Source organism: Microcaecilia unicolor, chromosome 7, assembly GCF_901765095.1.
Source record: "Microcaecilia unicolor chromosome 7, aMicUni1.1, whole genome shotgun sequence".
Taxonomy (NCBI): domain Eukaryota; kingdom Metazoa; phylum Chordata; class Amphibia; order Gymnophiona; family Siphonopidae; genus Microcaecilia; species Microcaecilia unicolor.
Window position 1 is genome coordinate 94,963,840 of NC_044037.1, and position 121,055 is coordinate 95,084,894.

At 43.2% G+C, this 121,055-nt stretch overlaps 5 protein-coding genes across 5 annotated transcripts; all 5 read right to left on the bottom strand.

Annotated features, from left to right (window-relative positions):
* Positions 1 to 1,619: 1,619 nt before the first annotated feature.
* LOC115475024 (olfactory receptor 1F1-like) lies at positions 1,620 to 2,597 on the bottom strand. Its single transcript, XM_030210763.1, has one exon. The coding sequence runs from the start codon at positions 2,595 to 2,597 to the stop codon at positions 1,620 to 1,622; it is 978 nt and encodes a 325-aa protein (XP_030066623.1).
* Positions 2,598 to 28,267: 25,670 nt separating this feature from the next.
* On the bottom strand, positions 28,268 to 29,224 carry LOC115475025 (olfactory receptor 5V1-like). The gene has a single exon (XM_030210764.1). It carries the CDS (start codon positions 29,222 to 29,224, stop codon positions 28,268 to 28,270), a length of 957 nt encoding a protein of 318 aa, XP_030066624.1.
* A 13,055-nt stretch (positions 29,225 to 42,279) lies between these two features.
* On the bottom strand, positions 42,280 to 43,275 carry LOC115475026 (olfactory receptor 1009-like). Its single transcript, XM_030210765.1, has one exon. The coding sequence runs from the start codon at positions 43,273 to 43,275 to the stop codon at positions 42,280 to 42,282; it is 996 nt and encodes a 331-aa protein (XP_030066625.1).
* A 32,740-nt stretch (positions 43,276 to 76,015) lies between these two features.
* LOC115475027 (olfactory receptor 1009-like) lies at positions 76,016 to 77,005 on the bottom strand. The gene has a single exon (XM_030210766.1). It carries the CDS (start codon positions 77,003 to 77,005, stop codon positions 76,016 to 76,018), a length of 990 nt encoding a protein of 329 aa, XP_030066626.1.
* A 3-nt stretch (positions 77,006 to 77,008) lies between these two features.
* On the bottom strand, positions 77,009 to 108,478 carry LOC115475028 (olfactory receptor 5V1-like). Its single transcript, XM_030210767.1, has 3 exons — positions 107,782 to 108,478; positions 91,371 to 91,571; positions 77,009 to 77,031 (listed from the first exon to the last, which is right to left on the bottom strand). The coding sequence occupies exons 1-3, from the start codon at positions 108,476 to 108,478 to the stop codon at positions 77,009 to 77,011; spliced, it is 921 nt and encodes a 306-aa protein (XP_030066627.1).
* Positions 108,479 to 121,055: the final 12,577 nt, after the last annotated feature.

Here is a 121,055-nt window from a genome sequence, read left to right on the forward strand (position 1 = left end):
TTTATTTTGATGTAATTCCTAGTTACTGTCTAGTTGCTTCTTTGAACCTGGATGGTAACTGTGGGTTGTAAGATCTTTTTAATGTAATATTGATAGTTCATGGGCTCTGTAGGATCAAGGTTGCCTCCTTAAAGAGTTGGTTGAATCGTGGCTACTTTCCATGGCTGTGGAACTATGCCCAGTACTAAACTTTGAGTGATCATCATGAGGGCCAATGGAAATGTTGATTCTCTACTCTAAGAGGAAGGAATTGGATTAAGGTTCCAGTATAGCTGTACATGTCCACAAGCAGGATCACCTAGTCTTCTGATACTTTGACAACTGGATTCTAGTAGAGTCCTTGGAAAAACTTGTTCCAGCCCTGAGGAACTAGACAGTATACTTACTCCAGAGTCTGGGCTTTATCATTCACTCCCAGAAATCACCTTGCACCCTTTAAATAGCATTTCCCTCATAGACTGTATTCTGGACACCGTTCAGGCAAAAACTGTTCTGCCAATGGACAGACTATAGTCTCTGACAGCTCTCCATTCCTTCCCCCCCCCCCTGGCGTGTGTTTACCTGTTTTATTTTTAGTGGCAGCGAGTGGCAACAGCAGAGATAAAGAAGAAAGCACTATGGGATCCTCCAGCTTCTCCCTTCCCTTCCCTCACACGTAGCCCGCCTTCGCGGAAACAGGAAATACGTCATCGCAGAAGGCCACTAAAAGTAAAACAGGTAAACACGTGCCTGGGGGGGGGGGGGGGCGGAGAGAGGAGGGCTGTCATCGGGAAGCTCAGCTGAGGGCGGGAAGGATCAGAGCTGCTTGGCTGCAGTGCCAGGCAGCCCCGCGTTTGGGAGGCAGGGGTTGCAGCAGGGGGAGGAAGGTTACGGTTGGGCTGGGGAGGCTTAACATCCCCAAGCCTCTTATACGGGGTGCCTATGGTAAGAATGAATTAAATCTGGACAGAGAGAGTAGCAGAAAAATAAATTGAAGAAAACAAAGATAAAGGAGAGAAAAATGTCAAGTAGACAGGAAACCCTGGCAAGAGAGTTAAGAGAAGACAAAGGAAAGCAGAATCAAGAGACTGTGACCAACACAACTAGAAAAAGTAAATGGTCAGACAACAAAGATACAGAAAATAATTTTATTTTTAATTTAGTATAAAGTAATATGGTAGCTGTGTTAATAAAGGTTAATAAATGGAAATAAAACACAAAATAGAAAATAAGGTGATACCTTTAATGATTTTAAAACATTTTTGATTAGCCTTCAGAGACCAGAAATTCCTTCCTCAATTCAGGAGAGGATAAAATAACAGCATTATACTGTCCTGACCTGATCTGAGGCAGGAGGGTTTTGCCTCTGAAAGCTAATTAAAAAGGGTTTTAGGCTATTAAATAAAATATTTTCTGAAATGGCCATGGGATTGAGGAGTGCCAGGTGTGGAGCCATGTAAAGTATGGTGGAGCCAAGGCAGAATGGGGCGGGGCTGGGGGCATGTACTATAATCTCCCTTTCAAAAATTGGGATTCCTTGGCAGCTCTGCTACCTTATCTTTATAAAAAAGTAATAAGCATCCTCTTTGACATTTCATATAGGCACCATTCTATGAAATTACCACCCATACCTTTTTTTCTCAACGTTGAAATGTTGCAATCAAATGTAGTGTGAAGCATTTTATTAATTCTGGAAGAAAAATAATTCTCCTGGTTGTTTTCCCTAAAGTTTCTTTCAGTTCCTTATTTCTCAAACTGTAAATCAAGGGGTTGAGTAGTGGAATTACAGTTATATACACTACAGTAAGCAGTTTGTTAAGATCCGTGGAGTAAGCAGACTTAGGTCTCATGTACACACCAAAACAGGTCCCATAAAATAATAGAACGACAGTGAGGTGAGAGGAACAGGTAGAAAATGCCTTTTGTCTACCCTTAGCAGAGTGGATTTTTAATATGGCAGAAATAATGTGCACATATGATATAATTGTTAATATGAGTGGGGTAAAACCTAAAAGTAGACCTTCAATATAATTCATAGTTTCAATGACATAGGTCCCTGAACAAGACAGACTCATCAATGCTGTCATATCACAGAAGAAATGATTAATTTCATTGGAGCTACAGAAAGATGACTGTGATATTAAAGTAACATGAGGAAGTGGATTTAGAAATGAAACTGTCCATGAAACAATAACTAGAATAATGCAGACTTTCTTGTTCATAATAATGGTGTAATGCAAGGGTTTACAGATTGCAACATAGCGATCATAAGCCATGGCGGTAAGAAGGTAGCACTCAACATCTGTGCAGGCCATGAACATGTACATCTGGATCAAACAATGCATGAAAGAGATGGTCTTATTCTGTGCTATGAGCACTGCTAACAATTTAGGCACTGTGACAGTCACGTAACAGATTTCAAGGAAGGACAAGTTGCTGAGTAAGAAGAACATGGGGCTATGCAGATGGGAATCAGAGCACACTGTGACTATAATAAGAAGGTTCCCTGACAAGCACATCAAATAAATAATCAAAAACAGAAGGAAAAGGAGGGGCTGCCTCTCAGGCAACTCATAGAATCCCAGAATGATGAATTCTGTAACCTTGGTGCGATTCATCTTTTCTATTTCTCCAATTCTGATAGCTATTGGAATAAGAAAGGCAAAACAGAAAATTAAAACTAATTTATCTAAAGGCTTGATATTATTTATTTATTTATTTATTTGTAGCATTTGTATACCACATTTTCCCACATGTTATAGCAGGACATCTATGAAGGAAGTCCAAAACGTTGCCTAGTCAAAGTTTATTTGATAAAAACAATGTAGACACCAATGTGCCTTTATTAAATAGACTCTCATATTCAGTCACAATAATGCACAAACACCAATACCCAAATTTACAACTACTCCAAAGAAAATGTAAATCTGTGTGTGTGCTCTGTGGTGGTCATTCTATTAAGTGGGTACTAACATTTACATGCTGATTATGCATACAAATGATTAGAATAAAGACATACATTCATACATAAGTGTTTAAACCCCAAAATGCTGCCTAAATGATTCTGTAAATATGCAATTACCTTACATACTGTCCCACCAATATTCAAAGCTATTTAGCTGATGAGAAATGGTCGCTGACTAGTTAAATATGGTATCACATACCATATGTAATGAGTTTATCTTGTCGGGCAGACTGGATGGACTTTATCTGCTGTCATCTACTATGCTACTATGAAAATAGTGTTTCAGTACCTAACCACAAATATTCAGTATGAGATAACCAGTTATCTCCGCTGAATATTCGCGGTCAGCACTGAAATTTTAACAGGCTATATTACACGATAACTGGCAATATTCAGCACTGACCAACTAAGTTTAGTGTGCAAATCGGACTGCATAAATAGCAGTCCTATCTTTCCCTGCTATTAACTTAATCAGCCAGCGCTGAATATTAACATTAGCCAGTTAAGTTAGCGCAGGATGAAAAAATTAATATTCAATGTCAATCACTAGAAATGGCCCAACATTGAATATCTGGGGTCAGCGCCAACCGTTGCAGTAAATGGAGGAGCTGTGCCCTGCACCTCTCCCGCATTTACTGCACAGAGTAGACACTGCTTTACATGCCCGCTCTATGGGGCACCGTACAGTTAACACAAAAATTACCATGCAGTAAGTGAAAGGCTGTGCAGTAAGTGCAGAAGGTGTGCCCTGCATCTCTCCTGCATTTACTGCACAGGGTGGACATTTATATCATAACATTGCTTTACATGCAGTGCTAGAATAGTACAGGAGCACCCGCTCTATCTGTCACAACATGTAACGCAGTGGGGACCCAATCTGAAAATATATAAATAAGCATTTAAAAGCAGCAGTGGTGCACTCAACCCTCCCAACACATTCACTCATCCCCAATCTAGTCTCTTCTGTAACCTCAGTTCTCCCTCCCTCCCTCTTCCACAGCATCAGTTCTTCCTCCTGTACCCTTTCTCAAAACCAGCTCTCCCTCCACACCATTCCCTAGCATCAGTTTTCTCATTTGAACTCTTCCCTGAATTCAGCTGTCTCATCTGTACCCTGCCCTGACTTCAGGTCTGCCTCCCACACCCTTCCCCAACTCCACCTCTTCTTCCCACTCTCATTTCCAGCATAGACTCTCCCTCCTGTTCCCTTACTCAACTTTAGTTCTCTCACTTGCACCCTTCCCAGACTTCATCTCTCCTCTTGCACCTTTCCCCAACATCAGCTCTCTCACCTGCACCCTTCCCCATCTTCAGCACTCCCTTCTGCACCTCTCTCCAGCTTCAGTTCTGTCTAGCTCCTCTTACCTGTCAGGTCATACCTTCACATCCCCTCCATCTTATCCCCATTACCAAAAACATATCACACTCCCTTGGACAGTCAAAACATGTGCCCCCTCCCCTGCCACTCCCAGAACCTACCCAGGTGTTTGCAGTTGTTGTGTCCGCAGTATTGAGCAACAGCAATCCACCTTTGCTGCCTCCCAGATGGTGCCTGAATCCAAAATGGCGTATCTACCTCCTAGAGGTCATGCTAGGGTACAGCAGTAGTAAATAAGATTACTGTTAGGAGGCAGAGGAACCATTTTGGATTCAGGCAACACTGGGAAGCCCGCAGCTTAGTAAAATGTCCTGATATTATCTGAATTGTAATTCACTTTCAGCCCAGATTTCAAAAGGCAAATTAATTTAATATAAATCCAAATCCTACTTTAAATTGTTCATCACATGCAGGTAAAATCTTGCACATTGCTCTGTAATGTATATTTTAACCCAGATTTTCATGGAGGTGTTCTTGGGAAAGGAATAGCTTGGAGGGGGGTGGGGGAGGGAGGTGGTGAAGCAAACAGTATGAGTAGATTTGCATTTTCAATGTCTGCTATTTTTTGTGGAAAATATACTCACACAAAAAGGATGTGCAAATTTCTCTAGCACTTGTTTCTGGGAAATTTTCAAAATGAAAATATACACTCAATTTCTCTCTGGTGTAAATGGATGAAAATACCAATAAACTTTCCAGAACTGAATAACCAAGTTTATGTGACCTGCTAACCTAAGTCCAGTTAAGTGTCATATTCAGCACTTAATCACCTAACCAGGTCATTTTCGAAAGTGATCGCCGGCCATCTTCTAATACAAATCGTGAGATTGCAGGCGATCTCCTAAACCCGGTGAAATCGGTATAATCGAAAGCCGATTTTGGCCGGGTTCATCTTCTTTCCATCATGGAGCCGGTGAAACATCAAGGGGGCATGTCAGTAGGGTAGTGAAGACAGGATGGGGGCGGGACCGGGGTGTGCTCACAAGATGGCCGGCTTCGCCCGATAATGGGAAAAAAAAAGCAAGGCTTGACGAGCATTTCGCCAGCTTTACTTGGTCCCTTTTTTCTCATGACCAAGCTTCAAAAAGCAGCCCCAACTGACCAAATGACCACCGGAGGGAATTGGGGATAACCTCCCCTTACTCCCCCAGTGGTGACCAAACTCCTCACACCGAGAACCCCCCCCCCCCTCACTTTTTTGCCAGCCTCTGTGCCAGCCTAAAATGTCATACCTAGCTCCCTATTGGTAGTATGCAAGTCCCTGGATCAGTTTTTAGTGGGTGCAGTGCACTTCAGACAGGTGGACCTAGGCCCATCCCCCCCCCCCCCCCCCACATGTTCCACTTGTGGTGGTAAATGGGAGCCCTCCAAAACCCACCCAAAACCCACTGTACCCACATGTAGGTTCCCCCTTCAACCCTTAGGGCTATGGTAATGGTGGGGAGTGGGTTTTGGGAGGAGGGCTAAACAACCAAGGGAAGGGAGCTATGCATCTGGGAGCTATTTTTATTTTTTAATTTTTAGAAGTGCCCCCTAGGGTACCCGGTTCTGGCATGTGAGGGGGGCCAGTGCACTACAAATGCTGGCTCTTCCCATGACCAAATGCCTTGCATTTCACCAGGTTTGAGGTTGCCAGCATTATTTTCCATTATGGTCGAAAACCGATGCCGGCCATCTCAAACCTGGCGAGCTCTGACATTTGGCCAGGCCCAACTGTATTAGCGAAGAAAAAGATAGCCGGCCATCTTTTTCAAAAATACGGTTGGCTCCGCCCGCTTGTGGCGCCGGCCCCAGAGATGGCCGCCCATAGAGATGGCCAGCTCCGTTCGATTATGCCCCTCCATGTGAAACTGGATAAAGATAGGACTGAGTTTATGATTCCGATGTGACTGGTTACCTTAGGTGTTTAAGGGAACCTTTTACTAATCTATGCTAGTAAATGGGCTTAGTGCATCATAACGCTGGAATTTCCCATGTGCAAAGCCCATTTCTAGGAAGGCATAAGTATTGCCACACTGGGACAGACGAAAGGTCGATTAAGCCCAGCATCCTGTTTCCAACAGTGGCCAATCCAGGTCACAAATACCTGGCAAGATCTTGAAGTCAATTTAATAATGGTCCATGGACTTTTCCTTTAGGAAGCCGTCCAGACCTTTTTAAAATCCCGCTGTATATGCCTTCCTGTGCTTGGCCTGTTACTAAGGGCTAGGCCTAAGGTCTGTACTGTCAGTTTGGTTCTCACATGTTAGCCTACTAACTCAGCATCTTGTGTAACAATCATTGCTTTCTCAGGAGCTGAGAACTGACACTTCATAACATTTGTTTGCAGCTGAGTATGTTTTTCATATAGGGTGGTTGTAACCTTGTAAGTTGCTAGGAGACAGGCTGAGGACACAGTGTGAGTTTAACATGTCCAGAATGTTTCATTTGGGGAGATAGACAGAGAGAGGACACACGGGTATTGTTCTGGCTGTGCACGCACAACTGACACAGAACTCATAAGTAATTAACCAGTGACCACTGACTGGGCACATGCAAACACATCAGGAGAGACTGATAGAATACATGACCAATCCATATATGGTATAAGGCTACCTAATGGTTCTGGTTTATGGGAAATCGCATGTTTTCTTGGAAATCGTAACTTGTAACATTATATATGTAATGTCCGGGGCAGTATTAGCTGAGCAGTCCCTTGTGTTTCAGGATGCGCATTACTGATTGACAACCTGCTCCAGGGAAGAGAACTATTGTTTGTATTTTTTGGCTCCGTGATAATAAAGGTAATTTACTGGCTGCGCCTAACAGAGTCTAAGTTCTCTTTCTTATTATTTTTTTCTCAGCCTATGAGGCTGTAGTCTTTTTCCCCTCGCTATCAGGGCTAGGAGAGGGGAAAAACACACCGCCTTTACCACATTCTCTGGCAACGAATTCCAGAGTTTAATTACACGTTGAGTGTAATTAAACATTTTCTCCGATTCATATTAAATTTACTACTTTGTAGCTTCATTGCATGCCCCCTAGTCCTAGTATTTTTGGAAACAGTAAACAAATGATTCACACCTACCTGTTCCACTCTACTCATTATTTTATAGACCTCTATCATATCTCCCCTCAGCCATCTTTTCTCCAAGCTGAAGAGCCCTAGTCGCTTCAGCCTTTTCTCATAGGGAAGTCATCCCATCCCCTTTATCATTTTCGTCGCCCTTCTCTGTACCTTTTCTAATTCCAATATATCTTTTTTGAGATGTAGTGAGCACAATTGAAAATAATATTCGAGGTGCAGTCGCACCGTGGACCGATATAAAAGCATTATAACGTCCTCACTTTTGTGAAAGAGCAAGCAGTATTTTGGAAAGAGAGAGAGAACTACTGATGATATTACTCCTGTACCAGAAAAAAAAAGAGAACAAAATGAAAATTTCCATAGACATGGGAAACATTAAGAAACAAAAAATCTTAGGCTGCACACCCCTAGTCCTTGCTTTAGAAGGGAAAAAGAAAAGCAGACTATTCCAGGTCCACAAATTGCCGCCCCCATCTGAGGACAAGGTGAGCCAAAATAGGGGGAGACTTATGGAATTGAGATTAGGGAAGAGAAGGAAAATCCATTTTATGTTTTATTGTGTATGTTTCATGTGTATCCATCTAGAAGTATAGTGAGTGGTCAGATTTACATTTTATAAATAAATAAATAAATAAACCAGGTGGGGAGGGCTAGGGGAAGAGAAAAATAAAAGACCAGTGATTCTGGGAATAGGCTAGTGCTCTGGAAGGTAGATGAAGGGAAAAGAAACAATTTCTTGCAGGAGAAAAGGTTAGGGCAGCACAGGAAATGCATATAACACACCCACCTGATAACCCGCTATGGGGTCCTTTTTGCTAAGCTGCGCATGGGTTTTTGCTATGCTTAGCACATGGGTTTTCCACGTATTGCGACCACTTTTAGCACATCAGTAAAATGGCCACATTTCTATATTTTTAATTAATGGCTACATGTTAATTTCCCAATTAGCACATGGCCATTATTTCATTTTCTGCCTGTGCACTAATGTTAGCATTAGCACAGGGCTACTGAAAAAAATTAACACGGGAGCCCTTACTGCCTCCTATTTAGGAGCTGCTTAGGACTTCTGCGTTAAGTCAGTGTTATTCAGTTAGCATGCGCTAATGTCAGCACACTAGCTGAATAGCGCTTCCACACCCATTCTCCAGCCCTTTAACAAAACAAACACCAGGCAGTTAGCACAAGGGGCCCTATTACTAAGCCGTGTAAGCGCCTATACACGCCCAACTCACACCAATTCCAAGTTACCACCCGGCTACCGCATAGCCCGGGCAGTAATTTCATTTTTGACGTGTGTCCAATACACATACCAGAAAATAATTTTTATTTTCTGGCATTTGATGCTACCGTGCGGTAAGTGGCTTTTACGTGCATAGACCATTACCGCCCAGTTAATGCGTAAGGCCATTTTTCACCGCATCTCAGTAAAAGGACCCCACAAATGGCAAAATTAGTTCAAAAGGTTTCACTACATCCTGTGTTAGGCCGTTTTTCCCCATGTTAAATGCACATTACTGCATAACGCCCCAGACCACCCAGAAAATAGCCGGCTATGGCTTTAGCAGTTAGTCAGATATTCAGTAGCACTAATTGGTTAAGTACTGTTGAATATCAACCAATAGCTTAACAAGAGTGATGTAACCATCCAGGATCCTCTCCTGTCTATTTAAATTGATTTGAATTTTGACTTCATCATTTTAAAAAATTTATGATATCAGCATGTAGTGATTTCTTATCCTCTTATTTCTGGTTAATTGTAATTTGATTTTCAAAGACATAACTGGTTATGTCAGTATCTTTGAATATTCCTTGGTAAAGATATTCAGGGACCTTTTTTACAGAGCAGTGGTAAGCCCAACGTGGGCTTACAGTTCGCTCTTCTGGGACTACCACTGGCACAATATGGCCACCGACGGTAGTCCTGCCCCGAGCGTGCACCATTTCTGGGGGAAAAATAAACCCCCCAGAAATGGCTTCCGCAGCGGTCATATGTGTACTGCGTGCTGCCTGGTTACCACTGGGTTAGCGCAAGAGCCCTTATCGTCACTTCAATGGGTGGTGGTAAGCAGTGGCGTAGGAAGAGGTGGTGGTGAGCCGGTCCGCCACGGGTGCACGCCGCTAGGGGGTGTCGGCTCCGCTGGGTCCCTGCTCTCTCTGCCCTGGATCAGGTTACTTCCTACGCCCTCCCGCCCGCTCCTCGCTTCTCAATGCATGTAAGAATGCACTCCGGGGGGGGGGGGGAGTGTGCACGAACCGAGGAGGGGGTGACATTCTACCTGCTGCATTAAAAAGGACCCTGGCGCTTGGGAAAAATGACATTTAAAATTGTAACATATTGTTTTACACTTTCAATTATCTGGGGATGTATCTTTTTAAAAAAATAATGTAAGCTGTAATGATCCCTTTATGGTTACCTGCAGCATAGAAATACTGTCTGTAATGTAATAAAATGCAATTGTAGGATAAGGAAAGGGATAAGTAGGATAAACAAGTTAGAATTAAAGTCTTGAACAGAGAAGAAAAATAAACAGCAATTGTCCAGGAGAGACCATATTTTATGGAAGGAGGTCTGCCTCCTCTTATTTCCTACATGCATATAAAGTGTTCCATCATTCATGTCATGAGGTATTTATTTTATTTTTGTTACATTTGTACCCTATGCTTTCCCACTCATGGCAGGCTCAATGTGGCTTACATGGGGCAATGGAGGATTAAGTGACTTGCCCAGAGTCACAAGGAGCTGCCTGTGCCTAAAGTGGGAATTGAACTCAGTTCCTCAGGACCAAAGTCCACCACCCTAACCACTAGGCCACTCCTCCACTCCAGTCAGATTGTTTTTCCAGTTTAAAATAACAATATGAATAGCTAACATAAGCATTATAATAAACACTTTCTCATATTTTAGATTAACTGAAATTCCTGGAGATGAAGAATGTAGCACAATATACTAATTTCATAAGGTAGCTGGTTTGTAATAGAGAAGATTATTGAGATTTATTCCCAGATTTGGGAACAGTAGGATTTTAAGTTGATACAATGAAAGATAGTATGGAACAGACTGCTAGATTCCTTTTGGCATGACCTGCACTGATCTGATAGTATTTGTGGCAATTTTGCCAATTTAGCTGGAGTCCAGAATGCCCTGTGTATAATAAAGTATGAGGATTGAATAAAGGGATGTATAGTTATAGTCCATAATATGTCCCATTCCGTAGAGGAGAAAGAAGTGTTGAATTCTTTTTCCCAGTCTAAGGTTATGCTACAGCAACACTGGGTACTTGTGATTTTGTAGGGATTTGTAAACCTTGGATACAGATTTAGGAGCTAGTAATAGATTTTGGCAAAATATTAAAAAGCTGAATGAGGTGGATATATTTTGAAAGGACAATAATTCAGTTTGGGGGTCTTTTACAAAGGCACGCTATTGTTTTTTGTGCAAACTAAAAATAAGCGTGCACTAAACATTAGAGACACCCATATATTCCTAAGGGCATTTCTAGCATTTAGCACATGCTAATCATAAGTGCACGCTAAAAACACTAGTGTGCCTTTGTAAAAGGGTTCCTTGGTTAGGTTGGAAGACAAAGTATTGACATATTCCTTGAAAAGAAACTGAATTACCATTTGAAATCAATTGAGGACAAGACCAATTATTAGTAGAACACCATATTTTTTCTAATCTTATAGGACAGTTTACACTGAATAGAGGAATTATCAATACTTTCTTACCATTTATAATTTAAAAAAAGTCATTACCTTGTTGACAGTGCGTGAGGTGAATTTCAGAATGTATAAATCATTGAAACAGTGACATTTGTTCATAGATGGGAGGAGGCTCAACGGGACAGGATGAATTGTATACTTTCAAACATTACCTGTCTAGGAACATTAGAATCATGATCAGATTGATACCAATATTTAGCCTGAGAAATTTGGAATTCCATATGGTAGTTTTTAAATCGGGAGGGATTAAGTCCCTCAGATCTATGGGGTAATTTTAGTTTCTCCAACACTATACGGGGAGTAGCGGAACACTATATAAATTTAGAGATTAGCACATCAAGGGCCCCTTTTATAAAGGAACGTTAGGCTCTATTCGCATGCAGCGCATTCCCAAATGAGACTATCTCAAGGCTACTGCGCCCCCTAGTGATAAGTTCAGATTTGGCATGAGCCCGTAACACTCTAATGATTCATTTGTTTATTTCCTCACACACATGACGTTTTCAGTAGTAATCAGCAGTAGGCAAATGCCGACCGGTCAACGCGGCTATAGCACGTGAGCCCGTAATGCTAGATCAATGGGTGGCATTAAGGGCTTAGGCCAGTTTTAGATGTCTGCTAGTTTTACCTCATGTCCTTTTCCCATCCCATTAAAAAAGCCCTTGTTTGAAGATGCGGTAAAAACTGGCCTGGCACGTTTCCAAAACATGCGTCTACACTGCCAGAGGCCACGTTTTACCGCAGCTTAGTAAAAGGACCCCATAGGTTTATATATATCTTTATAAAATAGCCTACTTTGCCCTTCAGACTAGGCGACCTGTAAAAATTTATTATCTAAGCATACTTGAGTATTTTGAAACTATATCCCTACTCCATACTCCCTCCCACCCCACCCCTAAGATGTGAATACTGCTTACCAGCCTCTTTGATAGCTTCCAATATTATAGACAGTTCTGATAGAGCAGTGAGCAGGTCCCTGCAGTAGTGTAGTGGTTGGTACAATGCACTGTAGAGAAGGGGAACCAGGCCCACATCTCACTCTACCTGTCACACTAGTGGTGGAAACAGTGAGTCCTCTAAAACTCACAAAAAAACTACTGAACCCACATACAGGTGACCCCCTTCACCCATAAGGACTACTGTAGTGGTGTACAGTTGGGGGCAGTGGGTTTTGCAGGGCTCAACAGACAAGATAAGGGGGTAACACTGAGATGTGTTCCTGGGAGCTTTTATAAAAAGTCCACAGCAGTGCCCCTGAGGATGCCCCATTGCTCTCCTGGGATATCTGTTTGGCCAGTCTACTAAGACTGCTGGCTCCTCCTACATCTAAATAGTTTCATTTTGTGCATTTCTCACTTGGACATATTTTTCAAAAATGGACCAAAAAGATAAATGCACAGAACATAAAAACATCAAGCAATTGGCCATTTTCGGGGGAAAAAAGATAGACGTTTTGCTGGTCTGAAAATGGCTATATTTACTGTTTGGATATTGCAAACCGAATAGAGAAGGTAAACAGCATACATAGAAAGTACACAAACTCTGGGAGCAAGAAGGGCAGTGCCTGCAAGGTGCATTCACCATTTTAGCCTGCTGCTCCCACAGCTCTGCTCCATTCCACTGAAACATTTGACATTGGACACATACATAATTTTAAACAGATTAGATCCAGACCCTGACCCCTGAGGCAGGCATTGTTTAACGCCGAAACACGGCCCGTGTCAGGTCACTTGTCAATAAAATACTCCTGTTGTCTCAGTCTTGAAGGCCCAGTGTTGCTGTTTGAATTTTGGACATTTGAGCAAAATGTCCAAAGTCAGACTTGGAGGGGCAAAATCGAAAGGGTCGCCCAAGTTTTCCTGAGGACGTCGTCACAGGACATCTTGGTAAAGGGGCAGGAAAACCCGTATTATAGAAACAAGATGGGTGTCCATCTTTTGTTTCGATAATATGGTCGGGGACACCCAAATCACAAAATTTAGGTCAACCTTAGAGATGGTTGTCCTTAGAGATGGTTGTTCCCGATTTTCGGCGATAACGGAAACCGAGGACGCCCATCTCTTAAACGACCAAATCCAAGTTATTTGGTCGAAGGAGGAGCCAGCATTCGTAGTGCACTGGTCCCCCTCAGATGCCAAGACAACACCTGGACACCCTAGGGGGCACTGCAGTAGACTTCAGAAATTGTTCCCAGGTGCATAGCTCCCTTACCTTGGGTGATGAGCCCCCAACCCCCCCCCCCCCAAAACCTACTACCCACAACTGTACAACACTACCATGGTCCTAACGTGTGAAGGGGGGCACCTATATGTGGGTACAGTGAGTTTGTAGTGGGTTTGAAGGGCTCACATTTACCACCACAAGGGTAACAGGTAGGGGAGGGGGTGGGCCAGGGTCCGCATGCCGGAAGTGCTCTGCACCCACTAAAATTGCTCCAGGGACCTGCATACTGCTGTCAGGGAGCTGAGTATGACATTTGAGCCTGGCATAGAGGCTGGCAAACATATGTTTAAAGATTTTTTTTAATGGTGGGAGGGGTTTAGTGTCCACTGGATGAGTAAGGGGAGGTCATCCCCAATTCCCTCCGGTGGTCATCTGGTCAGTTCAGACACCTTTTTGAGGCTTGGTCATAAGAAAAAATGGACCAAGTAAAGTCACCCAAGTGCTCATCAGGGACGCCCTACTTTTTTCCCATTATCGGTCGAGGACATCCAAGTGCTAGGCATGCACAGTTCCGCCTTCGCAATGCTTCCGATACGCCTCCAGGAACTTTGGTCGTCCCCGCGACGGAAAGCAGTTGAGGACGGCCAAAATCGGATTTCGATTATGCTGATTTGGGCGACCCTGGGAGGACGCCCATCTCCCGATTTGTGTCAAAAGATGGGCGCCCTTCTCTTTCGAAAATAAGCCTGACATCAAATTGAAAATGCCCCTCTTTGTGCCTTTTTAAAATAGGCACCCAGAATTATCCCCAAAAGTATACAAATACTCATATAAAAATTTACACTCACTCCAGGACAGGTGAACATATGTGCATATGTTGTATGCATTTAAGTACTTTACATCACAGCTTTGACCGGCTCCACACAAACTGCAGTTTCATAAATGCCTACCCATATATTGAGTGGGAAGTAGGTGCTGTGTTTCTGTGCACCTATTGTTATGCATATGTACACAATGCGATTTTATGTCATCTTTTATTTATACAACATACTTTCCACACAGAAAATGCTTTGTGAAATTATTCCTCTTAAGATTACCAATCTCATCGTATAATATTTATTGTATGCATCTTCTATTTGAGATGATCATGCTGTTTAGATTCAACCGAACAAAAACCATATTTTCAGCTAATAAAGGGTGTCTTTTACTAAGCTGCAGTAGAGCTCCTATGGGTGTTTCGGCGTTTACTGCCAGCTGATTTCTATAATGAGCTAACAACGTTACCACAGTTTAGTAAAAGACCCCCAAAACTGCATAGGGTAAAATGTCATAGCTGTATATTGGTTTATATGAATTTCTGATAAAACAAAATATAAAAATAGAAAGAGATACTCACTTTTTTCTAATTAATTTTGTGGCAAAGATTCTCTTCTCGATAACAAAGGCTTGGATCAGGCACCAGCATTTAAGAAGTTTCCTGCACCTATGAGACAAAACCCCAAAGGAATGTTGAGGCTTCAGATGTGTAACAGGAAAATAATTATAACAAGTTGAAAAGGACATGCTGTAATCACTTTAGAAAGATGAGTGACCCATTGGAACTAAAAGGGGTACCTGCTGAGACCTTGAATGAGGAGCAAAAACTTTTAGTGCTAATCTCCTGAGCTGTAAAGAGAAGCTGACCTGCGGTCTGGAGATTGGGGATTCTCACCCTAACCTGGGTTTAGGGATAGGGCCTGGTCTGCCTGCGGCCTGTGATTCATTCAAGAGTGAACCCCTGAAGGTCTTGGACAGTGAGTGCTGTAATCCAATTTTCTGTTGGCGATGTTGAAGCAATGGAAGAGCTAATTATGAATACCAACTGGTTGCAGATCAGGCCAGGGGTTGTGTATAACCCTAGTAAGGAAAGACTAACTGCTCTTGTGACTTTATAAGGTCAATTGTGTTTACCATCTAAGAGCTGTGCTGAGGATTTCTAACACCAGCGTTGCACAGTTATATTTGTTAAATAAAGTTCAGTTAATTTCTTGCATTCTCCTGACTATAGTGTGATTCCTGTGTGAGATCCGAAAGGGATCTGAAGTAAGTAGTTTACACCCAGCCTCTCAGACCCCGTGTGACCTGGCTAAGTGAGAGAAGCGTGTTACATTTTCTTTTGCTTTTGTGTTTAATTATGATTCAATACCAATGTATTAAGGCTCTTGGTTATAAGGAGGAGAAGGTACACTAATATGGCCGACGATATAGTCTCAGCATAAAACACAGCTGCTAAGTACCAGTTTCTTAACTCTTTATTAAAGGAAACAAAGTTAAGATTCAAACACAGTTAACTACATTGAGGTTTCTCTAATGAGGATACTCTCTAGCATACATACTGTATGATTGAATTTAAGGTATACGCTAAGCAAGCCAGTCAGCTGTCCTAACGAGATTAGAATCAGCTGGTACCGAGTGTCTGAAGTCTTTTCCTCAAAAGCAATAAGTTTCCGGCAGAGAATTTTACTTGCCCAAGGCGGACTTTAGACATTTAAGTATGCATTTCATCTGAAGTGTGTCCAAATCACAAGGGGGGTATGTTGGCGGCACTGAGAAGGTGGGAGTTTGGCGTGCTTACGGCATTCCTAACACATGGAGATGTTTTACGGCTATAATGGAACAAAACAAAAACGTCCAGGGCGAAAATCTAAATGGTTTGGTCCAGACCTGTTTTTAGAATGAATAAGGCACAAAAAGTTGCCCTAAATGACGAAATAACCACTGGAGGGAATCAGGGATGAACTCCCCTAACTCCTCCAGTGGTCACTGACAACCTCCCACCCCCCAAAAAAATGTGAATTAAAATGTTACTCACTAGCCTCTATGACAGCCTCAGCTGTTATAGAAGGGTCTATTAGAGCAGCATGCAAGTCCCTGAAGCAGTGTAGTAGTGGTCAGTGCAAAGCAATTTTGAGAAGAGGATTGAGGCCCATATCTCCCGCTACCTGTTACATTTGTGAGCCCTCCAAAACTCACCAGAAAACCACTGTACCAATATATAGGTACACCATTCACCCTTAAGAGCTATTGTAGTGGTATACAGTTGGGGACGGAGGGTTTTGGAAGGCTCAAGAGACAAGGTAAGGAAGCAATGGTGAGATGTGTACCTGGGAGCATTTATATGAACTACACAGAAGTGCTCCTAGGGTGCCCCATTGCTCTCCTGGGATGTCTGGGGGACCAGTCTACTACAAATGCTGGCCCCTCCTACATCTCAATGGCTTGATTTTCTACATTTATCACTTGTCCTTTTTTTTTTTTTTTTGAAAATAGCCTGAAAAGATAAATGCACATAGCACAATACCTTGTTATAAACAGTATTTTTAAAGAAAATAAAAGATAAATATTTTGGTTTTTATTTTGTATGTTTAGCATAAAACGTCCAAAGTCGGATTTAGACATCATATTGAAAATGCTCCTCCACATATTCTAAAAAAACTATTCCTTAAACTCCTTTGTAAAGTGAGCAAAGTAACTTAAATTAAAGTCTCTGAGGTTACCTGTTCAACTCTAAGTCTACTTTTCCTCAAGTTTAAAAACAATGTCTCAGCAAATTCTTCCCTAGAAATCCTCTCACAGTACCTCTTCTGGACTAAGGGGACTCAGCCATGGCTTATGGTGTGCTCCACGTTACTGGCACCTGCGCATGCTCAGTTTTCAGCACCTGCCTGCTGCAGGCTGCCAAGGTGGAGAGAAACATTTTCCCACCAGCTTAGATAAATTTTTTTTTTGGGGGGAGAAGAGAACACTTGGTGCCCACCCAAAATCTGCTGTCTGCCTACGCCACTGGGCTTACTTATGTGCTTGCGCTTCCTTGTTGATTCACACTGTAATTAGTGTGCCAGTAGGGCCCTTTTGAATGTTTTTTTTAAATTTAATCAGTCACTATGGTTTGATTCACACATAACTGAACAGAGTGTTTATCTTGCCTCCTAAAAGAAAAACTCTTGCAAAGGTTCTCTGTAAAGGTTAGTTTTTCTAGCAAATAATTTAAACTAGATATTCATAAGTATGTCCTTATCTTGCTTTCTGTTTGTATTGATAGAGCATTCTTTGAAGTGGCTTAAGTGAAAAAGTCTAAACTGAGATTTCCTGTGACTGTTAGTCAGGGCCGGTCTTAGCAAGTGCGGGGCCCTATGCAGACCAATTTGGTGGGGCCCCATCCTAGCCCCGCCCCCAATGTAGCCCCGCCCCTTCCTCCATTGATAAGATTATTCCATTTTCAGAACATTTTTTATTTATGAAATTTCAAATAAAGACAAATGAAGCTAAACTTGTACAAAAAACTGATTGAAATAATAAGCACAATGCTATCATGAAACCTCCCCTCCCCAGAAATTATTCAGTTCAAGTCCACTACAATTAGCAGTTCCAATTCTCATAACAAAGGAGAATAAAGGAAAAATATTAAGAAAAGATTCAGTACTTTCAAATTCCCCTATTACTCTGTAATCCATATATGCAATAAAATAAAAATGAAATGAAAAGATATACAATAAAATAAAGTGATGTGTGAAATATAATGTACAATATAAAATCATATAGACCACCAAGGTATTAAAATTGTTTTAAAATATATACCACAGCTCTCTGACTCAAGAAGACTCCGACTCTGTCTGTCATCCATAACTGTCTGACAACACACAGAAAAAAAATAAGTAAAAACAAATTGTCACAATTAATACCTTATACACCAATATACCAGCCATACGGAAAATGCAGACCGTCAACAATATGAAGCTAGCAAGGGATCATAATACCACAATTCTCATGCAGAGCCACAAAACACCCTTTTAGAGGTAGTGTGTCATGATTTAGGCTCTACACCCTTTCTGGTGTTTGGTGCCACCTTAGTAAGGCCAACACACAATCTCTCCACTGCAAAACACTATACACAAACTTGTGCAAAAATACACTCATAACCTTAACAAACCATAAACAGCACTAATTCCAAGGACAGAATGAGCTACAACCTTATGCGTGGTGTGGAAAGGCAACTGTAATTACACCTGGCTCTAAAACACCAGTGCACAACCTAGTGAAAAAACAAAAGGGATTCAAACTATACGCTAGCAGAATACTGCACCTTCCTTGATCACACCTGAAAAATACATGAAGGCAAAATACTGAAATGGAAAGTTACCTCAAGAAGTCAGACTCAGCATGCAGCAATACTACAAAAATTGAAACGTACATGAAAAATATCATAGATGCACATTTCCAAAAACTGACATATTCCAATTAATAAATCCTGAATAAAATAGTTTTTTCTACCTTTGTTGTCTGGTGACTTTGTTTTTCTGATCATGCTGGCTCAGTATCCGATAGTGCTGCTATCTGTCCTCTTAACTCCGTTTCCAGGGTTTCCTTTCCATTTATTTCTTTACTTTCCGCCTTTCTTCTTAATTTCTTGCCCTACATCCGTAAGTAAAAGCTGGGTCCTCCTCCGTGGAATTGACTGGAGGAGGCATAACATGGATCCAGCTTTTGCCTATTTTCTATATCCATGTGCACTTTTTCTCCCTTTTCCCTCACCTCATCTCCTTCCTCACTCTTCCCTCGCCTCCATCCATGTCCAGCATTTCTTCTCTCTCCTCCATCCACCCATGTCCAGCGACCCTCCTGTCCCCCCTGCCATCCATCTATGTCCAGCAAACCCCCCTTCCCCTCTGCCCTCCCCTGCCATCCACCTATGTCCAGAAACCCCCCTCCCATGCCATCTACCCATGTCCAGAAACCCCCTACCCTGCCATCCACCTATGTCCAGAAGCCCCCCTCCCCTGCCCATCCACCCATGTCCAGCGACCCTCCTGTGCCCCTGCCCTCAACCTATGTCCAGAAACCCCCTCCCCTGCCATCCACCCATGTCCAGTGACCCTCCTGTGCCCCCTGCCCTCCCCTGCCATCCACCTATGTCCAGAAGCCCCCCTCCCCTGCCATCCACCCATGTCCAGTGACCCTCCTGTGCACCCTGCCCTCCACTTATGTCCAGAAGCCCCCTCTCCTGCCATCCACCCATATCCAGCGACCCTCCTGTGCCCCCTGCCCTCAACCTATGTCCAGAAACCCACTCCCCTGCCATCCACCCATGTCCAGCGATCCTTCTGTGCCCCCTGCCCTCCACCTATTTCCAGACCCCCTCCCCTGCTATCCCCCATGTCCAGCGACCCTTCTGTGCCCCCTGCCCTCGACCCATGTCCAGCGACGCGACTCTCCTCGTTCCCCTGCTCCCCCTCCCTCCAGCCACCTGAGCCCCCCTCCCCGACCCGCCAAACGACCCTCGTCTACCACCCGACCCGCCGGCACCTCACCTGACCCAGCATTTTAAAAAAAGCTACAAGCGGCAGCCGGCAGTGCCTCCTCGCGTCTGTGAAAGAAGAAAAGTCGCTTCGTCCATTGGCCGGCCTTCCCTCATGTCCCGCCCTTGCGGAAGTTACATCAGAGGGCGGGACATGAGGGAAGGCCGGCCAATGGACGAAGCGACTTTTCTTCTTTCACAGACGCGAGGAGGCACTGCCAGCTGCCGCTTGTAGCTTTTTTTAAAATGCTGGGTCAGGTGAGGTGCCGGCGGGTCGGGTGGTAGACGAGGGTCGTTTGGCGGGTCGGGCAAGGGGGGCTCAGACGGGGAGGGGCTCAGACGGCTGGAGGGAGGGGGAGCAGGGTAACGAGGACTGGAGAGTCGCGTCGCTGGACATGGAGGGCAGGCGAGGCAGACTTGAGGCGGGCCGCGCGGGGCCCCCTTAGGCGCGGGGCCCTATGCGGCCGCCTCGGTCGCCTCTGCCTAAGACCGGCCCTGCTGTTAGTTGTGCTTTATACTGATACTATGGTAACTTTAAAATAGTCCCTTTAAATGCTAGCCTATAGAGAACTGTAACAGAGACTTTACCAGAATAAGAAGGAATTGAAGTGTGATTATTTCAACTGATGGGATGGTAAAGGGTGAAGCCTTTAAATACATAGGATAGCATGGAATATCTGGCTTAGCCTCCACATGTCCTTAGAACTCTCCATAGGTTTACATTCACAACAGCCATGCTTCAGGATACCCACCAGGAGGAAATGAAGCATGCAAAAGTACAGAGGTGGTAGGTGAGGAAGGTATTATATATGTTGCCTCCTCAGGACGGTATTATGTACGAAGCCTGTGTATTTCCCTTCCTTTGCCCTTTAGGAGGGGTAAACACTTCAGCCCTTAGACAAATTCTCCTTGCTTGGAGAAAACTCTTTGGCTGGAAAAGAGAGATATTCAGACTTAGATTAGGCGCAACCATGCAAAATGTTTATTGGTATTTCTTTTAGTCTGTACAAAAGTGATTGTTCTCTCTGGAGCAGTTTTGTCACTCAGCCAGCAAAACGCTCAGACTGAGCTACAAGGCTGTACAGTTTGTTCCTCTTACACACTTTCTTACACACTCTGATAAGATTCATTTCCTCTAAAACATGTGATTCTTGTTATTCATACTTATTGTACATAAAAGGGTATTTCCTGTTTTCTTCATTATACATAATAGATTATTTTCTTGTATTTTTTTACCAACTTCTCCTGTTCCAATACACGTGCACACTTACTGCTCATTGGACATTCCCTTATCCCATACACGTGCTCCCTTCATGCAGGCTACAGCAAACAAGTTGCATGAAACACCTGGCTCCTTCTTCCCTAAACATATATTTGTGGAGAAACATCTCATTCTTTGGAGGGTCCTCAGCGTCTCTCACCATCAAGACTCTATCAGTTCTTTAGAGGCCATACAGTATATGGGTTGTACAGCTTCAATTCTTTATGAATTTCTCCTTGTCATATGATTTACTAGAAGTACACAACACTTACTATTTACAGGAAAACAAAACTTATGCACTCTATGTACTAGCAGAAGTAGGGAGAAATAAACGTATGCCTTCTGTGTATAGGCAGCAATAGCAATAGGGAGGTATATACACCTGCTGAAGGGGAGAAAAGCAAAGGTGGCAATTCCTTTAAGAAAGTACATGGCTCGAAATTGAAAAGGAGGTCAAGGATCCTAAGGTGAGGTGCATTTTTACAGCAGTTAAAGCTGTTTGGGAAGCTAGTGGAGCTGTCTAATGCCTACTTTACTTTACTGGGACCATATATTCCACTAACACCTAGAAATGTTCAGAGCAGATTACATTATAAGAAAGCCAGTAGCAGTATACTGGGATGATTGTTACATATTAAACATAGTACATAGTTACATAGGGATCCTTTTACTAAGGCGTGTAGGCACCTATCCTGCTTATTTTTGAAGGAGAAGGTTGGCCATCTTCCGACACAAATAGAGAGATGGCCAGCCATCTCCTAAACCCAGCCAAATCGGTATAATGGAAAGCCGATTTTGGCCGGCTTCAACTGCTTTCCATTGCAGGGCCGGCCAAAGTTCAAGGGGGCATGTCAGCAGGGTACCGAGAGCGGGACGGGAGCATGGTTACGAGATGGCCGGCTTCAGCCGATAATGGAAAAAAGAAGGTTGGCTCTGATGAGCAGTTGGCCGGCTTTACTTGGTCCATTTATTTTTAGGACCAAGCCTCAAAAAAGTGCCCCAACTGACCAGAAGACCACCGGAGGGAATCGGGGATCACCTCCCCTTACTCCCCCAGTGGTCACCAACCCCCTCCCACCCAAAATAGAAAACATTTTTTTGCCAGCCTCTATGCCAGACTTAAATGTCATACCCAGCTCCATGACAGCACTATGCAGGTCCCTGGAGCAGTTTTTAGTGGGTACTGCAGTGCACTTCAGGCAGGCGGACCCAGGCCCATCCCCACCTCCTCCTACCTGTTACACCTGTGGTGGTAAATGGGAGCCCTCCAAAACCCACCCAAACCCACTGTACCCACATCTAGGTACACCCCTTCACCCATAAGGGCTATGGTAGTGGTATACAGTTGTGGGTAGTGGGTTTGGGGGTTTTGGAGGGGCTCAGCACACAAGGTAAGGGAGCTATGCACCTGGGAGCAATTTCTGAAGTCCACTGCAGTGCTCCCTAGGGTGCCCGGTTGGTGTCCTAGCATGTGAGGGGGGCCAGTGCACTATGAATGCTGGCTCCTCCCACGACCAAATGGCTTGGATTTGGCCGGGTTTGAGATGGCCGCCATTAGTTTACATTTTTGGCGGAAACCAATGGCGGCAATCTCTAAGGCTGGCCATCTCTAATGTCGGCCCAAATGTTGAGATTTAGCCAGCCCCGACCGTATTATTGAAATGAAAGATGGCCGGCCATCTTGTTTTGATAATACGGTCGGGTATGCCGCTTTGTGGGGCCGGCGATAGAGATGGCCAGCCCCGTTCAATTATTCCCCTCCATATGCATCAAATTGGAACTACCGTCCAGCTACTGTGTGCCCCGAGTGGTAATTCCAATTTTTATGTGTGTCCAAAACACACGGCAGAAAATATTTTCTATTTTCTACCACATGGCGCTAACGGGTGGTAATCAGCAGTGTATGCAAGCTGATGATTACCACCCAGTTAACACGTGAGACTTTACCGGTAAGTCAATGGGTGGTGGTAAGGTCTCAGGCCGAAAATGGATGCACGCCAATTTCTATTTTCCCATACATCCAATTTTGCCCCCCCCCCCCCCCAAAAAAAAGGCCTTTGTTGCAGGTGTGCTGAAAAGCATTGTTATATGGTGAACAAAACGTTAACATATAAACATTGATTAGGTGGAGAGCATAATTGAATGGGGTGCCCAAGTTTTCATGAGGGCGTCCTCGCAGGACGGCCCCGCAAAGGGGCGGGGCAACCCATATTATCGAAACAAGATGGGCGTCCATCTTTCGCTTCGATAATACGGTCAGGGACGCCCAAATCATGACATTTAGGTCAACCTTAGAGCTGGTCGTCCCCGGTTTTCAGCGATAATGGAAACCGAGGAAGCACATCTCAAAAACGATCAAATCCAAGCCATTTGGTCATGGGAGGAGCCAGCATAACTATTGTACTGGTCCCCCTCATGTCAGGACACCAACCGGGCACCCTAGGGGGCACTGCAGTGGACTTCAGAAATTGCTCCCAGGTGCATAGCTCCTTTACCTTGGGTGCTGAGCCCCCAAAACCTACAACTGTGGACCACTACCATAGCCCTTAGGGATGAAGGGAGGCACCTAGATGTGGGTACGGTGGGTTTGTGGTGGGTTTTGGAGGGCTCATATTTACCACCACAAGTGTAACAGGTAGGGGGGATGGGCCTGGGTCCACCTGGCTGAAATACACTGCACCCACTACTACTGCTCCAGGTATCTGCATACTGCTGTGATGGATCTTAGTAATGGCATTTGAGGCTGGCATAGAGGCTGACAAAAAAGTATTTTTAAAGATATTTTTATGGGTGGATTAGTGACCACTGGGGGAGTAAGGGGAGGTGATCCCCGATTCCCTCTGGTGGTCATCTGGTCAGTTTGGGCACCTTTTTGATGCTTGGTCATGAAAAAAATGGACCAAGTAAAGTCGCCCTAGTGTTCGTCAGGGACGCCCTTCTTTTTTCATTATCAGCTGAGGATGCCCATCTCCTAAGCACGCCCTAGTCCCGCCTTCACTACACTGCTGACATGCCTCCCGGGAACTTTGGTCGTTCTTGTGATGGAAAGCAGTTGAGGGTGCACAAAATTGGCTTTCGATTATGCCAAATATGGGCGACCTTGCAAGAAGGACGCCCATCTACCGATTTGTGTTGGAAGATGGGCACCCTTCTATTTCAAAAATTCACCTCATAGTGAAATAAAGACTAACATAGTGAATTCATGTGATGTTAACTGAGATTCTGAGTCTAACATATAAGTCTGGTCATTATACGTGTAGGCGGATTCTGTATTAAGATTGTGTCAATACATATTTCCTAAATAGTACAGATTTTATGGCCTTGTGAAAATGATCATAGTAGTGAGTGTTAAATGTAGATATTGGCAAGGAGTTCCATATCTTGGCTGCTTGATAGGGGAAAAGGCTAGAGATAGGAGGAAAAGCTGATACTCTAAATGTTTATTATGCTGACATTTTTCTTAGTTAGACATTATCCGCCTTAGATATCAGCTTATAGATAGTGTATGTGTGGGGGAAAGGAGGATTTGAGGACAAAATATTGTCACTTATGCATGTACACATATACTTACCCATGACAGAGATCAACTAAGTGCTATTCTGTAACAGTTCATGTAAGTGGCATAGCATGTAAATGCAAGGGGTACATATACATGGGTGAACTATGGGTGGGACATGAGTAAGGCTCCCACTTGCATGTGCAGCTTACAGAATACTATTTGTGTACCTGACACAATTACATGACCACAGTTATGCTGAGGTTGGTCTTGGGTCTGTTCTGTCCCAGGAAGTGGACAGGGAAGAGCACCCAGTGACGTACATCTTCCAGAAGCTGTTTCCGAGATAGAAAATTTATGTGGTGATTGAGAAGGAGGCTCTAGCTGTCAAATGGGCCCTGGAAATGTTCCAATATTACCTGTTGGGGCAACACTTCCTACTGGTTACCTACCATCAACCCCTTCAGTGGATGGCTCGACATAAAGTCACAAATGCGCATATCATGCACTGGTTCCTTAGCCTCCAACCCTTTAGCTTTTGGGTGAGACATCGGGTGGGCCAAGATCATGCTAACACTGATTTTATGTCTTGGAAAAATGGACTCTTATATGGCAGGAGCTCAACTGGACAGGGTTGAGCTGAGGGGCAGAGTATATGAGGGGGTATATAGAACACGGCCTCTCACCCTTGAGGATAGTCCCTCAGATAGCCTGAGCCACCTTAAAACCCATATTCCTGCTCAGAGAGGAAGTGAGATGAGAGGGATGAAGCTGAGGGGCAGACACCAGGCAGAATAAAAGGTGGAGCCAGACTGGGGTTAAGGAGTCCCAGGGAAGGAAGAACTGAAGCTCCATCATACGCCTCTACAACATATATCTAGCAACCATAACCTGGCTGAGGTAAGCCAGCTTTTTGATGTGAACCCAATACTTTCCTAAGTGAAAGTATTGGGTTTACTACTAGAGCACTAATTTCAGAAAGAACTCCTCTCAGAAACAAATTCACTGAGGGCTAAATGAAGAAATGGGCTTTTATGAAATTGCCCACCCTATACATGGATAACAGTAATCACATGGAGAGAAAACGTAGGTAATAATCAGACAAAGGGTAGTACTTAAACACATTTTATTGCATTATAGAGGTAAGGAAATGGATAAAATAAAATAAATCAATCAATCAAGAACACATTTCACATTAGCAATTATATTGTACTATAGTTCAATAGGAACAATTATTACAACATTAAAGGAGTAATTCTATAAAGAAGGCACTAATATTTATGCAGCAAATATCTATTTTATATATGTGCATGAACTTAATGTTGTGTGCTATTCTGTAAATGTGTATATATTTTACAGGTAGGTGTTCACAGGGGCAGCATATGGGCAGAATTCAAACTTATATCCGTAATTTATAGAATACTTGTGTTTCTCCCGAATGTAGAATACTAGCTCTATGGCTGGCATATGTGCTCAAGGCTAATCGCATATTCACATATATACCTAAGGATGCTAGTATTCTACAAAATAAAATAGGCACCTAATTTCCTTTATAGAATAGGCTCCAATCAGCATATATGTAAGCTGAATTTTATTAAGATAAATACATGTCTACTTTTCTTTATAAAATACTAGCATAAGTTGCCAAATATGCCTGCATTGCATGCATGGATATTTGTACCAGCCCTGAAGCTGGTATAAATGTCCACACCTATATTTTTGAGGTACACATGTAAATTATAGTCCTTTATAATCTAGGCACAAACTTGCCACATAAACCAAACACCAACCATTTCTGTGTCCACTGCCAAAAAATGCACCTTGGTGCCACAGCTCATACTATTATGCCATTGTTATTCTATAGAGTGGCCACATACAGGTGGGAATGGCTTTATAGAATTATCTGCTATATATATCTATATATATCTTATGTCTCCACCCCCTTCATTAACTCAAAGGGGATCCTTCTTCCTTAGTATGAATCCTTTCAGCAACAATGAACTTCAACTGAAGCATACAAATCACAGCAAATTTCTGGATTCTTACAGGCAAACCCCTGTGCCCCTGGTAACTTTTGAGGTGTCTCTTTTCCCAGAGCCAAAAGGAGTTTTGATGCACCCCATACATTTGCACATGTGAATGCATATAAAGGTCTCATCACCGAGCTCCTGGTAGTCTGCTCTCTGCTAAAGAACAAGTGTTCTGTTACACGAGCTGCAGCAGAGTCTCTGAACAAATGGATCCTCTTTCATACTGTGGAGCACAATGCACTTGTCCCGTACTGTTCTAGCGCTATTTTAAGAGAGCTGTTTGGAACAGCACAGGGCTTTCGATCATCTGGGCATCAGGGGGGAGGTTATCAATGTGGGTTACCATTAAGTCGTGTTATTTTACTGTTATTAGTAACTAGGTCTCTATGCATATAATAAGATCTATGCTAAAAAAAGAAAAAAGCATGAATTAGTGGTAAAATAACACATCATAATGGTAGCTCCCATTGATAACTACATCCCTCATTGCACTGTCTATCAAAAGCAATGAAAACCTTTCTATACCCAGCTTGAAAGCCCCCAGAGTTTCCAGGTCTCTCAAGCATAAGTGTGCCTACTTTAGGTGTATGCACTGCTCTGCTCTGTTTGCTCAACTGAAAAAAAAATTATAGTTTCTGTTTAGCTAGATATTATTTTACTTAGAGCTCTAGCTGTGTACTGGTCTTCTGAAGGAGATGTTACTGTCTCTGAAGGATTCAGTGACATTTTCTTCCCCTTAGTTCAGAGTGGCTGTCTTTCAGTGTGCTTCCATACATCCCCTTTACACAAGCTGTCTCCTTTTCTCTGGCTGCTGAGTAGTTTGCAGCACAAATTCCACCCACTGCAACCCTGTGACTCTTGGCAGGCTCATAGCACCCTTGAAACTGACTTCATGCCTACTGCAGCTCTCTGCTGGGTAAAGTCTCTTCTGGGAAACTCTCCTTAGGCCTCAGCTCCTCTAACTGGTCCTTCACTGGCTGCATTTCCTGATCCATTCCTTCAGCTTACAGTTCTTCACTTTCCCAGGCACTACAGCACAACTCTGGAGCAGCTTAGTTCTTCTAGCTCCTGCTCAACCTTTTTCTCTCTTTCCGTTATGTGCAGTGGTGGGGGTTCTTCTTAAAACCTCTGTTCAACTCCTCTCCGGACCTCGGGCTTTTCGTCTCCTACTTGTGGACTTCACTGGCTTTCATGCTTCTTTGTTGTTTTCTCCTTCTCCTTCTATTTCTTTTATCAGTTCTTCTTGTAGGACTATAAGGCCTTCTCACATCTTTTTTCTTCAGAGCTATAGAGGGTGCTGGAAAAATATTTCTATCTTGCTCTGGTTTCTTATTGTCTGATGAATTTTCTTTTTCTGGGACATGAGCTAGTACCTTGTGGATCTTCCCATTCCTATGTCTACTGTTGCGGTTGCATCTTCCACCTCCTCCTTTTCATTTGTTTATAAAAGGTCAGAGTACGAATACATTTACAACTTGTTTGGATCAGGTGTACATTATGCAAAAGTATTTCTGCACTACAGGAAGTCATAGTACAAGCCTATGCTATAAATGCAGAGCTGCCAAGTTACCCATTCTAGGAGGGAGACTTTTTGGCTGGTCCTAGATTTTTGCCAACCTCATCCTGGTGCATCATGGGACCTGCAGCATTGATTTCAAAGGATAGAATAATGGACTACAAATACTACACTGTTATGTGATGAGGGTTTAAAACTAGGACCGGCAAAAAAGTCTCCCTCCTGGAATGGGTACCTTGGCAACTCTGTAAACATATATGGACACCTATATCATCGTTATAAAATATGTAATAAGCAACCTATTTAACATCTCATATAGACACTTACCTATGAAATTACCACCCATACTGTTTACTCACTGTTGAAATGTGTGCAAGATTTTAGAAGAAAAGAAACTAGTTCTTCTGGCTGTTCTCCATAAAGTTTCTTTCAGTTCCTTATTTCTCAAACTATAAATCAAGGGGTTGAGGAGTGGAATTACAGTTATATACACTACAGTAATTAGTTTGTTAAGATCCATGGAGTAAGCAGACTTGGGTCTCATGTACACACCAATAGAGGTCCCATAAAATAATAGAACAACTGTGAGATGAGAGGAACAGGTAGAAAAGGCCTTTTGTCTACCCTTAGCAGAGTGGATTTTTAATATGGCAGAAATAATGTACACATATGATATAATTGTTAATATGAGTGGGGTAAAACCTAAAAGTGGACCGTCAATATAAGTTAATGTTTCAATGACATAGGTCCCTGAGCATGACAAACTCAACAATGCTGTTACATCACAGAAGAAATGGTTAATTTCATTGGAGCTACAGAAAAATGACTGTGATATTAAAGTAACATAAGAGACTGGATTTAAAAATGCAATTGTCCATGAAACAATGGCAAGAATAATGCAGACTTTCTTGTTCATGATAATGGTGTAATGCAAGGGTTTGCAGATTGCAACATAGCGATCATAAGCCATGGCGGTAAGAAGAAAGAACTCAGCATTGGTGCAGGCCAGGAACATGTACATCTGTATCATACACTGCATGAAAGAGATGGTCTTATTCTGTGCTATGAGCACTGCTAACAGTTTAGGCACTGTGACAGTCACGTAACAGATTTCAAGGAAGGACAAGTTGGTGAGGAAGAAGAACATGGGGCTATGCAGATGGGAATCAGAGCACACTGTGAATATAATAAGAAGGTTCCCTGTCAAGGACATTAGATAAATAATCAAAAACACAAGGAAAAGGACGAGCTGCATCTCAGGAAACTCAAAAAATCCCAGAATGATGAATTCTGTAACCTTGGTGTGATTCATCTTTTTTATTTCTCCCATTCTGATAGTTGTTGGAATAAGAAAGGCAAAACAGAAAATTAAAACAAATATATCTAAAGGCTTGACATTATAGCAGGACGTCTATGTAGGGAGTGCAAAAAGTTGCCTAGTTTAAGTCTATTTGATAAAGACGATATAGACACTTGTGTGCCTTTATTAAGAAGGATCCCAGATCCAGCCACAATAGTGCACAAATGCCAATACACATATTTACACCTACTCCAAAGAAAGTGTAAATGTGAGCGTGCTCTGTGGGATAATTCTATAAAGCAGGCACTAACAATTACATTCAGATTATGCATGCAAATGATAAGAATAAAGACATATATGTACATATAAGTATTTAAACCCCAAAATGTTGCCTAAATGATTCCGTAAATGTATGATTACCTTTCATACTATCCATCTGATGTTGAAAAATATTTAATTGGCCAGAAATGGCCGCTTACTGGTTAAATAATGTTTCAGCACCTAACCACAAATATGCAGAGTGAGATAACCAGTTATCTCTGCTGAATATTCACAATCAGTGCTGAAAAGTTAACCGGCTATATTGCATGATAACCAGCAATATTCAGCACTGACGTATCTTTCCCTGCTATCAACTTAACTAACCAGTGCTAAATATTCACTTAGCTCAGTGGCTCCCAAACCTTAACCAGGAGGCACCCCAGCTAGTGAGATATTCGTGAGATAGATTTGCATGCAGTGGAGGCAGTGCATGCAAATGTCTCATGAATATTCATTGTGGTTATCCTCAAAACCTGACTGGCCTGGGTGCTTCCAGGACCAGGTTTGAGAACCACTGGCTTAGCCTGTTATTTTAAAAGAGGACAAATAAAAATGAATATTCAATGCCGATCACTGAAAATGGCCCTGGGTTTGTGAGCTACCTCCAGCCAGCTGAATATTGGAACAATGTTTGGTCATCATATTTCATAAGCACACTTTGGGATAATGAACAATGATCTTCCGCATGGGAAAGAAAATATAATGTGTAACCCAGTTACAGCTGATTATCAGAAGCACAAACAATGTGTAATGTATTTCTTTATATTTATTAGATGCTCAATTCCACCATGTTCCTGGTATCATAGAATAATAATAAATGCATTTTATAAACATATCAATATTTCATTAAATGTAAAAATCATCACAGATACACCACATGTCCATAAATAATAAAACAAATCTTCAAAAATATGCCTTAACTGCTCACTGAATCATTACAAAACATCTCCAAGCCTTCCAGAATCATTAAAATTTAAAAATGATTGTATATCCAAGCCTTAATCTGCTTTCTAAAACTGCAGTACTATGGAGAAGGGCATTCCAAAGTTTGTGACAGAGCCAGTGTTGATCTAAGAATCACCAAAAGCCTTTCCTGAGATTACCTAGTTTTTCTGCCGGAAGACCACCATCCAGGACTTTGAAAGCCAAACTTTTAAACAAAATTCTTGCCTGAACTGACAGCCAAAGTAATGTGCAATGAACTGACTTAACATGATCATACACCTTTAGGTTCATCAAAATTAGGCCATATTCTGAACATATTGTGGTCTAGTCAATGAAATTATCTAATACAGGACAATTTTCATAAGCCTTTCAGCCATTTCAAAGCTACTTATTTGACAAAAACCCAAAAAACCCAAAACAACAACTAGAGGAGTAGAATAGTTATTGTATTGAGAACCAATAAAGGCAGGTCTCAAATTCTTTTTACCTACTGATGCTGCTTGTAATCATGAGTAAGGGGTTAGGGTTCCATGTAGGTCAGCCAAAGACAGGCATTCAATGTTGTATGTACATCAATAATCTGTGTGCAAAGTAATTGACTAAATTGGTGATAACAATAATTAGTGTTGACAAGCTCTTAATTGGCATTCATTGGAAGTTACGCATGAATCTGCCCAACACCCTATTCTATAATATGCACATTTAATTTTCCTAGTGGGATATTTACTATTCAGTGGTAAAAAGTGGCCTGTTGAAGCGTGGGTATGTGTGTTGGGAACACACTGGGCAATTTTTTAACATGGCTGGGGAAAAGGGCATTTTTTAATGGGTCAAGAAATGGGCATGCGTTAAATTAAAACTAGCATGAGCCTATTTATGGACCAAGCCCATCGACCTAGCAGTAAGAACTCTTTCACTACCTGCACAGTATTCATGCAGCGTACGCCAATATGGCCATGCTACTGATTACCTCCAGGAATGCCCCCTGCAGTATAAAATAGAAAATGATCTTCTACTACGGGAATAAGTGTGCGCCAGCTTCAAAATTACCATCAGGTGGGCACGCTATCCCAGCAGTAGTGCCAATTTGGCCCATGCTACCAGTGCGTTAGCCCTACCACTGCTTTATAATAGAGCCCCATAGTATGCAACTCCAAAGGTGGTGTGGCCAAGGGAGCGGCATGGGTGGGTGACGGATGTTCTCAGAATTTCAGGCACTATTGCAGAATACCTGTATTTGCGCATCTAACAACCATTAATTGAGCATGAGCATTTACACCAGCCTTTGACACATGTAAATACACACGCTCAAAGTTAGACGTGGAACAGACTTTATAGAATTTATGCATAGCACGGATCATCCCAGCACCTAAATTTCGACGACCTATACAGAATTCCCCGCTTGCATTTAATTGCCTCAAGTACAACTTAAATTGTGAGTCTGCTTTGGCAGAGAAAAAACTATGAGGCACTTTTACTAAAGTGCGGTAAATTTTGCACTTATTGTACAGTTAACCTAAAAATTACCATGCAGTAAGTCCAAACCTGTGCAGTAAATGGAGGGGCTGTGCCCTGCATCTCTCCTGCATTTACCGCACAGGGTGGACATTTATCTCATAATATTGCTTTACATGCAGAGCCAGAATAGTACAGAAGCACTCACTCTAAGTGGCACAACATGCAATGCAGTGGGGGCCCAGTCTGAAAATATTTAAATAAGCAGTTAAATGCAGCAGTGATGCACTCAACCCTCCCAACACATTCACATATTCCCAGTCTAGTCTCTTTTGTAACCTTAGCTCTCTCTCCCACACTCTTCCATAACATCAGCTCTTCCTCCTGTACCCTTTCTCAAAACCAACTCTCCCTCCCACACCATTCCCTAGCATCAGTATTCTCATCTGAACTCTTCCCTGAATTCAGCTGTCTCATCTGCACCCTACCCTGATTTCAGGTCTTTCTCCCACTCCCTTCCCCAACTCCACCTCTTCTTCCCACTCTCTTTTCCAGCATCGTCTCTCCCTCCTGTTTCCTTGCCCAACTTTAGTTCTCTCACTTGAATCCTTCACCAACATCAGCTCTCTCACCTGCACCCTTTCCCAACTTCAGCACTCCCTTCTGCACCTCTCCCCAGCTTCAGTTCTATCTAGCTCCCCTTCCCTGTCAGGTCATACTCTCACATCCCCCATCTTATCCCCATCACCAAATATATTTCACACTCCCTCGGACAGTTAAAGCATGTGTTCCCTCTCCTGCCACTCCCAGAACCTATCCATGAGTCTGCAGTTCTTGGGTCTGTAGTAATGAGAAACAGCAATCCACCTTTGCTGCCTCTCAGTCGGCGCCTGAAACCAAAATGGCACCTCTACCTCCTAGAGGTCATGTTAGGATACAGCAGTAGTACCTCAAGACTACTGTAAGAAGGCAGAGAAACCATTTTGGATTCAGGCACCATTGGGAAGCCCACTGCTTAGTAAAAGGGCCCTATATTATCTGAATTGTAATTCACTTTCAGCCCAGATTTTAAAAGGCAAATTAATTGAATGTAAATCCAAATCGTACTTTTAAATTGTTCACCACATGCAGGTAAAAAACATGCATATTGCTCTGTAATGAATATTTTTACCCAGGTTTTTATGGAGGTGTTCCTGGGAAAGGAATAGCTGCGGGGGGGGGGGGGGGGGGGGGGGAGTGAGTGAAGAAAATAGTATGAGTAGATTTGCATTTTCAATATCTGCCATTTTTATGGAAAATATACTCACACTAAAAGGTTGTGCAAATATCTCCAGCACTTTTTTCTGGCCAATTTTCAAAATGAAAATATACACTCAATTTCTCTCTGGTGCAAATGGATCAAAATACCAATGAACTTTCCAGCACTGAATATCCAGGTTTATGTGGTCTGCTATCCTACGTCCAGTTAAGTGTGATATTCAGCTCTTAACCGCCTAAGCGAAACTGGATAAAGATAGGACTGAGTTTATGATTCCGATGTGACCGGTTAACTTAGGTGTTTAAGGGACCCTTTCACTAATCTATGCTAGTAAACAGGCTTAGTGCATCATAACTCTGGAATTTCCTATGTGCAAAACTCATTTCTAGCAAGGCTTTGGCCTTTTTCAATTATTTCATTTTCTGCCTGTGCACTAATGTTAGCATTAGCGCAGGGCCACTGAAAAAAATTAACACAGGAGCCCTTACTGCCTCCTATTTAGGAGCTGCTAAGGGCTTCTGCGTTGTCAGTGTTAGTTAGCATGCACTAATGTCAGCACACTAGCTGAACAGTGCTTCCACACCCATTCTCCCCCGCTAATACACCCGTCTAACAAAACAAACACCATGGTCTTAGCACATACAAATGGCAAAATTAGTGCAAAAGGTTTTACTATAACCTGTGTTAGGCCATTTTTCACCATGTTAAGTGCGCATTACTGCTTAATGCCTCCAGACCACCCAGAAAATAGCTGGCTACGGTTTTAGCAGTTGGTCAAATATTCAGGAGCACTAACTGGTTAAGTTCTGCTGAATATCAACCAATAGTTTAACAAGAGCGATTTAACCATCCAGGTGCCTCTCCTGTCCAGTTAAATTGCTTTGAATATTGACTACATCATTTTAAAAAAATTATATCAGTATCTAGTGATTTCTTATCCTCTCATTTCCAGTTAGTTTTACTTTGATTTTCAAAGACATAACTGGTTAAGTCAGCATCTTTGAATATTCTTCGGTAAAGATATTCAGGGGCCCTTTTTACAGAGTGGCGGTAAGCCCAACGTGGGTTTACCGTTTGCTTTTCCGGGACTCCACCAGACCAACATGGCCGCCGGTGGTAGTCCCACCCTGAGTGTGCACCATTACCAAGGGAAAAAAAGAAAACCCCTGGAAATGGCTTGCACTGCAGTAAACCGGAGGTAATTGGGCATCGCCGCGTGCTGCCCGGTTACCGCCAGGTTAGTGCGGGAGCCCTTATCACTTGGTAAAAAGCCCTTATCACTTGGTAAAAAGACCCCCTCAGATAACTAATCCTATTACCTTTATAACTGTTCTTTTTACAGCCCCACATAACTGGTCAATCATACCACTGGGATGCCTCCAGTCTCACCTCTTCTTTTTTCCCCCGAAGTTTATTTATAAACTTTCTTTAACAAGATAAAGAAAAGAAAAAAAGAAACAGTTCAATTAACATCAACAATGTAAGTATAATAATCCATGAGTTATTGCTGTAGATCATCTAGATTCATCTGTATCTGTTTTGTGACATTTAAAATTATAGCATATTGTTTAGATTTTGTATTATCTAGGAATATGTTCTTTTTAAAATAATGTAAGCTGCAATGATCCATTTATGATTACTTGCACATAGAAATAGTGTCTGTAATGTAATGTAATCATGGGATAAGGAAAGTGTTGAGGATAAACAAGTTAGAAATAAAGTCTCAAACAGAGGAGGAAGATGAACAATTGTCCACAAGAGACCATATTTCATGGAAGGAGGTTAAATGACCTCTCTTGAAGGCCACTGCCTCCTCATATTTCCTATATGCACATAAAGTGTTTGATAATTCATGTTATGAGGATGAGGCATTCAGATTATTTCTCCAGTTTAAATGAATGGCTAAAATAAGCATTATAATAAACACTTTTGCATACTTTAGATTAACTGAAATGCCTGGAGATGAAGAACATAGCACAATGTACTAATTTTATAAGGTAGCTGGTTTGTAATGGAGAAGATCATAGATTTTTCCCAAATTTAGGACCAGTAGGATTTTAAGTTCATACAGTGAAAGATAATATGGAACAGACTGCTGGATTTCTTTTGGCATAACCTGCACTGATCTGATAGTATTGTGGCAATTTTGCCAATTTAACTGGAGTCCAGTATGCTTTGTGTATAATAAATATGAAGATTGAATAAAGGGACGTATAGTTATAGTCCTAAATAAGTGCCATTAAGTAGAGGATAAAGAAGTGTTTAATTCCTTTTCCCAGTCTAAGATTATGCTAGATCACAACTGGGTCCATGGTGTTCATAGGGACTTGTAGACCTTGGATACAGATTTAGGAGCTAGTAATAGATTTTGACAAAATATTAAAAAGCTGAAGGAGATGGATATATTTTGAAAGGACAAGGGATATTGACTTTGAATTACCTGAGAGATTTGTTGCCAATAATTCAGTATGGGGGTCCTTTACAAAGGCGCACTAGTATTTTTAGTGCACACGAAAAATAAGCATGCGCTAAACATTAGAAACACCCATATATTCCTATTGGCAACTCTAGCATTTAGCATACGCTAATCATAAGTGCACGCTAAAAACACTAGCGTGCCTTTGTAAAAGGACCCCTTGGTGAGGTTGGAAGCCAAAAGGTTGACATATTTCTTGACAAGAAACTGGAAAGTTTATTTTGAAATAAGGAATTATCAACACTATCTGACCATTTATAATTTAAGAAAGTCATTACCTTGTTGATAGTGCGTGAGGTGAGTTTCAGAATGCATAACTCATTGGAACAGTGAAATGTATTCATAGATGGGAGGAAGTTCAATGGGTCAGGATGAATTGTATACTTTCAAACATTGCCTATCTATTAACATTAGAATTATGATTATTATTATTATTACATTTGTACCCTGCGGTTTCCCACACAATGCAGGCTCAATGATCAGATTGATACCAATATTTAGCCTTAGAAATTTGGAATGCCATATGGTAATTTTTTTAATCGGGAGGGATTAAGTCCCTCAAATCTATCAGATAATTTTAGTTTCTCCAATGCTATACGAGTAGAAGATCACTATATAAATTTAGAGATTACCACATCAAGGGGCCATTTTAGAAAGGTACGTTAGGCTCTATATGAGTGCAGTGCACGCCCAAATGAGACTTCCAGGCTACCATGCCCTCCTGCTGGTAATTTCAGATTTGACATGCACCCATAATGCTCTAATGATTTATTTATTTCTACTCACACGTTCCATTTCTGGTGGTAATCAGCAGTTGGAATTCGCCGACCGGTCATCGCACATGTAGCACATGAGCCCTTACCACTAGATCTATGGGTTGTGTTTAGCGCTTAAGCCAGTTTCAGATTTACAGTTTCAGACTCATGCTAATTTCAGTTTTACCACATACCCTTTTCCTGTCCCATTAAAAAAAAATCCCAAAACATATGCCTACAGTGTCACGGGCCACTTTTTACCACGGCTTAGTAAAAGGATCCCATAGGTGTTTATGTGTCTTTATAAAATACCCTACTTGGCCCTTCAGCCTAGGGAACCTGTAAAACAAATTATGGTCTAAGCATATTTGAGCACTTTGAAACTGTATCCCTACTCCATACTCCCTCCCACTCCCCCATCCCCAAGATATGAATAACAATACTGCTTAACAGCCTCTATGATAGCTTCAGATACAGACAGTTCTGGTACAGCAGTGAGCAGGTCACTGGAGTAGTGTAGTGGTCGGTACAGTGCACTGTAGAGAATTGGACCCAGGCCCACATTTCACTCTACCTGTCACCTGTGATCCCTCCAAAACTCACCAAAAACCTACTGAACCCACATATAGGTGACTCCTTCACCCATAAGGCCTAATATAGTGATGTACAGTTAGGGGCAGTGTGTTTTGGAGGGCTCAGCAGACAAGATGTGTACCTGGGAGTTTTTATAAAATGTGCACAGCAGTCCACCTGAGGATGCCCTATAGCTCTCCTGGGATGTCTGTTTGGCCAGTCTATTGAGATTGCTGGCTCCTCCTATTTCCCAATGGCTTAATTTTGTGTGTTTTTCACTTGGACATATTGTTTTTGAAAATGGACCAAAAAGATAAATGCACAGAACATAAAACAAAGCAAGTGGCCATTTTTGAAAATGAAAATGGCTATATTTACTGTTTGGATTTTGCATGTTTGAGCAAAACGTCCAAAATCATACCTAGACATTATGTCAAAAATGGTCCTCTCTGTGCCATTTTAAAATAGGCAACCAGAATTATCCCCAAAAGTATAAAAATGCTCATGTAAAAATTTACACTCAATCCAAGACAGTTGAAAATATGTGCATATGTTATATGCATATATGTATTTACTTTACAAAGTGTTTGTGTATATCACAGCTCTGCCCCACTCCACCCAAACTGCAGTGTCATGAATGCCTACCCATATATTGAGTGAAAGTAGGTGCTGTGTTTCTGTGCATCTATTTTTATGCATATGTATGCATATGTATACCAATGCAATTTTATGAGTCATCTTTTATGTATACAACATGCTTTCCACACAGAAAATGCTTTGTGAAATTATTCCTCTTAAGATTATCGATCTCATCATATAATATTTATTGGATGCAACTTCTGTTTGAAATGATCATGCAGTTTAGACTCAACAGGACAAAAACTATATTTTCAGCTAATACAGGGTATCATTTACTAAGCCATGGTAGAGTTCCTATGGGTGTCTCAACGTTTACCACCAGCTGATTTCTACCGACAGCTAGCAACGCTACCACAGCTTAGTAAAAGACCCCCAAAACTGCATAGGGTATAAGGTCATAGCTGTATATTGGTTTATATGTATTTCTTATAAAAAATATAAACACAGAAAGGGATACTCACTTTTTCTAGTTAATTTTCTGGCAAAGATTCTCTTCTTGATAACAAAGACTTGGATCAGGCAGACGCATTTAAGAAGTTTCCTGCACCTATGAGATAAAACCCCAAAGGAATTTCGAGGCTTCAGATGTGTAACATGAAAAAAAGTATAACAAGTTGGAAAAAACATGCTTTAATCACTTTACAAAGATGAGTTTTGCTGAGAGAGTGTGTGCTTTAGATTTGTATGATTGTGAGTAAGTGGATAGAAGTATTGAGGGGTCCTTTTACAAAGGCATGGTAAAAAGTGGCCTGCGGTAGTGTAGGCGTGGGTTTTGGGCACACCTATCAAAAATGTTTGCAGAAAATGGACATGTGGCAAAATCAAAATTGCCGCGTGTCCATTGTGAGTCTCAGACCTTAGCGCCAGCCATAGACCTAGCAGTAAGGAATTTGGATGGTAATGACCTACATGCATCAGATGCTGTGCAGGCCTCTAAGACTCGTTGCTATAAGTCCTATATCCCACCGTACAACATTGGCACTTTCTCTGTACATAACACGGAGAGCATTTTCTCTCTCTGTGTTATGTACAGTGGTGGGGGTTCTTCTTAAAACCTCTGTTCAACTCCTCCCTTGTCCTTGGGCTTTTCATAATCAACATGTGGACTTCACTCTTTTTCATGCTTCTTTGCTGTGTTGTTGTTGTTGTTTTTGTTTTCTTCTCCTTTTTTTCCCTTTCTTCTTTTGTCAGTTCTTCTTGTAGCACTATAAGGCCCTCTAGAATCTTTTTTCCTCAGAGTTGTACAGGGGGCTGGAAAAACTTTTCTCTCTTTCTCTGGTTTCTTTCAAGGCTCTTATTGGCTGATTGATTTTCTTTTTCTGGGACACGGACATAGCCTTATACATTGTGGATCTTCCTGTCCCTATGTCTGCTGCTATGGCTGCAGTTTACCCTCCTCTGAGTAAAAGAAGATTTCTTTTTTAACCTTTTCAATTGTTTATAAAAGATCAGAGTACACACACATTTACACTTCCTTTGGATCAGGTGCAAGAATATTTCTGCATTTCTAGAGGTCAAAGTAGGAGCCTATGATATAAATGCAGAGCTGCCAAGTTACCCATTCCAGGAGGGAAACGTTTTGGCCAGTCCTAGTTTTAAACTTTCATCCTAAATCAGTGTAGTATTTGTAGACCATGATTCTATCCTTTGAAATCAGTGCTGCAGATCCCATAATGCACCAGGATGAGGTTGTCAGAAATCCAGGACCAGCCAAAAATTCTCCCTCCTTGAATGAGTAACTTGGCAGCTCTGTAAACACATTTAGAGGGGCATAATTGAACGAAAACGTCTATCTCCATGGGCGTTTATCTCCAAGAAGGGGCGGAACGAACCGTATTTTTGAAACAAATAGACGTCCATGTTTTATTCGACAATTTGTGAGCTGGGCGTTTTTGTTTTTCAGCGATAATGGAAAATGAAAACGCCCAGCTCAAAAACAAATAAATCTAAGGCATTTGTTCGTGGGAGGGGCCAGGATTCGTAGTGCACTGGTCCCCCTCACATGCCAGGACACCAACCGGGTACCCTAGGGGGCACTTTTACAAAAACAAAAAAAAAGGTAAAAGAGCTCCCAGGTGCATAGCACCCTTCCCTTGTGTGTTGAGCCCCCCAAATCCCCCTCAAAACCCACTGCCCACAAGTCTACACCATTACTATAGCCCTAAGGGGTGAAGGGGGGCACCTACATGTGGGTAAAGTGGGTTTGGGGGGGTTGGACGACTAAGCATTAAGCAGCACAATTGTAACAGGTAGGGGGGGATGGGCCTGGGTCCACCTGCCTGAAGTCCACTGCACCCCCTAACATCTGCTCCAGGGACCTGCATTCTGCTGCCAGGGAGGTGGGTATGACATTTGAGGGTGAAAATAAAAAGCTGTGAAACATCATTTTTTGTGGTGGGAGGGGGTTAGTGACCACTGGGGGAGTCAGGGGAGGTCATCCCCGATTCCCTCGGGTGGTAATCTGGTCATTTAGGGCACATTTTGGGGCCTTATTCGTGAAAAAACAGGGTCCAGGAAAAGTGCCCTAAATTCTAGCTACAAACGCATACTTTTTTCCATTATCGGCGAAAGGCGCCATCTCTCCTCGGCCGATAACCATGCCCCAGTTCCACCTTTGCCACGCCTCCGACACGCCCCCGTCAACTTTGTACGCTTCCGCGATGGAGTGCAGTTGAAAACGTCCAAAATCGCCTTACCATTATACCAATTTATTCGTTTTTGTGAGATAAACGTCTCTCTCCCGATTTGGGTCACAATATAGGCATTTTTCTTTTTCAATTATAAGCTGGATGGGCACCTATGTCATACTTGCAAGTCTCCCGCTTTGGTGGATAATCTCCCGCACTCCCGCCAAAGCGGGAAAGTCTCCCGCTGAGATCCACTGCCACCGCTGCCACTGTTTCTCTCATGAGCAGCTGCAGCCGCAGCAAAAGAAGAAAAACAAGGATGGGGCCACAGCAGCCTTCAGACACGCGCTGTCGGCTCTGCCTGACCTCTGCCTACGAAATAGGAAATTGACATCAGCAGGGGCAGAAGACTGCTGTGGCCCCGCGCTTGTTTTTCTTCTTTTGCCGGCACTGCTGCTGCAACATTGGGAGGGAGAGGGGAAACACAGGGTACTGGCTGGAAAGGGTAGGGGAACAGGGAAAGGGTGTGCAGGGCGAAGCAGGAGATAATAAATGGAGAGAGCAGAGAGGAGAAAAAGAAAGAAGAGTGAGGATGCAGAAGTGTACAGAAAGAGAGAAGGGGAGTCCCTGGCTTGTCAGATAGAGAGAGAAAGAAGAGAAATGCTGGATGAAAAGAGGGAGAGAAAGAGGAAAAATACTAGAAGGAGAGGCAGAATGTGGGAAAATGCTGGATAGAAGAGGGGTACAGAGAGAGAGAACTGAGTGGAAAGATGGGAAGAGAAAGAGGGGACATGGAAAACGGCAGGAGAGAGAGAGAGAGAGAGAAGCTGCTGGTGAGATGCATGAAGAGAAACTGGGGGAGACTCTAGCTGGTCAGATGGAGAAATGCTGGATAAAGGAGGGAGAGAGAGGGAAAATGCTGGAAGGAAGGGGCAAAAAGAGGGAAGATGCTGGATGGAAGGGTAGGGAGAGAAAAAGGAAAGACACTAGAAGGTTGGGGAGAGAGAGAGGAAATGCTGAATGGAAATATTAGACAGAGAGAACTGTCTAGAAGGAAGGGGATATGGAGGCAATGGATGGAAGGATTGGAAGAGGGTAATTGGTGGAAGGATGATGAGAGAAAGAGGAGACGCTGGATGGAAGGATGCAGAGAGAAAGAGGGAAAGACACTGGAAGGATGGGAAGAGAAAGAGGGGAGATGCTAGATGGAAAGGGGGAGAGGACAGAATTATTGAAAGACTGGAGAAAAAGAGGAAGGGGCATGGGGAGAACAAAAGTGAGGAAAAATTAAAAGCCATAGGTAGATGAAGTAAAAGAGGAAAATTTAAAGAATAGTAAGAATGAATTAAATCTGGACAGAGAGAGAGGCAGAAAAATAAACTGAAGAAAAAAGGAGAGAAAAATGTCAAATGGACAGGAAATCCTGGCAAGAGAGTTAAGAGAAGACAAAGCAAAGCAGAATCAAGAGACTGTGACCAACACAACTAGAAAAAGTAAATGGCCAGACAACAAAGATACAGAAAATAATTTTATTTTTAATTTAGTATAAAGTAATGTTGTAGCTGTGTTAATAAAGGTTAATAAATGCAAATAAAACATAAAATAGAAAATAAGGTGATAACTTCAATGATTTTAATACATTTTTGATTAGCCTTCAGAGACCAGCACTTCCTTCCTCAGGTCAGGAGAGATTAAAATAACAGCATTATACTGACCTGACCTGATCTGAGGCAGGAGGGTTTGCCTGTGAAAGCTAATTAAAAAGGTTTTAGGCTATTAAATAAAATATTTTCTGAAATGGCCAATGGGATTAAGGAGTGCCAGGTGTGGAGCCATGTAAAGAATGGTAGAGCCAAGGCAGAATGGGGCGGGGCTAGGGGCATGCACTATAATCTCCCTTTCAAAAATTGGGACCCCTTGGCAGCTCTGCTATGTTATCCTTATAAATATGTAATAAGCATCCTCTTTGACATTTCATATAGGCACCCTTCTATGAAATTACCACCCATACCTTTTAATCAACGTTGAAATGTTGCAACCAAATGTTGTGTGAAGCATTTTATTAATTCTGGAAGAAAAATAATTCTCCTGGTTGTTTTCCCTAAAGTTTCTTTCAGTTCCTTATTTCTCAAACTATATATCAAGGGGTTGAGTAGTGGAATTACAGTTATATACACTACAATAATTAGTTTGTTAAGATCCATAGAGTAAACAGACTTGGGTCTCATGTACACACCTGCAGATGTTCCATAAAATAATAGAACGACTGTGAGATGAGAGGAACAGGTAGAAAAGGCCTTTTGTCTACCCTTAGCAGAGTGGATTTTTAATATGGCAGATATAATGTACACATATGATATAATTGTTAATATGAGTGGGGAAAAACCTAAAAGTGAACCTTCAATATAAGTCATAGTTTCAATGACATAGGTCCCTGAACAAGACAGACTCATCAATGCTGTCATATCACAGAAGAAATGATTAATTTCATTGGAGCTACAGAAATATGACTGTGATATTAAAGTAACATGAGGAAGTGGATTTAGAAATGAAACTGTCCATGAAACAGTAACTAGAATGATGCAGACTTTCCTATTCATGATGGTGGTGTAACGCAAGGGATTGCAGATTGCAACATAGCGATCATAGGCCATAGCGGTGAGAAGGTAGAACTCAACATCTATGCAGACCAGGAACATATACATCTGTATCATACAATTTATGAAAGAGATGGTCTTATTCTGTGCTATGAGCACTGCTAACAATTTAGGCACTGTGACAGTCACATAACAGATTTCGAGGAAGGACAAGTTGCTGAGGAAGAAGAACATGGGGCTATGCAGATGGGAATCAGAGCACACTGTGAATATAATAAGAAGGTTCCCTGACAAGCACATCAGATAAATAATCAAAAACACAAGGAAAAGGAGGGGCTGCATCTCAGGCAACTCATAGAATCCCAGAATGATGAATTCTGTAACCTTGGTGTGATTCATCTTTTCTATTTCTCCCATTCTGATAGCTGTTGGAATAAGAAAGGCAAAACAGAAAATTAAAACAAATATATCTAAAGGCTTGACATTATAGCAGGACATCTATGAAGGAAGTCCAAAAAGTTGCCTAGTTAAAGTCTCTTTGATAAAAACGATGTAGACACCAATGTGCCTTTATTAAATAGACTCTCATATTCAGTCACAATAACGCACGAACACCAATACCCAAATTTACACCTACTCCAAAGAAAATGTAAATCTGTGTGTGTGCTCTGTGGTGGTCATTCTATTAAGAGGGCACTAACATTTACATGCTGATTATGCATACAAATGATTAGAATAAAGACATATATTCATATATGTGTATACATAATAGTTTAAACCCCAAAATGCTGCCTAAATGATTCTGTAAATATGCAATTACCTTACATACTGTCCCACTAATATTCAAAGCTATTTAGCTGGCCAGAAATGGTTGCTGACTAGTTAAATATGGTATCACATACCGTATGTAATGAGTTTATCTTGTCGGGCAGACTGGATGGACTTTATCTGCTGTCATCTACTATGCTACTATGAAAATAGTGTTTCAGTACCTAATCACAAATATTCATTATGAGATAACCAGTTATTTCCGCTGAATATTCACGGTCAGCACTGAAATTTTAACAGGCTATATTATATGATAACTGGCAATATTCAGCACTGACCAACTAAGTTTAGTGTGCAAATCGGACTGCATAAATAGCAGTCCTATCTTTCCCTGCTATTAACTTAATCAGCCAGCGCTGAATATTCACGTTAGCCAGTTAAGTTAGCGCAGGACAAAAAAATGAATATTCAATGTCGATCACTAGACATGGCCCGACATTGAATATCTGGGATCAGCGCCAACCATTGCCTCAGGTACAAAGTCAGATTGTGAACCCTCCAGGGACAGAGAAATACCCAGCATACCTGAATGTAACCCACCTTCAGCTACTACTGAATAAGGTGTGAGCAAAATCTAAATTAATAATAATAAATACAGTGCACATGCATAAATGAAAGGAATATATGGACATCTCTATCATTTAGCGCATGCTTATTTTTAGTGTGCTCTAAAAATGCTAGTGTGCCTTTATAAAAGGGCCCTTAGTCTGCTATTTTGTGAGAGGTCTGGGGTGGAGTCAGTAGGTATGTCGCTAGGTGCCTATATTCATAACTTAGTGGCCCTTTTACTAAATTGCATTAAGCAGTAATGCACATTTAACATGCGGAAAAATGGCCTAACGCAGGGTGCAGTAAAACGTTTTCCACTAATTTTGCCATATGTATACGCTAGCCACGTGATATTTGTTTTGTTGGAGAGGTATGTTGTGGTGGAAAATGGGTGAAGAAGTGCTATTCAGCTGGCATGCTGACATTAACGCATACTAACTGATTAACACTGACTTAACGTGGGAGCCCTTAGTAATTCCTAACTAGGAAGCAGTAAGGGCTCCCATGTTAATTTTTTTTCAGTGGCCCTTCGCTAAAGCTAACATTAGAGCACAGGCAGAAAATGAAATGAAAGAAACAGTGGCGTTCCTAGGGTGGCTGACACCCGGGGCAGATCGCCGATGCGCCCCGCCCCCCGGGTGCAGCAACCCCCCCCCCCCGACGAAAGGACACCCCCCCACCCCCGGTGAAAGACCCCCCCCTGGGTGCACGCCGCTGGGGGGGTGCTGCGTGCCGATCAGCTTCCTTCGTTTCCTTGCTCCCTCTGCCCCGGAACAGGTTACTTCCTGTTCCAGGGCAGAGGGAGCATGGAAACGAAGGAAGCTGACCGGTGCGCGGCACCCCCCCAGCGGCGTGCACCCGAGGCGGACCGCCCCCACCGCCCCCCTTTGGTACGCCACTGGAAAGAAATGAAAAAGGCCAAAGCTTTGCTACAAATGGGATTAGCATTAAGATGAACTAAGCCCATTTAGTAGTATAGATTAGTAAAAGGGACCCTTAACCACCTAAGTTAGCCAGTCACATCGGATTCATAAACTCAGTCCAATCTTTATCCAGTTTCACTTACGTGGTTAAGTGCTGAATATCACACTTAACTGGACACAGGATAGCAGGCCACATAAACCTGGATATTCAATGCTGTAAAGTTCATTGGTATTTTGATCCATTTGCACCAGAGCGAAATTGAGTGTATATTTTCATTTTGAAAACTGCCCAGCAAAAAGTGTTGGAGACATTTGCACATCCTTTTTTGTGTAACTACATTTTCCACAAAAAATTACAGACATATTTTTGAAAATGCAAATCTACTCATGCTGTTTTCTTCTCTCTCTCCCCCCCCCCCCCCCCCCCCCCCACAGCCATCCCTTTCCCAGGAACCCCTGCAAGAAAATCTGGTTAAAAATACACATTACAGAGCAGCGTGCATGCTTTTATCTGCATACAGAATGAGCAATTTTAAAGCAGGATTTGGATTTACATTCAATTAATTTGCCTTTTAAAATATATGCTGTTAACAAGTAATCTTTATCTGGGAGGCGTTTGGAGTCAGCATCAGAAAAATGAGTCTCCTGGATAAGGACCATTTTGGCTTTACGTTTAGATAGGTAAACTTGTAATTTTTTTTCCTCTTAGAGTTATTTAGCCCTTTTATGTTAATAGAGATTAATCTCATTGAAATGTAATAAGTTGTAGATGACAGGTAAGAGTGAGTTTTGCCAAACCTTTGGGATTGTAAACAAACCATAGCAAATTTAGTACAAAATCATTTTTACAGCAAATGAGAAGAACAAAATGTAGAAACAAAAACACAGAGAACTTATGATTAAATGTGAAAAGCATCGGCACAGGAAGTAAGTGGTGCCAACACATCATAATCAACTACAGGTGGAATGAGGCTAACAAACAGATGACCCTGTTTTAACAAAATACAAATAATACAAGCAGATTGCAAAAACCTGCTACAAATAGAATATATAATGTAAAATTACAGAATGCGAACATAGCTCATTACTGTAAAAGAGCAACATATGAATGTGTCTTTATGTAGTGAACAGCGTGACATTAGTTCATAAGGCCTAAAGAGGAAGGCCCGGGTTAAAGGAACAGAAATTAGTCTTAGTACCTGACATTAACAACCCAATACATAAACCTTATATCTCAATAAATCAAAATGAGGCCAAGAATTGTTTCCTATGATGGACCATTGATTTATTCAGGTCTGAAAAGATGAGGATCTTTATGTCGTCATGATATATTGTAGATTTTATTTTTGCTTTTTGTAGAATAGTGAGGCCCCGGGGGGTATCGAAGAATCTTTAGTACCATTGAGCGAGGCAGTTGTTTGGAAGGTTTACCTGAAGGGACCCTGTGGGCATGCTCAATTGCAAAATGAGCTCCAAATTTTAAGTACAGCAACAAAAGTAGGAAGTGTTTCAAAAATGTAATGAGGTCAGAACCCTCAGCTCCTTCTCTGATCCCTAGGATTCTGATATTATTTTATTCTGCTCTATTGTTAATATCTCTTTTGTCTTCAGATGCAGAGGAAATTTCACTGGAGTTAGCTTGCTTTGTTGAGACAGCTTCTCTATGCATGCTTGCAATTAAGATAGCTGTGATTTAAGTTGAGATATTTCTTCCTTCAGATCAGTAAGAGTATTTTGTTTGTCCTGTAAGATACCCTTCAGAGACAACAGTTCATCCATAATGCTATGCAGTGTTATTTCATCAAAGTTGTTTACCATTTCGCTTATCATTTATTAAATTTCCTATACCATACCTTTTTGCTGAGCAAGTCAAAATGGTTTACAATATTTAAAAAGTAATCACACATAACAAGAAGAGAACTCCATAAAATTATAGGACAGATTCCATCTGCTGCCATCTTGTTCAGAGATGAGGGATCCTGTCTCCGTTTTTTAGATGTGGGAGACAGGTTCTGTTTGGTGTCAGCCTTAGTAAATTTGTTTGACCTGATGAGTCAAGTCAGGTGGTGAAAGTATTGTAAAGATAGGCTCAGTGCAATCTATAGGATTCTTTTCCCAAACCGGAGCTGAAGAGTTAGGTAGTCATCTTCCACTGCACGTACTAGCACCCTCTCCCCACCCCCAGTCTTGCCTCTTCTTAATCAGTTAAGTTTTGACTGGTCTTCAAGTTACCAGGCCAAAACTGGTGGTTCCACAGAAATTTCCTAACTGATGATTTAACCAGTTAACACCCTTATATTTTTATGTTTTAAAACTACTGCTACTTATAATTTCTATTGCGCTGACATATGCAACACTGTACACTAAACTTATAAGAGACAGCCCATGCTCAACACAGCTTACAATCTAATCAAGATAGATAAACAGGACAAATAAGGAATTATGAAGTTACTTATGGTGGAAATGATAAAACAGACATGGGTACTGAACAAATGAATAGGAATTAGAAGTAAAAAGCAGCCTCAAAAGGGTGGGCTTTTAGCCTAGATTTGAATATGGCGAGAGACAGACCTTGATGTACTGACTCAGGAAGTATATTTCAGGCATATGATGCAGCAAGATAAAAGGAATGGAGTCTGAAGTTGGCAGTGGAGGAGAAGAGTACAAATAAGAGAGATTTACCCGATGAATGGAATTCCCATGGAGAAATGTGGAGAGAGATGAGTGGAGAGGTACTGAGGAGCTACAGAGTGAATGCACTTGTAAGTCAGTAAGAAGAGTTTGAGCTGTACTGGAAATGGCTAGGGAGCCAATGAAGTGATTTGAGGAGAGGGCTAATAGTTATAAGCAATAGTTAAAAAATTAAAAACAAAAATGAATAAATGCAATAATTTAAAAATGTTTCTTCATTTTTATTAGTTCTACTCACACCTAGAATAGTTATTTATTTATTTATTTATTTGAAATCTTTCGTAGTCTGTATATCAATATATCTAGATAGCAAGACAACACTGAAGAATATCAAACACTAGGGTTGGGCAGCCAGAATATTTTTGTTTTGTGTTGTTTCTCGTGTGATTTTTCTGATCATTTTGGCCATTGCCTATAATAGTGCAAACTCTTAAGAAATACTGTGCAACATAAGGATCTGAGGAAGCTAGAAGAATGGTCTAAGGTTTGGCAATTAAACTTCAATGAGAAGAAATGCAAAGTGATGCACTTAGGGAGTAGAAACCCAAGAGAGACTTATGTGTTAGGTGGGGAGAGTCTGATAGGTACTGAGGGGGAGAGGGATCTTGGGGTGATAGTATCCGAGGATCTGAAGGCAACAAAACAGTGTGACAAGGCAGTGGCCGTAGCGAGAAGGTTGCTAGGCTGTATAGAGAGAGGTGTGATCAGCAGAAGAAAGGAAGTGTTGATGCCCCTGTACAAGTTGTTGGTGATGTCCCACCTGGAGTATTGTGTTCAGTTTTGGAGGCCGTACCTTGCGAAGGATGTTAAAAAAATGGAAGCGGTGCAAAGAAAAGCTACGAGAATGGTACGGGATTTGCGTTCCAAGACGTATGAAGAGAGACTTGCTGACCTGAACATGTATACCCTGGAGAAAAGGAGGAACAGGGGTGATATGATACAGACGTTCAAATATTTGAAAGGTATTAATCCGCAAACAAATCTTTTCTGGAGATGGGAAGGCAGTAGAACGAGAGGACATGAAATGAGGTTGAAGGGGGGCAGCCTCAGGAAAGATGTCAGGAAGTATTTTTTCACAGAGAGGGTGGTGGATGCTTGGAATGCCCTCCTGCGGGAGGTGGTGGAGATGAAAACGGTAACGGAATTCAAACATGTGTGGGATATGCATAAAGGAATCCTGTGCAGAAGGAATGGATCCTCAGAAGCTTAGCCGAAATTGGGTGGCGGAGCAGGTGGGGGAAAAAGGGGTTGGTGGTTGGGAGGCGAGGATAGTGAAGGGCAGACTTATACGGTCTGTGCCAGAGCCAGTGATGGGAGGCGGGACTGGTGGTTGGGAGGCGGGAAGTACTGCTGGGCAGACTTGTATGGTCTGAGCCCTGAATAAGGCAGGTACAAATCAAGGTAAGGTATACACATATGTTTGTCTTGATGGGCAGACTGGATGGACCGTGCAGGTCTTTTTCTGCCGTCATCTACTATGTTACTATCCACCTTATAATTGAAAGAGAAAAACGCCTAGATATCGACCCAAATCGGGAGATAGACGTTTATCTCACAAAAACGAATAAATCGGTATAATGGAAAGCCGATTTTGGACGTTTTCAACTGCACTCCATCGCGGAAGCGTACAAAGTTGACGGGGGCGTGTCGGAGGCGTGGCGAAGGTGGAACTGGGGCGTGGTTATCGGCCGAGGAGAGATGGGCGCCTTTCGCCGATAATGGAAAAAAAGTATGCGTTTGTAGCTAGAATTTAGGGCACTTTTCCTGGACCCTGTTTTTTCACGAATAAGGCCACAAAAAGTGCCCTAAATGACCAGATTACCACCAGAGGGAATCGGGGATGACCTCCCCTGACTCCCCCAGTGGTCACTAACCCCCTCCCACCACAAAAAATGATGTTTCACAACTTTTTATTTTCACCCTCAAATGTCATACCCACCTCCCTGGCAGCAGTATGCAGGTCCCTGGAGCAGTTGTTAGGGGGTGCAGTGGACTTCAGGCAGGTGGACCCAGGCATGTGCACACAAGTTGACGCTTATGCAATGGTTCGTGCATGTGTGGTGTTTCTACTACTGAGAATGATTCTGCACTCTTTCTGAAACAGTGCATGCTCTTTCCACATATTGCCTAATTCTATATATGGTGCTCAAAACTGTGTGCACAAATTTAGACACACACCCCATTTGCACATGCAATAATTAGGCAGTAATAATTATTAGTGCTAACTGGCAAACTAGGTTTCAGTTGAGGTAAGCCCTTGGGTGCAAATCCCAGCATCAACTCTGAGCGCCATTTATAGAATATCACTTAGCGCTAATTTTTCAATTCTTGTTTTTTTTTTGTTTTGCTTTTTTTTTTACACTCATGCTACAGCACTGTGAAACCCCAAAAGAAATTCTAGGCTTAAGATGCTTAACATGAACAAAGTTATAACAATTTGAAAAAAGTATGCTGTAAGCACTGTACAAAGATATGTTATGCTGACAGAATGCAGATTAAGATCAAGTTTCTTCAGCTCATTTTCATTTGGTAATGATTTGCAATGGCACAGGATATATCATTGATGTTTTCTATGGTTTTGCAAATGACAACCCCTCCCTAACAGTCATGTGGAGGGGCATAATCGAATAGGGCGCCCAAGGGCACGAAGGGGCGGGGAAACCCATATTATCGAAACAAGCTGGGCGTCCATCTTTCATTTTGATAGTACGGTCAGGGATGCCCAAATCTCAACATTTAGGTTGACCTTAGAGATGGTCAACCTAAATGTAAAGATGGTCGACCTTAGAGATGGTCGTCCCCGGTTTTCAGCCATAATGGAAACCGAGGACGCCCATCTCAAAAATGACCAAATCCAAGCCCTTTGGTCATGGGAGGAGCCAGAATTTGTAGTGCACTGGTCCACCTGACATGCCAGGACACCAACCGGGCACCCTAGGGGGCACTGCAGTGGACTTCAGAAATTGCTCCCAGGTGCATAGCTTCCTTACCTTCGGTACTGAGCCCCCCAAAACCCACTACCCACAACTGTACACCACTACCATAGCCCTAAGGGGTGAAGGGGGGCACCTACATGTGGATACAGTGGATTTCGGGTGGATTTTGGAGGGCTCACATTTAGCACCACAAGTATAACAGGTAGGGGGGGATGGGCCTGGGTCCGCCTGCCTGAAGTGCACTGCAGTACCCACTAAAACTGCTCCAGGGACCTGCATACTGCTGTCATGGAGCTGGGTATGATATTTGAGGCTGGCAAAAAATATTTTTGAAGTTTTTTTTAGGGTGGAAGGGGGTTAGTGACCACTGGGGGAGTAAGGGGAGGTCATTCCCGATTCCTTCCGGTGGTCATCTGGTCAGTTCGGGCACCTTTTCACAGCTTGGTTGCAAGAAAAAATGGACCAAGTAAAGTTGGCCAAGTGCTCGTCAGGGATGCCCTTCTTTTTTCCATTATTGGCCGAGGATGCCCATCTCTTAATCATGCCCCAGTCCCGCCTTCGCTACGGTGCCAACACACCCCTGTGAACTTTGGTCGTCCCTGTGATGGAAAGCAGTTGAGGACGCCCAAAATCGGCTTTCGATTATGCCAATTTGGGTGACCCTGAGAGAAGGACACCCATCTCCCGATTTGTGTCGGAAGATGGGTGCCCTTCTCTTTCGAAAATAAGCCTGATAATATCCTATATAATAAAACGCACCTCCAACATTCTGAAGCTGACTGCATGGCTGAGGCATTCCTGCTCTCTGTATCCATCTCCTGAATTGACATCACGTACTTCCGGGTTTGTCAGAGGCAGAAGTGACCAACCACACGAGGTTTCTCGGCTTCAGAATGTTGAAGGTGCATTCTTTTAAATAGGATTTGTCAGTTCCTTGAAGCACAGCCAGAGCTCAGCGTCCTGCACAGTAACACTCAGACATCAGAGGGAGAGGGGGGCCTGACACCAGAGAGAGAGAGGGGGGCCTGACACCAGAGAGAGAGAGGGGGGGGGGCTGACACCAGAGAGGGGGGGGGGAGGTATCTCTGTCACACACACACACTCTCTCTCTCACACACAATCTCTCTCACAGTCTTTCTCTCTCTCACTATCGCACACTGTCTCTCACACACTCTATGTCTCACACTGTATCACATTCACTCTCTATGTGTCACACAATCACTCACACACTCTCTTGGTCTCATACACTCAGTCTCACAGAGAGTCTGTGTCTCACACACATTCTCTCTCTTGCACACACTGTATCTGTGTGAAACACACTCTCTCTCTCTCACACTGTGTCTCACATATGCACTTGCACACACTCTCATTTTCACACACACACTCTCTCTCTCTCTCTCTCACTCACAGACACACTCGCACCCAGACTCACTCTCTCTCTCTCTCACACACACACACTCGCACATTCACTCTCTCTCACACACACAGTCACTCTCACATACACTCTCTCAAACATACACACTCCGAGGAAAACCTTGCTAGCGCCCATTTCATTTGTGTCAGAAACGGGCCTTTTTTACTAGTCATGTAATAAGAGGTAATTTTATAAAACCTTTTCCATGTCAAAAACCTGTTTTTCATGTTAAAAAGGACTTTTATATAATTGTGTGACCTTGTAAAAACATAATCCCCCCTGCTTAACTTTTAACACTCAAACAGCAATTAAGTACCACCGTGGTGGTGAACCAACGGTAGGTACCTTAGTGCATTAGGTGCTATTCTATATCCTGGCACATATGTTTTCTAGCTGGAGAGTTGCATGGGGACAGAGATTTCACCCATCCTTGCCCATCCCCAATGGAATCTAACTCATACCCATCCTTCCCAATAAGATCTATTCCATCCCACCAATCCCCGCAATTAATCTCCTCCATCCCCACTCGAACCCACATGAGTCAATGCTATTACTTACTCGCTTGCAACCCTCTATTTCCTCCCAACCCCAACAGCCTTCTGTGGTTTTTGGATGGTATTCACTATTCAAACAATGAGTATTCCGAGCCTCATTCTGGTGGCCAATTGCCTATCTCAATATGTTCTGAGCCTCATTGTAGCGCACCAATTGCTTCATTCAGTGCATTCCAAACCTCATTTTGGCATCACCAGAGATTTTGACTACTGTCCTGTGAGAATCCTGCAGCATCTTCTTCCTGTGATCCCCATTCCTGTGCAGCTCTCTAGTTCTAGCATGTAACTGCAAAGGGGTGTTCACATGGCAGGGGCATAGGCAGGTCATAGGCATTCTGATTATTGCAGCCCATACTTTATTGAATACTGTCAGGTGCTTAACTGCTGCATTAAGGCTCACCCAGCCTAGATTAATTCACCTCACTTTTAGCAACCTTTATAGAATTGTCTCCAAAAAGTACAGATATGGAAAGTGCAGTTACTTTTATTTAGTCTGCACATAGGTGGTACCAGATGTGTAGTTTGTATGGAGAAGGAATAGAGCTTCAAAGTGCTCACGTATGCTTAGAGAGTAATTTTGTTACAGGTTACCTAAGCTGAAGGGCCAACTAGGCTATTATATAAAGACACATAAACACATATGTGTCTTTCTAAAATACTAGCACAAAATCCGAGCTATGGAAAGTTAAAACAGAGATTCCACACTCTCAATATATTTTCCAAGGCATCCATCATATAATTAATTAAAAGGATGTCCTTAATGCCTAAGACTCCAGTAATCTGAATAACAAGTGCCTGTGGCTCAAGGAACTTACACCTAGCTTTAATAGTGACCACTTTAATATCAAGATCCTCTAATCTTCCCACAGTCTCTCTGGTAAAGCTACACAACTTTATGAGTTATGACCATCCTCTGTAGTATCTCCTCAGTCCTGGTAACAACTTTCCAAATCCCACTAAGGAAATATCTTGCCCAGAAATATCAAAGTAATTCATTAATGCAGAAAAAAACCATTTTATGTTTTCACAAAACTTTAGATAATATGTCTGTAAATGCAGCTCTATGGGTAAGGTGTTCCTAAAGGCTAGTTCAGTGACAGAAATAGAACATGCCCTTGTACCAGCTTTAGACATGATGGTGAGGATCATAGAGCACATACAAATACAATATTATCTGCAAATAGGCAGAGACACTACCATGCTATGATTTCTTTTACCACCTGGGTAGATATTCATATCCATCTGAGTGTTAAGGAACTAACTTCACAGACCAATTCTAAATTAAATTCACCTTTTCAGCAAGTTATTGAGCTAAGTTTTTCTTTCATTTAGAAATAGCTTCATACATTCTGCTATAAATTCACTTTGGAGTTATCTTTAAAAAACAATGGTTCTATTTTATAAGGGTAAAATAAGTGTCTTTGGGGCTCATTTTTGAAAGAGAAAAGTGTCTAAAAAGTGGCATAAAGTAGTATTTGGACATTTTTCTCACAAAAAAAGTCCAAATCAGCATTTCTGAAACCAGATTTCCAGAAGTTTTTGTATGCAGTTTGTCTGCAGTGCATCCTAATCTCTAGGGTGTATGTTAAGTTTTATTAAAACCTGGACATTTTTCAGCAATAGTGGAACAAAGCAAAAATGTCCAGGACTAAAACTAAGATGTTTTGATCTAAACCTGTTTTAATAACGACTAAGCCACAAACAAGTGCCCTGAATGACCAGATGACTACTGGAGAAATAAAGGAATGACCTTCACCTTACTCCCCTAGTGGTCATTGACTCCCTTCACACTCAAGATGTGAATAAAAATACTACTTACTAGCCTTTCTGACAGCTTCAGACGTTATACCCAGTTCTACTAGAGCAGCAAGCAGGTCCCTGGAGTAGTGTGATGGTTGGTGCAGTGCACTGTAGAGAAGGGGACCTACTTTTATGCATATGCACATCAATGTAGTTTTATAGAACATGCTTTCCACACAGCAAATGCTTTGTGAAATTATTCCCCTTAAGATTACCAATAGCATCATATTAAATTATTTATGTGATACATCTTCTGTTTGAGATGATCAAGTGGTTTAGACTGAACAGGACAAAAACTATATTTTCAGATAATAAAGAGGGTCTTTTATTAAGCTGCAGTAGAGTTCCTATGGGCATCTTGGAGTTTACTGCCATCTGATTTGTACTGTGAGCAAAAAAAAAAACGCTACCACAGATTAGCGTATAAGACCACCAAAACTGCATAGGTTGAAAGGTCATTCTGTTCTATAGATGTATATTGGTTTGTATGAATTTCTGATAAAAATATAAAAACAGAAAGGGATACTCACTTTTTCTAGTTCATTTTGTGACACAGATTCTCTTCTTGATAGCAAAGACTTAGATCAGGCAGACTCATTTAAGAAGTTTCCTGCACCTATGAGATAAAACCCCCAAAGAATTTCAAGGCTTCAGATTTGTCACAAGAATACAATTATAACAAGTTGAAAAAAACTTGCTGTAAGCACTGTACAAATGTATTTTGCTGACAGTATGTGTGGTTCAGATTTATATGATTTTGAGTAATTGGATAGGGATACTGAGTTTGGCAAAGTTGGTTAATGAGATAATGAAGAGATGGAGAAGTTATTAGTGGAAAGATGGACTGAGTGAATGAGTGGGTGGTGGGTGACTGGTGGAAGGGAGCTGGGTAAGTTGATTGGGGATTATTGGTGGCATAAGACTGAATAATCAGGTAAGGGATTGTCTGTAACAGCACAGCTAGTGAATGAGCAAGGGGATGGTATTTATGTATGACAAAGGTACTGAGTATGTGAGTGGATGGGAGGTTATGAATTGGGGGAATGGGGTGTAGTGCTAGAAGTTTGCTTTAGGTTTTGCGTTTAATTTTGATTCAATACCAATATATTAAAACTATTGGTTATAAGAAGAAGGTTCACTTGAAGGGTTTGAGAAGTAGTGGAATATACCTCTTCTTTTTGTATATACATTGCCTATTGGATTGTTGGTATACTACAAAGAACATTTTAAATAAAGGTAAAATGAATGGAGGGACGATGGCAAGTAACTGAGTAGATAGGACAGATATAACTGGCACAGGGGCAGAAAGCGAGAGAGTGGATCCCATATTCAGGGATGACAGACTATGTTTTAAAAAACTGTTGACGGCCCAAGCTGAATATTGACTCAAATCTTTTCAGACAGATAACAGAAAACATTGAAAAATAGCAAATACACACATAACTATCAACTCAAATCCATTTCATAGTGTGGGAATAAATATCATATAGCTTTTTTGAAACTTTATATAATCTGTTTGCAAATGTAGATCAGTGGGTTAGGAATTCCATAAAATGAATCATGCAACTGAAACAGCACATGATCTTGTGGCTAGTTCTATGCCTTGTACTAGTCTTATACATGGCTTCTAATGATGGTATAGCAAGCAGCCCTTGTTATGAGAATCACAGAGCAGGTCATTTTCCTATTGGCAATGTGAATCACAGTTGGTACAACTTAAAATGTGCTCCGCAGTCCAATTCCAAAATGTAATTCTGATGGTTCAAAAGGGTTGTTGGGGAATGGAGTTTTCTCAAATTGGGGATGGGAGGTATGGTCAGGATGGATGAGGTCCATTAGACCACCAGGGTATTTGTGTTGATGTTAGGGATGGAGGCATGTGGAGATGGATCAGAGGGGTGGGAAGCCCACTAGGCGACCAGAGAGGTCTTTTATTTTTTACTGCTGGGGGATGGGGTGTCACCTCAGGTCAAATTGAAGAGAGGGAGGTAGGGAGCTAGGCAGCTAAAATCAGGGCAGGGTGTCAGGCTGGAGTGAGAGCGGTGCCACTAGTCACCAAGCCTTCTATGCTGCCCTGAACTTGACGCAAAGTTTCCCATATATAACATGAAGAAAAACTTGTTTTTTCCCTTGCATGACCATGGGATAGCTCATGACTGCATTTAGATATATTTATGGTTATTTTACATTTGATATACTGCCTTTCTGTTTAAATACATTTTAAAGTGATATGAAGTAAGAATTTCCACTCAAATTAACACCCACATTGAAATCCTTCCTGCATTATTATCCCATTTGCTCATTTTCTTATCTTTGAGGGGGACAAAAGACAGAGAAGACTGTAGTGCGTGTGAGTGGTATGGATTATTTGGAAAACTCAGTCATGGATTGCTGGTGTGTTTAACGCTGCAGAGATACCCAGGATAGTTCTCACCTTGCTACTCAGTTTAGAGGCAGATGCAGCAACCAAACGTAAAAAAATCTAAATCGTTAAAGTCCCTAACGATTTTAAAATAACGAAAAATGCACCAAAAAAAAAAGTCACACATGCTGAGATCGGTAGTGAAACGTACAATGTATCAAAGAATCACAATACACATCGTTAATCGGCCCCCAAATCATGCGCAGAGCAGCCAAGCGTTATGTTAGCTGCTCTGCGCATGCCACAAACAGTCAAAACACAGTCAAATCGCAAGCACATGGCTCCCAAATAAAAACAAAAATAAAAAAAAAGGGTCGGGAGGGGGCAAGGGCGCTCATCAGGAGCGTCCTGTACAGACGGCCTTGCCCCCCCCCCGCTGCTCCCCACTTTCCGCCGCTCCCCCCCACCCCGAAAAAGCAAAATTCTCGCCGCCCCTGCCCCCTCCCCACTTTCCGCCGCTCCCCCCACCCCGAAAAAGCAAACTTCTAGAAGCCCCTGCCCCCCTCCCTTCCTCACTACTCTCTCACCTCAGCTCCGCCTCCCGACATCCTCCGTCCGTGCCCCGCCCCCTTTTGGGGTCGTCGCCACCATTCCCCTCCTCCATCGGGCCCCCCTTCCTCTTACCGGGCCCGTGCAGCGCCTCTCTCCTCTGTCCGAAGGCGCTGCACGGGCAAGAAGAAAGCTGAATCAGCTGATGCCTGCCTTCGCCTAGCTTCGATAGAGCGTCTTTCTCGTCCTGGGCCCGCCCCTGTCTGACGTCAGTAACCTACGTAGGTTACTGACGTCAGACAGGGGCGGGCGCAGCAGAAGAAAGACGCGCCATCGCGAAGGCAGGCATCAGCTGATTCAGCTTTCTTCTTGCCCGTGCAGCGCCTTCGGACAGAGGAGAGAGGCGCTGCACGGGCCCGGTAAGAGGAAGGGGGGCCCGATGGAGGAGGGGAATGGCGGCGACGACCCCAAAAGGGGGCGGGGCACGGATGGAGGATGTCGGGAGGCGGAGCTGAGGTGAGAGAGTAGTGAGGAAGGGAGGGGGGCAGGGGCTTCTAGAAGTTTGCTTTTTCGGGGTGGGGGGAGCGGCGGAAAGTGGGGAGCAGCGGGGGGGGGGGGCAAGGCCGTCCGTACAGGACGCTCCTGATGAGCGCCCTTGCCCCCTCCCGATCCTTTTTTTATTTTTATTTTTTTATGTGTTTTCTGAGGTCCTTTGGACCAATCACAGCGCTTTTAGCTCTGCTAATGCGCTGGGATTGGCTCAAAGTTTGTTTATTTTTTCACTTAACACTTTTTCCTGCCACGGAGCTGTCCTAACGAGAGGTCCAGACCTCTCGTTAGTTTTCCTGCCTTTTTCCTGCGTAAAGGAAATCGGAAAAGGTTAGTGCATGTCGTTTCAATGGGGTTTTCACACTAATTGCTCATCTCCATTCCGTTTTCGTTAGCTGCTACTGTCGTCGGAAAATAGGCTTAAGTGCATGGAAAGGATAGGAAATTCTTCCCTGAGGGCTCATTTAACGATGAAAAACGTTTAGTGCATCTTAGTGTCTGAAAGGCAATGCATGTTATTTATCCTGTTTGTGTGGTTGCCACCTCTTTTCATCACTATGGTGATTTCATCACTATGGTTGCTAACCTACTCACTGCCTTTGCTCTGTGGCTGATCCTCAGGATTTTAGAGCTGAAGCCTGCTTGTATTCTGGTGGAATACTGTGCAGTATTGATTTTCTATCCTCTCATAGCGATCTATTGGATTGGATGTGAATGATATTATTCAGCTCCTGTAGATGAAGTCTGTTGGTTTGTCTGTGCTTGCATTTCAGTTTAGGAGCAATGGGTCAAGTTAACAGGGTTTCCTATATAATAATTCTCACCTCCAACGTTCTAATGTGCCTGGGACCGTGGCTCCCTCGGAGGTGGTCTGCTAGGCAGCTTAGAACGCACTGACGTCAGTGACGTCACTGACAGCTGATTCCCAGGCAAGGGGAGGAGAAGGGAAACACGCGAAGAGGGAGGTGGGGAGGGGGTCCTGAGACCAGATGGGTGGCTGCAGGGGAGGGCAGGGGGGGCAGAAGGGATGCTGTGGGGGGCAGGGGGAGAGGAGGATCGCTGGACATGGGTGGCTGCGGGGGGGCAGGGGACAGAGGTGGGTCGCTGGACATGGGTGGCTACAGGGGGCAAGGGGAATGGAGAGGAGGTTTGCTGGACATGGGTGGCTGCAGGGGGGGCAGGGGGAGAGGAGGGTCGCTGGACATGGGTAGCTGCAGGGGGGCAGGGGAGAGAGGAGGGCCGCTGTACATGCGTGGCTGTAGGGGGAGAGGAGGGTTGGTGGGGAGGGGGTCCTGAGACCAGATGGGTGGCGGCAGGGGAGGCAGGGGACACAGGAGGGACGCTGCAGGGGGGGATTTCATTGCCTACAAAAACGGGCCTTTTATACTAGTATAATATAATAGATGGAGTTGGTGAGTATGGGTGTTTTTGTGTAGAAGTGGTTTGTTCTTTCTTAATGTGATTGCTATACCATGTTGATGTATGAGTGTGGGTTATGGAACAGATTATTTATTTACAGAATTGCAGATCTAAGTAGCTTACAAGCATTGTACACATAATTCAATCACCAATTAAAAACATATAGAGATATAAATAGTGGCCAGACAATTTCAATAAACTGAACTAGCAGTGTTCAACTGTCTACAGTGGTGGAAATAAGTATTTGATCCCTTGCTGATTTTGTAAGTTTGCCCACTGACAAAGACATGAGCAGCCCATAATTGAAGGGTAGGTTATTGGTAACAGTGAGAGATAGCACATCACAAATTAAATCCGGAAAATCACATTGTGGAAAGTATATGAATTTATTTGCATTCTGCAGAGGGAAATAAGTATTTGATCCCCCACCAACCAGTAAGAGATCTGGCCCCTACAGACCAGGTAGATGCTCCAAATCAACTCGTTACCTGCATGACAGACAGCTGTCGGCAATGGTCACCTGTATGAAAGACACCTGTCCACAGACTCAGTGAATCAGTCAGACTCTAACCTCTACAAAATGGCCAAGAGCAAGGAGCTGTCTAAGGATGTCAGGGACAAAATCATACACCTGCACAAGGCTGGAATGGGCTACAAAACCATCAGTAAGACGCTGGGCGAGAAGGAGACAACTGTTGGTGCCATAGTAAGAAAATGGAAGAAGTACAAAATGACTGTCAATCGACAAAGATCTGGGGCTCCACGCAAAATCTCACCTCGTGGGGTATCCTTGATCATGAGGAAGGTTAGAAATCAGCCTACAACTACAAGGGGGGAACTTGTCAATGATCTCAAGGCAGCTGGGACCACTGTCACCACGAAAACCATTGGTAACACATTACGACATAACGGATTGCAATCCTGCAGTGCCCGCAAGGTCCCCCTGCTCCGGAAGGCACATGTGACGGCCCATCTGAAGTTTGCCAGTGAACACCTGGATGATGCCGAGAGTGATTGGGAGAAGGTGCTGTGGTCAGATGAGACAAAAATTGAGCTCTTGGCATGAACTCAACTCGCCGTGTTTGGAGGAAGAGAAATGCTGCCTATGACCCAAAGAACACCGTCCCCACTGTCAAGCATGGAGGTGGAAATGTTATGTTTTGGGGGTGTTTCTCTGCTAAGGGCACAGGACTACTTCACCGCATCAATGGGAGAATGGATGGGGCCATGTACCGTACAATTCTGAGTGACAACCTCCTTCCCTCCGCCAGGGCCTTAAAAATGGGTCGTGGCTGGGTCTTCCAGCACGACAATGACCCAAAACATACAGCCAAGGCAACAAAGGAGTGGCTCAGGAAGAAGCACATTAGGGTCATGGAGTGGCCTAGCCAGTCACCAGACCTTAATCCCATTGAAAACTTATGGAGGGAGCTGAAGCTGCGAGTTGCCAAGCGACAGCCCAGAACTCTTAATGATTTAGAGATGATCTGCAAAGAGGAGTGGACCAAAATTCCTCCTGACATGTGTGCAAACCTCATCATCAACTACAGAAGACGTCTGACCGCTGTGCTTGCCAACAAGGGTTTTGCCACCAAGTATTAGGTCTTGTTTGCCAGAGGGATTAAATACTTATTTCCCTCTGCAGAATGCAAATAAATTCATATACTTTCCACAATGTGATTTTCCGGATTTAATTTGTGATGTGCTATCTCTCACTGTTACCAATAACCTACCCTTCAATTATGGGCTGCTCATGTCTTTGTCAGTGGGCAAACTTACAAAATCAGCAAGGGATCAAATACTTATTTCCACCACTATATATCAAAAATGTCAAAAAAGGGGAGGGGAAGTCTCAACTAGTTCGGCAACACTTATACACGAAGTTTATTGCACGCACAAAAAATCATCATAAACTGAAAAAAACCCTTAAAATTTTTTTTACATATGCTTTTATAGATTTTTTTCTTCTTCTTTTTATGCTTGAACCAAAAGGATATCAATGATACGTTCTGTACAGACATTGTCATTGTGGTTGTATAACGTGCACACAAACACTTATCTTAATGGTACATGTCACTGTATACTCCAGCTCGCGTGTAGATTCCAACGGTCCCGTTTCGAAATTCTTCCTCAGGGAACCATACCACAAAACGCTGAATAACAAGTGACGCTGGAGAAAAAATAAGCAAAAGAAAATAAGGTTCAAAGACTGCATCAAATGCTCGAAAAGTACAAAATATAGACAGAATGTCCTCATGATATTACCGCCAGGCTGGAGAATGCATCAGCTGACATCAGAATTACTGAACCGAGCCAAGTTTAAACATATGATGACCCAATCACAAGCTGACACGTAAGGCTGTAGTTAACGGACTCCTGAATCAGATGATCCTTACATCAGCTGGTAATGACAGCTAACTCAATGCTGTAGAAAAAAAGACCAATACCTTAAATGCTGAGAGGAAACTGTAATATAAAAATAATGCACATGCAATTTAAAGAAACGCTGCCCAATGTATGGTGGCGTTTAAACCCTGCAGTTCAAGGGTTTGTAGTCTGTGAATCCATCTTTGTTCGATCTGTAAAGGTTTTTTACTTAGGTCACCCCCGCGTATGTGTGCAGTCACACAATCAATCGCCCAACATTTAAATTGATCAAAGGTGTGATTAAATGCTCTGCAATGAGCCACCATCGGAGCACCCAATTTGAGTGCCGTGATGCAGGATTTGTGTTCAATTAATCTGTGATTGAGACATCTGTTAGTTTTACCAACGTACAATTTACCACATGGGCATTGCAAAATATAGATGACATGATCTGACCAACATGCACTACTACTACTACTTATCATTTCTAAAGCGCTACTAGACGTACGCAGCGCTGTACACTTGAAAATGAAGAGAGTCCCTGCTCGACAGAGCTTACAATCTAATTAGGACAAACAAGACAAACAAGAGGTAAGGGAATATTAAAGTGAGGATGATAAAATAAGGGTTCTGAACAAGTGAATAAGGGTTAGGAGTTAAAAGCTGCATCAAAAAGGTAGGCTTTTAGCTTAGATTTGAAGACTGCCAGAGATGGAGCTTGACGTACCGGCTCAGGAAGTCTATTCCAGGCATATGGTGCAGCAAGATAAAAGGAACGGAGTCTGGAGTTAGCAGTGGAGGAGAAGGGTGCAGATAAGAGAGATTTACCCAGTGAACGGAGTTCCCGGGGAGGAATGTAGGGAGAGATGAGAGTGGAGAGCAGTGCCGTAGCGAGGGTGCCTGAAACCCGGGGCAGGTCGCCGCTGCGCACCCCCCCCCCGGGTGCAGGGCACGGCGCCCGCCCCCTCCGGAGCGCACACCCCCCTGAAACGCACCCTACCTTTCAGCGGGGGGCAGGCGGGAGGGCCGATCCGCCCCAGTGCACTGTTCCGGGGCAGAAAGAGCAGGGAACCAGCAAGCCGACACCCCCCCAGTGCGTGCACCTGGGGCGGACCGCCCCACCGCCCCCCCCCCCCTTCCTACGCCACTGGTGGAGAGATACTGAGGAGCTGCAGAGTGAATGCACTTATAGGTCAATAAAAGGAGTTTGAACTGTATGCGGAAACGGATAGGAAGCCAGTGAAGTGACTTGAGGAGAGGGCTAATATGAGCATAACAACACTGGCGGAATATTAGTCGTGCAGCAGAATTTTGAACAGATTGAAGAGGAGAGAGATGGCTAAGTGGGAGACCTGTGAGAAGCAAGTTGCAATAGTCTAAGCGAGAGGTGATGAGAGTGTGGATGAGGGTTCTGGTAGTGTGCTCAGAAAGGAAAGGGCGAATTTTGCTGATATTATAGAGAAAGAAACGACAGCTTTTAGCAGTCTGCTGAATATGTGCAGAGAAGGAGAGGGAGGAGTCGAAGATGACCCCAAGGTTACGAGTTGATGAGACAGGAAGGATGAGATTGTTATCCACAGAAATAGAGAATGGGGGGGGGGGGGGGGAGAGGTTGGTTTAGGGGGAAAGATGAGAAGCTCAGTCTTGATCATGTTTAGTTTCAGATGGTGCTGAGACATCCAGGCAGCAATGTCAGACAGGCAGGCTGATACTTTGGCCTGGATTTCGGCTGAGATTTCTGGTGTGGAGAGGTAGATCTGGGAGTCATCAGCATAAAGATGGTACTGAAAACCATGGGATAAGATCAGAGTACCAAGGGAAGAAGTATAGATGGAGAAAAGAAGAGGTCCCGGGACGGATCCCTGAGGTACACCAACTGACAGTGGGATAGAAGTAGAGGAGGATCCACTAGAGTATACACTAAAGGTACGCTGGGAGAGATAAGAAGAAAACCAGAAAAGAACAGAGCCCTGAAATCCAAGTGAGGACAGCATATCAAGGAGTAGGCTGTGATCAAGTGTCAAAAGCAGCAGATAGATCGAGAAGGATGAGGATAGAATAGAGACCTTTGGATCTGGCCAGGAACAGATCATTGGAGACTTTAGCAAGCGCTGTTTCAGTTGAATGAAGGGGGCGAAAGCCAGATTGAAGTGGATCAAGAATAGCTTGAGATAAAAGAAAGTCAAGGCAACAGCAGTGAACAGCACGTTCAAGTATCTTGGATAGGAAAGGGAGGATGGAGATGGGGCGATAGTTGGAAAGACAGGTAGGGTCCAATGAAGGTTTTTTTAAGGAGTGGTGTGACTATGACATGTTTGAAGGCATCAGGAACAGTCGCAGTGGACAGTCAAAGATTGAGGATATGACAGATAAAAGGGAAGACAGTAGGAGCAGTGTTGCCAGGTGGGCGGTTTTACCGCCCAATTGGGCGGTTTTCCGCGACCCGCCGCGGGAAATTTTTGCCCGCGGCGGGTTGCGGTTTTTTGGGCGGTTTTTTGGCCGGCTTTTCGGCCGCGGTGGGCGGGGTTAGTGACGTGGGAGGCGGGGTTAGTGACGTTGGGAGGCGGGGTTAGTGACGTGGGAGGCGGGGTTAGTGACGTTGGGAGGCGGGGTTAGTGACGTGGGAGGCGGGGTTAGTGACGGGGGAGGCGGGGTTAGTGACGGGGGAGGCGGGGCCGATGACGGGGGAGGCGGGGCCGATGACGGCGGGGGCGGGGTTGATGACGGCGGGGGCGGGGGTGATGACGCGGGGGCGGGGGTGTCAGGGGCGGGGTTTGAGTTTGGGCGGGTTTTGGGCTGGATTTTGGGCTCCTTTAGGCTGGAAAAAAATTTTCCACCTGGCAACCCTGAGTAGGAGAGATAGTGTTAAGTAGATGGGTGGGAATAGGATCAGAGGAACAGGTAGTTAGTTTTGAGGAGGAAAGAAGATGTGTAGTTTCCTCTTCAGTGATTTCAGAAAAGGAAGAGAAGGAGGCAGGGGTTGGAGGGTTAAGAGAATGGACTAAGGGAAGGAGAGGTGGAGGTGACCTGGTTGAGAATTCAAGTTTAATCTTGTGAACCTTATCATGAAAGAACTCAGCCAGAGTCTGGGGAGAAAGTGAAGGGGGAGTTGGAGGTGAAGGCACTTTGAGGAGAGAGTTCAGTGTGGCAAAGAGACATTGAGGGTTTGAGCCAAGAGAATTTGTCAACTGGATGTAATAGTCTTGTTTGGCAAGGAAAAGAGAAGACTGGAAGGAGGTCAGCAAGAATTTGAAATGTATGAAGTCAGCATGGGCACGGGATTTCAGTCAAAAGCATTCTGCAGAGCGGGCACAGGAACGTAGGTAGCGGATTCTAGAGGTCAGTCATGTAGTAGAGTGTCTTAATTTATACTTCTTACCATCCGCAGGATTGCAGAAACTATTGCATACCGCCATCATATTACATCCGTGATCACTGTTCTGGACACTACATCTGCAGGACATAGTATTTCTTTTAAGTTGCGTTCTCTAGAGAATGCAATTTGCAAATCAGAATTTCTAAAAACATCATGTGGGATATAATCTTCTAGTTCCTGATCACATTTTCTCTCTCTATGTTATATACAGTGGTGGGAGTTCTTCTTAAAACCTCTGTTCAACTCCTCTCTGTCCTTGGGCTTTTCATCTTGTTTCTTGTACATGTGGACTTCACTGGCTTTCGTGCTTCATTGTTGTTTTGTTTTATTTGTCTTTCTCCTTTTTTTAAGTTCTTCTTGCAGCACATTAAGGCCCTCACTAATCTTTTTCTTTAGAGCTGTAGAGGGTACTAGGCAAACTTCCTCTCTTGCTCTGGCTTCTTTCAGGGTTCTTATTGGCTGATGGATTTTCTTTTTCTGAGACATGGCCTAGTACCTTGTCGATCTTCCTGCCCCTCAGTCTGTTGCTGCAGCTTCCCCTTTTCTGGATTAAAAAAAAAAAAATTAAACTTTTTCATTTGCTTATACAAGTCGGAGTACACATTTTCTTTTGATCAGGTGTACATTGTGCAAGAGTATTTCTGCACTACTGGAGAACATAGTAGGAGTCTTATATAAATGCAGAGCTACTACATTATCCATTCCAGGAGGGAGACTTTTTGGCTGGTCCTAGTTATTAACTTAGTAGTAAAAGAGGCCTGTTTCTGTGTGAAATGAAACAGGCGCTAGCAAGGTCTCTGTCCCCCTCAGGGCCCCCCAAACCCCCCTCACCCTCCCCACCAACCCCCCAACCCCCCCTCTGGTCCAGCCCTTCCGCAAACAGGAAATGAGGGCAAGCCCAGAGGCACAGCTGAAACAGAAGCGAAAGCGAAGGCAGTCTGAAGCGCCGTCCGTGCGTGCTGGACTTCACTGTTGCCAGCGGAGCAGGAGGTAAAAAGTTTCAAAGAACAGCTGGCACTTACGAAGGGCAGGGGCAGCTGCACACATCCTGCTTGCACTCGGAAGCCACAGAGAGAGAGGGAGGGAGGCGCTGGGTGATGGAAATCGAAGGAGAGGGGGGTGTAGAACTCGGATGGACGGGAGTGGAAGGAGGGAGGGAGGTAGGGGGTCATGGAACTCGAGGGGGCGATTCTTTACTCACCTCCGGTGGCTGGTGCTGGGTTCCCTTCCCTCTCACTTCCCACTGGTCCGCCCTGTGACGTCATCCCCAGAGCGGACCAATGGGAACTGTGTTACGAACCCAGGCATCCAGACGGAGTTGCAAATTATTATATAGGATATCTCAAAGCAGTGTATTATTTGTAGTTTATGATTCTATCCATTGTAATCAGTGCTGCAGGTCCCATGATGCACCAGGATGAGGTTGGCAGAAATTCAGGACCAGCCAAAAAGTCTCCCTCCTGGAATGGGTAACATGGCAGCTCTGTAAACACATATGGGCACTTATGCTATCTTATAAAATATGTAATAAGCATTCTCTTTGACATCTCATATTGACACCCACCTATGAAATTACCACCCATACTGTTTGCTTAGCTACATGGCAAGCTGTATTGTAGAAAATCTTTAGCATCATATCTATGTTAGTTGAATGTTCTAATGCATGCTTATTAGGTGTATCATTAATATTGTGTTAACATTGTATTTTATGTCTGGTGTTTAAATTCCAGTGCTGTTAAATGTGTATATTTTTGATATTGTTTCATGGTAGTTCTATTATTAGGTTTCAGTTTACTGTTTCCAAGTTTATCTCATTTATTTTATTTATGTTTATTCTTTGTCATTTTACTATTGTTATGCTGTTAACAAAATTGTAAGTTTTATATTAAGCTGTACCTGCTGTACACCGCCTTGGGTGAATCTCTTCATAACGGCGGTTAATAAATCCCAATAAATAAATAAAAGTGCACATTGAAATGTTGTAATCAAATGTTGTGTGCAGCATTTTATTAATTCTGGAAGAAAAATAGTTCTCCTGGTTGTTTTCCCTAAAGTTTCTTTCAGTTCCTTATTTCTCAAACTATAAATCAAGGGGTTGAGCAGTGGAAATGCAGTAATATACACTTCAGTAAGCAGTTTGTTAGCATCCATGGGAGTAAGCAGACTTGGGTCTCATGTACACACCAGCAGATGTTACATAAAATAATAGAATGACTGTGAGGTGAGAGGAACAGGTAGAAAAGGCCTTTTGTCTACCCTTAGCAGAACAGTTTTCTAAGATTTCAGAAATAAAGTATACATATGATTGAATTTCTTTTGTAAGAAACAATGTTAAAAAAAAACATTTTTGTAAGAAATTATAAATGTAAAAAAAACAAAACAAAGGAAGACATTTTGTATTTACATGCAATCCAGTATAAGATACATACGTAACAACAGAAAATGGCAACTGGAATATCAATGATATATCAATTGAAAATCTTAAGTGAAATATCCAAAGTGGAAAAGTAGGTAGATAAAAATAAATAAATAAATAGAAAAATAAAAAGATAAAAAACAATAAAAAAAAAGAAAAGGAATAGTTAAGGGGGTAGAGTGGCTACTGCAAGATAACTGAAATAGGAAAGGAAGGAGTGTCTTGCCTAGGTATTGCAGCCTGCTCACTTAATTACCACAGACTGCTCAAAGAATGAAATAATGCAGATTATTTTGGATTCATATTCGGTGAATGAAACTCTTTATTCAAATGGAGAGTGTATAAATCATTATTGCTTCAGTCTATACAATGATTAAGAAATATACACACTGACTAAATCAAATTAGGATATATGCACACTAATTAAACCTTCTAACTAAAAGAAAGCTATAAAACAGATACATATATACATACATCACTGGTCAGAAAGCTCAGGCTCTTATCTCATCAGCCGGGAGGTCTGTTGCGGCAAAAGCTTTGAGTCTCATGTACCAGGAACACACCTTCTGCACGTCATGTCTGCCCACAGATGAACCCCGGAGCTTCACTGCAAGGGGGGGGGGGGGCTTTTTTTAGGCTCTGAGCTCATGTTCAGAACTATGGAAAATTACAGAAAGCTTCTATGAAAAATCACAGAATGCTTACATACGTGGTCACATGCTTTCCCAAGTCCAGGTAGACAAGCTGGGCCTGGGAAATAAGTGCCATCCTCCCCATTTGCATACCAAATTAGTTAGAGCTGTGTCTTATCTTCTGGATCCCAACTTGTTTTTGTATTTACAAGGAGAGTTACTTTCGGTGAAAGACAGAAGATTTCAGAGTGTATTATCGGACAAAAGCAGGGTTAAAAAGCAATCCTTTAAGATAACACTTATACAATCATTTTCAAACAGAATTACTTCTAATCAACAATACAGACCCCAAGTGCACTGGTCGTTCAAGACAGGGTTGAAAAACAATCTTTTAAATTCACTTCCATTATAAGGAGTTATTTATGAATCTGTAGCAGTGTTTACTAAATAATGTTGTAAAGCCTTCCAGACTTTGGTAGTATGCAATACAGATATTAGGGGGTCTAGGTGCACTAGCATTTTTAATGCACGCTAATATTTAGGGTGCACTAAATGTTAGAGACACCCATAGGAATATATGGATGTTTCTAACATTTAGTGTGCCCTGAAAATGCTAGTGCGCCTTAGTAAAAGAGGCCCTGAGTTTGTTAGCAAGTGAAAACATTTAATTTGGTATTGTTTTTCCAGTTGGATAAAACTAGTTTGAGAGCAATCGCCATCAGGATGTTGAAAAGTTTAGATTGATTTGGCCGCATTCCCGAGGACCTTGGCATACTGTCAGGCTTCTTCCCCGGGAGCACTGGGTTCGTGAGTCCTTGGGCCACTACCGTGGAGTGGCAGTGGCAGGCAAGATCACCTTCAAGGTAGAGATGAGACAAGACTGGACCGGAACCCCAGACTGGAGTTCTACACAGGAAAAGCCAGGACTGGAACGCACCGGATGGGTGCGCACTGGAGTGGAGCCCGCTGGACTGGAACACACTGGAGTGGACCCACTGGACTGGAACACACAGGAGTGAAGCCCACTGGACTGGAACCCACGGGACCGGAACCCGCTGGACAGGAACACACTGGACCTAGGCTTCACCTACGCTTAGCCACCTTTCCCCGAGGGTTGAGCCCTCAGGTTCGGGCAGCCGGCAGGGTTTACAGGAAAAACCGGAACTGGAACTTGCAAGCAGGAACAGCAGGAATCAGGATACAGAAGTGCCCCCAGGCACCTAGGCGAAAGCAAGGCAGACAGGCAGGGAATGTCCGGTTTCCGGCAGTAGACAGGTTCAAAGCAATACACTAAGCAAACACAGGAGAACTGGTAAAGCTGTACACAGGCTAACAAGCAAAGCTGTGCCCAAGCTAACAAGTCAAACACTAGAAACATACACTAAGCAAACACAGGAGATCTGGTAAAGCTGTACACAGGCTAACAAGCAAAGCTGTGCCCAAGCTAACAAGTCATACACTAGGAACTCACACTGAGCAAACACAGGAGAACTAGAAAAGCTGTACACAGGCTAACAAACAAAGCTGTGCCCAAGCTAACTAGTCAAACACTAGGAACTCACACTGAGCTGGACAATGTAGCAGTGCAAAGAGCACTCTACATACCAGGGCCCTTAGACGATGCAAAGGCAAGGGCTGCAGTCTCTAAGTGATTAATAAAGCCCTTCAACACCAGAGGCACAGCTGCAGCAATCTCCTTGCCCCCAAACAGAGGCTTGACACTCAGAGAAGTCAGCCCACAGGAAGAACAAGTGGGAGCCATCTTGGATACTGGCATAGATGAGTTGGCAGCCATCTTGGAAGAGGCATAGCCCACACAGGTGAGGTCCAGTAAGGCAATCAGCACACAGAGCCAGAGAGAAACTAGGACAGAGACAGACACAGAGACAAGCAGAAGCCAGCACAGCCACTGACTCCCAGAAACAGGGTAAGTATGAGGGTGGTCACGGCCACAGATGTGACAGATTTTTGTATAGGGAGTTTTCTGATAATAGGGAACCAAAAATAACTAGTTTAGGAGCAAAAGGTGTGGAAATACCAAAAATAGTAAAGACAATTTGCCAAATTTGATTCCAGTATTGATAGGTTAAATTGCAGTCAAAAAGTATATTCACAAATGTCCCAGGATGGCTATTGCAGGACCAACACTTGTGTTGAGAAAGGCCAGCAACATGTAGACATTGAGGAGTCCAAAGAGCTTTATGGTGTAGAAAGTAAAGTGATTGAAATACTTGCAGAGGACATTGCCTGTTTTAATCCAGAAGGCTGACCATTGGCGAATAGACAAATTCTGTTTTAGGTCCAATTCCCATGAAGAAAGAAGGGATACTTTTTCCAAAAAGGTATGGTTGATTAAATATTTGTAGAGTTGAGAGGCCATCCAGCTTATTTTCGAAGGAGATCGCCGGTCATCTTCCGACACAAATCGGGAGATGGCCGGCGATCTCCTGAACCCGGCCAAATCGGTATAATCGAAAGCCAATTTTGGCCAGCTTCAACTGCTTTCCGTTGCGGAGCTGGCGAAATATCAAGGGGATGTGTCAGTAGGGTAGTGAAGGCGGGACGGGGGTGGGACAAGGGCGTGCTTATGAGATGGCGGCTTCGCCTGATAATGGAAAAAAAAAGCCAGGCTTGACAAGCATTTCACCGGCTGTACTTGGTCCCTTTTTTTTCACGACCAAGCTTCAAAAAGGAGCCCCAACTGACCAGATGACCACCGGAGTGAATCGGGGATCACCTCCCCTTACTCCCCCAGTGGTCATCAACCCCCTCCCACCCAAAAAAACCTTTTTTTTCCAGCCTCTATGCCAGCCTCAAATGTCATACCCAGCTCCCTGACAGCAGTATGCACGTCCCTGGAGCAGATTTTAGTGGGTGCAGTGCACTTCAGACAGGTGGACCCAGGCCCATCTCCCCCTACCTGTTACACTTGTGGTGGTAAATGGGAGCCCTCCAAAACCCACCCAAAACCCACTGTACCCACATGTAGGTGCCCCCCTTCACCCCTTAGGGCTATGGTAATGGTGTAGAGTTGGGGGAGTGGGATTTGGGAGGGATTTGGGGGGCTCAGCACCCAAGGTAAGGGAGCTATGCACCTGTGAACTATTTTTATTTTTATTTTTTTTAATTTTTAGAAGTTCCCCCTAGGGTGCCCGGTTGGTGTCATGGCATGTCGGGGGGACCAGTGCACTACAAATGCTGGCTCCTCCCATGACCAAATGCCTTGGATTTGGCTGGGTTTGAGATCGCCGGCATTATTTTCCATTATGGCCGAAAACCGATGCCGGCCATCTCAAACCCGGCAAACTCTTACATTTGACCGGGCCCAACCGTATTAGTGAAGAAAAAGATGGCCGGCCATCTTTTTTGAAAATACGGTTGGCTCCGCCCACTTACGGCGCTGGCCTCGAAGATGGCTGGCCAGCTATTTGGCCGGCACCATTCGATTATGCCCCTCCACGTTACTATATGACCTTTTTTTATGTAAACTTGATACAAAGAAAACTAACGAACGTTGTGCAGAAGAAAGTGAATACAATGATTTATTAGAGTCAAAACAATGTTTTAGTTGTAGCCACCTAAAGAATTGACTAAAAGCAAAGTGAAAACATTATAAAGACTTAAATGTTTTTGCTTTGGTTACCATCCATTACATCAGTGGTTCCCAAACCTGGTCCTGGAGGCACCCCAGCCATTCAGGTTTTCAGGATACCTATAATGAATATTCATGAGATAGATTTGCATGCACTGCCTCCACTATCTCATGAATATTCATTGTGGGTATCCTGAAAACCTGACTGGCTGGGCTGCCTCCAGGACCAGGTTTTGTGAACCACTGTATTACATGTTCAAAGGACCAAATACCTTTGGAGTACCATTCTTTCCAAAGAATGGCTCTCTGTGGTTGATTTAAAGTTTAGGATTTCCTCAGAGGAGAGCAGACATTGTTGTGTCAGTAGGAATGTCCATTAGGGCATCGAGATGTAAGAGACAATTAAAACAAGAGAGAATTATATTATCAACTTTTAAAGTTTCAGGGATAGTAATAGGTATGAATGATTTGTAAGTTAAAAGGAGCCCATAATTCTCTCTCAAGAATAAACCATGTGGAAGCGTATTCATTATCAGGCATTAACGAATGAGACACTTGTTGCAGAATAAAGGATTTGTGGTAAGTGAAAAAATTGGGAAAGAGACTTGAGCTTTGGCGTTTTTATGCATGTTGAGGGTAATTTTCAGCATTTTACTACCTCAGAGGAATTGGGATAAGATCTTATTGAATTCTTTGTAGAACTGAGTGGGAAATATAATGGGAATCATACTTAAAATAAAGTTAATTTTGGGAGCGATCATCATAATATTATCTAAGTGACCCCACCACAAAAGATGCAATGGGAGCCATAATTTAAGTAAAACTTGAATTGATGCAGTGATTTTTTTTATTGTTAGCTTCAATGGTTTGATCTATAGAGGGTAAAAGATCAAGTCCAAGATATTTCAAATTTTTTGAAGACCACACTAAGTCAAAAGGAGCAATTAAATCTGGAGTGGCATGAATATTTAATGGCAGGCATAAATGTTTACCAAATTTAAATAAAAGTGTTATGGCTAGTTCAGGGTGTGATAAGAAAAGAACAATATCATCAGAATAAGCTGAGACATTAATTTCCAGAGGGCCTATTTTTATGCCAGTGATTAATAGGGAAGTACAAATGGCAATTAAGAATAGTTCTAAAGCAATATTAAAAAGTAACAGGGAAAAGGGACAACCTTGGTGAGTGCCTCTTTTGAGAGAGATTGGAGCAAAGGCTGAGTTATTTGCTGAGTTTGAGCCTGCAAATAGGTGGGATAAGGTGAGATACAAATGCAATAAATAAATAAACAAACAAGTGGTTGGGTTAGAATATAGAACATTGATCTTTTTAATAAAAGACTCAGGAGTGCCAAACCATTTAAGAGTCTCAAATAAGTACCACCACTCAACTCTGTCAAACATTTTTCTGCATCTGTTGATAAAGCGACAGTGGGGTCTGATGATGATTTACTCATATGGGAAATAAAATGAAATAAATGAGCATTATCAGTGATTAATCATTTAGGCATGAAGCCAACTTGATTAGGATGAATGATAAGTGAGATAATTTTAACTTCTCTGTTAGCTAGAAGTTTAGCTTATATTTTATAATCCAAATTCAGCAAAGAAATAGGTCTAAAATTAGAAACCTGTGTAAGATCTTTGGTTTTGGCAACACAGTGATTACCGCCTCACTTAGGGCTCTGTTTACTAATCTGCATTGTAGGCTCGCAAACTTTTTAGCACATGTTAAAAATTAGTGTGTGCTAATGATAGAGACACCCATAGGAATATAATGGGTGTCTCTATGATTAGCGCGTACTAAAATGTTTGCATGTCTACAGCGCGGCTTAGTAAACAGGGCCCTAAATGTACAGGAAATGGTATTGGTTTCAAAAAAGGAAGTAAAAGTGATTAAGTGAGGGATAAGATCTTTTGAGAAAAGTTTAAAGAATTCACCTGATAGCCCATCTGATCCTGGGGCTTTGCCAATTTTTAGCTGTTTAATTGTAGTTAGAATTTCTTAAGGAGTAATAGGAGCTGAGAGGGATTATTTATCTGAGTCAGAAAGAGTAGGCTTCTGTAAAGCTTTCAAGAAACAATCAAGTTTCTCTAAATTTAGGGGAGATTCAGATATGTAGAGTTTAGAATAGAAGGTATGAAAAGTTTTCAGAATGTCTGATGTTTTAGGGGGGGGGGGGGTTATTACCACTGTATGTTAAAGGAATTTGGGTTTTTGAATGTTTCCTTTTTAGATAATTTACAAGTAATTTGCTACATTAACGGCTTCCATTGAGTAGATTTTGTTATATTCAAATCTGTACTACAAACTTTTGTGAAGAATAGATGGTTTTGGCAATATAGAGTAATCATGTTTTAGGGTTTTAAGGCTAGATTCTATTTCAACTAGACGGTTGTTGACTCTATGGAGATAGGCAGAAAGAGAAATGAATTCTCCCTTCAGAGAAGCCTTAAAGGCTTCCCAGTTCTTGATTGGATTTATGTCAGACAGTTTATTGTTATTGAAGAATTCAGTTAAAAAGGTGTGTATTTTACCAACATTTTCTTCATCAGCTAGGAGGTTGAGATTAAGTTGCCATCAGGGGCTTCTGTTAGCATGGAGAGAGTGAAAATGAAGATGTAGAGAAATTGCTGCATGGTCTGAGATAGTGATAGCGTCAATCTCAGTGGCAGAAACAGAATTGAGTAGAGAGCTGGATATTAACAAATAATCAATTCTAGTCACATAAATTAAATTGTTTGATCAAAGAGGTAAGCATGTTATGTGATTTAGTCATGTGATAAAGTGATTTAGACTGTCTATCTAACCAAGGGCCTAAGGGGAGGTTAAAATCACCAGCAAGAATAGTAGGATATTAACCAATTTTAATAATTAGTTCAAATAAATAGATAAAGAAATCTGGTAGACATGATTGGGGGCATATACGTTAAATAAGAGGATGTTAGCATTATAAAGATGAATTTGTAGAATAATCCATCTGCTCTCATGATCTATAAATTATCTTTATTCTGAACATTGAGGTCTTTATGGAATAATATGGCAACACCATTGTGCTTACCAGTTGGAGGAGATTCAAAAGATTGTCCTATTCAATTGGCAATGTTTGAGAAGGTATGTAAATCAGGTAAATGTATTTCCTTTAAAAGAATAATTTGTGCTTTTTTTCCTTTTGAGAGTTAAAATACTTTTTTCCCTTTTATAGGATGTCTTATACCATGAACATTCCATGACACAATATTCAAATCAACTATAGATTATTGCAAAAAATGAGAACAGAAAGAGTTAAGAGTCAAAGTATGTTATAACAGGTTAACAAGAATCCCAGAGAAATAACTTAAAAGAGAACACAGTAGCCGCTTAAAAGAAAGCAAACATATAAGAAGGAATAGAATTAGATTACAAAAATGAGCTATCATAAAGGGTAAAGAGTCTGGCCAAAAGGGAATGTGTAGAGTGGTGTAGAGAAGGAAGACAATGGTAAGTTAGCAAAAGCTTAATCACCTAATAACAGCCAGAACAATAACTGGTAATGGTCAGTAACTAAAATTAAGGAACAAAGAAATGCATTATTAAGGCATAAACTGCTGGATTCTATATTGTGGTCCCAGAGATCCACACCACAATCCAGGTGAATTCTATAATTATACTCACAACATAATTGGCTTAACATGCTAATGAGCACTGATAGCAGCACTTAACAAGCAATAATGAGCACTAATTGACAATAATTAGAATTTACGCCCACAGCTCGCTAGGCATATTCTATAATGCAATGCACCTAACTTCTACAGTGCACAGGCAAAAAGGGGCATGGTTAAGGGTGGGGAAATAGGCATGTCATAGGCATTCCTAGATTTATGTTCGTAGTTATAGAATATGGCCCAGTGTGCCTAAATTTATGCACAGGGAGTTACACTAACTTTTCATTGGTGTAAATGAACATATGTAGTTTTAGACACTGTAACATCAATTGAGCATATTTTATATACCATGTGTAAATTTTATAGAATATTCTTAACCAGAAATGTATTCCGCATGGATTTTTTAGGCACCATATATAGAATCTGGCCCAAAGTGTTAAAAAAAGTCTTAAATGTTGGCAGCTCTGTAAACATACATGGGCACTTATGCTATCTTAATAAAATATGTAATAAGCATCCTCTTTGACATCTCATGTGAGGCACCCTCCTATGAAATTACCACCCATACCGTTTGCTTAATGTTGCAACCAAATGTTGTGTGCAGCATTCTATTAATTCTGGAAGAAAAATAGTTCTCCTGGTTGTTTTCCATAAAGTTTCTTTCAGTTCCTTATTTCTCAAACTATAAATCAAGGGGTTGAGCAGTGGAATTGCAGTTATATACACTACAGTAAACAGTTTGTTAAGATCCATTGAGTAAGCAGATTTGGGTCTCATGTACACACCAAAAGAGGTCCCATAAAATAATAGAACGACTATGAGGTGAGAGGAACAGGTAGAAAAGGTTTTTTGTCTACCCTTAGCAGAACGGATTTTTAAGATTGCAGATATAATATATACATATGATGTAATTGTTAATATGAATGGGGTTAAACCGAAAAGTGGACCTTCAATATAATTTATATTTTCAATGACATAGGTCCCTGAACACATCAGAGTCATCAATGCTGTGATATCACAGAAGAAATGGTTAATTTCATTGGAGCTACAGAATGATGACTGTGATATTAAAGTAATATGAGGGACTGGATTTAGAAATGCAATTGTCCATGAAACAATGGCTAGATTGATGCAGACTTTCCTGTTCATGATGACGGTGTAACGCAAAGGATTGCAGATGGCAACATAGCGATCATATGCCATTGTGGTGAGAAGGTAGAACTCGGCAACCATGCAGGTCAGGAACAGGTACATCTGCATCATACACGTCATGAAAGAGATGGTCTTATACTGTGCTATGAGCACTGCTAACAATTTAGGCACTGTGACAGTCACATAACAGATTTCTAGGAAGGACAAGTTGCTGAGGAAGAAGAACATGGGGCTATGCAGATGGGAATTAAAGTACACTGTGAATATAATAAGAAGGTTCCCTGTCAAGCACAATAGATAAATAATCAAAAACACAAGAAAAAGGAGGAGCTGCATCTCAGGCAACTCAAAGAATCCCAGAATGATGAATTCTGTAAACCTGGTGTGATTCATCTTTTATATTTCTCCCATTCTGATACCTGTTGGAATAGAAAAGGCAAAACAGAAAATTAAAACAAATATATCTAAAGGCTTGACATTATAGCAGGACATTTATGTAGGAAGTCCAAAAAGTTGCCTAGTTTGTCTGTTTGCTAAAGATGATACAGAAACCTATGTACCTTTACTAAATAGGCTCCCTAGATCCAGTCACAATAGTGCACAAATGTCAATACACAAATTTACACCGACTCCAAAGAAGGTATAAATGCAGTGGTGTGCTGGAGCCAGCTCGCACCAGCTCTGCAGAGCTGGTTGTTAATTTTTGAAGAATTTTGCGAGCCGGTTGTTCAGCTGTCAGCAGGGACGAAGTTTTTTTTTCACCACAAATTGCAGTGGTAGACTGGAGGCACGCATGCCCAAACACACCAGCTGTCACCTGATATTGGTGCATGCATGGTGTGTGGCAGCCCTGCCGCCTCGTGCTGCACTGGCAAGAGATTTGTGTGCTCGTCACTCGTGGGTTGGTTCACCTCAGCAGCGCTCAGTTGGTCGTGGAGCTGTACACCGTCACAGCAAGCAGTCTGGTAAGAATTATTTTAAGCAGACTTGTTGCTGGGCCCATTTGTTGAGGGAGGACCAGTCACTGTCAAGTGGTTGGGGGAACATTGTCCCCCCCCCCAAAAAAAAAAACACTTGCACCATCTGTGTTCCGATTCTCTCTCCCCTGCTGCCCTTCCCGCTGCCCCATGCATTTTAAATTTTTGTCCCTTCGGTTTCTCTCTTCCCTGTCGCATCCGCTCCCTCCCTCCTTCAACCTTTTTCGCCCCCGCCTGTCATCATCGTCCTACCGTACCTGTAGCTGCAGGCAGTGGTTAGAACAGGATGCCAGCGTCGGGGTCCTTCTGCTGCTATATCCCGCCTACTCTGATTCAACTTGCTGTTTCCGTGTAGTCAGGACACGGCAAAGGACACTGTTGGGAGTTGGGACCAAGGAGGTTTGAAACTGTGATGAGCCTGCTGCGCTGCCTATCTGCTCCACGGTAAGGAAGCCAATTTGGTAAATCTCTGTTTTCACTGCCCCACACAGCTGTCATCTCCTCAATCCAAAGCAAGCAAACCTATGAGCTGCTGCATCCACGTTGTCGTTCTTTATTGCCCATCTTCTGTACCAACTGTAAAGCTGTTTCAGTTGGATAGGTAGTGCCTTAAAAAGTAGAGGTCAAAAGTTTTTTTTGTTTTTTTTTTTACTTATTGAACAGCTTTTTAATTTATTTGAAAGCTTCCCATATAGTCTAGATATAAATTTCATGAAATAACAATTGAATATCACTAACACATTAAAAAAAATTATTATAGCTGGTAGAAACAGCAATTTTAAACTCTGTATTTTGTGCTCATTTTTCTACACTATAAAAATAAATAAATACACTGTATACAATACAGATGGCCAAATTTCAGTGAGGATATCCTGTTTCCTGATGGGTTCGTCTTAACTGTTGTTGTTGTAATCTACCATGGGAAGCCTGGTATTATAAAGTTGATGGAATATACACACATGGACACACATGGGGCACACATGGAATCAGATCTTCATCTGTTTTGTAGAAGTTTACCTTTTAGATACACAAATGGATTATTCTCTTTTGAACATGTTTCAGGGGGAAGTGGTTTTATTAGTCAAAATAAATATTTTGTTTCATGCAGATTTCTTTTGTTTATACATAAATGGGCTATATAAGCCCCTAATGCAGCCCATATTGGTTTTCTTATATTTTGTTCTTGTGATAACTTATACTGTGCCAAAACTGAAAATTCTTATCTCTGTCTGGTCGGTAATAAAAGGAGCTCATTGTGAACACTATCTACCCTAAAAGGTTGTTTTGTGGCTGTACGTGAAGAATTGTGATATGCCCGGGGAGAGAGCCTGTTGTTAATACTTTACCAGCTAACTCTCTCCCTGGGAATAGCCAACTCTGCAATTTGTGTGTGTGTGTGTGTGGGGGGTGGGGGGGGGGGGTGCAGAGGTGGATAGGGGAGAGAGCCTGTTGTTAAACATTTACCAGCACACCACTGTATAAATGTGTGTGTTCTTTCTGTGGATAATTCTATTAAGTGGGCACTAACATTTACATGCTGATTATGCATGAAAATGAGTAGAATAAAGACATATATATGCATGTATGTGTACAAATAAGTGTTTAAACCCCAAAATGTTGCCTAAACGATTCTGTAAATATATGATTACCTTATATATTCCCCCTGATATTAAAAGCTATTTCACCAGCCAGAAATGGTCTCTGACTGGCTAAATTGTGTTTTGGCACCTAACCACAAACAGTCGGAGTGAGACAACCAGTTATTTCCGCTGAATATTTGTAGTCAACACCGAAATGTTAACTGATTATATTGCACAATAACTGGCAATATTCAGCGATGTGTCTAATTTTAGCAGGCAAATTGGATGCATAAATAGCAGTCCTATCTCTGCATGCTATTAACTGGCTAGTGTTGAATATTTGGTTAGCTGCTGAACTTAGCGCCAGTCAATCCCCCCCCCCCCCCCCCCAAAAAAAAACAAAAAACAAATATTCATTGGTGGTCACTGAAAATGGTCCAGCATTGAATATCTGGGTTCAGCACCAACCTTGTCACTTATGCTGGCTGAATATCAGCCTCTACACTTTTGACAGATGGGCATACATATGGGTGGAGTCTACACACAGCATAGATGGGACTCACCAGGGCCGCCAAGAGGGGGGCAGGGGGGAAAATTCCCTAGGCCCCGGCCTCCATGGGGGGCACAGCACCTGGGTCTTTCTCTCTCCCCTGCTCCTGACGGGACCCGCGTGATTGTGTCCCGACAGGAGCAGGAGAGAGAAAACTGCAGTGCCAGGCCCCCCCCCCCCCTTGGAGGCTAGAGAGGCCCCAGAGCTTCCTTCAGCACTACTCTTCTTCTGCCCATTGCTGAGTGGCTGCTTTTCCTCTCAAGAGTGCATGCTCAGTTTTGAAACTGAGCATGCCCTGAGAGGAAAAGCAGCCGCAGGGGCAGGCAGTCAGCACTGGAGGAAGAAGACAACTTCTGTTGGTGGGGCCTGGGATCTCGACCAGTCAAGGTATTTCAGCAGCAGCAGCAGCAATAATGGGGACAGCAGCGGCAGCGATCGGGAGAGGGGGCAGCAGCAGCAGCGATCGAGGGCAGTGGCAGTGGATGATGATTTGGGGGGTGCAGCAGCAGCCACACCCCGGGCCTGGTGGTGAAGGGCCCTGCTCCTGGCCTGGTTCAGTCTGGCCACTTTTCAGCGCACCTTAGTAAAAGGATCCCCTAGTATTCTATAAAGGAAAGTAAGCACATGCTTTCTTCTATAAAATAGGCCTAGGTGATCTGTTATAAATTTGCCCTCCACATGTGCCTATGATATCAAGTACATGCACACATCACAAATTTGCTGCTATTCCAAACAATCTATGGCCCTTGTTGGTCCATGCTCTTATTGGCACTCATACTTATTCATTTTTGCCCAAGCACTTTTGTACTAGAAGCTTGCCCTAGTTCCCCTCACTCTCAATGACCACTACCACCACCACTAAGGAAAATCCTTAGTTAGGTCTCACCTGGTTCATCACCACCATTTTGAAGACATCACTCCTTCCTCCTACGAGGTATAGAGGAGTCTGGTGGGGGGGGACTCCATTAGACCACCAGGCCAATGGTGAACAGCAGAGCCAGGCCCAGCCAGGCCTGACATAGCCTGGTCTAGCCTAGCTGGGGGGGGGGGGGGGGGGGTCAGGCCAGGATGGGCTCAGCTGGGGGGGGGGGGGGCAATGTACTACCAGGGCATTTTTGGACTGGAAGTAAGAGGGAGGAAGAGGCCACCAGACCGCCATGGAATTTATTTTAAGGTTGGGGGAAGGTGGGGTTGGCATAGGTGCTGCTAGACACCCATATGTGTGCAGGTAGTGGGGAGGGACTGCTCATCTGCGACATCCAGGAACTGGGTCCTGAGCCAAATCTACAAACAGAAAAGAGGAACTCCCAGAAGAGGAGGAACACAGACATTGAAAGACAAATAAGCTACAAGCTATCCAGCCACACCAACAAACTGACAAACACAGAGCAGAAACTGGTAACTGAAGAGGGGGGGGGGGGGGGGGGGAGAAGGAGAAAAGTGATAAGAAAGGGTAAGTAGGGATTCATATTACAAGAAAATATTTCCCAGCAAATATCATACCAAGCACCGGCTCAAACAAAGATGATTTTTTTAGATTTGTATGATCTATAGCAAGTTTAAAGCAAACTCTCAGATTTGGCACGTTCTGTATACAGAACTCTTCTAAATACTTTGCACATGCATTAATGGAAGGAACATGCCCCCAACATGTTTCTTCCATGGATGTCTAAAAATGGGCATTCTCAGCATTTCTATATGTAAATAACACCAGTTCTATATCAGCATGTACACGAGTAATTTATAAATGTAAGTCCAAAATACAGTGCCTCAAAGAAAATAAACTAAACTACACAATTGTGCTATCCAGGGCCGCCGAGAGACTGGGCAAGGCCCGGGACATGGCCACCCCCGGGCCCCCCCCCCCCCCGAGGTTTCGCCGCCCCCCCTCCGCCCGCCACCGGGCCGGGCCCCTGCATTGAAATCACAGCGCCTCTCACCTCCATGTGAAAGCGCTGCAGGCAGCAGCAGATCACCTCCCTCCTTTGGGCCTCCTTCCCTCCCTGTGTTTGCCCTCATCTGACATAACTTCCATGAGGGCGGGACACAGAGAGGGAAGGAAGCCCAAAGGGAGGCGATCTGCTGCTGCCTGCAGCGCTTTCACACGGAGGTGAGAGGCACTGTGATTTCAATGCAGGGGGCCCAGCCCGGTGGCAGATGGTTGATGACGGACAGGGCCATTCTTAGCAACTGCAGGGAGCTGGGCAGACCAGTTCGCTGGGGCCTACCCACCCCTTCCTGCTCCAGCATACCCAAAATGACAGAAACCAAATTAGCATACAGATTCTATATGCAGCACAACACCAGAAAAACAGACATTGCTATACATTGCAAAATAAGCAGATGTAAATTCTCAAATTGGACATATTCCAAACACTAAAATAAAAATAAAATGATTTTTTTCTACCTTTGTTGTCTTGTGACTGTTTTTCAGATCATGTTTGCCCCAGTCTCTGATTCTGCTGCTCTCTATCTGCTCCCTTAGCTCCACTTCCAGGGTTTCCTTTCCATTTATTTCTTTACTTTCCTCCTTTCTTCTTCATTTCTTGCCCTACATCCATAGGTAAAAGCTGGGTCCTCCGCAGACTTGAGGAAGTACAGTGGGGGAAATAAGTATTTGATCCCTTGCTGATTTTGTAAGTTTGCCCACTGACAAAGACATGAGCAGCCCATAATTGAAGGGTAGGTTATTGGTAACAGTGAGAGATAGCACATCACAAATTAAATCCGGAAAATCACATTGTGGAAAGTATATGAATTTATTTGCATTCTGCAGAGGGAAATAAGTATTTGATCCCCCACCAACCAGTAAGAGATCTGGCCCCTACAGACCAGGTAGATGCTCCAAATCAACTCGTTACCTGCATGACAGACAGCTGTCGGCAATGGTCACCTGTATGAAAGACACCTGTCCACAGACTCAGTGAATCAGTCAGACTCTAACCTCTACAAAATGGCCAAGAGCAAGGAGCTGTCTAAGGATGTCAGGGACAAGATCATACACCTGCACAAGGCTGGAATGGGCTACAAAACCATCAGTAAGACGCTGGGCGAGAAGGAGACAACTGTTGGTGCCATAGTAAGAAAATGGAAGAAGTACAAAATGACTGTCAATCGACAAAGATCTGGGGCTCCACGCAAAATCTCACCTCGTGGGGTATCCTTGATCATGAGGAAGGTTAGAAATCAGCCTACAACTACAAGGGGGGAACTTGTCAATGATCTCAAGGCAGCTGGGACCACTGTCACCACGAAAACCATTGGTAACACATTACGACATAACGGATTGCAATCCTGCAGTGCCCGCAAGGTCCCCCTGCTCCGGAAGGCACATGTGACGGCCCGTCTGAAGTTTGCCAGTGAACACCTGGATGATGCCGAGAGTGATTGGGAGAAGGTGCTGTGGTCAGATGAGACAAAAATTGAGCTCTTTGGCATGAACTCAACTCGCCGTGTTTGGAGGAAGAGAAATGCTGCCTATGACCCAAAGAACACCGTCCCCACTGTCAAGCATGGAGGTGGAAATGTTATGTTTTGGGGGTGTTTCCCTGCTAAGGGCACAGGACTACTTCACCGCATCAATGGGAGAATGGATGGGGCCATGTACCGTACAATTCTGAGTGACAACCTCCTTCCCTCCGCCAGGGCCTTAAAAATGGGTCGTGGCTGGGTCTTCCAGCACGACAATGACCCAAAACATACAGCCAAGGCAACAAAGGAGTGGCTCAGGAAGAAGCACATTAGGGTCATGGAGTGGCCTAGCCAGTCACCAGACCTTAATCCCATTGAAAACTTATGGAGGGAGCTGAAGCTGCGAGTTGCCAAGCGACAGCCCAGAACTCTTAATGATTTAGAGATGATCTGCAAAGAGGAGTGGACCAAAATTCCTCCTGACATGTGTGCAAACCTCATCATCAACTACAGAAGACGTCTGACCGCTGTGCTTGCCAACAAGGGTTTTGCCACCAAGTATTAGGTCTTGTTTGCCAGAGGGATCAAATACTTATTTCCCTCTGCAGAATGCAAATAAATTCATATACTTTCCACAATGTGATTTTCCGGATTTAATTTGTGATGTGCTATCTCTCACTGTTACCAATAACCTACCCTTCAATTATGGGCTGCTCATGTCTTTGTCAGTGGGCAAACTTACAAAATCAGCAAGGGATCAAATACTTATTTCCCCCACTGTATAGAGTGGATCCAGCTTTTGCCTATTTTCTCCAGCCATGTGCAGTTTATCTCCTCTTTTCCCTTTGCCTCATCTCCGTCAGGATGCATCTCCTTCTCTCTCTTCCCTCTCCTCTATCCATGTCCAGCATTTATCCTCTCTCTCCTCCCCTCCATCCATGTTCATCTCATGTCCTCTCTTCCCTCCCCTCCATCCATATCCAGCATTTCAACTCTCCCCTCTCCTCCATCCGTATCCAGAATTTCTCCTCTCCCCTCCATCTATGTGCATCTCCTTCCTGTCTTCCCTCACTTCCATCCATGTCCAGCATTTCTCCTACCCTCCGCTCCATCTATCCATAGCAACTCTCCTCACTCCCCTGCCCTCCCTACCCATCCCCAGTGATTCTCCTTTGCTCCCTGTCCTCCCCTCCCTTCCCCTCCATGTCCAGTGACTCGCCCCAGGCCCCAAGTTACCCCCCTTTTCACCCCCCCGAGTTTCAGTTCCCAGCCCCAGCTGTGCCCTCAGTTTTCCACCACAGCCTTCCCTTCCTTCCAGCCGCCCTGCATTTAAAAAGTTGCAGCGGCGGCGAAAAAGCAGGCTCACCTCTCCTTTAAGCCCTCCCTCTTCTCTCTCAGCGTGCACTATGCCGCCTTCACGGAAACTGGAAATTGCATCAGTGCATGCTGAGAGAGAAGGGGAAGGGCTTAAAGGAGAGATGAGCCTGCTTTTTCGCCGCCGCTGCAACTTTTTAAATGCAGGGCGGCTGGAAAGAATGAAGTTGAGCATCCCAGCTATGTGGCAGGGAGCACCAGGAAGCACTGCAGGGCCCCTGGAGGCGCGAGGTCCTGATGATGGAGGGCGGGTGGGACTCCGGCGCAGGGGAATTTTGTCCCCCCTGTCCCCCCTTCTCGGCGGCCCTGGTGCTATCTGTGTTAATAAGTTTTCTTGGTAAAATCTGAACTGGCTGGAAGTCATTGTTTTTTTTCCTGTGGATAACAATTTTATTATTTTAAACTGTATCTCTTATACACTCTGAGGGGCATTTGGCAAGGAAGCATGAAATAAATTTTCTATTATTTTTATTTCGTGCAAAACATGGCAAAGTGATCATCATACAGTATCTCATAAACACACTTTAGGTCAATGAACAATGATCTTCAGCATAGGAAAGAAAATATATTGTTTTCACCAAGTTACAGCTGATTATCAGAAGCACAAAAAATGACCAAAGTAGAGATATGTCCAAAAGATATGTCTGAATTCCAACAAAATGCACATCATAAAGCACCAGTGGAGAAATTCTAACTTTCTTTACTTATATTTATTAGATGCTTGATTCTACCAAGTTACTGGAATCTTAGAGTAATAATAAATGCATTTCATAAACATATGAACATTTCATTACATGTAAAAACAAAGATACACCACATGCCATAAATAATAAAATACATCTTCAAATCTCTGCCATACCTGCTCACTGAATTATTCCAAAACATCACCAATCCTTCCAGCATCACTACAATTTAAAAAGGATTAAATATCCAAGCCTTAATATGTTTTCCAAAACTGCAATACTGCTCTGGAAATATTAAAATATGGAGAAGGGCATTCTAAAGTTTGTGGCACAGTATAAAAATACTTTAGTGGTAGTTTCAGCCAGCTTTTTTCTAGGAACCACAAAAAGCCTTTCCTGTTGGAAGACAACTATCCAGGACTTTGAAAGTCAAAGTCAATTTTTTTCTAAAATTGTTGCCAAAGTACTGTGCAATGAACAGGCTGAACATGATCGAACAACTTTAAGCCCATCAAAATTTGAGCAGCCATATTCTGAACATGTTTTGTCTAGCCAATTAAATTAGTTTTCAAAAGCCTTCAACCAAATAACAACTGGAGGAGTAGGATGGTTATCATGGTAGTGAAAACCAAGAAAGACTGGGCTCAAATCTTGCTTCTCCTACTGACGCTGTTTGTAATTTTAAATATTTGACTAAATTAGTGATAGCAATCAATAACTGGCATTAACAATCATTTAATTGGCAGTCATTGTGAGTTACGTTTGAATCTACCCTATAACCTATTCTATAACATTCACATTTAATTTTCATAGTGCACAATTCTAAAGGTGATGTGACCATGGGAGAGGCGTGGGTAGATCAGGGATGTTCCCAGAATTTCAGGCACTGTTACAGAATACCTGCATTTGCACGTCTAACAACCATTAATTGGGTGCAAGCATTTACACCATTGACAAGTATAAATGCTCACGCTCAAAGTTAGGTGCAGAACAACCTTTATAGGATTCACGCTTAGCATCGATCATCCTAGAGCCTAAATTTGGGTGACCTATACAGAATCCTCCTGCTTGCCTTTAATTATCTCAAGTATGTTGATTATGAGTCTGCTTTGGCAGAGAAATAACTATGGAGCCGTTTTACTAAAGTGCAGTAAATTTTGCACTTACAGTACAGTTAACACAAAAATTACCATGCAGTAAGTGCAAAGGTTGTATGGTAAATGGAGGAAGTATGACCTGCACAGGGCACTGTAGAGATTTGTTTTGCTAACAGAATGTGTGGTTAAGATCAAGTTTTTTTCTGCTCAGTTTTATTTCATAATAATTTGCAATGATGACAGCCTCTCCCTAACAGATACATCCTTGTACTACATACATATATGCTCATTAAAGACTTGTGCTCTTAATCTGGATCATGTTATTGATAGTATAGCAAACAGTCCTTTTTGGTGAGGACCATAGAGCACATAAAAATGCAATATTATATGCAAATAGACAGAGATATTACCTTGCTGTGATTTCTTTAACACCTCACAGATGTTGTATGCATGTATAAAAGTACTGTACAAAGTACTTGTATATATCACAGCTCTGCCCTACTCCACCTGAACTGCTTCACCACAAACCCCTACGTGTAAATTGAGTGAAAGTAGGTGCTGTGCTTCCGTGCACCTACTTTTATGCACATGCACACCAATGCAATTTTATGAGTCATCTTCTATGTTTAGAACATGATTTCCACACAGAAAATGGTTTGTGAAATTATTCCTTTTAAGATTACCAATAGCATCATATTAGATTATTTATCAGATGCAGCTTCAGTTTGAGATGATCATGTAGTTTAGACTCAACAGGACAAAAACTATATTTTCAGCTAATAAAACTGAATAGGGTAAAAGATTATCCTGTTCTGTAGCATTATATTGGTTTGTATGAATTTCTGATAAAGATATAGAAACAGAAAGGGATACTCACTTTTTCTAGCTCATTTTGTGACAAAGAATCTCTTCTTGATAGCAAAAACTTGGATCAGGTAGATGTATTTAAAAAGTTTCCTGCACCTATGACATAAAACCCCAAAAGAATTTCTAGGCTTCAAATGTGTAACAGTTGGTTAATGAGGTAATGAAGAGCTGGGGAAAGTTATTTGTGGATAGGGGAGCTGAGAGATTGTGTGGGTAGGGGGGGTGACTGATGATTTGAGTGATTATAAGTTGTAATAACTGTAATCCCGGTAGCAAACCTTCAGGGGTGGTAGGCTCCCTTTAGCAGTCCACAAATAAAGTCCTTCCAGAAAACACAGCTTTTAGTTCCCAACAGTTTATTTCCCCTCCTGGCGTTCTGCCCCTGCATTTGTTGGAGCCATTTCAGAGGTGCATGGTCAGTAATCAAAACAAAAGGATTGCCCTGCAGATAGTATTTCAGAGTTTCAATAGCCCACTTTATAGCCAAACACTCCTTCTCTATAACAGCATAATGCTGCTCTGCCGGGTGCAGTTTCCTACTCAGAAAAAGGACAGGGTGCTCCTCCCCTTCAAACTCTTGGGATAACACAGCCCCCAAGCCAGTCTCTGAGGCGTCTGTTTGTAACAGGAAGGGCTTCTCAAAATCTATTCCTTTTAAGACCGGTTCCTGACACAGGAGGTCTTTCAACATTTGGAACTCCCCACGACCTGCCTCTGTCCACTTTAGGACATTAGGGCACCTTTTCCTCAGCATGTCAGTAAGGGTGCTTGACCTCTCCGCAAATCTAGGAATGAATCTGCATAATATCCTATCAGCCCCCAAAAACCCCTCAATTGTTTTTTGGTGTGGGGCAGCAGAAAATCATGCACTCCCTGCACTTTATCCCTTAGGGGTTTGATAACTCCCCCTCCCACAATGTATCCCAAGTATTTTACCTCTTCACTAGCAAACACACACTTCTTTGGGTTTACTGTTAGGCCCGCCCGCCTGAGGGATTCTAGCACCACTTTGACTTTGGGCAAATGGGACTCCCAATCTGAACTAAAAATGACAATATCATCCATATATGCAGCAGCGTAGTCCGAATGCCACCTTAGCAACTGATCAGCCAATCGCTGGCAGCACGCTGCCGCCCCATTTAACCCAAATGGCATTTGTCTAAATTGGAATAACCCTATAGGGTGCCAAAGGCTGTTTTGGGCTTAGCCTCCTCTGTCAGCGGCACTTGCCAATACCCTTTCGTAAGATCTAAGGTAGTTAAATACTGAGCACGCCCCAGTTTGTCCAGTAAGTCATCTATCCGGGGCATGGGATAAGCATCAAACCGGGATATGGCATTTACCCTTCGGAAATCTATACAAAACCTCTGAGACCCATCACTCTTTGGTACCAACACCACTGGACTGGACCAGGGACTAACTGATTCCTCTATGATACCTAAGTCCATCATTTCCTGTACCTGCCTTATAATTTCCTTCCTCTTAAATTCTGGTGTTCTATGGGGCCTCTGCCTTACAATCCTACCAGGCTCGGTGACGATATCATGGGCCACCAAATGGGTTTCCCCAGGTAGGGGATTGATAACATCCTGAAACTCCTCTATCATTTCCCTTACCCGTTGCCTCTGCCCATGGGATAGAGACTCACCGATAACAGGTTTCCCCCCCCCCCCCTCCTGTACATCACTTAGTTGAGGACCCAACTCCTCTTCAGAGACTGCCACCCACCCTTCTCTCTCTATCCACGGTTTCAATATATTTACATGGTAGGTCTGAATCCTACCTTTCGCATGCCTTACCCGATATGTCCATGGGCCTACTCTGGCTGTCACCACGCAGGGTCCCTTCCATTGAGGCCACCATGACGAGCACTTTATCTCCCACTTGAAATTTCCTTACTTTTGTGCCCGGTCATAATACCCTTTCTGGCTCTCTTGGCTCTGCCCCAGGGTGTCCTGCGCAAACGCCGTGACCCTCTGAATCCTTGCTCTTAACTCCCTCAGGTATGTACTAACCTCCCTGGGCACTTCCTCTCTCTCTACCCATGCCTCCTGAATTATGTCCAGAATGCCCCGTGGCAATCGGCCAAAGACCAATTCAAAGGGGGATACCCCTAGGGATGCTTGAATATTCTCCCTACATGCATATAAAGCATAGGGTAACAACTGGTCCCAATCCTCATACTTCCCTTTCAAGCCTTTCCTCAACATCTGCTTAAGGGTTTTATTAAATCGCTCTACCATCCCGTTTGTCTGAGGATGGTAGGCAGCTGTGGTAATGTGGCTTATGTTAAAAGCTTCCCACAGTTCTCTTAACTGTCTAGATTTGAAATTGGACCCCTGATCCGTAAGCATTTCTCGAGGGAATCCCACTTCACAGAAAAGCTTGACCAATTTGGCGGCTATACCCGTAGCTCGTATATTTCTCATTGGGAAGGCCCAGGGAAACCTAGTGGCCCTATCCATGACTACTAAAATGTATGCAAAACCCCTAGGTGTTCTGATGAGGAGTCCCACAATGTCCATAGCAATACTTCTCATAGGTTCCCCAATAATAGGCAATGGTACCATAGGTGCCCTGGGAGGGTATCGGTCCACCAACCGCTGACAGGAGGGGCAACTTTGGCAATAATTCTGGACTTCCCTATGTATGCCAGGCCAATAAAAACGCTCCAGCACCTGTTTCAACGTACTCTGGGAGCCCTTATGCCCTGCCAAAGGATGATCATGGGCCCCTCTTAGAATAAGACTCCTAAAGACCCTGGGAATTACCAGCTGGCCTCGCACCGGTCCCCCCACCGGATCCTGTATTTCCCGGTACAACAATCCCTCCACCACCCGAAACCGGGGAAACCCGCCTGAAGGCTCCCCTTCCACTTGTTCCCAGGCCCTTTTTAATACCATGTCATCTCTCTGCTCCTGGCCAAAAGCGGGAAATCTCTCTACCACCTCTTGTGGCCTCCATGGCATAGCCTCTCCTTCCCACAACCTCCTTAGGGCCCTAGCCCGGCTATGCCTCTCCGCCTGCCGTGTTCTCCCGGTTCTCCCCTTATCTCCTCATGGAAAGGGAAGAGCTGCCCTACCGAATCCTCCCCCCTATCCTGCGACCCACCCCGAGCCTTCTGAGCCCGAGTAGTCACCCACCCTGTGACCCCTTTCAACCCCCGTACAAACAGCTCGCACTCCCTCCCCAAAATGAGGTCAAAAGGCAGTTTTGGCAGGATCGCCACATTAAGCCACCCTCTCTCCAGAGGGCTCCCTAGTAGGATCCTGAACACAGGGTAGGCGGTTGAAGACCCATGTATGCACCTAATCGGAATCATTCCTACATACTGTCTGCCCTCTTCCCCCATGGCGGTGCTCTGGATCCTATTCCACAAGACCCGGGACATCATCGACTGATTGGCCCCCGAGTCTAAACTGTCACCCCTCCCACATGAACCTCCAGGAAGAAGAAATCCTCGGGGTCTGTTACCATATGTCCCGCAAAACCTAGTCTTTCCCTACACTCCTTCAGCATGTGGCCGGGCTTCCCACATCTAAAACACCTTCTTCCCCCTGGACTGGGACCCGGGTCCCTACGACCCTCCTCCCTCTTTCCCCCAGTCCCCGTATTGGCATGAGTACTTCCCCCTTGACCCCTACCCTCTTGGCTACTAGGGAGGAAGGGGTTAGTAGGATGTCTCCCTGCCTCAAAATACAGTTCAGCTCCATGAATCACCCCTTCCAATGAGCGCACCTCTTGCTTAATGAGCCACTCACGCACTGGGGTGGGTATGGCAAACAAAAACTGTTCCACTATAATCTCCTCCACCACCTGTTCTGCAGTCTTCTGTTGCGGCTCCAGCCATTTATAGGCTAAGTCTTTCAGTCTCTGGGCAAAAGCCCGGGGGCCGCACTTCCCTCCCCGTAGTAGTCTCCCTAAAAAGTCTTCTATAATGGTCTCTAGTAAGACCTAATATATTTTTAATGGCCACCACTACCTGCTCATAATCCATGGAGCTGTCCGCAGGCATGGCCCGGTATGCAGCCAGAGCTTCCCCAGCTAGGCTTCCTGCCAGTCGAACCGCCCACTGTTCTTTCGGCCATTGCACTGCCCTGGCGATCCTCTCAAATGTAGCAATAAAGTCATCCACATGATCACCCTCCCCCATTCGTCCCCAAAGAAAAAGGTCCAAACAGAGGGGTTCCTACCCCCATGGGTAAACCGGCCACTGTACCCGGGGCTGCAACTTTAGCCAACAGGCTCCCTATGGCTTGCATCTGACCTTGCACTGCCTCGAGCAGAGGTACATGCTGTTCCTTGGCGGCTTCCACCACTTGCTGCAAGACCTGTTGAGCCCCCTCCTGCTGCTTCTGAAACTGCGCAGCCATCCAGTGAAGCATTTCTTTCTGCTCCATCCTGCCTGGTCTGGAATACCCTGAAAAGAAAACCAAAAACACCAAGTGCGATACCACTTTTTTTTTTTCTTAATTCCTAATTTGTACTGCTCTTCTCCCACCACTCCCCTTTTACACTACCCCGCCTGGGTTCCTTGGCATGACCTGTGTTCCCCCCTTAGCTTCACACTTCAATCCAGCATTGATCCCCCTTCAGGTACCTCTTACCTGGGGTAACCGCTGGTCTTCGCTTTGCTAAGGGTGGCCTTGTCAGCTTCACTCCGGCTGCTCTGTGGTAGCTTCAATCGAGTCCCATCGGCGGTGGCACTGTAATAACTGTAATCCCGGTAGCAAACCTTCAGGGGTGGTAGGCTCCCTTTAGCAGTCCACAAATAAAGTCCTTCCAGAAAACACAGCTTTTAGTTCCCAACAGTTTATTTCCCCTCCTCCACCAAATCTCAGTTCAAGGGGTTAAAGTCCCATTCGGTTTCCAAAATAAAGCAACAAGAAAAAAAACTTCCCTTTAAATCCCAGTTCTCCCCCCAGTTCAACAGCCTGGGTTTCAGTTTTAAAAGTCTTTCTGCTTGGGTGGTTGCAGAATGGCAGTACACCGCCCACAACACAGCTAATTGACTCCTGTGACCACCCACTGCCTTCAGTCCCTGCAACTCTGCCCCAAAGTACAATTACAGTCCATGTCCACTGGTTCCTCCAAACCTGGTGTGTTGGTCTCTCCAGCCTCCCCTTCCTCCAAACACTCCATTAACTCTGCCTCTCTGCTAGGCTGTTGGTTGGAGACCTCCTCCCCCTCCCAGGTGGAAGGAATCTTGTACTGATTTCTAACCCACGGGTATTGAGCTTTGTCATCCCTGCTCCCCCTTCTGGCCCTCACCTGCCATCGCAGCTGCTCTCTCCAGTCCCTTTCCCCCTCCCTTCCACGTGGGGGCCACACCGGGTTTTGGGACCTACCACCCCGATCCCTTCTCTCAGGGCCTTGTGGGGAATGTAGTCTGGCCCCATACCTCCTCCTGAGCTGCTTAGACCCTCCAACCTCCTTACAAAGTGAATAGAGATATGTGGAGGGGCATAATCGAATGGGGCACCCAGGTTTTCATGAGGGCATCCCAGAAGGCGGCCCTGTAAAGGGGCGGGGAACCTGAGGAAAAATAGACCCAACTGAATTTTGGCAACAGATCTACATTGACGGATGGACAACAGAGACAAACACAATCCAATTCCTCTCTAACTGGGATAATAGATGCAAATTGATACTAGACAACATTGCCCCAATTCAAACTAGAACCTCGCACAGGAAAAACTCAATACCATGGTTCAATGAAGAACTGAAAAAACTCAAAACACAAGTTAGGAAATTGGAACGGACGTGGAACAAAAAAAAAGATGACCCCACTCTAAACGCGTGGAAACTACTTCGAAGGAAATACAAATATGCCATAAGACAAACCAAAAGACAATACTACAAAACTGAAGTCGGGCCAAATTACAAAGACACACACAAACACTTCCAACTCGTGAACAAACTACTAGACACAACCCCAGTCACCAACAACAACAAAAACACTCCAGGAGCCGACGACTTGGCGAGATACTTCAACGAAAAAATCATAAAACTACGACTCAAAATACCAGCCAGCCCAATTGAATATACAACACTCCTAGAATGCCTAGACCCAGAACCCGGAATCCACCCAGCAGACAGGATCTGGACTGAATTCACCATACTACCAGAAGATCTTATCTCACAGACACTTAAAAGATTTGCCAAATCTCGCTGTAAACTAGATATATGCCCAAACAACCTCATGAAGTCGGCCCCCCAACAATTTATAATGGACCTAACTAACCATATGAATTTCATGCTACAAAATGGACTCTTCCCAAAGGAGAAGGGTAATATTCTACTCACCCCCATACCCAAGGATGCAAAGAAAAATACTAACGAACTATAGACCAGTAGCATCCATTCCCCTACTCACCAAAATAACAGAAGGCATGGTGACCAAACAACTCACAGAATATCTAAACAAGTTCTCGTTACTGCACAATTCCCAGTCAGGATTTCGATCTAATCACAGCACGGAAACCGTACTAGTCACGCTTGTGTCCAAACTCAAACAACTGATAGCAAACGGCAACAACATACTACTGCTACAATTCGACATGTCAAGCGCATTCGATATGGTCGACTATGGTATTTTATTACACATTCTAGAATACTTCGGAATCGGAGGTAATGTTCTCAGATGGTTTAAGGGTTTCCTAACCACCCGCTCATATCAAGTGACATCAAACTTGACAACATCAGCCACATGGACACCTGAATGCGGAGTTCCACAGGGATCCCCCTCTCACCGACCATATTCAACCTAATGATGACACCCTTGGCTAAGTTATTATCGAATCAGAATCTAAACCCATACATATATGCTGATGATGTAACAATCTTTATCCCATTCAAACACGATCTAAGAGAAATTTCCGACGAAATCAACCAAAGCCTACATATTATGAACTCCTGGGCAGATGCATTTCGACTGAAACTAAATGCCGAAAAAACCCAATGCCTGGTACTCACCTCGCAATACAACAAGAAGGAATTTACCACCATCAACACACCCAATCTAAGTCTACCAGTCTCAGACACCCTAAAAATCCTTGGAGTCACCATTGACCGACATTTAACACTTGAGAACCATGCGAAAAACATAACTAAAAAAATGTTCCATTCAATGTGGAAACTAAAACGAGTCAGACCATTTTTCCCAAGGAATGTCTTCCGATACCTGGTACAATCACTGGTACTTAGTCATCTGGACTATTGTAACTCACTCTACGCCGGGTGTAAAGAGCAAATACTCAAAAAACTCCAGACAGCCCAGAACACGGCTGCCAGACTTATATTTGGCAAACCAAAATACGAAAGCGCAACACCCCTCCGCAAAAAACTACACTGGCTCCCACTCAAAGAACGCATCAAGTTCAAACTCTGTACCTTGGTCCATAAAATCATCCATGGTGACGCCTCAGCATACATGTCGGATCTAATAGAACTGCCACCCAGAAATGCAAAGAAATCCTCCCGCACATTCCTCAATCTTCATCCTCCTAAATACAAAGGCCTGAAATACAGATCGATGCATGCGCCAACCTTTTCCTACACAAGTACACAGCTCTGGAACTCACTGCCACGTAACCTGAAATCGGTCTACGAAGTGATCACTTTCCGCAAATTCCTGAAGACTTACCTCTTCGACAAAATATATCATAAAGAACAACATGCGTAACTCTACCTTCTTCTAGATATCCAGGAATGTTCTTTATGTCTTTTGCTCCCATACCTTCTTGTACCAAATGCCTTTGACTCTAACACTATCATGTATTTCACCATCATGTAACCAAAACTGCTGCTAAAACAATGTATACTCTTTTCTATTCCCAATATTATGTATTTCACCATCTTGTACCCAAAACTTGCTGTAAATACCAAATGTACATTCTTTTCTATTTCCAATATCCACGATGAAATGTAAGCCACATTGAGCCTGCAAAAAGGTGGGATAATGTGGGATACAAATGTAATAATAATAATAATAGTATTATCAAAACAAGAAGGGCGTCCATCTTTCGTTTCGATAATACGGTCGGGGACACACAAATCATGAAATTTAGGTCGACCTTAGAGATGGTCGTCCTTAGGTCATTTTTGAGATGGCCGTCCCCGGTTTTCGGCGATAACGGAAACCGAGTATGCTCATCTCAAAAGTGACCAAGTCCAGGCCATTTGGTCGTGGGAGGAGCCAGCGTTCATAGTGCAATGGTCCCCCTCACATGCCAGGACACCAACCGGGCACCCTAGGGGGCACTGCAGTGGACTTCAGAAAAATGTCCCAGGTGCATAGCTCCCTTACCTTGGGTGTTGAGTCTCCCAACCCCCCCCCCCAAAAAAAAAAAAAAAACACAACTGTACACCACTACCATAGCCCTTAGGGATGAAGGGGGCACCTAGATGTGGGTACAGTGGGTTTGTGGTGGGTTTTGGACAGCTCACATTTACCACCACAAGTATAACAGGTGGGGGGGATGGGCCTGGGTTTGCCTGCCTGAAGTACACTGCACCCATTACAACTGCTCCAGGTACCTGCATACTGCTGCGATGGACCTAAGTATGGCATTTGAGGCTGGCATAGAGGCTGGCAAAAAAGTATTTTTAAGCTTTTTTTTAATGGTGGGAGGGGGTTAGTGACCACTGGGAGAGTAAAGGGAGGTGATCCCCGATTCCCTCTGGTGGTCATCTGGTCAGTTTGGCACCTTTTTGAAGATTGGTCATGAAAAAAAATGGACTAAGTCGCCCAAGTGTTCGTCAGGGATGCCCTTCTTTTTTCATTATCGGCCGAGGACGCCCATCTCCTAAGCACACCCCAGTCCCGCCTTCGCTACACTGCCGACATGCTCCCATGAACTTTGGTCATCCCTACAACGGAAAGCAGTTGAGGGTGCCCAAAATCAGCTATCGAGTATGCTGATTTGGGCAACCTTGTGAGAAGGACGCCCATCTCCCAATTTGTGTCAGAAGATGGGCGCCCTTCTCTTTCGAAAATTCGCTTGAGAGTTTGACAAAGTTGGTTAATGAGTTAATGAAGAGCTAGAGAAGTTGTTAGTGGGTAGAGGGGTTGAGTGATTGAGTGGGTGTGGGGGTGACTGGTTAAAGGTCACTGGGTGAGTTGGGGATTATTGGAGTCATAAGACAGTGTAAGCAGGTAGGGTTTTGCCTATAACAGGGCATCTAGTGAATGAGCAAGGGGATGGTGTTTGTGCCTGACAAGAGGAATAAGTATGTGAGTGGATGGGAGATTATGAATTGAGAGAATGGGCTGTAGTGCTAGAAGTTTGCTTTCGGTTTTGTGTTTAATTCCATATCATCAAGCAGATCAATCCATAGACTGGTGAAGATAGAGAGCAATCTTTTGCCTCTCTATATGTGGTCATGTGCTACCAGGAAATCCTCAGTATTCTCTCTATCTAGCAGGTATGTGGTCACACGCAGCAGCTCTGGCTTGGTCTCCACGTCTATTTACTTAGGCTTTGTTGAGTACCTGGGGTTGAGGGCTCTTCGTGAGCAAATGCAAACCTGGTGGTGCCAAGTCCCTCCTTTTCTCCCCCCTCCTGCTGGCTCCAAAAAAAACCAAAACAAAACATAACAATCTTGAAGCAGAAAAGATTTTACTTGCAGCTGCTCACTGGGACACCAATTCATTGCAGCTCGGAGCAAGAAGCAGGTAATTTTACCTTTTCCTAGCAGACAGGGGGTTCCCCGAACCTTTCCCTCGTGGATCATGGCGTTGGATGGTAAGGGCGCGAAAAACGTTCCTCGGACCGCAATCACGCGGCTAGCGGGGAGGCAAGGGAATCGGAGGCAGAGAAGCCCTTTTTGGGCGCCCTTCTAGACTTTTCTGATTTAGCCAGTTTTTCCTCCGCTGGGGCATCGGTGGCCTTTCCCGCCTTAGGCGCCCATCCCCCGATGTCTGCCCTTCCGACATCGGCTGCCCATGCAGCTCAGACGGCCTCTGGTTTGGCTGCCTTTGAGTTGGGCAGCGGTAAGAAGATGGCGAAGTTTAAGCGCCATGCTTTCCGCACGGCTCATTCGCGGAGTGACGCGCCAGACGCCATTTTGGATGTGCAGCGCGCCTCTCCCCCGTTCTATGGAGTGGAGGTTGAGAGTTCCTCTAGGGCTGTGGCCCAGGTTGCAGAGGTGCACAAACAGGGGGGTTTCTCTCCTGAGTTTATTTTGTTACCGCATCAGGCCATTCAACTGCAAAACGCTGCTCCTGCTCCCCTGTCAGATATGGGGGCAGAGGCTTCCCTGATCAAGCGCCCTCGGGTGGATCTTCAGGTCTTGGGGGACTCTGTCTCCTCTGATGTAGATGAGGGCAGCGTTTCTGAGTTCTCCCAAAGGTCCCTTGAGGATTCTTTGGAGGAGGCTGATCCTCGCCCTGATGGGGGGGATGACCCCTCTGCAGTGCGGCTTTTTCGTTCAGAGGAATTGCCTAACCTGTTAGTTCAGGCTATGAGCATCTTGAGCATTTCCTCTCCGGAGGAAGGCCCTCCCTCAGTCTCGGTGTGTTCCGCTATTATGTTGGGAACCAAGCGCCCTTCCAGGACCTTCCACATCCATGAAGCCATGAAAACTCTAATTTCGGCTCAATGGGATTCTCCAGAGGCAAGCCTCAAGGTAGCCAGGGCCATGACTCATCTGTACCCTCTGCCAGAGGGTGAACAGGAGGCCTTGCGCTGGCCGGCAGTGGACTCTCTAATCACTGCTGTGACAAAAAAGATGGCTTTGCCGGTGGAAGGTGGCTCTGCCCTTAAGGATTCACAGGGCAGGAAATTGGAAGCAGCCTTAAAGTTAGCCTTTGAAGCGGCCGCCTTGAGTTTGCAGGCCTCGGTTTGCGGCTTCTATGTGGCCAGTGCATGCCTGACAGTGTTGCAGCGGGCCACCCCATTGGATTCTTCCTTGAGGGCGGATTGGCCGGTCCTGGAGTCGGGCTTGGCTTACTTGGCAGACTTGCTGTATGATGTTTTGAGAGCCTCGGCTAAAGGTATGTCTCAGACAGTCTCTGCCCATCGATGGCTATGGCTTAAGCATTGGTCAGCTGACCATGCCTCCAAATCCCGCTTAGCCAAGTTGCCTTTTAAGGGCAAGCTGCTCTTCGAGGATGAGCTGGACAAGATCGTGATGGATCTCGGCAGTTCTAAAGGCAAGAGGTTGCCGGAGGTCAAGGCAAGGGCCAGCAGTGTTCGCCCTGGTTCCTCTAAGGGCCGTTTTCAAGAAGCCCATCGGTATTGCCCGGGCAAGTTGGGCTCCTCTTCCTCCTCCTCCTTCAAGCAGACGTTCTCCCCTAAGCAGCATTCCTTTCGCAGGGACTGCCGCTCAGGAGGTTCTTCCTCCGGTCTTCCCCCAGGGTCTTGTACCCAATGACGGGGCCCTGGTCCATGGCCCAGAGCAGATAGGAGGCAGGCTGTCCTCTTTTCTGGGCGAGTGGACCAGGATAACTTCAGACGCTTGGGTTCTAGAAGTCATCAGAGATGGCTACAAGTTGGAATTCTGCCGGCCCCTGAGAGACAGGTTCGTGAACTCTCCCTGCAAGTCTCCCCTCAAAGTGGCAGCAGTTCAGCAGACTCTAGACAACTTGCTCCACCCTGGGGCAGTGGTCCTAGTGCCCATAGATCAGCGTGGCACAGGACGTTACTCCATTTACTTTGTGGTGCCAAAGAAAGGAGACTCCTCTCGACCTATTCTCAACCTCAAGGGAGTCAATCGGGCCTTGGGAATACGGCATTTCTGTATGGAGACTCTCCGCTCCGTGATTGCTGCGGTACAAGAAGGAAAATTCCTGGCATCCTTGGACATCAAGGAAGCTTATCTGCACATTCCCATCTGGCCGCCTCATCAGCGCTTCCTGCACTTTGCAGTGCTGGGCCGGCACTTCCAGTTCAGAGCCCTCCCGTTCGGGTTGGCTACGGCTCCGCGGACCTTCTACAAAGTGATGTTGGTCATTGTGGCTTATCTCCACAAGGAAGGAGTGCAAGTCCATCCCTACCTGGACGACTGACTGATTCGAGCCCCCTCCTTTGCGGAGTGTGGGAGAGCGATGGACAGGGTCATTGCTCTTCTGAGCTCCCTAGGATGGATCATCAACAAGAAGAAAAGTCAGCTGCGCCTGACTCAGTCCCTGGAGTATCTGGGTGTTTGGTTCGACACCCAAGTGGGCACAGTGTTCCTGCCGGACAACCGGAGCCTAAAGCTTCAGGCCCAGGTGGGCCGGTTCCTAGCCTCCTCAGCTCCTCGGGCTTGAGATTATGTGCAACTGTTGGGCTCCATGACGGCCACGATGGAGGTAGTGCCCTGGGCCAGGGCCCATATGAGACCACTACAGCGCTCTCTTCTGCGGCACTGCACTCCGGTTTTGGAGGATTACGCAGTACGCCTTCCCCTGGACCCGGCGGTGAGAAGGGCGCTAAGTTGGTGGCTGATGTCAGACAAGTTGTCAGCCGGCATGCCTCTCACGTCCCCGGAGTGGATTGTCGTTATGACGGACGCCTGCTTGACGGGCTGGGGAGCCCACTGCCTGGGAAGGACAGCGCAGGGGATATGGTCGCCGGCGGAGGCAAAGTGGGCCATCAACCTTTTGGAACTTTGGGTCATTTGGTTGGCGCTTCAAGCGTTTTTTCAGGTACTGATACTGAGGCCAGTTCGAATCCTGTCAGATAATGCCACGGCCATGGCCTATGTCAATCGCCAGGGAGGTACCAGGAGCGCCCCCCTAGCCATGAAGTTCTGCCAGTGGGCAGAGGCGAATCTGGACCAGCTGTCGGCGGCTCACATTACGGGAGTCCTGAATGTCGAGGCGGACTTTCTCAGTCTCCATACCTTGGATCCCTGAGAGTGGCAACTGTCTGCTCGGGTGTTCTTGGAGATCAAGAAGCACTGGGGCATGCCGACCTTGGATCTGATGGTGTCCTCGGCCAATTGCCAAGTGCCGCGGTTCTTCAGCAGAGGACGGGACCCTCGATCTCTGGGGGTCGATGCTCTTCTCCAGCAGTGGCCGGTACAGGAGCTTCTCTACGTGTTCCCGCCTTGGCCTATGCTGGGCAGAATTCTTGGCCTGGTGGCAAAACACCCAGGCCGGGTGGTCCTGGTGGGTCCAGACTGGCCCAGATGCCCTTGGTATGCGGACCTGATCCGGCTTTCCATAGACAGTCCTCTGCGGCTTCCAGCGGAGCGGGGTCTCTTACATCAGGGTCCCGTGGTGATGGAGGATCCCTCCCCCTTTGGTCTTACGGCCTGGCTCTTGAGCGGAAGCGGCTGAAGAAGAAGGGCTTCTCGGACAAGGTCATCACCACTATGCTGAGAGCACGGAAGCGCTCTACTTCTACTACGTACGCCAGGGTATGGCATACCTTTGCATCATGGTGCGAGGCAGGATCCCTGTCGCCCTTTACGGCGCCAATTGCTTCGGTGTTGGCATTCCTGCAAGAAGGTCTGGAGAAAGGCCTGTCGTTCAGCTCTCTTAAGGTCCAGGTAGCGGCTCTAGCTTGCTTCAGGAGTCGCCTGAAGGGTGCTTCCCTGGCTTCTCAGCCAGATGTGGTGCGTTTTGTCAAAGGGGTTAATCACCTATGCCCTCCTCTGCACTCGATAATGCCTATGTGGAATCTCAATCTGGTGCTGCGGGCCTTGCAGAAGCCGCCCTTTGAGCCATTATCGCGGCTGTCTCTGAAGGATCTGACGTTGAAAGCGGTCTTTTTGGTGGCAATCGCTTCAGCCAAGAGGGTTTCCGAGCTCCAGGCACTCTCATGTAGAGAGCCATTCCTGCGGTTCACGGAGGCAGGAATGTCTATCCGCCCACTGCCTTCCTTCCTGCTCTAGATTGTTTCTCGCTTCCATGTGAATCAGCAGCTTTGTCTACCCTCCTTCCGTAGAGAGGATTATCCAGAGGAGTATCGTGCTCTCAGATGCCTGGATGTTAGACGAGTTGTCATCAGATACTTGGAAGTGACCAACAATTTCCGGAAGTCGGATCACCTGTTTGTGCTGTTCGCGGGCCCTCATAGGGGTCTGCAGGCATCTAAGCCTACCTTGGCACATTGGGTCAAGGAAACGATTGCGGTGGCTTATGTGGCCGCAGGGAAGGTGCCGCCTATCCAGCTGAAGGCTCATTCTACCAGAACACAGGCGGCCTCTATGGCGGAGTCCAGATCCGTTTCCTTGGAGGAGATTTGCAGATCGGCGACTTGGGCGTCAGCTCATACCTTCTCACTGCATTACCGCTTGGATGTGGCAGCACGTGCCGATGCTCAATTTGGGGCATCAGTGTTACGTTCTGGGATTTCCATGTCCTGCCCTGGGTGAGTACTGCTTGGGTACATCCCACCAGTCTATGGATTGATCTGCTTGATGATATGGAAGGTAAAATTATGTATCATACTTGATAATGTTCTTTCCATTAATCATAGCAGATCAATCCATAGTCTCTCCCAGATATCTGTACTGTTTGTTCTAGTTCAGTTATATTTCATGTTCAAGTTTAGACTTCAGTTCCTGTTCAAGAGGACTTCAAGTTCAAGTTCTTCCACTTGGATTTCCCTGGAGTTGGGACAACTTTGTGTTACAGTGAGCTGCTGCTTCTTCCCCCCCCCCCCCCCCCCCCCATTTTGACGGTGGTTGGAGTCATAACTAAATTATGTCAGTGCTCCCTTCCGCTTCGTGCGGTAGTAGGGTAGCTTTGTTTCCCTCTTGCTTTGGAGGTGATGGGTTAAGCCAGCTCCTCCCACGGTTGCGGTAGCAGGACATGCCAGTTCCCCCCACGTCGGCGGATGTGGGTGCCCCCCCCGCTTCGGCGGTGGTTGGGTGGTGGAGTGTCCCTTTGTGGGTGTAATTCTCTATGTTTGGTGATTCCTGCAGATGGAGCTTTGATATCGACTATATTGAGGATTTCCTGGTAGCACATGACCACATATAGAGAGGCAAAAGATTGCTCTCTATCTCCACCTGCTGGTAGATGGACACAACCCACCAGTCTATGGATTGATCTGCTATGATTAATGGAAAGAAAATTATCAGGTATGATACATAATTTTACCTTCAATACCAATATATTAATGCTCTTGGTTATAAGAAGGGGAAGGTACACTCGAAGGGGTTTGGGGAGTAGTGGTACCATATTTTGTGTTTACAGAACTATGAGTGTACCTCTTGGTTTGCATATACATGGCGTACTGGATTGTTGGTGTACTACAAAGACATTTTGAAATAAAGATAAAATGAATGGAGGAAAGAAGGTAAGTAACTGAGTAGATGGAACAGATGTAACTGGTGCGGGACCAGAAAGTGAGAGAGTGTATGCAGAGTTATGAGAAAATTCAGGGTGATAGTGATTAGATGTTTCTAGAGCAATGGTTGGCATCAGACCCTCTTCTCCTCCTTCATCCTTATTTTGAGGTCCAATATTCAAGGATGACAGACCATGTTTTAAAAAAATGCTGACTGCCCCAGATGAATATTGACTTGAGTCTTTCCAGACAGATAACAGAAAAACATTGGCGAATAGCAAATCCATACATAACTATCAAATCAAATCCATTTCTTTGTGTGGGAATGAATAGCTTATTGCTTTTGGGAACTTTAATCTGTTTTGTAAATGCATCTCTGTGATAAGGTATTCCATATAACTAATCTTGCAACTGAAACAGTACATGATCTTGTGCCTAGTTCAGTGCCTTGTACTAGTTTATGCATGGCTTGTAATGATGGTATAGCCAGCAACCCTTGTTATGTGAATCATAGATCAGGTCATTATCATTTTGGCAATGTGAATCACAGTTGGTAAAACTCAAAACACGTTCCACAGTCCAATTCCAAAACGTAATTCTTATGAGGTATGGGTCTGTGGGTTCAAAAGAGGTGTAGAGGAAGAGATTTTTTTTTCAAATTGGGGATGGGGGGGGGGGGTCTAGTCAGGTGGGAGGGGGTCCATTAGACCACAGGGCATTTGTATTGATGTTAGGGGTAGGGGCAGGTGGAGATGGATCAGAGGGGAAGGAGACCAACTATACCAAAAGAGAGGTACAGTGGGGGAAATAAGTATTTGATCCCTTGCTGATTTTGTAAGTTTGCCCACTGACAAAGACATGAGCAGCCCATAATTGAAGGGTAGGTTATTGGTAACAGTGAGAGATAGCACATCACAAATTAAATCCGGAAAATCACATTTTGGAAAGTATATGAATTTATTTGCATTCTGCAGAGGGAAATAAGTATTTGATCCCTCTGGCAAACAAGACCTAATACTTGGTGGCAAAACCCTTGTTGGCAAGCACAGCGGTCAGACGTCTTCTGTAGTTGATGATGAGGTTTGCACACATGTCAGGAGGAATTTTGGTCCACTCCTCTTTGCAGATCATCTCTAAATCATTAAGAGTTCTGGGCTGTCGCTTGGCAACTCGCAGCTTCAGCTCCCTCCATAAGTTTTCAATGGGATTAAGGTCTGGTGACTGGCTAGGCCACTCCATGACCCTAATGTGCTTCTTCCTGAGCCACTCCTTTGTTGCCTTGGCTGTATGTTTTGGGTCATTGTCGTGCTGGAAGACCCAGCCACGACCCATTTTTAAGGCCCTGGCGGAGGGAAGGAGGTTGTCACTCAGAATTGTACGGTACATGGCCCCATCCATTCTCCCATTGATGCGGTGAAGTAGTCCTGTGCCCTTAGCAGAGAAACACCCCCAAAACATAACATTTCCACCTCCATGCTTGACAGTGGGGACGGTGTTCTTTGGGTCATAGGCAGCATTTCTCTTCCTCCAAACACGGCGAGTTGAGTTCATGCCAAAGAGCTCAATTTTTGTCTCATCTGACCACAGCACCTTCTCCCAATCACTCTTGGCATCATCCAGGTGTTCACTGGCAAACTTCAGACGGGCCGTCACATGTGCCTTCCGGAGCAGGGGGACCTTGCGGGCACTGCAGGATTGCAATCCGTTATGTCGTAATGTGTTACCAATGGTTTTCGTGGTGACAGTGGTCCCAGCTGCCTTGAGATCATTGACAAGTTCCCCCCTTGTAGTTGTAGGCTGATTTCTAACCTTCCTCATGATCAAGGATACCCCACGAGGTGAGATTTTGCGTGGAGCCCCAGATCTTTGTCGATTGACAGTCATTTTGTACTTCTTCCATTTTCTTACTATGGCACCAACAGTTGTCTCCTTCTCGCCCAGCGTCTTACTGATGGTTTTGTAGCCCATTCCAGCCTTGTGCAGGTGTATGATCTTGTCCCTGACATCCTTAGACAGCTCCTTGCTCTTGGCCATTTTGTAGAGGTTAGAGTCTGACTGATTCACTGAGTCTGTGGACAGGTGTCTTTCATACAGGTGACCATTGCCGACAGCTGTCTGTCATGCAGGTAACGAGTTGATTTGGAGCATCTACCTGGTCTGTAGGGGCCAGATCTCTTACTGGTTGGTGGGGGATCAAATACTTATTTCCCTCTGCAGAATGCAAATAAATTCATATACTTTCCACAATGTGATTTTCCGGATTTAATTTGTGATGTGCTATCTCTCACTGTTACCAATAACCTACCCTTCAATTATGGGCTGCTCATGTCTTTGTCAGTGGGCAAACTTACAAAATCAGCAAGGGATCAAATACTTATTTCCCCCACTGTATTTTATTTTTTACTGTTGGAGGATGGGGTGTCACGTCAGGTCAGATTGAATTGAGGGATGGAGTGAGGAAGCTAGAATCAGGTCAGGGTGTCAGGTTGGAGTGAGAATGAGGATGCCTCTAGACACCCACTCTGCTCAATCAAACCTTTTATGCTGTCAGGTATTTGGTGCATAGTTTCCCACATATATCATGCAGGAAAAACATTTTTTTCCTTGTATGGTCACAGGTTGCTAATGACTTGATTAAGATACATTTATGTTCATTTAACACTTGCTATACTGCTTTTCTTTTTAAATAAATTTTAAAGTGATCTGATGTAAGAGTTTCCACTCAAGTAAACACCTATGCTGAAATCCTTCCTGCATTACTATCCCATGCCAAACCTGTATTACGCCCATGTTAACTATGTGGGAAGTTTTCTGCATGGGTCCCTCTGTTTGCTCATATTCTTATCTTTGAAGGGGACAAAAGACAGCGAAGACTATAGTGTGTGTGAATGGTATGGATTATTTGGAATACTCAGTCATGGATTACTGGTGTGTTTAACGCTGCAGAGATACCCAGGATAGTTCTCACTTTACTACACAGTTTAGTGTCTGCACGGCTATACATGTTATTCACTCTGTCTGTGTGGTTTCCACTTGTTTTCTCTTGGATATTTCATCACTATGGTTGCTAATCTACTCACTGGCTTTGCTCTATGGGTGATCCTCAGGACTTTAGAACTGAAGCCTGCTTGTAGTCTGGTGAAGTACTGTGCAGTATTGATTTTCTGTCCTCTTATGGCAATCCATTGGATTGGATGTGAATGATATTATTCAGCTCCTGTAGATGAAGTCTGTTGGTTTGTCTGGGCTTGCATTTCAGTTTAGGAGCATAGGGTCAAGTTAACAGGCTATATAATATAATAGATGGATTTGGTGAATATGAGGGTTTATGAATAGTAGTTGTTCATTCTTTCTTAAAGTAGCTGCTATACCATGTTGATGCAAGTGTGGCTTATGGAACAGATTATTTATTTATTTATGTAATTTATTTATAGCATTTTAGATCTATGTGACTTACAAGCATTGCACACATAATTCAATCACCAATTAAAAACATACACAGATGTAAAACATGGCCAGACAATTTCAATAACACCTCACCAATTCTGCCAATGTACAGCTCAACAAAGTTCATTGCATATCCAAAGAGCAATATAAAATACCTGTGATAACAAAAAAAGTTTTTAACTGTGTTTTCTAATGTGATGCATTTTCTGAATCACAGACACTGACATTAGCCCCCTAATTCTATAAAGGTCACCAAAAATAGCCTGCACAAATCCATGCACTCAATTTGCACATGCAATTTAATTGAATGACAAGCCAATTAGTGCCAATAATTGGCTTTTTAGCAAGCAATTATTGGCACTAATTAGATTTAATTGAAATGTACGTGCCTAACTTTAGGTGCCAGATCCATGTCTAAATTTTACATATGGCCCAAAAAGGTGGCGCAGAAATAGGAGGATCAAGGTCATTTCTGGGCAAAGCATGTGTATGGATTCAAACTACATGTGGATTTATGGAATAAGGGGACAACATGCATAACATTTATGTGCAGATATTTGTACCACATTTTTGTCTGTGCAAATGAACGTGCCTATATTTATGCATGACCTCTGCGCCTAAGCACTAATTCTATAAACTGCACTGAAATTTAGGCACAGCTTATAGAATAACGCTTAAGCGGGGTTTTTTCAGTGCCAAATTATTTAGGTGTAATTTATAGAATACAGTCCTAAGTGGGTTCCAACTGATTTCAATGAGCGAGAATGTTTGTAAACATTTAAAACAACTCAGGTAAGAAAGGGCTAGTTTTCCAAAGCCTAGTGTATCAATGAAAGAACTTTAAACCAATGTAAGTTGCATAAAAAATGGGAAATATGTTGTTACTTGGATAGACGTGGATAATATTGCCTTTGTGCATACAGACTGGTAATGGTTTGACTCTTTATGAGATATTTACGCAAATGCTCTGAACTTAACCCAGTGTTATGTACTGAGTACGTTACTTAACGTGGAGGGGCATAATCGAACGGGGCGCCCAGGTTTTCATAAGGGCGTCCTCGCAGGACAGCCCCATAAAGGGGCGGGGCAACGCGTATTATCGAAACAAGATGGACGTCCATCTTTCATTTCGATAATACGGTCAGGGATGCCCAAATCATGAAATTTAGGTCGACCTTAGAGATGGTCATCCTTAGGTCGTTTTTTAGATGGTCGTCCTTGGTTTTCGGCGATAATGGAAATTGAGGACGCCCATCTCAAAATCCACCCAATCAAAGTCATTTGGTCGTGAGAGGAGCCAGCATTCGTAGTGCACTGGTCCCCCTCACATGCCAAGACACCAATCGGGCACCCTAGGGGGCACTGCAGTGGACTTCAGAAATTGCCCCCAGGTACTTAGCTCCCTTACCTTGGTAGGGAGCTATGTCAAAAACATAATTGCTATAACACAAAGTTGTTGCAGAATGCTCTGAAGTCTACAGTGTCAAAAGTCATCGAGCAGTGGGTTAGAACTTATGATTTCAGAACTGACATGTTTTCATCTCAATAAAAACTTTTTTATATACCAGGTTTCCTTACCCTTAACCATTTGGTCAACACTATGATGCTTGGTCAACCCTACTGTGCTTGTTTTGCTACAGACATTTTATTTGACATCTCACATAGGCACCCTCTTGTGAAATTAATACCCACACTGTGTGCATTATTTTATTAATTCTGGAAGAAAAATACTTCTTCTGATGGTTTTCCATAAAGTTTCCTTCAGTTCTTTGTTTCTAAGACTATAAATCAAAGGGTTGAGCAGTGGAATTGCAGTTATATGCAGTACAATAAATAGTTTGTTAAAGTCCATAGAGTATGAAGACTTTGGTCTCATATACACACCTATAGTGGTTCCATAAAATAAAAGAACAACTGTAAGATGGGAGGAACAGGTCGAAAAGGCTTTTTGTCTACCCTTAGCTGAGTGGATATTTAATACAGCAGAAACAATGTACACATAAGACATTATTGTTAGTATGAATGGAGTAAAACCTACAAAGGGACTTTCAATATAAGTTATAATTTCAATGATGTTGGTCTCTGAACATGAAAGGGTCATCAATGCTGTGAGGTCACAGAAGAAATGATTAATTTCATTAGACCTACAAAAAGATAACTGTGATACTAAAATAACATGAGGAAGTGGGTTTATAAATGAAATTATCCATGAAACAGTGGCTAGAATTATGCAGACTTTCTTGTTCATGATGATGGTGTAACGTAAAGGATTGCAGATGGCAATATAGCGATCATAGGCCATGGCGGTGAGAAGGTTGAACTCAACATCTGTGCAGGCCTGGAAGAGGTACATTTGTATCATACAATGTATGAAAAGAATGGTCTTATTCTGTGCTATGAGTACTGCTAACAATTTAGGAACTGTGACTGTCACATAACAGATTTCGAGGATAGACAAGTTGATGAGAAAGAAGAACATGGGGCTATGCAGATTGGAAGCAGAGCAAACTGTGAATATAATAAGCAGATTCCCTGTCAAGGACATCAGATAAATAATCAAAAATATAAGAAAAAGGAGGAGTTGCATGTCAGCCAGCTCAAAGAAACCCAGAATGATGAATTGTGTAAACTTGGTGTGATTCATCTTTTCCATTTCTCTTATTCAGATTAACTGTTGAAATAAGAAGGGGCAAAACAAAATATTATAGAAATGTATCTTAAGGCTTGACATTATAGCATGATCTTGTCAAATACTCTCTCTTTGTCAAGAATAACTATGATAAGATTGGTCATTCTTGTAAAACTTTCAAGGCTCTCAAGACATTTACTTAGACGTACATCTCAGGCACAAAGCCTATTTGATCAGGCTGCACTAATTCTGGCAATATTTTATAAAGCCTTTCTACATACGATACATGATATGGGCCACTTATACACATAATTTATGGCATACTGTAAGTTATGTACATATCTCTGGCTCTATGGGTGGCATAAGTGCTCACTCTTAAATGACAGGGGCATACTTTATCTGTTCTGCTAGTATTCTATAAAGGAAAGTAAGCACTTTCTTCTATAGAATAGGCCCATCCTAGGTGCTCTGTTATAGATTTGCCCTCCACATGTGTCTATTATATCAAATACATGCATATATCACTACTTTGCTGCTGTTACAAGTAATCTATGACCCTTGGTAATCAGCATATAAGTGCACACACTCGGCAGTCATACTTATGCATTCATATTCGCCCAAGCAATTTTATACTAGAAGTTTGCCCTGATTCCCCTCTCCCTCAACCACCACTACCACAACCACCAAGGAAAATCCTTATATCATAGTTAGGTCCTGCCCGATACAGCCCAAGATGCACCAAGTGGGGCAAGCACTGCCATTTTGAATATGATGGTGTCCAGAGGCAGAAGCAAATAGACATCACTCCTGTCTCCTATGAGGAATGGAGAGGTCTGGGGAGGGTTGGGACTCCACTAGACCACCAGACCAATGGTGACTAGGAGAGCTGGGCCCAGCCTGCCCTGGCATAGCCTGATCTAGCCTAATCGGGGGGGGGGGGGGGGGGGGGGGGGGGGGGGGGGGGGGGGGGGGGGGGGGGGAGGGGTAAGGCCAATATGGGCCTAGTCAGGGAGGAGGAAGGCACTGAACATTTTTTGCTCTGAGCTGCAGATTTGTCGTGATTTTAACACAGCACAAATTTGAATGCTCATTATCTTGAGCATGCAGTGGAAATATTTCTGTGCTAGATTTGCAGTAGAATTTCCCTTTACTGCAAATCTTTGAGCATCAGCCCCTGTGTGTGCTAGAGTTAAACCTGGAGAGGTAATGCTCATCTGTGACATCCAAGAACTGGGTCCTGAGACAAATCTACAAACACAAAACAGGAACTGCTAAAAGAAGAGAAGGGAAGGCACAGACATTGAAAGACAGACAATTACTCTAAACTACAAGATACCCAGCTACACCAACAAACTGACAAACACAGAGCAGCAACTTGCAAATGAAAGGGGTGGGGTAGGGGAGGAGAAAATTGATAAGAAAAGTAAGTAGGGGTTAATATCACAATAAAATATTCCCCAACATACATCATACCAAGCACCAGCTCAAAAAAGATGATTTTGTGAGAGATTTGTATGATCTATAGCAAGTTTAATGCAAACTTTCAAATTCCATGCCTTCTAAATGCAGAACTCTTCTAAATATATTGCACATGCATTAATGGAAGGAACATGCCCCCAACACGTTTCTTCCATGGATGTCTAAAAATGGGCATAATCAGCATTTCTATATTTAAATAACATTCTATATCAACATGTACACAAATAATTTATATGTGTATGTCCAAAATACAGTGTATCAAAGAAAATGAAGTAAACTACACCATTGTGTTATCTGTTTTAATAAGTTTTCTTAGGGACTTCTGGTTTGAGCTTCAACGTGATGGCTGTGTGATTGGTGAGCTTCTCACTGATTTGTCATTATTCTCAACTCTTTACATCACCCAAAGCTTCAGCTTCGAGCTAATTTTTTTAAATTAAAATGAAAAACAACAAACCTGAATTGAATTTCAGTATCTCTTTCACAAGTAAGCGCTTAAAATACACTCCTCCTTCTCCCAGCAAGAGCGGCACAAATGACAGCGTCCACACAGCAGATGATCTGGTATTCTTGGAATTGAGAAATTACAAAGAATCAATTCACAACCACATGGCAATTTTGACAGATATGCACCAGGAATTAGATTGAATACATGCCCAAATCACCACTTCTCAACAAAATATCGTGGACCTTTCTGGAAGAATCCCTGCCAGTGATTAAGCAGCAGGCAATCATCATTACTAAAATACGGAAAGATCTGGAAGACTTAGCAAATCGTAGCAGGAGGAATAATATTCACATTTTAGGATTACCTGAAGGAACCAAAGGTAATGATGTCTCTTCCATCCTGTCCACTTGGATTCCTAAATCTTAGACATCGAATTTGATCCATTTTTAGAAATAGAAGGGGCTCATCACATCTCATCAAGGCCTCAACCAAATGCTAAATTTCCCAGGCCTGTAGTGGCACAAATTCTTCGGTACTCTCACACTCTGCAAATTCTAACTACCACCACAAGTACGTCTTCTCTATTACATCATGGAATTTTAATTGTACCTGATCTAGCAGCTTCCTCTCCTTCGAAAAGGAAAATCTTCCTCAGCCTTAGACAAGATTTAAAATATATCAGTGCCCAGTTTGGCTTACTATCCTGCTTATTTTCAAAGGAGAAGAGTGGCTTTCTTCCGACACAAATCGGGAGATGGCCGGCCTTCTCCTAAGGCCGGCCAAATCAGTATAATCAAAAGTCGATTTTGGCCGGCTTCAACTGCTTTCCGTCGCAGGGACGGCGAAAGTTCAAGGGGACATGTTGGCAGTGTACCGAAGGCGGGACAGGGGCATGGTTATCAGATGGCCATCCTCGGCTGATAATGGAAAAAAGAAGGGCGGCCCTGACGAGCATTTGGCCGACTACTTGGTCCCTTTTTGTTCATGACCAAGCCTTGAAAAGGTGCCCGAACTGACCGGTGCCCGAACTGACCAGATGACCACCAGAGGGAATCTGGGATCACCTCCCCTTACTCCCCCAGTGGTCACCAACCCGCTCCCACCCAAAAAAAAAAAACCCCAAAATTTTTTGCCAGCCTCTATGCCAGCCTTGAATGTCATACCCAGCTCCATCACAGCACTATGCAGGTCCCTGGAGCAGTTTTTTGTGGGTACTGCAGTGCACTTCAGGCAGGTGGACCCAGGCCCATCCCCCCTTACCTGTTACCCTTGTGATGGTAAATGTGAGCTCCACAAAACCCACCACAAACCCACTATACCCACATCTAGGTGCCCTCCTTCACCCATAAGGGCTATGGTAGTGGTGTACAGTTGTGGGGAGTGGGTTTTGGGGGGGTTGGGGGGCTCAGCACACAAGGTAAGGGAGCTATGCACCTGGGAGCAATTTGTGAAGTCCACTGCAGTGCCCCCTAGGGTGCCCGGTTGGTGTCCTGGCATGTCAAGTGACCAGTGCACCAGTGGCGTAGGAAGGGGGGGGCGGTGGGGCGGTCTGCCCCGGGTGCACGCCGCTGGGGGGTGTCAGCGCCTCGCTGTTTCCTTGCTCTCTCTGCCCCGGAACAGGTTACTTCCTGTTCCAGGCAGAGAGTGCAAGGAAACAGCGAGGCGCCGACACCTCCCAGCGGCGTGCACTCAGCGGATTGGCTCTCCCGCCCGCCCCTCACCACCTTCCAGCAGGTATGTTCTCGGGGGGGGGGTTGCGCTCAGGAGGGGGGAGGGTGCGTCGTGCTGCACCCGGGGGGGGGGGTGCGCAGCGGCGACCCGCCCCGGGTGTCAGCTGCCCTCGCGACGCCACTGCAGTGCACTACAAATGCTGGCTCCTCCCATGACCAAATGGCTTGGATTAGGCTGGTTTTGAGATGGCCGCCATTAGTTTCCATTATCGGCGAAAACCAATGTCGGCCATCTCTAAGGGCGGCCCAAATGTTGAGATTTGGCCGTCCCGACGGTATTATCGAAACGAAAGATGGCCGTCTATCTTGTTTCGATAATACGGTCGGGTAAGCCCCTTTACGGGGTCGTCATTAGAGATGGGCGCCCTTATAGATGGGCACCCCAGTTCGATTATGCCCCTCTATATCTAGCGAGGATAAGAGTGACGCATCACAATCGCACGATTACTTATCCTAATCCACATATTCTCTGTAAATGTATTCAATAAATAAAAATGAGCTGATGATTATATTTTAACTTCATATAATCTGCTAAAATCTACCATGTGTTACATATGCTGTCTATCTGACAAGAAATACATATATACATATTTCGAGCTCTCACAGGTTTGCCATATTCATCTACCATGGTTGGGTTTATTTTCTTATGGAATCTTAAGAGCTTACTTTATAATTATAAGATATACAATTTTTTCCTTTTAAAATGTGTAATTACAGTATGTGGTGTGCTGTTTTCTCACTTTGTGGAATCAATGCGGAATGCTAATGTTTCTGACTGCCTCATGTTTATGCCCACGGTTAGTTCATATTTCATGTTTAAAGTTTTTGGGGAATGCTGTTGTTGGGGTTTTTTTGGTCATCCTTTAATGCCCAGTGTATTAAACATGTTAACATAATTATAGCTGACTTTATCATCTTGAAGTTAAAACCAGTCATGTTTTCACATCATCTTATTCAAGGGGTAGTCAAAGTATTGCTCAATTTAAAGATAGCCTTGTGGAATATTAATGGCCTCAATCATCTCATTAAAAGATGCAGTCTCTAATTATGCTTTTAAGAAACAAATTGATATAATTTTTGTACAAGAAACCCACTTAAATTACTTTCCAGCTTATAATCGAAAGACAAAAACGCCTATATTGCGACCTAAATTGGGAGATAGGCGTTTATCTCCCAAAAACGAATAACGCGGTATAATGGAAAGCCGAACTTGGACGTTTTCAACTGCACTCCATCGCGGAAGCGTACAAAGTTGACGGGGGCATGTCGAAGGCGTGGTGAAGGCGGAACTGGGGTGTGGTTATCGGCTGATCAGAGATGGGCGCCTTTCGCCGGTAATGGAAAAAAAATATGCGTTTTTAGCGAGAATTTAGGGCACTTTTCCAGGACCCTGTTTTTCCACGAATAAGGCCCCAAAAAGTGCCCTAAATGACCAGATAACCACTGGAGGGAATCGGGGATGACCTCCCCTGACTCCCCCAGTGGTCACAAACCCCCTCCCACCACAAAAAATGCCGTTTCACAACTGTTTATTTTCACCCTCAAATGTCATACCCACCTCCCTGGCAGCAGTATGCAGGTCACTGGAGCAGTTATTAGGGGGTGCAGTGGACTTCAGGCAGGTGGACCGAGGCCCATCCCTCCCCTACCTGTTACAATTGTGCTGCTTAATGCTTATTAGTCGTCCAACCCCCCCAAACCCACTGTACCCACATGTAGGTGCCCCCTTCACCCCTTAGGGCTATAGTAATGGTGTAGACTTGTGGGCAGTGGGTTTTGAGGGGGATTTGGGGGGCTCAACACACAAGGGAAGGGTGCTATGCACCTGGGAGCTCTTTTACCTTTTTTTTTGTTTTTGTAAAAGTGCCCCCTAGGGTGCCCGGTTGATATCCTGGCATGAGAGGGGGGACAGTGCACTACGAATCCTGGCCCCTCCCACAAACAAATGCCTTGGATTTATTCGTTTTTGAGCTGGGCGCTTTCATTTTCCATTATCGCTGAAAAACAAAAACGCCCAGCTCACAAATTGTCGAATAAAACATGGACGTCTATTTTTTTCAAAAATACGGTTCGGTCCGCCCCTTCACTGACCCGTTCTCGGAGATAAACGCCCATGGAGATAGACGTTTTCGTTCAATTATGCCCCTCTTTGTTTCTTATTTTACACATGTACCCCTCCCTTACCTGACCCTATTTATTATTGTCTTGTATGCCACATTGAGCCTGCTTGTGTGTGGGGAAAATGTGGGATACAAATGCTGCAAATAAATAAATAAACAGTGTAATAAAAACTTCTCTTAGCTGGGCTACTCAACATATTTTCTCTCCTGCTATCGCCAAGAAAAGAGGAGTATCCATTTTTATTAAAAACTCCCTTAATGCTACTATCATTCAACAAGCTATTAACACTGATGGGAGATGGATATTTGACTTCATTAAACTGGGAAATATCAACCTTGTGTGTATGAATATTTATGTACCAAATATTGACTCTGATTCTTTTCTACAATCTGTTCAGGATACTGCTACGGAATGTGAGGGTTCTCAATTCATTTTAGGAGGTGACTTTAATATGCCTCATCCCTCCAAAATGTGATATGAACTACATTCTTTCATTAAAGACTTTGGCCTATGTGATCCATGACGTGTTTTAAATCCTACACAAAAGGACTTCACATTTTTCTCATCACCACATCATTCGTATTCAAGGATTGATTACTTCCTCATATCTAAATCCCTAATAGCTACCACCTCTGAAGCAATGATCTCACCCATTTGATTTTAGACCAGACTCTCATTTCTATAAAATTCAATATATGCTTACCCAAACATACACCTTGTTGGAGATTATATTCTTCATTTCTCAATGATGAAAAGTTTAAAGAAAAAATTATAACTTCTACAAATGATTTTTTTGCTACCAATATTCAATCTGTAAGTTCTTTCAATACTCTATGAGAAGCTTTCAAGGTGAGCTTGTGAGGTGGCATTATAAGTTACTCTATATGGAAGAAGAAAAAAGACAATATGAAATTGAACTCTGTTGAGAAGGAACTTTCTACAAATGAAAAGGCTTACATTCAACATGGCTTCTCTTCTTCCTTGAGGAAGCTAATTGCTTTAAAATATGAATATAACAAACTTGCCAGTGTTAAAACACAACCTGATTTTTTTTATTCATAAATCTGGACAATATACAGCTGCAAATAAAGCTGGTAGGTATCTAGCTAAATATCTTGTCAATCATAACCAGAGATCTAGAATTATGGCTATTACAACCTCTGATGGCTGTTCCCTTACTGATAATGATGATATTATTAAAGAATTGTAACATTTAACCAAACATTATATAATTCCACCTTATCTAATACTTCAATAGATCAAGATATTTTATGCCCTCTCTCTCCCACACAGCATTATCAGACTCTCAAATAAAACTTTTATTTCTGAAATACAAACTGCTATAAAGTCATTAGATTCTCACAAAGCCCCTGGCCGGATGGGTATCCAGCAGAATTTTATAAAGCTTTTTCTGTTACTATCTCATCATGGTTATATGAATTATTCACTTATCTACAGGAACACCCTACTGACCAGGGGAATTTTGCTAAGGCTCATATTTCTGTTCTCCCTAAACCTGGTAGGGACAGCTCTAAAGTTTTCAATCACAGACTGATATCTCTCCTAAATCTAGATTGTAAGATTTAGGCAAAGATATTAGCCACTGGATAGGAAAACCTTGTAAGTCATCTCATCTCACATAATCAGGTTGGTTTTATGAAAGGATATTACATTGGTGATAATGCCAGACCCTTTCACTCGCTCACTGATTTTGCTCATCAATCAGATTAACTGGTGATTGCTATATCATTGGATGCTGGAAAGGCTTTTGATATGGTATAATGATCTCATTTATTTAATTCCCTCAAAAGGTATGCTTGTCCTGAAATCTTTTGTGACTGGATTAAATTATTATATACCTGCCCATGCTCTAGACATAAAATTAATGATTATTTATCACAGCCCATTCATTTATATAGAGGTACTAGTCAAGGATGTCCACGTTCCTTTTTTAGACTTGCCTTAGAACCCTTGCTTATCACTATTAGATCCTCCAGGGATATCCATGGTCTTTTTCTTGGTGATAAACACTTTAAAACAATAGCCTATGCTGATGATTTACTTATTTTTCTCTCTCAACCATCAATTTCCATTTAAAATTATTACAATTGGTTGAAGCTTCTCTCTCTCTCTTCCCATTCCTTTACATTACTTACCTTACTCCTCTTCTCCATTTAATCCACCTCTGCCTGATTCTATTCTCTCAACCTTGCATGCCATCCAAATTTTAGATAATTGTCTCATATTCCATTTCTTGGACCTCCTGGATATCTAAAGGTGTTATGAACCTACATCACCTATTTTCTGAAAACAAATTATTATCAATTTCACAATTTATATAAATCTATAATCTCCCTGGCACTGAATTTTTTAGATGGTATCAGTTACAACATAGCTTAATGTCTGAATATGAATCTTTCCAAAACTGGCCACAATGCTCAGAATTAGTCCAATTATTTCTGTCGTGATTTACTATGGGACATACTACTTCCTTGTTCTACAAAACTCTACACTCAAATAAATATGTACTTTCTCACATTATTAGATCAATTTGGTCATCAAAAACTAACAAGCAATGTAGAATACTGATTGGCCTACTTTTTAAAAATATATCCTATGGCCAACTGCACCTACAAGTTATATATAATCTCTTTATTTTCCGTTTTATAAGGCTATGTTGACACCTAGTAAATTACACTGAGCAAAATTGGGTTCCTCTAGAGTCTAATTGGAGCTGACATTGCAATTCAGGAGACCTATTATATATGTTATTTGCTTGTCCAAATATTTATCCATTTTGGTTAGAGGTATGGGATGTGATACAAAAGATTCTGTCTCATAATAGCTATATAACATCTACTATCATTGTATATCATTCCCTAAATTATCAAACTATTCTAGATAAATGGCAAGCCAGATTATTTAATATTTTAATTACTATCACCATACAAATGATACTAAAGAATTGGAAATCTTGCTCTCTCTTAAATGTCATCTTTTGGCGGTCAACATTTCTAATGATACACAAATATGAATGTAAAGCTTTTGAATTTTCTAATAGATATAAGGCTATTGAGAATATGTGGTCTCCCCTTGTTTCCTGCTCTACCATATAATGCATGCATTGTCTTCATATGTGCTACCTTTAATTCTACATTATACACATGCTGTAATGCTAGTTTTCTGTTATTTTATTATATAGTTTGATATAGAGGATGACATTGCTACTTGTTACAATAGTCCCCTAACTTGACATCTTGGAAGTTGAATTGTTTCCTGTACTATGTTCATGTTTATTATTACTTTAAAATTCAATAAATATTTCAGAATTTAAAAAAAAATATTTTCTTAGTCTAATGTGAACTGGCTGGAAGCCAGAGGTTTTTTTCCCCTGTTGGAAGAATAATTTTATTATTTTAAACTGAATCTGTTGCACACTTTGAGGGGCATTTGGCAAGGAAGCATGACATAAATTTCCTATTATTTTTTTATGATAGTATGTTTGCATCTATTCGTTTCATGAGAAATTTGGCAACATGTTTGCTCATCATACAGTATCACATAAGCACACTTTAGGACAATGAGCAATGATCTTCAGAAAGGGAAAGAAAATATATAGGTATTACCCAGTTACAGCTGATTATTTATTTTAAAACTATGTATCCCACCCATAACTAGGTGGTTTCCATAAAAACATTCATATTCAACCACAAATACAAAAACATTACTCAGCATCAAACAGCAGACTTATGTATAATTACCAAAATGCAGAAACAAGCAGTTTTGTTTTCAAAAGTTTTTTAAACGGCTTAAGGTCAAAGCATCACCAAAGCTGGCCAGATAGTTCATGCCACAAGAAGACTATAGCTGACACAAAAGCCGAAGCTCTTGTATCAGCATATCACAATTGCATTACTGCATCAACAGAAATGCACATAGTCAATTCTGATCTTAACATATGTCTGGGATGGTACACCTGCAGTGCTTGCTTCAGGTAAGACAGGGCAGAAGTAATCAACGCCTGATGAACAATTGTCAGCACCTTAAAGTACATCCTTTGTGTCACTGGAAGCCAATGTAGTTGCTTTAAAGAAGGTGTTACATGCGAAAACCTAGATAAACCCACAGTTGTTCTCATAGCGGCATTCTGAACTATCTGCAACGCCTTAACTCTTGAAGCAGCCATACCAACAGACAAGGTATTGCAGTAGTTCAGTCACATCAAAATCATACTTTGAAGCACACAATGGTAATCACACAAAGTAAGCATAGATTTTAATCTAAAAATCATATGTCATTGTCTAAAGACTGTCTGAACTACATTAGCAACCTGGGATCCCATTGTAAGTCTATGATCCAGCATCACCCCCAACAATTTCTTCTCTTTTTTAACCAAAAACACTTATATTTCTTAAACAGTCTCAGGCCACTCTTTCAGTTCTTCCCTTCCTCTGCCTCTGTTTTCACCATATTTAAAACTAAATTATTCTCTTTCATACATGGTTTCACTCCTACCATATATCTACTCAACTGCAAATTTATACTTTCTTCCAACTTCAATATTGGAAAGAAAAATTGCACATCATTAGCATTCACTCAATAATTAACCCCTAGTGACTGAAACATTTTACCTAAAGGTGCTAAATATTGAATAACGGTGCTGATAGGTTTGATCCCTGTGGAACTTGACATTCAACCTATACAGATGTTGAAAACCTGCAATCCACTTCTATCAATTACCTTCCTATCAAATATGAAGTAAACCACTGTAATACTCATCCTGCAACCCCTAAACCTTGTAATTTATCAAGCATCAATTCCAAATTAACAGAATCAGATGCACCAGAAACATCCAGGGATACCAGACAATAACACATATTATTATCTATGTTTCACTTTAAGTAATCTACAGTAGAAATCAACAATGTCTCAACACAATGAGCTAGCCTAAATTCATATTGAAAAGGATCTAGTCCATCAACTCTCTCCACAAATTTATCCAATTGTTTCAAAACTATTTTCTCCCAAATTTTTCCCAGAAATGGAATAGTTGAAATTGGTCTATTATTAGATAATTCTGCAGGATCAAGCGTTATATGTTTCAAAAATGGCTTTATGGTAGCTTGTTTACAAAACAGTGGAAAAACACCATCAGACAATAATATATTTACAATCTGGCAAATAGTGCAACCTCCTGGGACAGAGCACACAGCACTCCAGTTGAACAAGGATCACACACAAACCGTGCCGGAGTAATTGAGCAAAATATTATTTGAATCTCCTTATCATGCACCAGTTCAAATTCGTTCTATTTATCAACCCCCTCATCAACAAACTGCACCTTCTTCCCTTCTAATTGTGTGGCCACATTCACTTTTAAGCAGTCTAACCTAGCAACGAGAAAATTTACAAATAAATCTGAATCTGGCCCCACAGCTGTTTTCTTAATTATCAGAAACACAATGACCAAAGTATAGATACATCCCAAACACCTCTGAATTCCTAACAAAATGCACATCATAAAGCAGCAGTGGAAAAACTATCTTTCTTTACTTAGATGTTCAGTTCTACCAAGTTCCTGGCATCATACAATAATAATAAATGCATTTCATTGAATGTAAAAACAATCACAGATACACCACATGTCCATAAATAACAAAATATGACTAAAAATCTTCAAAGATATGCCATACCTGCTCATTGAATCATTCCAAAACATCACCAGTCCTTCCAAAATAACAACTTTAAAAATGATTAAATATCCAAATCTTCATCTGTTTTCTAAAACTGCAATGCTATTCTGGAAATATTAAAATATGGAGAAGGGCATTCCAAAGTTTGAGCACAACATGAAAATACGTTCTTGGCAGTTTCAACCAGCTTTATTCTAGGACCCACAAAAAGCCTTTCCTGAGGTTATCTAGTTTCACTGCTGGAAGATAACTATTCAGGACTTTGAAAGTCAATGTCAAAATTTTTATAAAATTGTTGCCTGAACTGACAGCCAAAGCAATGTGCAATGAACAGGCTGAACATGATCAAACACCTCTAGGCCATCAAATTTGAGCAGCCATATTCTGAACATGTTTTGTCTAGTCAATTAAATTAATTTTCAAAAGTCTTTCACCTATTTAAAAGTTAAGTGGCAATAAACAACTGGAGAAGTAGGATAGTTATCATGGTAGTGAGAACCAAGAAAGGCAGGGCTCAAAATCCTGCTTCTCCTACTGATACTGTTTGTAATCTTGAGTAAGTATTTGACTACATTGGTGATAACAATCAATAATTGGCATTAACAAGCTCTTAATTGGCAGTCCTTGTGAATTACTCATGAATCTGCCCTACACTCTATTTTAGTATGCAGCTCCAGAGGTGATGTGGCCATGGGGGAGGTATGGGTGGATCAGGGATGATCCCAGAATTTCAGGCAGTGCTATAGAAAATCTGCATTTGTGCATCTAACAACCATTAATTGGACCCTAACATTTACATCAGACTTTGAAAAGTGTAATTGCTCACGATCAAAGTTAGGCATGGAATAGCCTTTATAGAATTCACGCTTCACAGGGATCATCCCAGAGCCTAAATTTGGGCGACCTATACAGAATTCCCTAGCTTGCATTTAATTGCCTCAAATACAATGTTGATTGTGAGTCTGCTTGGGCAGAGAAGTAACTATGGGGCCTTTTTACTAAAGTGCAGTAAATTTTGCACTTACCATACAGTTAACTCAAAATTTACCATGCAGTAAGAGGAAAGACTGTGTGGTAAATGGGGGAGGTATGCCCTGCACAGGGCACTGTAGAGATGTGCTTTGCTGACA

What these genes read in the sequence shown, in the direction of transcription:
- LOC115475024 (XM_030210763.1), bottom strand. Translation starts at nt 2,597, where the DNA reads ATGAATCGCACCAAGGTTACAGAATTCATCATTCTGGGATTCTATGAG.
- LOC115475025 (XM_030210764.1), bottom strand. Translation starts at nt 29,224, where the DNA reads ATGAATCACACCAAGGTTACAGAATTCATCATTCTGGGATTTTTTGAG.
- LOC115475026 (XM_030210765.1), bottom strand. Translation starts at nt 43,275, where the DNA reads ATGGGAGAAATAGAAAAGATGAATCACACCAAGGTTACAGAATTCATC.
- LOC115475027 (XM_030210766.1), bottom strand. Translation starts at nt 77,005, where the DNA reads ATGAATCACACCAGGTTTACAGAATTCATCATTCTGGGATTCTTTGAG.
- LOC115475028 (XM_030210767.1), bottom strand. Translation starts at nt 108,478, where the DNA reads ATGGAAAAGATGAATCACACCAAGTTTACACAATTCATCATTCTGGGT. An exon ending in AAATATCCACTCAGCTAAGG is followed by an intron (nt 91,572 to 107,781) that starts GTAGACAAAAAG and finishes TTTTCTTTTCAG; the next exon opens with GGTATTCCAGACCAGGCAGG. An exon ending in GGCTAAAGTTGCAGCCCCGG is followed by an intron (nt 77,032 to 91,370) that starts GTACAGTGGCCG and finishes CTATTCCAACAG; the next exon opens with GTATCAGAATGGGAGAAATA.